The sequence below is a fragment of the Schistocerca piceifrons genome, chromosome 1 (assembly GCF_021461385.2).
Source record: "Schistocerca piceifrons isolate TAMUIC-IGC-003096 chromosome 1, iqSchPice1.1, whole genome shotgun sequence".
Lineage (NCBI taxonomy): Eukaryota > Metazoa > Arthropoda > Insecta > Orthoptera > Acrididae > Schistocerca > Schistocerca piceifrons.
Genome location: NC_060138.1, coordinates 360,035,120 through 360,179,298, shown reverse-complemented (window position 1 = coordinate 360,179,298; position 144,179 = coordinate 360,035,120). Strand labels below are relative to the sequence as shown.

The window sequence follows — 144,179 nt, the reverse complement described above, 5'->3', positions numbered from 1 at the left end:
AGCAAATACCACTGCAACACCTGTCCACTGCGATGTAATGAGAAGCACTAAACATGACACACTTAAACCACAATCCGGTCCATAGCAATAAGCTGTCATGGCTAGATGTCAGAGACAGCTGAAAACACTCACACATCCCACGCACGAATCTCCAAGACGTCCACAAATAGTGCCCTGTCCCCAGGTACACCACAAATGTAAAGAGGTCAGTGTAAATTTCTGCAGCAACCGCAGTCGCAATCATAGACATGGGTGTATGCCAGAGTGGACCACCACCAGTCATTGGAGGGCACCTGGGTATGATTGGAGTGGTAGAAATTCGGATGCTATCAATATGTCCAGTGTAAAGCAGTGGTTAGCACACTGGACCCGCATTCGGGAGGACGACGGTTCAATCCCGTCTCGGGCCATCCTGATTTAGGTTTTTCGTGATTTCCCTAAATCGCTTCAGGCAAATACCGGCATGGTTCGTTTGAAAGGGCACGGCCGAATTCCTTCCCCATCCTTCCCTCACACGAGCTTGCGCTCCGTCTCTAATGACCTCGTTGTCGACGGGACGTTAAACACTAATTTCCTCTTCCTCCTCCTCCAGTGTAAACATCCATCATTTTGATTCTTCTCCCGTGTAACCCACACACGTCTGCTAGCACACTGGCCACTTCGCCAGCCCTCACTGCTGTGGGCAAGATCAGACAGGTAGGCACATTCTTTGAACCCATCATAGTCTGAGCTAATCCATTACTTTCAGTTGCCGACTCCTTGTGACCACAGATGGAGACAGCCACAGTGCATTGTGACACAATCAACTGCAGCTAGGAAGTACATGGTAGTTCTAAACAATTCCACCCCAACATAGACCACCCAGGCTGAAAAAACTCTAGACAAATGAAGATTTATGTGGTGTGCTCCATTCCCCTGCCACATCTTGGGCATAAAATTGAGTTTTCAGTTTCATAACTACGGTGATTCTAAGTTAGCAATCTGCTAGGTACTGCAATCCCTGTGTATACAGCTGCTTGACAGATATCCTGTTTATGGAGTTAGTAGCGGCGCAATGTGTAATTTCACATGGCAAACACTGCTGCTATGCATTTGTCTCTTTCTTTGTAAGAGGCATTCTCCACCACTAACGATCATTTTATATAGGACTGATGCAAGCAAAATACAATTTCTGGAACGTGACTGGATGCAGACAGTGGGCGCTATACACCTCTGGAAAGCTATATTGTGCATGTATCACAAATAATCAATGATTTAAGGAGGTAGTTCTTTTTTTATTTTACAGTTTTTTGCCATAATTTATTGTCGAGAAACTTGCAAGGAGAATGTATGTCATGTGCAGGCAATATATTTCTTACATTGGGATAGTAACAGCATTGCATTTCACATGATTAATGGATTAGAAACCGCAATGATCAAACATTATAGCATGTTTTAAATTAAGAACATTGTAGCCTTAGGAGTGCATGTGTTTGTGCTCTCTCTTACCAATACCTTCTTGGTACTGACTCCAGACACTAGAACATTTTGATAGTGCAGTTGATTTACGTAAAATGCATCAAACTCTGTCCGTCTGGAGCTCCATCATGCAGAAAATCTCTGTCTGCATGTTTTGTGACGCTGGGTCACACAGGCAAACAGGTACTGTCGTCTGGAGAAAGACACAGACATACAGCGAGTCTGGAATTTCCCGATCAACGGAATGCCGCCACCTAATGCTTTGTTTGGGGCCATGAGGAGGAATTTAAAGGTTACTTATGAGACCGAAAAGTGGTAATTCACATGGACCATAAGGCGCTCACTTATCTCAAAGATTGTCGTTTATTGCATGAAAGATTGACAGGATAGTCTATTTACAGCAGTTTAATTACTACGATACATGTTACGTAAAAGGTACAGAAAACTATATAGCACCTGCGCTGTTGCGTTTACCTGAAACCGATCAGCGACTAGTGGAAGACGAATCTGAAGACATACTGAAATCGTATTAGTCGCAAGACGTAGAAGGACGAAAGAAGATAGAGAGTATTTGTAAAAATATGCCCCGTCATCAAAGTAAGGACGAATGATCGAAAATTGTGAAGACAAAGTATGACGAAAAGAATAAACATAGAGAAAAGTTGAGAAAGTATAACAGGATGTACAACAATATCCCATATGTACCCAAAGATGAGGATAGCGACACTTGGAAGGTGTATTGGCCCACCAAATATCTCGCCGAAATAGTAAAATATTATCACAGATCATATAAGAATTATTCTGTGATCTGGGCTATTCTCACTTAGACTATTGTCATTGTGGTCTAAAGAAATGTATAGAGAAAATGCCGGAAGTTGTGGATTTTAACACTATGTTAAGGGGAGTATGTATGTCCTATACTTACAGTGTTAAATTTGCAATACTGATGACCCATTATCTCAGAACCGTTGAGAGATAGAGATCTGAAATTTTTACGAAGTATAGTTTCACTCCTTGTCTGATTACTGAACCGGGATCAGAATATACAGACAAATTATTAGTTAGTTATGATTTTTCAAAAATTATGTTCAATTTTTAATTTTTTTTTAAGTCCCCTGTTCCTTCTCTAAGTGAAAACCACTACACGTAGAGGCATTTTGGTGGTTCAGTAGGTGCAGTATACTAAAACGTAACATAGTGTAAAATAAGACATATCTATTTGTAATATTTCCTGAGATAATAGGTCAAATATTTTAAAAAATATCATTTCTGGGAAATCAAGCTTAAACATTTTATTTGATATTAACTCACATATGGAGCCAGACCAGCTCCTAGAAACAGCCAGTCCCATAATCAGCATTATTTGGATCGTGTACTTGATCATCCCGCAAATCTAGTTGCTTCCTTCTTTTCCTGCCTCTTGCTTCTTTAGTCATTTCCTCTGCTGCTCACTGGGCTTTCGTGATGCTGAGTCGATCCATTCGCTGGAAGGCTTGCAGAGTGTTGGCTCCTGGAGTGATACCAAGTTGCTCTAGTACCGTAATTCTTCCCTTATTGCCATCATTAAACGTTGTCTCAGCATCAAAAACACCCAAGCATAACGTTTTCATGCCTACAAAGACATTTTTTGGTATGCGGGTCCAAATGACATTATTGAAAGACTCATTTGGGTTTTGCGATCGACCATGGAGACATTTGGAAAGATCAGGATGAGCTAACTCTCCATATATTGGCTTAATTACCTCCATCACTGCAGATGATATGCTGTTTTTCTGCCTAAATTGTTCCTTTGTACCCGTCGCCTGAGCTTTGCAGTACTTGCAACATGAATCAGCACTAGGTGGCCAAAGACCATGTATAGGTGTACCACAGTGGATGATTTGTGGAAGAATGTAGCCCACACTGCTTTTTTCATTCGTTGTAGGTCATGTATGTTGTTCCTTATTGCCATTCCATAATATTGCCTGTAAGTCTTCGTTTACCATTTAGAGTCTTTCCATCTGATGATTTCTCTTTTCCTTTTGTCTGCTTCAATTTTCAAGCCGGCCGCGGTGGCTGTGCGGTTCCAGGCGCTGCAGTCGGGAACCGCGGGATGTGTGTGATGTCCTTAGGTTAGTTAGGTTTAAGTAGTTCTAAGTTCTAGGGGACTGATGACCTAAGGTGTTAAGTCCCATAGTGCTCAGAGCCATTCAATTTTCGAAGACGTGCTCCGATCCGTTTTTGAACATGGCCCACACATGCAATCTTCAAAATATTTTTTTCACCTTAAGGTTGTATTTCCACGACTGATTTGAAGGCCTTCGTATCACCATCCCCCAAGTACTCAGCGTAGCACACACCTCTTTCCTGCTGTGAGTGTCTGAACGTAGAAATAACTGTAGCAGCCTCCATATCCCCACTAGTTCCCTTATAATTCTTGGCAGAATTTGTTTTATGATTTTCACTTGTTTCATTGTCAACTGATTTACACTGATGGAAGTATTTAGTTAGCATTTCGATGTCTAAAACTTTACATGTGTCTACACTAGTGACAGTCGCAACTGCATTTTTAGATGTGTGGCCTCTCTTCTGCTATGTACCATCAACTGCCACAGATAAGTCTGCCGTGTTATTTAATTCTACTGCTTCTTTAACAGAGGCTTTCATAAAAGCAACCTCAACATTCATCATTTACCTCTGTGTACTTACTTGGTCTGATTGGTGGGTTTGACAAGTTCAGCATCGCACATAATACTTGAGCTGCAGTCAATCCTTTACCTATGCACCTCATTCCATACAAGAATCTACCATTGCTCTCGAAGAAGTCGTTCTTCCACTTCTGAGAAATCCAAAATGACCTAGAGAGCCTGCAAACTTTGCTCTGAACAACAAGTTCGTTAGCTAGTCCACAAACCTCACATGATACAGCATCTTGTAAAATTTATCCTAACACACTCAGATCTCATAAAAGATGCCATGAACTATTTACATGATCTCCTTTGTCAATAAATAAATCCTCATGGTTTCCAAGTTTCCTTCTCGAAGCACTAGTAGGTGTGTCCTTTTCTTATGCCTGTGAAACATCTATTTCAGGATCAGCACTGGATTCAGATCCAGTCGTATGCTGATTTCCATGGAAACCTCACTTCTTAAAAGAACTCTTTCTTTTCGTCATTTTGAAAAGAGGTATAAGAACGTGTAATAGTACACCAAACCACTATGTTTACAGTTCAATACCTATAAAATACTACACCCACATAGTAAATCCACAAGATGCATGTGCAATGCTCCCATTTCTGTTTACACAGTGCATCCGACCTCTTAACATGAATTGAAGGTATAAATAGTTGAAAACCACAGCATTGTAGATTGAATAGTTCCAGAGATAGCAAGTCAATGCAGAAACATTGGTTTTTTTTTACACTTGCACTTTTAACTTTGAAATGATAAAAAGCATACTTTCAATTGGAATTAATTGACAGATGACACATCAAATTCTTCAGGAGGGATCTAATATTATTAAGATATAATAATCAGAAAATGTCGCTCTTTGACCAATTTCACCATACGTACTGCCCTTAAAGAGAATAACATTTAAGATAAAGACTTGCAATAATATTGTCAGAGGGTAAAGTGACCAACTGCATAAACCGCGGACACATGCCGAGCATAATACCTGACAGTGTACAAGAGTTATAGTGCACAGACTGCTATAGCTCCCTGCCAAAGACCTCTGGTGATTTCGCATGCATATTAGTAGTGCCGGAAGCCTTTTCGAAGTCCATCAAGTTATATCTGATACCATAAGCGACAGCTAAAGCGGTTTGTAACAAACTTGCAAACAATTACTTTGTGCATATCACCAAAACAAAAGCGATTTTGTCCGATAATGGGGAACAGTTTACTTCCAAATTATAGAATGAAGGTATGGAAAGTGGTGGGGTTGAAGTGAGATACATCTCGGCCTCTTTTGCAAACGATTTCTGTGTGCACATCAACAAACCAAAAGGGATTTTGTGCGATAATGAGACACACTTTACTTCCAAATTATGGAATGAAGATATGGAAAGCAGTGGAGGTAAAGTGATACACATCTCAGCCTATATTGCTATTGATTACTTTGTGCACATCAACGAACCAAAAGGGATTCTTTCCCATAATGAGACACATTTTACTTTCAAATTATGGAATGAAGATGTGGAACGCAAATGGGTTAAGTGATACACATCTTGGGCTACTGCCTGTTCGTAATTCCAATGAAATGGTACATGCTTGAGCTTGGGCGACTTTGCCGAGCGCATTGTCACCACATTCAGAGGGCATGGGGCAAATATACAGGGCTATTACAAATGATTGAAGCGATTTCATAAATTCACTGTAGCTCCATTCATTGACATATGGTCACGACACACTACAGATACATAGAAAAACTCATAAAGTTTTGTTCGGCTGAAGCCGCACTTCAGGTTTCTGCCGCCAGAGCGCTCGAGAGCGCAGTGAGACAAAATGGCGACAGAAACCGAGAAAGCGTATGTCGTGCTTGAAATGCACTCACATCAGTCAGTCATAACAGTGCAATGACACTTCAGGACGAAGTTCAACAAAGATCCACCAACTGCTAACTCCATTCGGCGATAGTATGCGCAGTTTAAAGCTTCTGGATGCCTCTGTAAGGGGAAATCAACAGATCGGCCTGCAGTGAGCGAAGAAATGGTTGAACGCGTGCGGGCAAGTTTCACGCGTAGCCCACGGAAGTCGACGAATAAAGCAAGCAGGGAGATAAATGTACCACAGCCGGCGGTTTGGAAAATCTTACGGAAAAGGCTAAAGCAGGAGCCTTACCGTTTACAATTGCTACAAGCCCTGACACCCGATGACAAAGTCAAATGCTTTGAATTTTCGGCGCGGTTGCAACAGCTCATGGAAGAGGATGCGTTCAGTGCGAAACTTGTTTTCAGTGATGAAGCAACATTTTTTCTTAATGGTGAAGTGAACAGACACAATGTGCGAATCTGGGCGGTAGAGAATCCTCATGCATTCGTGCAGCAAATTCGCAATTCACCAAAAGTTAGCGTGTTTTGTGCAATCTCATGGTTTAAAGTTTACCGCCCCTTTTTCTTCTGCGAAAAAAACGTTACAGGACACGTGTATCTGGACATGCTGGAAAATTGGCTCATGCCACAACTGGAGACCGACAGCGCCGACTTCATCTTTCAACACGATGGTGCTCCACCGCACTTCCATCATGACGTTCGGCGTTTCTTAAACAGGAGATTGGAAAACCGATGGATCGGTCGTGGTGGAGATCATGATCAGCAATTCATGTCATGGCCTCCACGCTCTCCCGACTTAACCCCATGCGATTTCGTTCTGTGGGGTTATGTGAAAGATTCAGTGTTTAAACCTCCTCTACCAAGAAACGTGCCAGAACTGCGAGCTCGCATCAACGATGCTTTCGAACTCATTGATGGGGACATGCTGCGCCGAGTGTGGGAGTAACTTGATTATCGGCTTGATGTCTGCCGAATCACTAAAGGGGCACATATCGAACATTTGTGAAGGCCTAAAAAAACTTTTTGAGTTTTTGTATGTGTGTGCAAAGCATTGTGAAAATATCTCCAATAATAAAGTTATTGTAGAGCTGTGAAATCGCTTCAATCATTTGTAATAACCCTGTATAAACAATTTTGAAAAGATTATGAATGCTTTGACGCACGAATCTACAGGATTCACTTCAGAGGAAATCCTATTACACCATAAATCTAAGTGTTTGGTGGAAGAGATAACCGATTTACCTCCGCGAGTTAGTACTTCCATTGAGGTGAAGAAGGAACGTTTACGAGAGGTAATGAAAAAGTAAGCCGAGGCGCGAATACGGCGTCATGACGCGAAAGGGCCGTTTACTAAATTTGTAACTGGTGCCCTGATTCTCGTTAAAGCGAGCGAGAAATCAAGCGAGATTAACAATGAGATTTCAAAATTTAAATTCATTCATAATGGAGCACTTAAAATTGTCAGTATACTTCACTCTAACGCTTACTGTTCAGCTTTTCCTAATTCTGTCAAGCTGTTATTTGTAGGTAATACTGTTGACTTGAAATTGTATTTACCTTACAGAGTAAATGTTGCGAAAGCAACTGAAATGAAAGAAAAACCCAAGCCGTGACCAATGTGTATAAACATCACTTTGATATATGTATCATTTGTAATTTTGCAGGTAATATGTTGTAAACTTCGGTAGTGAAGGTTCCAAGCCTGGGGCCTCATCTTTCAAGTGGTGAGGAAGGAGGAGGATGGTAGTACCCTGTAAGGGCCCCTTGCCAGGGTAACAGAAGAGGTTTTACAAGTCCCAACGGTGGAAAAGTGGAAGAACTGTCTTCGTATATTACTTCCCGTAGCATCTGTACTCCAGAGGGGCGACTACAAACGGCATCTGTTCTCCATGTTAACAGCGGCTTAAACATATGATGGCAACAGCTCTAAAATGCCTTTGGGAGTGGCGACACCATCGTAATAATAGCCTATATAGAAATGGTACTTCAGAAACAGCCTCAGAAAAGATAAGGGCGTTCCCTGCAGGCGACGCAAAGTTCTTGGGGTGCTGGGGGAACTGAGAGGAGTAGGCAGCTAGGCACCAACATAATCAAGGTGGGTATCGTTAATGTGATGACCCTTACTAGGAAGGCGAAAGAGTTGATAGACTTCATGACAAAGGAGAACATAGAACTGATGGGACTTAAAGAAATTCGATGGAGGTGAAGAGGAAGGAGGAAAATGAGGAAAGGCTACACACTCTACTGGAGTGGTGGAAAAGAAGCCAAAAATGGAGTAGGTATCACAGTAAAACTAAACCTAAAGTAATATGTCCCCCCCCCCCCCCCATGAACCATGCATCTTGGCGTTGGTGGGGGGGCTTGCGTGCCTCAACGATACAGATAGCCGTACCGTAGGTGCAACTACAACAGAGGGGTATCTGTTGAGAGGCCAGACAAACGTGTGGTTCCTGAAGAGGGGCAGCAGCCTTTTCAGTAGTTGCAGGGGCAACAGTCTGGATGATTGACTGATCTGGCCTTGTAACACTAACCAAAATAGCCTTGTTGTTCTGGGACTGCGAACGGCTGAAAGCAAGGGGAAACTACAGCCGTAATTTTTCCCGAGGGCATGCAGCTTTACTGTATGATTGAATGATGATGGCGTCCTCTTGGATAAAATATTCCGGAGGTAAAATAGTCCACCATTCGGATCTCTGGGCGGGGACTACTCAGGAGGACATTGTTATCAGGAGAAAGAAAACTGACGTCCTATGGATCGGAGCATGGAATGTCAGATCCCTTAATCGGGCAGGTAGGTTAGAAAATTTAAAAAGGGAAATGGATAGGTTAAAGTTAGATATAGTGGGAATTAGTGAAGTTCGTTGGCAGGAGGAACAAGACTTTTGGTCAGGTGAATACAGGGTTATAAATACAAAATCAAATAGGGGTAATGCAGGAGTAGGTTTAATAATGAATAAAAAAATAGGAGTATGGATAAGCTACTACAAACAGCATAGTGAACGCATTATTGTGGCCAAGATAGACACGAAGCCCACGCCTACTACAGTAGAACAAGTTTATATGTCAACTAGCTCTGCAAATGCCGAAGAAATTGATGAAATGTATGAGGAGATAAAAGAAATTATTCAAATAGTGAAGGGAGACGAAAATTTAATAGTCATGGGTGACTGGAATTCAAGTGTAGGAAAAGGGAGAGAAGGAAATATAGTAGATGAATATCAATTGGGGCTAAGAAATGAAAGAGGAAGCCGTCAGGTAGAATTTTGCGCAGAGCATAACTTAATCTTAGCTAACACTTTGTTTAAGAACCATGAAAGAAGGTTGTACACATGGAAGAACCCTGGAGATACTAAAAGGTATCAGATAAATTATATAATGGTAAGACAGAGATTTAGGAACCAGGTTTTAAATTGTAAGACATTTCCAGGGGCAGATGTGGACTCTGACCACAATCTATTGGTTATGAACTGTAGATTAAAACTGAAGAAACTGCAAAAAGGTGGGAATTTAAGGAGATGGGACCTGCATAAACTGAAAGAACCATAGGTTGTACAGAGTTTCAGGGAGAGCATAACGGAACAACTGACAGGAATGGGGGAAAGAAATACAGTAGAAGAAGAATGAGTAACTTTGAGGGATGAAATAGTGAAGGCACCAGAGGATCAAATAGGTAAAAAGACGAGGGCTAGTAGAAACCCCAGTGTGACAGAAGAAATATTGAATTTAATTGATGAAAAGAGAAAATATAAAATTGCAGTAAATGAAGCAGGCAAAAAGGAATACAAACGTCTCAAAAATGAGATCGACAGGAAGTGCAAAATGGCTAAGCAGGAATGGCTAGAGGACAAATGTAAGGATGTAGAGGCTTATCTCACCAGGGGTAAGATAGATACTGCCTACAGGAAAATTAAAGAGACCTTTGGAGAAAAGAGAACCACTTGAATGAATATCAAAAGCTTAGACAGAAACCCAGTTCTAACCAAAGAAGAGAAAGCAGAAAGATGGAAGAAGTGTATAGAGGGTCTATACAAGGGCGATGTACTTGAGGACAATATTATAGAAATGGAAGAGAATGTAGATGAAAATGAAATGGGAGATGCGATACTGCGTGAAGAGTTTGACAGAGCATTGAAAGACCAGAGCCGAAACAAGGCCCCCGGAGTAGACAACATTCCATTAGAACTACCGACAGCCTTGGGAGAGCCAGTCCTGACAAAACTCTACCATCTGGTGAGCAAGTGTATGAGACAGGCGAAATACCCTCAGACTTCAAGAAGAATATAATAATTCCAATTCCAAAGAAAGCAGGTGTTGACAGATGTGAAAATTACCGAACTATCAGTTTAATAAGTCACAGCTGCAAAATACTAACGCGAATTCTGTACAGATGAATGGAAAAACTGATAGAAGCTGACCTCGGTGAAGATCAGTTTGGATTCCGTAGAAATGTTGGAACACGTGAGGCAATACTGACCCTACGACTTATCTTAGAAGAAAGATTAAGGAAAGGCAAACCTATGTTTCTAGCATTTGTAGACTTAGAGAAAGCTATTGACAATGTTGATTGGAATACTCCCTTTCAAATTCCGAAGGTGGCAGGGGTAAAATACAGGGAGCAAAAGGCTATTTACAATTTGGACAGAAACCAGATGGCAGTTATAAGAGTCAAGGGACACAAAAGGGAAGCACTGGTTGGGAAGGGAGTGAGACAGGATTGTAGCTTATCCCCGATGTTATTCAATCTGTATATTGAGCAAGCAATAAAGGAAACAAAAGAAAAGTTCGGAGTAGGAATTAAAATGCATGGAGAAGAAATAAAAACTTTGAGGTTCGCCGATGACATTGTAATTCTGTCAGAGACAGCAAAGGACTTGGAAGAGCAGTTGAACGGAATGGACAGTGTCTTGAAAGGAGGGTATAAGATGAACATCAACAAAAGCAAAACTAGGATAATGGAATGTAATCGAATTAAGTCGGGTGATGCTGAGGGAATTAGATTAGGAAATGAGACACTTAAAGTAGTAAAGGAGTTTTGCTATTTGGGGAGCAAAATAACTGACAATGGTCGAAGTAGAGAGGATATAAAATGTAGACTGGCAATGGCAAGGAAAGCGTTTCTGAAGAAGAAAAATTTGTTAACATCGAGTGTAGATTTAAGTGTCAGGAAGTCGTTTCTGAAAGTATTTGTTTGGAGTGTAGCCATGTATGGAAGTGAAACATGGACGGTAAATAGTTTGGACAAGAAGAGAATAGAAGCTTTTGAAATGTGGTGCTACAGAAGAATGTTGAAGATTAGATGGGTAGATCACATAACTAATAGAGGAAGTATTGAATAGAATTGGGGAGAAGAGGAGCTTGTGGCACAACTTGACTAGAAGAAGGGATCGGTTGGTAGGACATGTTCTGAGACATCGAGGGATCACCAATTTGATATTGGAGGGCAGCATGAAGGGTAAAAATCGTAGAGGAAGACCAAGAGATGAATACACTAAGCAGATTCAGAAGGATGTAGGCTGCAGTAGGTACTGGGAGATGAAGAAGCTTGCACAGGATAGAGTAGCATGGAGAGCTGCATCAAACCAGTCTCAGGACTGAAGACCACAACAACAACAACAAAGTAATATGTGGAAGCAGTAGAATACACAAGTGATAGGGTGACGAGTATTCACCTGAGGACAAGGAATGTAGTGAAGGACTTCATCCAAGTATATGCACCACAAACAGGAAATAAAGAAGAGAACATGGAGGATGTTCTAGAGGTATTAGAGAGTATAATTACAGATGTGGAAGGAATAGAAATGGGTGACATAAATGTGCAGGTAGGCAAAAAAAGGGTAGGGAAGAAGGAGATAATTAGCCCATACGGATATGGGAGGAAAAATGAGGAAGGAGAGAAACTGGTTGATTTCTGTGAAAGAAGCAGGCTGATTGTGGGCAACACATGGTTTCTTAAAAAGAATAGCCAAAAGATAACGAGATATGGATGGGGTGATAGACGGACGAAGACGGTCATCGATTACTTTCTGGTGGAAAAGAAAAATCGGAGAAAGTTGATGGATGTAACTGCACTCCCAGGCTTTTGATGGAGACCATCGACTGATGGTGGCAAAGATGAGATTCGATTAATTGAAAGACATAAAGGAAGAAAGGGAAAGGAAAATAAAAGTGTGGAAACTAAAGGATGGCATGGTACAAGAAAAGTTTAAGTAGTTACTTAAGTAGTTACATACACCAAGTATGGGAATATGGAAGAGGAATGGAGTAAGTTTGTTTGCTCTGCTAAGAAGACCTGTGGCAGAATGTCCAGAAGGGTAAAGGAAATGGAGACACCATGGTGGAATGAGAGGGTGAAGGAGGCAGTAAAGGAAAAGAAGAAAGCCTGGCATGAATGGAACAGAGATTGAAGAGCTGAAAGTAAAAGAAAATACCAATATAGTAAAAATAAGTGTAAGAAAATGGTAGGAGAAGAAAAGAGAAAAAGCTGGTAGAAATTCACCTGGAAGTTGGAAAAGATGTTTCTAGTGGTAAGAGGATATATATGGAATTACAAAGAGTATGAGGAAGGAAAAAACATACACAAAGCCAGTGAAAGAGGAAAGCGGAGAGCTATTAATGCAACCAGAGGAGATAAAGAAAAGATGGAAAGAGTACTTTGATAAATTACTAAATGTGAAGAACGGCAATGGAAAGGAATAAAAGTACGGCAGGGGGGCAGGAGTCTGGAAGACGAGGGGGATATAACGATGTTAGATGTGGAACTAGCTCTGAGAAAAATGAAAACAGGAAAGGCACATAAGATAGACGAAATTACTGTGGAGATGATAAAAGCAGCTGGACCAGGTTGGCTACAATGGCTATATGGACAAATAAGATGCATTTGGAACCAAAACTGTGTACCTGAAGAATGAGGAAAGGGAATAATAATCCCAGTTTTCAATGACAGGAAAGTATGTGACAACTATCGAGGGGTCACACTCATAACCCAAGTAGCAAAAATAATGGAGAGGATACTGGAAAGAAGAGTGAGAGAAAAAGTGTAAGGGCAGTTAGAAGAGGAGCAGTATGGCTTTCGTCATGGAAGATCAACAGTGGACCCAATCTTTAGTATGAGACAGTTGATGGAAAGGCATTGGGAGCATGGGAAAGATCTGATGACGACATTTCTCGATGTTCCAAAAGCATATGACAGTGTCCCCAGGGAAAGGGTATGGGCAATCTTGAAGAGGAAGGGAGTTGGAAAGCAAACACTTGAAGTCATTCAGGCAATGTATGAAAAAAGCTCTAGTTATGTGCAGACACCAGTTGGAAGAACTGAATGGTTTACGAATGTTATGGGACTAAGACAAGGAAGCGTGATATCACCACTACTATTTATAATGGTGATGGATGTAATAGTCAAAGAGACGAAAGAAGCCCATAGAGAAAGGGGGATGAAGTTGTTACTGTTTGCTGATGATATTGTCGTGTGGGGAACAAGCAGTAAGGAGGTACAAAAACCAAACAGACTAAATAATAAGGTCGAGAAATATGGAATGAAATTTAGTGTGGAGAAAAGCAAGACCATGGTGGTAACCAAAGGGGATAGAGAGGGCAGGGGACAAATTCATATTAAGGGAAGGTATAGGGGATCAGTGGACAACTTTAAATATTTGGGGAGTGTATACATGGGAAATGCTCATTTGGAGAAATTAGCAAAAGAACACTACAGAGTAGTACATTTTACCAGTGTGTGAGGGGCTTGGTGTAGGGAAGGGAAGTGCCAATGAGGTGCAAGCTGGTGCTTATTTTACTTCACACCCATACTAATTTATGGCTCAGAGACTTGGACAGTGACTAGGAGAGTAGGATACAATGCAGTGAAATGAAGTTTCTGAGAAGTATGCTAGGGAAGACAAGAAGAGACAGAGTGAAAAACGAAGATGTTAGGAACGAAATTGGAGTGGAGAAATTGACTGAGAAAATTGAAAAGAATAGATTAAAATGGTTTGGGCATGTGAAGAGGGTGGGAGAGGGAAGAATATCAAAAAGTATGATGGAGTTCAAGATTGAGGGCATGAGGCCAAGAACAAGACTGAGAACAAGATGGACTGATATAATAAAGATGAGTTTAAGGAGGAGAAATTTGCTATGGAACCAAATTGTGGAAGAAGAATGGTGGAAAGACAGAGTAAAGTGGCCAAGTACCATTGATACCCAACCCTAACCAGATGGCCGGCCGCTGTGGCCAAGCGGTTCTAGGCGCTTCAGTCCAGAACTGCACAGCTGCTATGGTCGCAGGTTTGAATCCTGCCTCGGGCATGGATGTGTGTGATGTTCTTAGGTTAGTTAGGTTTAGGTAGTTCTAAGTCTAGGGGACTGATGACCTCAGATGTCAAGTCTCATAGTGCTCAGAGCCATTTGAACCATTTGAAGCAGATGTTGTATAGAGGCGAAACGAAGGTGGTGGTGATGATGATGTAAAAATTCTTTTATACCATGTATTATGTATGTGAATATCTATGCACGCCAGCCGGGGTGGTCGAGCGGTTCTAGGCATTACAGTCTGGAGCCGCGCGACCGCTATGGTCGCAGGTTCGAATCCTGCCTCGGGCATGGATGTGTGTGATGTCCTTAGATTAGTTAGGTTTAAGTAGTTCTAAGTTCTAGGGGACTGATGACCTCAGAAGTTAAGTCCCACAGTGCTCAGAGCCATTTGAACTATTTATCAACGCACTCAGACAGTGTATGTTTCAGGTCTATGCATGCATGTGAATATGGACAGTGTTAGGTTATCCACTCTCACAGAAATAAAAGGACACCTTGAGATTACCCGAGAATGAGTTTAAAAAATGCAAGGTGGGTGGACTTTGTGGAATGGCACTGCACAAACAAATAGAGAGATCAAGAGTGCAGCTGTGGCGCGTGCAACAACACTATGTCTGGACTGAGCCGCTGAGGATCTTAGAACGCTGCAATGTCATTTGTAAATAAATAAGTGTGTGGATTACAACCTTTTTTTCCTTTCAGCACAACCAGTGTAAAGCTTTGATGTAAGCATTTAGGTTTTACCTCGTTGCTTGCTTGAAACACATGAACTCTCATAATGAAAAATGCAATCTATTAATGACTATGATATTTATGAAAAAGGACGTACAGTAAACCTTGTAAATAGCGATTTCTTATCTTGTTTCTTATCCTTTTACTTACTGTTTTGTGTACCTTTATCTTACTTACTTATTTTTCTTGTATAGTACTAATATAGTAAATTTTAATAATACACGAACCACTTCATATGTGATGGTTTTTTGAAAGGTATAATTTTGTTGTTTAAAATGTGTTATGGTACCATATGATATTTTGAGTTTTAATGACATACTAATTACGTGACCACACATAATTATGATAATTAATGAGAAGTTTAATGAGTGATTAACAACATTATTTAGACAAAACTGAATGGCTTTACACATCTGCATTTCCGTTTGTATTTCTTCAGACATTCTGTTAACCTTCAGGAAAAAACTCATGGAAAATGGGGCTCATGTAACTCTGTAAGTGCAGATAAAATACCTTCTGCAACATCCAAGTTTTTCACTGTTTAATATCTGTTGATAATTTGTAATATACTTTTATTTTGGAACCTGTAAACTTTATTACAGACACTATATTTAATACAAAATGGGAATAATAGTGTATTTGTTTGTGAATATATACAACTGATTGTAATTATTATGTAACTGCTGGGTAATTGGCAAGGAAAATTTGTTTCAATGCATCAATAGCAATGATAAATAGTAGTTACCCCTTTCTTTTGCTAATCAGTATTTTTTGTATTAAATGTTGCGTGGTGCCCTTTACCCCCTGTGCGACTTGTGAGCGATTACACTTAATTCCCCCCATTTCAAAATTATTATCAGTATTTAGATTAGATTTAGAATAGATTCCGTCATCAGATGGGTCTGTTGTACACTTTCCTCCTACTAGCCAATATTGATTTTTTTCAGTAACGATGACCTTACTAATTGCAAAATTTCGTTAGGCATATGCGATAACTGTTTTTTATATTGCAAACCAATATGCTGATTAGGAAGGAGGACGTTACAAGTTGTGGCAAATTTATTGCTTTCGACACTTATAATATTAACTATTTGAAGAAAAGAGAAGTCATGTTGGCAATGGATGGTCGAATTTACAGTCAACACCGATACCGCTTCTTAACTCACCACTAGGTTCATTGTGGTAGGGTAGTCTGAGCTGAATCGCCAGGGATGCCTGATAGTTCTTGCGAACTCTTGTCTCTGTCCTCTGGGTAACATTTTTTGGTTGTACATTATTATGTGAATAAACAATTGCTCTCTTGCTATAAAGTGACCTGGATGTCTTTAAAGTGAATTTCCTCCATTAGTATGCATTTTGGATAGCTTCATGCATACAGAAAAAAATCGCATCAATCCTACCTCTTGCTCTTGTGACATTCATGTTGCAGCAGAATAAAAAGAATGTCCACTCTAAGACAATAAAAGTGACGTACAAAAAAGGAATTATTCGAACTGGAGGGAAATCGGTAGATGTGATGATCACATGCAGACAAATAAATCATTACAATTTCATAAAAATTTGATGTTTCATTCAAGGGAAAGAACTTCACAAATTTAACAAGTCAATAACACATTGCTCTATGTTTGGCCCTCATGCAAGCAGTTATTTTGCTTGACATTTCTACAGCTATATCTGTATTATGGAAACCACCATGGGGTGTATGGCAGAGGGTACATCCCATTGTAACAGTTATTTGGATTTCTTCCCATTCCATTCACATATGAAGTGTAGGAAGAATTATTGTTTGAATGCCTCTGTGCATGCAGTAATTATTCTAATTACTCCCTTACAGTCCCTGTGTGAGCTATACAAGCCGTCATTTAAAGCTAGTTCTTGGAACTTTGTTAATAGACTTTCTCAGGAAGGTGTACATCCATCTTCAAGTCTTCCAGTTCAGTTCCTTCATTATCTCTGTGACACTCTCCCATGGATCAAACAAACATGTGACTATTCATACTGCCCTTCTCTGTATATGTTCAATATCCTCTGTTAGTCCTATTTGGCACTGGTCCCACACACTTAAGCAATATTCTAGAACTGGATGCACAAGTGATTTGTAGGCAATTTCCTTTGTAGACTGATTGCATTTCCCTAGTATTCGACCAGCAAACCAAAGTCAACCACTGGCTTCACCCACAAATGAGCCTATGTAATCATTCCATTTCATATCCTTAAAAAGTTTTAAGCCCCCCCCCCCCCCAACCAACATTTGATGCATTGATTATCAGAGTTGTTGGATTCCTTCCTGAGGAATATTGTGCCAAATTCTGTCCAAATGGTGCGTTAGATTGTCAAAATCCTGAGTTGGTTGGAGGGCCCTGCCCATCATGTTCAAAAAGTTCTCAATTGAGGAGAGCTCTAGCGACTTTGTCGGTCAATGTAGGATTTGGCAAGAACGAAGACAAGCACTAGAATCTGTCACCATGTATGGTCAGGCATTATGTTACTGATCTGTAGGGCTGGAATGGCTTGCCATGAAGGGCAACGGAATGGGGTGAAGAATTCTGTCGATGTATTGCTGCACTATAAGGTTGCTGCAGATGCAGTGGGTCCTGTTATGAAAAGAAATGGCACCTCAGACCATATCTTCTGGTTGTTGTGCCATATGGTGGGCGACAGTCGTGTTGGTATCCCATCACTATATGGGGCTCAATTCGATGTGGGACTCATCACTAAAGACAATTCTACTCCAGTCCATGAGATTCCAGGCCGAGAACGTGTCTGGAGACACCCCGAACAGCGTTGGAATAGTAATGTAGTGGTGGTTAGGCCAGGGTTTATCTAGTGTGGTGAGATTTCTGTTATACATACAATATCTTCGTTTAGAAACTGATGATACATATAGAATTTGCTATAATGCCATTAATATGATGTAACATCATCATTTCTACCAATATGTTCATTTCTAATGCACACACAATAACGTCACACACGCTAGTAACGTTCTGGTGGCTTAGTAATGGTACAATAATTGGGACTATGATGCATTGTGATTGCCTGAGAGAAACATGACGTCGACAGGATGCAACGCTGCAACACGACGTCAAAAACTGTGGGTCAGAACTTACATAGTTGGGTAACATGTGTAACATTGTGGAAAATGCAAAAACAGCTCAAATTTTTGGGAAGAATGAGAGTACTTTCATATCGGCTTATGTGTGACTTCATTTGGTGCCTCAAATGACATAATATTAAATTATTATTAGCAAACAGACTTCGGGGATTGTGTTATTAACTAATAGAGACACCCTATAAAATCTTCTTGAGTGCCCACTCTGGTGTCGGAGTTACGAAAGATGAAGATAGCGTCGATAAATAATTCGGACATCCTGCACTGTGATTGAGAGAGAGCATCATGATGTTGACACAGTGTCAGGAAGAGTGGCGTGGTTCGTGCGTAGTTGGATATAATACGAAAAATGTAAATACGCGGAAAAAATATGGGTGAAAAATACGTAAAACTAAGGATTAATGAGAGTATTTGCATACTGCATCGGTGTGGTCTCTGCTCCTTTCTTGACTGATATAATATTAAAGTGTTATTAACAAATAGACCTAACTGACACCACTTAATATAGTTTTTGATGTTAGCAAATAGAGACAGCCCAGAACCTCTACCTATGTTGCTCACTCAAGTGTTCCCAATCATAAAGGACGAAGATAGGTAAGGGGTGCTTCAATAGCAAGTAAGTGACACAAATCCTGCTGCATCATGATTGGTTGAGAGCGTCATGATGTCGACATGACACTGGGATAGTTGGGTAGATCTTGCATGATTGAATAAAATACGAGAAAAATAGAAAAAAAATAAAATGTGGAAAATCCATAAAAAACGAAAAGGGTGGAAAATATATAAAATTGGGGAACATACAAAAAAATGGATAAATAAATAAAATTTTGAAAGAATGGAAGAGAATACTTAATTATCTGTCAGGGTGTGCTCTCTACTGGTGTCTCAAATGACATCATGTTAAACTGGTAGTAACAAATAGAACTCATGTCATGTGACTTAACATAATTTGTTATTAATAAATGGACACACCCTGATCCTTACCCTACGCTAGCCAAGACTGAATCCCTCCCACTAAAGTGTTCCAGTTATGAAAGATGAGGATAGAAGTGGAGGAGGGAAGAGCTGATTCCTGTAGGTCCATTGAGTATCCCGCCATTTTATTGTACTCCCCTTGGCTGCCAAGGATTTTTCGCCTATTTCAGGTGACATGACAATATCAACAATTGCCTAAGATGTGAGAAGGAGCAATACCCTGGGTGAGTTTGTTCAGTTACCAGTGATTCTGCAAGAGAGAGGGAGTAGGTGGCACCTATGAGTCCAAATGTGTAACCTGGACACTGGACATGTAACATGACACCTGATAACATAAGATCATTGTCTGAGCTTGAACTGGCAGTGCTTTCCTACAATGAGAAATTTGCCAAAAGCAAAAGGCAATGCACTGAATTAACCTGTAAGGCTATCTTTTGATCGCAGGTCATCTAGAATTTAAGCATGAGAAATTTCTGACCTTTTGTATTCAACACTCTTTAGTTCAAATTCTGAAGAATGACTATTTATTTCTCAAAATAAAGACTCTATTAAGAAACATGAAGTACTCTTTTCGATTTTTCCAACATCCCGAAATGTTCCAAATTTGGTTATTGGTAATGAAAAACACCATTAACAATTTAAGTGGTAATGTACAACAGCTTCAGATCATTGGAAAATTTTTTCACTGTCCCCCTCTACTTCTCGTGGGATTCCATCCTGTATCTGTCGTGTTATCCATCTTTGAACATATAAATGCAGTCAGGGTCATCGTTTACCGCACGTGCACATGCATGCTGTGCATGGAAACGAGCGCTTGATGCGGAGAAGCAGCAGAGAAGTTCCTTACAAGGTTTATGTTCCAACGGAAGCGGTGGTGCCACCGGCGTACACATTGACAGTGTGCGATTTACAGGGGGGGATTTCCCCCCCTCTGCATCAGACCATTCCCTCCTCTGGTTTTAGTTTATGCATCCCAACCTGGGATGTTTATTTCCCACGCACTGGAGTAAAACTTTACATATAATTTAAATTTGTGGAGCCGAACACTGAAAGATTTTAATAAGACTTATTATTAATACTATCTTTTTCTATCATCAGAATAAGTACAACTTTTCACAAATGTGCCTCTACTTTTTGAATTCCCCTGGTATATCTGTACCCATATGTAGATGATTTTGTAAATAAGCTTTACCTATAATGTACTTTTAAACATATAACAAGGGATGGCTTTTCTGATAGTGCATACGCATCAGTAGTGAGTTTCGGCATTAACATCTATTTATAAATAGCTGTTTAACCATGCATAACGCCACGGTCCAAGCTAGTTATATATATAATTCTACTAACCCCCTAAGACATCCCCCCCACTGGTGAAAGCACAAATAGCACCCTGCACATTGACACCATCTGCGACAGCAGTACGTAATTGTCGACCAATCAGAAGCCGCCCACGGGCTATAAAAAAGGCTACCACAGCATCAGTAAAGACAGTCAGTTACTCCTGACGATGAAAATGGAGGATATCGTCGAAAGCTTCAGATTTTGTCCTGAATTGACGTGGCAAGAAAACAGAAAGTTTTACATATAAGTGCCGTCGTGAAAGACTTCGTTCCCATATTACTTTCCTCTACGGGGAGGACATCGCACCCCAGGTTCGTCAACTGGAGAGGATGCGCGTCAACTATGCACAGTTGCGAAGTAATTTGTCATTTCTGCAACGCTGTCACTATAAGAAGATTGTGCCTAACTTTGCTGAGGTTAAACACCATATAAAATCGGTTGGAAAGGAGAATTTATTACAGAAGACAAGCCGAGCGATCGTCAAACAAAGGTGACAACACACAAGGTACGAACTGGATTTTAATGCACGAAGTTTATATAGTTGCCATCTTTTGTTATCTACAGTTCTCTCGCCGTTTGACTGGGAGTGGGTCGATATGACGACGGCTGCTAATCAAAGAGCTCGTCTTAGCAACACGTCGGCTAAACAAGTAAAGAAATTTGAGCGTCTTGCAGCTACGCAAAGATCAGAGTCATTATACGAAACAGCACGCACTGTCGTCAACCTGTCGGGCAAGAAGCTGGACAAAGGAGCCATCTCGGCCCTTAATAAAGGTTTGAATTTCGCTCCTACACCACGTACTATACCCATCGTGGATTTTATCAGTGGAGTAGAACAGGCGGTGCAGCATCTTGCACAGGACGACGCCGACGAAGTGAGACTTGCTACCAGTCGCTTTTTGGCCTCAACTAAGCCTCCCAATCTAATATCAGTGGAGTGAGAGGGAGGGGCTCCTTTTACTTCAGAAGGATGAAGATCGTGTCATAATACCAGCTGACAAAGGAAATGCCACCATGGTCCTTAACACTACCGAATATCATACTAAAATGACATCACTGTTGAAGGACAGTACGTATAAATGTCTTAAACGGGACCCAACTTTGACATACAGCAGAAAAACCGTGAAGTTACTGAAGAATTCCGGGCTGTCAGACGATGTTACAAAAAATCTCAGAGTCAGAGCTCCTAGACCGCCCAGGTTGTACGGATTGCCGAAGATCCACAAGGATGATGTTCCCATGAGACTTACTGTCAGTGCAACTGGTTCTCCCTCTTACAAGCTGGCCAAATACCTAACAAAATTGATGACTCCTATTGTCGGCTTGTGTGAACATCACATCAATAACTCCCAGATGTTCATTGAGAAAATCAAACAGATTAGAATTGTCCGAATGACATTTTAGTCAGCCTGGATGTGGATTGCCATTCACATCAGTTCTGGTGAGGGACACTTTGAAAATGCTGGCGGATCTTTTTCCTTCTGAGACTATAAAGTTGTTCTGGAATGTGATGACGACCACCCACTTCTTGTATGGCAACAAATTTTATGAAATGACGGACCGTATGGCAATGGGCTCTCCGTTATCTCCATCACTGGCTAACATTTTTATGGAGAATTTTGAGGAATGTGCATTAAATTCGGCTCCCCTCCGCCCATCCTTATCTTATCGTTATGGAGATGATACATTTATAATCTGGTCACACGGCGCAGAACCATCTCGAACAATTCATGGAACACATGAACAGCATACATACGAACATCCAGTTCACTGTCGAGATGGAGAAGGAAGGGAGATTGCCTTTCTTAGACGTTTTAGTACAACGACAGGCGGACGGGCGTCTTGGCCACTCTGTATATCATAAGCCGACGCATACCGATTTGTACCCGAATGCACAGAGTTTCCATCATCCTTCTCAGAAGAGAGGCGTTTTTGAACACGTTTGTATATAGAGCAAAAACTGTTTCTGACGATGACCGCTTAAGGTCCAAGATTAACCATCTGAAGTAAGTGCTCTGAAAGAATGGCTGTGGTGCAGCGATATAAAGGCAGCGTTCTCCAAAAAAAGAAAACGTGAAAATGCTGCACACTCACAGGATGAAACACCGATTGCGGGTCTTCCTTTTTGTGGCGCTATTTCCAGCAAAATAGGAAGAGTCCTGCGTAGACGATTTTTCGTCCTCTCTGTTAAGGACAATCTCGGCCTCAGGGTCCCTGGAGTTTATGATATCCCCTGTGAGTGTGGAAGCAGGTCAGACCACTCGTACCGTTTCCGACCGCTGTGCAGAACTCCAACGCCATTTTAAAAATAGAGAAGTTGAGAAATCGGCAATTGCGAAGGACAGTCTCATGAACAAACATAAAATATTGTTTGATGAAACAAAAATTCGGTCCCATGCCTCCACGTACTGGGATTCTGTTATTAAGGCTGCTGTTGAAATAAGAATGAGCCAAAAGAACTTAAGCTGCGATAGTGGATACCATCTGAGCTGTGCATGGAATCGAGGGCTTGATGCAGAGAAGCAGCAGAGACGTTCCTTCCAAGATTTACGTTGCAACGGAAGTGGTGGCGCCACCGGCGCACACATTGACACCATCTGCAGTGTCAATTTTTAGTTCACTGCTTCTACAGATGTAGAAGACAAAATAACATTTTTGGTAAGCAGTGTTAGTTTTCTGAATATTTCACACTAACGTGTTTCAAACATTTTATTATATTTTCACAAAAGAAAAGAAATCCGTTTTTATCCACAACATCTGGTTTTTAAACAAAGTAACCATTTATATTTAAGGACTTATGCTCAATCCCAACAGATGGAATAAAGTTTCACATTTAAAGGTTGAAACATGTACTTGACAACTTCCTTTACAGTGATATCGATTACAGTACAAATAAAATACATCTTACACATCATTTTCTGAAACAGGCTATGCTTCTTGCACATTTCTGTGGGTTGACTTTTCCTTTTTTTTCTAAGTGCGGAGGAAAAACAAAAATTGATGGCACAACATCTGGCTTCAGTTTCTTTCCAGTAGCAAAGACCTCGGCACCAAAACATTGAGGCAAAAAATGTTTGCATCATGCCATTGTGTTGTCGTTTGGTTTAAAATTCTCGCTTTTCAAACCAAGGATCCAAACATTCCTCCATATTTAATCTTTGGGAAAACTGTAATTAGTTTTGAGAGTACCATGACAACAAGTTACAAAACTGAACAGAAAAAGCAAATATTTGCTCTTAATAATTTATATAAACTTCCATACATAATTTTAAGGGATAAATATACTGTGTAATGACCGTTAACATTCATTTAGTGATATTTAGACTCAAATAATTACTCTCAGATAGAGGACCATTTTCACCTGTGTGGTAATGATATCACTCCTTTGCTTCAGTCTGTTAGTAAACTGACATAATTTCAAAAAATCTGTAAACAAATATTTTTGTGTTATTACAAGAACGAAACATTACTTCATTTTGCGTACCTTTTAATGCAACCAAATGCTGCACAAGATCTGCCCATTATAACAATGAAACTGTAACTGAAAGTACACAGTGTACACAATCACAGAAATTCAGTTTCCTGAAGCTTTTTGCCCTTAGTCATGTGACTTAGATCTTGGTCTCAGAACAATGTCATCATGCACAATCCATGTAATGGTCTATGGCGCGGCGTATTTGAAATGAACTGTTTTTATAGGGGATACCTTACAGTAAGCTCTGGCTGATGTATTCACGTGGTGAATGTTTGTGTTTATGATTTGCTTTATAGTAATACCATAGTTTAGCTGAATGGAGCAGAGTGTTTCAAAGTTTTATTTATTTGTTTTTGGATTTTGGGCTATCTGTTTTTGTTTGCAGTTTGTTGGTATTTAAGGTTGAATGTTGTGGTTGTGTCGCTCGTTTGTATGTAGTTTCGTGCTGGAGATGCGTTTGAATATTCCGTTGTCTCTAGTATGGTTGGATTTGGAGTTTATTGTTGGCTTATGGTGAGTATTTCTAATTCATTATGAAATTCAACGGCTGTGGCTGCCTGTATTGCAAAATTTTTAATTTTAGTTGTTATCAGTTATTTAGTTGTTTTGATTTTTGAGATGTCAGTCTTCGCTTGCAGTTTGTTCGTTTTTTAGATTGAATGTTGTGTGTGTGTCGTCAAGGTATGGACCCGACCGTGAAACTATATTTAAAGGCACTTCATCCTGCTGTGTGGGCAAAGATATGCTTAGCATGATTAGATTTTTGCGATTTGGCCTTATTGTCAAATGTGTGAGGTGCCTGCAATGCAAGGAAATAATGTAGGTGTCGAGATTCCGGCATATCGGACAAGGAAATCTTTGTATTTGCAGATGTAGGAGACATAAAGTGCGGAGATCGATGAGGAGATGTTTCTGGTTCAAAAACTCTAGGAAGATGTGTGTGTGACTTATTGTCGGTGTTACTGGTATCCATTGTGATTCTGTGTGCATGAGACTGTTCTGAGTAGGAGGTGTGTGTTCAGTTGGCATTCGTTCTGTTAGAAGATATGTAGTGAATTTATTAAGTAATACCTTCTAGCCATGGCTGCGCCCACTAGTCAGGTGTTTTGTTTATGATGAGTAAGTAAGCTACTGTGCAGGTAATAATATCAACTGCCCTCATGTGTCTACTTATTTGGTAAGCATAGCTTCTGATGTGTACCTCACTCTTCCCCCTCCCATGCTGTTCCAAAACTCGATGTGTTAGCATGTACAGCATCACAGCCAAGGAGTGCATACAGTGTGGCATGGGTTGGAGTATGCATCTCTGCATTATGTTATCGAAGTAACTGTACAGTATACACTGCGTACATAATGCAACAAATAATGTGGACTAAATGTATTGAAAATTGTATTCATTACTTTGAATCTATCACATGGCACATATCAACTAATAAAAGCATTTTCAGGAGTACAAATAACGATAAAAAATCAAAGAGTAGAAAGCTTTTTCTAAAGCTAAATGTTTTTGATATATGTGTGTGGACTGCTGCAAGAAATGAAAATTTGCACCAAGGCATGGATTTGAACCAGAGTCTCCTGCTCACTTCACAGATGAACTAACCACTACACCACCCTGGCACACTGCCTTTGCACAACTGCACAGGCTACCCTAGCATGCCTCCCTCCTGAATCCAAATTTACATTCAAGCCTCAGCCCACTTGGTATTCCCCCTAAACTCGAACTGCATTGCAGATTAAGCATATTCAAACAGATAAAGAGACAGATACAACAATTTTAGATAAAACTTTAATTCATGAAATCTTTGTTTCTGTAATCCAGTTTTGATGAAACAAAGCATATATGGTGTTCGAGGGTACGCTCAAGGTACCTGTGGAAACTCATATGAAAAACCATTGAGTTGTTTTGGAGATTAGCATGTTCAAACAGGTAGATAGATACGACGGTTTTAGATAAAACTTTAAATCGTGATATCTCTTTCTTCCCTGACACTATTTTGAAGAAATAAAGCCTATATCGTGTCCAAAGCTATACTCAAATTACTGGTGAAAGCACAATGACAATTCGTCTAGTAGTTTTGGAGATTATCGTCTTCAAACAGACAGATATAACAGTTTTACAGATTTATTATTAGTATAGTTAATAAATCTTTGGGAGGAGCGGGGGTGGGGGGGGAGGAGGAGCGCATGTGTTGAGGATGACGAGTCACAGTTTCGTAAAAGGAAATATGTCAGAGGGAACCAGCTCGTTGGAAAAACAGTGGGGAGGGTTGGTGTTTCGGAAGGTGGGTGTTCTGACTCGATTTTTGGGGTTGTTGGTCGGTGACTAAACGGGTTTTGGAGGGATGAATTGAGCAATATATTGAGGAAAGTCTATATTTATTTCAGATTGTTTTTCATTTTATAGTGATTTGGGACGTAGAGATTACATTGTTTTACAGTTAATCATAGTTTGGAATTTAAAGACTACAAAACTGGGGCATGTATTATCATGGTAGAGGGTATTTGGAGGGTGGCGAGTTACATCTGTTGTAAAGATGGCGTAGAGGTACATTTTCACTCTGCAGCCTCATTTTGATGTGTATTATTAGTGAAGAAGTGTGCCTTATAATTTTTGTCCATTTAAGGCTTTCATGAAATCTGTTGGAAAATGAGTAGGCTGAAGGGGGTTGGTTAATTTTTTTGGGGTAGGGGAGGTTGGGTTCCTTATGGTTGTGAGTGGGATTTTTAGTATCTTTGTCATTGTTTGAGCTCTATGGGTTAAATGTGTTTTGCGATACCGATTTTTAGGGTTGTGAGGGGAGGTGTCTGGTATTAATGTCTTCGTTTGCGATATGTAGGTCAAGTGAAATATTCGATTCCAATTCCATTTTCTTATTCAGTTTTATTTTAGTTCTATTTATTCTGTATGAACTCGTGTGTATTATTGTTAAATTATGTGGTTGTTTTGGAATGATGTTAGTGTTGTTGTATTTTTATTTTGTATCCAAAAAAAACATAATTTCCGCGTTTGTCCCGCCAGTTTCGTTTTATTGGATGACTGAAATATTTCGCGTGTTTCTTACGCTTCTTTGCGGCCATAATGGTATATCTTGTTGACGCCATCTTGAAGGACGTAAGCGGCCTGTTATTACATGTTATCTGTGGTTTTTAACTAGGTTTTTTATTCCAAATTTGACATCATGGATGCAGAGGAGGTTCTCATCTTCTATGATGATTCAGAAGTTGAGGAAAACACTGTAGTCCTCAGTGAGCACAATTCAGCTTTCGAGCAAGAGATGTCAGAGGATGAAGAAGAGGATGTTGTAATTGAAGATGCAAATGAAAGGTATTTCTTGGGTAAAGATAAGATTACTAAGTGGATAAAACAGAAGCCCTCTACCGACATACATTTATGCGGACACACAATGTAATCACACATCGGCTTGGAACTTAAAACGGAGCCTGACAGATGAATCCGGAAACTGACCAGTTTCGTACTCTCTTAGGATAAGAAACTGCAAATATTTACAGAGATACTGTCAGGTAGCATTTTGGCAAGAAGTGAAATGTCCATAACACCGCTGAAACACGAAAGAGAGGGTTTACTGCATCTTACAGGTACAATGATGTCATTTAGGAAAAATCTAATCAAATGTGCGGCAGTTCGACAATCAATGGTGTAGAACACAGGTCGGCTAACTGCGGTCCGCGGGCCGCATGCAGTCCGAATCAAGTATTTGTGCGGCCCGACGTTCTCGGCTGTTTTTTGTAATAATATGCACCTAGTAACAAACAGTCGAACCCAAGAACGTCCACTAATGTTAACAGCTTCTTAAGGGTGTAATTTTCCTGTTCAGTAACAGACAAAAATACTTACAGAGACAGTAATAATTTTAGATGTGCTTCTTAATTTTAATTGAATTTGGTTAATCGGCCGTGAGCTAAGTAAGTTGGCCACATACCTCAGAGACTGAGGTGTAAGTAGCGTGGCCAATGCGGGGTAAGAATGTGATAAGGGAAATGTTTTACTGTTCGTCTTGCAGTGCTGATAGTTCACTGACGTGCACAACTCGTAGCGATAAGCAGCACTGACGTGCACAATTCGTAGCGATCAACAGCTGTGGTATAACTTTAGACACGGAAATAACAACGGATTTGTGAATGAGACTGTCATCTTAATATGCGATACTTACTTGCAGCAAGGAATATGAAATTAAATTAAGGCTGCTGTAATACAAATGCAATGAGCAAAAGAAAATTGGCATTCAAAACAGATAGTAACCTTTTGTGATCTGTCTCACATTGCATAATGCATTTATATGTATGTGCAATTACTGTCATTAATCAATTAATCATCCGCTCACACAGACAACAGAATACCACTCCGTGGCTGCAACAACTCTAGGGTCATTGAGGGGTGACGGCAATAAGAAACAGAAAACAGTCGACATGAAGTGTTCCGCGTGTTGCCGGTGGTCAACTTCTAGCGCTTTTTCTATAGCTATTCTGTTGTAGGCTAATAATATACTAATTCGTGTGAAGAAAACGTTAACTCTGTCCAAAGGCCCTGACGGGTATATCGGTAGCGACCGACCGTTGTGCAATCCTCCGCCAATAGCGTCATGGGATGGGTAAATGGAGAGGCATGCGGTCAACACACTGCTCTCCCGGCCGTTGTCAGTTTTCGTTACCTAGAGCCACTAATATTCGGCCAAGTAGCTTCTTAACTGGCATCACGTGTTTGACTGCAACCCCTAAGTCATGTACAATAAATAATAAGTTCGGTACATATGTGGAGCCCGAGGCGCCGCCACACAATGTTAGTATTGCCTCTTGAGCAAAAACGTTTCATGACCACTGGTCTAGAATCATGTTACTAATCAGTGACTGAAGAAAGTTCCCGCTTTCTCTTACGATACTTGCGTTTGGATGATGTAAGAGACAGACTTGAGAAAGCAAGTATCTTACTGTAGATAAACAGATGTTAACATTTAGGGGTAACTGTCCTTTTCAGCAGTTCATACCTAGCAAACCAGCTAATTAGCCTATGGACTGAAAACATTTGCTTCAGTTGATGCTAAGACAAAAAGTACAGTAAATTTAGAAAACTATGTTGGTTCGCAGCCAGATGGACGTTATACATAAAACAATAGCCTACTCGATGTTCTAATAAGAATGGTGGAGCAGATTGCGGGGACTAAGGAAATGTAACCATTGGTAACTGAATTTCGACTTTCTGTGCTGCTACGCCTGTCGTCGCCTCCATGAGGTAATACGCATGTTTCGGTTTTTCCTTCATTCTCTACTCATATTTTTAATGTTTCCGTATAGCTTGCTTTTTACTGTCTTATTCGGTATCATATCTTCCTTAACAGACGGTTTTTGGCATTTTTAACGCTAGTTACATAGTTTCACTGCGTAATTTTATGCGGTCAGTGTTCGAAGCTTATTTTGCTTTTATAGTAGTCTGAGAAAGAACCACGCCGGATTTATTCTACTGTTGCCAACCCCCCCTCCCCTCGCGCCTCCACCTTACATTTTAAGATAACCTGATAATGCCCTATGGCTTATACGGCCGAAGCACGTCTTTCTTCTGATACAACCTTGCTGCCCGCTGCCATTTGCCTTTCCATAAGTAAACACCATGTCGGCAAGCTCTCGATTCGAATACGGAACCGTTGTGGACAACGCTGTATCACATCCACTACGACGTAGTCCCTTACTGAAAATCTCGTCAAGGTTCTTACGCGGGAACAATTCGCCGAAATAAACGGGAAGTGGCTTTGACGTTTCTTTCAAATTAACGAAGAACAGAAAGACCTTCAATTTTCGTCTTTAAAAACGACAAAGCCCTTGTTTCACACTGTCCCAAGACGAGTAAAGCTATGCTTGTAATTTTATTTATTTATTTATTTATTTACGTCCTGAATCTTTGTGGTACATATACCATACCTTAGATGTTGGACAAAATGATATTACATTAATATACTGTTACATTGGTGTATACATTACATTTATAAATTGTTACATTTTTATATTGCTATATTGTTACATTACATTTTTATATTGTTACAACCAACTTATTTTTCAAGATACTGTGTTACTGAGTAAAAACAGTTTTCCAAGAGATATGATGTTACAGATTTTTTAAAGCTATGGATTTTGTTTATGGCCTTTAGGTTACTTGGCAGCTTATTAAACAAATGTGAACCTGAGTGATATACACCTTTCTTGCACAGTGTGGTATAACAATGTTGTCTGTGTATATCACTATTTGCCCTTGTATGGTGTTCATGTACAGATTTATTTTGAATAAATACATTTCCATTTTTTAGCATGCTTTTTTTTTAGGAACATTACAACTTCTAGTATATAGATACATGGTAGGGGTAGAATCCCCAGTTCTTTAAAGAATGGTTTGCATGATTTTCGGCTGTTGGCATTTTTCATTACCCTCACAATCTTTTTTTGTTTCCGGAATGTGGTTATGCAATGAGGAGAATTTCCCCAGAATATGATCCCATATCTTAATAGGGAGTGTATGCAAGCGTAATACAATGCACCACAAGGATGTTATTGGCAGCGATACAGGGGACTCAAAACAGCCTGCGATCATATCATTTTACATTACCAAAGCTGGCCAGCTGTCTTTTGTAGCCGAAGTGGCTAATCAATTTGACTGCCCCATCACATGTAATATCGTGACATGTGAAATGCAACAGGTTTTACTCAGGTCTAGAGATAGACACTGCCAACCGAAATTACAGGGTTGGTGCACAAATTCGTACCTTTTTCCATAAATTTAATAAAAACAACACAGATACACGCAACAGAGACTATAGTCATCAATAATGTAATCCCCTTTACTATTTACAACAGTCGGACAACGGTGGTGTGACTTTTCGATTCGTACACTGACGTGGGTCGTTGTGGATTAAAGTGTTTAAACGACCTTTGTCAAATCTCGAAGCTCTTCCCGAGCGTGGGGAGTGCCTAATGCCAAAACGATCCTCCTTAAAAGTAGAAAATCATTTTCTTGCCGTACTTTGTTCAGTGGCATTATCCCGATACACGGCGCAAAAGTTTCCGGCAGCCTCCGCTGCGATCACCCTTCTATTGAACTCAAACAAAAAAATATGCTGGAAAGGTTCCGGTTTCTCGACTTGGCACCCAAATTTCTAGCGTCTACGGTTTCACTCTGTCTTCACACGACAAACTTAAACTCAAAACAACAACAGTGAACTACAAATGAAAAATGACAATTGATAAATGAACCCTTAGCAACCGGAATACCAACATGCAAAACAAAAGTGCTTCCAACGTATGCACCAATCCACAACTTGATCAGAAATAAACATTGTGATCCAAGCCTGGAATTATAATAAAGTAAACATAGATGCAAAAAAACATTTTGCAGTAATAAATTCAATAAAATGAAGGTATAGCACTGAAGAGACTTTCCGAACCAATCTTGTACATGAAGTTATCAAGGCCCTAACAGAAAGATGTGAAGCACAGCAGGTTTCCGAGATTGAGAGGCGTGGACTTTTATTGCTTGAAATGAAAGACACTTCAACCAGGTCGCAAGAGATAAGTTAGCGTGAAGAGGAAAATGTTAAGAATGTAGTAGATCACAGGACAAATCAACCACGAAGTGCCGTGCTGCGTTTGATAAGTGGACCTCCCTGATCATTTGAAGGAAGTTTATGTCAACTGGTTGGACAGTGCAGACTGTAATAATACTTGGGTCAAAAAAAGTTACTTTGAAAATACTGGTCTAATTGCAGTTTGGTTTGGTTTGGTTGTTTGGGGAAGGAGACCAGACAGCGTGGTCATCGGTCTCATCGAATTAGGAAAGGATGGGGAAGGAAGTCGGCCGTGCCCTTTCAGACGAACCATCCCGGGATTTGCCTGGAGTGATTTAGGGAAATCACGGAAAACCTAAATCAGAATGGCCGGACGCGGGATTGAACCGTCATCCTCCCGAATGCGAGTCCAGTGTCTAACCACTGCGCCACCTCGCTCGGTCTAATTGCTGTATTAGTAAGGTTCATACACAGCTATTATAATGTTTGGTTCACCAACATCACTTATTATTAATTTGTAATGCAATATATGTGCACTTTTGTTTGTGTACATTAAAAGACCGGTAGGTTTTGTATGGGTGCTACAGTAAATATAGGGCATTCAGATCTAGAGTTGAGTAACTAATTGAAATCTATACTATTATGCAAGTATATACCGTATCCAATTTTATTTCATCGTTGTTAAAGTAACATTGAAAACATAGATGGGTGAGAGCCATCACCCACGCGTCCAATGTAATAGAACTTCACGCGACCATAGCAGGATTAAAATGTTCAATGGACAAACAAAATATATGCATTACACACACACACCCGTAGAACGTAAATGGAACTACATACTACTTAGGATTATCTTTACGACTCCTTTTGGAAACTGTTGGGCAACCGATAAACGCTCGCCGTTTACAGTCGAGGCAACTAGAAATAAGTATACAGTGTTATCTAGATAGTGTAGTGACGGGAGCAAAGTACAAAACGCGTCGAATGCCTACAGTACTGAGGGCAGAAGTTACCTAGTCGCTGGGCCGAGATGTTTACTTTCGCCGATTTCTTGGCTGGTTGGAACGCTGGTATGAAACAAGATTTAACACCAATAATTCCTACACAACTGTTTCCTATACTTTGGTTTTTTAAATCCAAGAGATGGTAGGAATGATAGGAAACTCTGACAGAACTAATCTAAGCTTGTGCACCTCATTCACGACATGTTTATTTAAATAATATGAAACTACAACTACTGTATATCCCAATGTGAATATTACTACTGGCAGCGCTGTGAAGTATAAAGTATTCAGAATTTACAGTATGCTACACTGTGTGCTATCTCCAGCACGCAGAAAAACATACAGTGAGTCGCAGAGAATTTTTATTTACGGTACGTGTTATTATATTCTTGTTAGCTGCCTTGTTCGTAGAGTATTCATTACTACACATTGCCTTCCTCGGTATTTGAGAAGGTCGCGTAAAAGGCAGAAACGATTGTATGTCTCCTGTTGTAAAAAAAACGTTTGGGGGCGATGTCTCGGAAAGACCATTTTGCGAACTGGGAAATATGGACAGAACGGATAAGACAGCGATATTGGCAAGACAAATGACTTCCCAGAAACATCGAATTAATCTCGCAAGTAGAAAGATTACATTAATGTGATAAGTAAGAAACTGACGCACGGATTTGTCACATGCAGTTCTAAGGACAGATAATTCTGTAAGCACTGCTCTTGGTGGTCTGCCCTACATCGTACGTGTCGTGTACGGTAGCGTATGACGATTTACGAGACCAATAGTAAAATAATACACATACCGTACATTGTACTCATTTCCTGAAGGGCAGGGTTAAAATTCCTCTTAGGCCATCCCATTTTAGCCTTTTCGCAGTTTCTCTAAATAACTCGGGTGAATATCGGGAAAGTTACGAAAAAAAGGAGCGGTTTTTTCCCGAGCCACTCTTGTACAAACTGAGCTTTAGCTACAGCTGTGGTAATTTTATCGTCGACAGGAGACCAAACCATACATTCTTTCCTTTTGTTTTCTTCGTACCGGTACAAGTTAATTGCACATTTTCGGCAATTCGCATTATCCGTTCCAGAAAGTATGAAAAAAGGGCACAAATTTTCTCGAAACTGTAAGAGTGTCCTCCATCAAAAGTATGACGCTAGCAGCATCAAAATGTAAATGAGCAAAGAAAGATTTAGGTGAAGTAAAGAGAAGCAGGACATTTCTCTGGCCAACAATAAAAAAGAACTGGACTCTCGTATCATTTTATCTACGGCATTTATTTATTGGTATCACTATTATTTGTATACTAGCGGAAATGGGACCGATGACCATGTAGTTTGGTCCCTTTAAACATCAAACCAACCAACTAACTAGCGAAATAATTGAAGCAACAACATCTGTTCTCTGTTCGTATTTTACAAGAATCGGAAGAGGAAATAGCCTGTGGCCCGCCGTAAATAAAGCGTTTATCGGGAATAATTTCCCCTTAAAACAGTAATTCTGCTGCCACAGAACGCCTAACTTCAATGTAACTTTCGATCAAAAAATAATTTTTATTCGTGAAATTGTAGTGTTCTTTCGAAACTTTGGATGAAGGCACGAAATCATATGTGTAAATACACTGCCCTACACTGGACAAGAAATGCATATAGATTAGCTAACTGAGACACTTTATGTTAAGTATGTGGATGATCACCCAATTTGTTAAATCTTAGTCATCCAATAATCTCACAAATTGTCCATTCTCTGACTCCACCTGTCACAACAGAAGCATGCCCCTACTTGGAATCCCATTTCCAAATTGCGACCAAATAAGGTGGTACGGCATAAAGTGACACTCAGTTAACGTATGGGAGAATGGTGTTTCAAATCCCATCTTGGCCATCCAGAATCTGGTTTTCTGTGGTTTCCTTAGATCACTTAAGGCAAATGTAAGAAGAGTTCCTTTGAAAATGATAGGTTGATTTCTTTTCCAATCATTCCCTACTGTGAGATTATGTTCAATCTCTAACAACCTCCTCATCAAGTAAGGCATGAGATCTTAATCATAACCCCAAATTTCCTTCTTTACTCCAATATGGATAATGCTTATTGCCACTAATCTTCTTAATCTTAGCTCTCATGGGACAGTGCTGCCATACAACATGTGGCTCACTTCTGCAGAAGAAAATAGCTGATTCCTACTGTCCTCTATTAAATGACCAGATTTACATGTTGTTGGCAGTCTTATTTAAGACAGTTGTTTTCTGCAAACTGAACTACACAAAATTACAATTAACTGTAATAAAGTCAGTGAAAGAAAGTCCCTTACAGTTGCAGTGGGCTTGGTGCGGCTACTTCTCAAGTCTATCTCAACCAATGACATAACACATTTCATAGATATCTCTGTGGCAATGAGTCAGTCCTGTCACTGCTCTTTTGAGTTCTATTGCTTTTGCCTCCAGCGATTTGCACCATGCAGTTGAAAGCTAGCAACAGTACTGCCAACTTATTGATTAGATTTTCCTGAAACCAGGTTATGCTGTGATTAGGACTTAATATTTATTCAGGTAATTTGATGAACTCTTTCAGATGACATTTTCTATGTGTTAGTGAAGTATATCTTTAATTTGCTAATCTTCTTTCTTTCAATTCCTAAATAACGGGGTGAGCTGTGCAGTCTACACATGAGATACTGAAGAAACTGAACTGGCAGACTCTTGGAGATAGACAAACTATCTCAATAAAGTCTACTAACAAGGTTCCATGAACCGGCTTTAAATGATGGCTGTAGGAATATTGTACAATCTCCTACATATCACTCATACAGCAATCTTGAGGATAAGATTAGAGTAATCCTATCCTCTGCCTTGCTCTTCATGGTGGTTTGCAAAGTGTAGATGTTGACGTAAATTACAGAAAGTGCTTCATGACAAAAATCTGTTGCAAAAGTGGGACTGCATTTGAGTAATGGCCATCACAGTTTTTAATATTGTAATGGTTTCTATACACATAGAATGTTTTAACTCTATCTAATTTCTAACAGCTATTAACATTTTTTCTCGTTAGCTGGCAGAAAAGGGAGATGCAGGATTGCTGTTTCTCCTCACTTGATTACTGTAGGAATCTTGGAATTTCATCCATGTTTTGTTGCATAGTGTGAAAATTCAGCATTGTGTGTGTCCTTCATACATCAAAGTCTGGTGGCAAATGATTGTTGCAGGAATAATTGTTATACTGGTCACCTCCACACCAAACACTTTGATATAAAAATATACTGTGGAACATTGAACTTAAGACACTGGCAGTAATCTGTGTGTAAGTGGCACATGGATTGCCTGTGCATGCTCTAGAAGCAGCCTCTGTGGTTACTCATATTTCATATGTGCATTAATGATAAGTGATTGCTGAAAATATCTTTTAATTTGAAGTAATTTTGCAAATTTTGTTTACAGTTTTCAGTGAGAGAATACATTAAATGAAGAATATGTGCACAGCTTAAATTAATGTAACAGGATAGATAAATAATCTACTTACCAAGCAGCAGCAGAACAACACACATATAAAGGTACTAAAATCTGCAACCTTTTGGAGCCAACGGCTCCTTTTGGCAGAAGGGTTGAAGGGGAAGGAAGAGGGATGAATGAAAAGGTCTGGTGAGGTTTAGGAAATGGGAAGAGTTAAGAAAAACTTCCCAGAAACTCGGGTTTATGTAATGGAAGGTATATGACATGTGCCACTGAACAGAGGTGGCTCTCCCTTTGATAGAATATGTTTTGCCAGTTATGTGATTTGTACATGTGTTGGTAGGAGGATGTATAGAGCAAGTTTTACAGCATGAAATGTGACAAGGGTACGAACCATAGGAAATGGGTCCAGAAGGAGCATAGGGCCTGAAAAGGATATTGTGAAAATTGGAAAGGTGACAATAAACTATTCTAGGTGTGATGGGCAATATGTTGGACAGAATGGACCTCAATTCAGGGCTTGATTTTAGGAAGTCTTAACCTTATCAAAGTAGCTGATTAATACATTCAAGACCAGATTAATACTCTGTGACAATAAGTGTACTCCTAAGTTGTTATTTGGAGGGATCGGCAGTAGCAGTACCGGTACCAGTACCAGTACCAGGATTGTATGTAATGTCCCAGGAAAACTGCTTTTGAACTAGGCTGGTGGGGTTATTACACCCAGTGAAGGCTGAGGTGAGAATGGTGGTGTATTGCTGGAAAGAGTCTGCATCAAAACAAATACATTTTCCTTGAATGCCAAGTCTATATGTGAGGTAACGTAGGACATGGAAAGGATGGAAACACTCAAAATGTAAGTACTATTTATTGTTAGTATGTTTAACGTGAACAGAAGTGTGTAGCTGACCCTCAGTGAGGAAGAGGTCAACATCATGGGATTCAGAATAGGACTACATGAAATTTAATTGGGAGAATGTATTTAGAGACTCCCAAGAATTTTAGCAGGTTAGCCTCACCATGAGTCCATATGGCAGAGGTATCATCAATGTATCTAAACAAAACCAGCGTCTCAAGGCTTATGGATCCCTTGAAAGCCACCTCCAAACAGCCCATGAAAAGGCTGGCATAGGAAGGAGCCATCCTGGTTCCCACTGCTGTGCCCCTAATCAGTTTGTGTGTCTGCCCCCCAAAGTAGCTGATTAATACATTCAGGTTTGGCTACTGACTGATGAAATGTTCAGCAGCAGACAGAGCATATAAATATACATAAAAATACATTGGTATAGAGGGAGGTTGCATCAATAGCAACAAGTAAAGCGTGTGGTGTGAGTGGGACAGACACAGATTTCAGACGATCTAGAAATGGTGTCTTTAATATAGGAGGGTAGTCTTTGTATTGCAGGTTGCAGATGTTTATCAGCTAAGGTTGATATATGTTTTGCGGTGCTTTGAAGCCAGTAACTATGGGACTGCCAGGGTGATTGGGTTTGTGGCTCTTAGGAAGAAGGTCAAAGTGGAGATATGTGGTTTGGGTGGGGTAGAAGTTCTATTGATTAAGATGTTAGTCTTCGTGTTGGGCCTGAGGTTTTGAGGAGGGACCATAGGTCAGTTTGTATCACAAGGCTGGGGTCTTGATGGCATAGTGCTGTATGTAGAGATGTCGGACACGTGGTGTAGACCCTTGCTTAAGGATTCCCATTGGTCAAGTACTACAGTGGAAATTTCCTTGTCCACCAGAAGGATTATGATGGAGTCATCAATTTTTAGGGAATGAAGAGCCTGGAGTTCTACAGAAAAGTGTCATATTGTAGGGACTTGAGGAATGATTCTGAAACAATGCTGGATGTTAGGCAATTCTTGGAAGGCTTGTAAGGGCTGAACTGAGGTAATGGTGGTGGATATAATTGGGATTGTTGTCAGAACTGTTCAAGACAGGGTCCAATGTCAGGTTTGCTGATGGAAAGGGTTGGGTTACAAAATGATACTTGCAGTTGACATTACATGTAAAGAAAAGTAAGCAACATGTTTAAATGCAGGTTTAGTGCTGAAATACAAAATATAGCAATACATCATTCTCACCTCAGCCTTCACTGGCTGTAGTTACCGCACCAGCCTAGTTCAAAAGCAGTTTCCTGGGCCATCACATACAATCCTAGTATTGGTACTGCTGATCGCCCCAAAAACAACTTAGGAGTATACTTGTTGTCACTGAGTATTATCCTTGTCTTGAATGTATTAATCACCTACTTTAACAAGGCAGTGACATGCAAAACAGGGCACGTCTCCTTCAATTTTATCGAGCTTTTGTGCGTTCACGGCTGGCCTATGGGTGCACTGTGTATGGGTCAGCGAGGCCATCTTATTTGCAGATCCTTGACACTGTCCACCATGCTGGGATTTGACTGGCCACGGGTGCTTATCGGACCAGTCCCATACCCAGCCTCTGTGCTGAGGCTGGGGAACCGCCACTTCCCACCGGTGGCAGCTCCTGCTGGTGTGCCAAGCTTGTAAGTTTCTTGCAGCTCTGACCTCGCCTGCTCACCATATTGTTGCTCATCCCCCTCTGGACCACCTTTTTTCCCACCGTCCCCGGGCTACGTTGCCATTTGGGATCCATGTGCAACGTGTGCTAGAGTCCAGTCCCTTGGTGTGGAGTCTGTACAACCCCAATCCCGGGTTTTAACTGCCTGCCACCCTGGTTACTGAAGAGGCCCGAACTGATTTTAGATTTGTTGCAGTACAAGAGAGATTGCACTCCTGCCACCGTTTTTAATGCAGCAATTTCTGCCATTTTATCTGAGTACCATGACTATGTAGCTGTTTTTATGGATGGGTCAAAACAAGGTAATTCCGTTGGTTGCTCTGTTGTTTTTCCGGATCGTGTCCTCAATGTCCGACTGCCTCAGACTTTTACTGTCTTTGATGCAGAATTGTCTGCGATCTTGCGGGCACTGGAGCAGATGAGACATTCCTCCTGTCCTAAATTTCTTGTCTGTTCCGATTCACTAAGTGCCCTTCACTCATTACAACGATTGTATCCAGCAGATAAAATAGTCCAGACCATCCAGGATGCCCTCCTCCAACTACAGCGACTGGGGAAGGTTGTGACTTTCTGCTGGGTTCCGGGGCATGTTGGCATTGCTGGGAATGAAAGGGCAGATCTCGCAGCCAAGGAGGTGTGTCTCAATCCACAAGTATCTCAGTGTGCTATCCCGCTGCACGCACTCACCTCGCTGTTGAGCTCACGAGTCATGCATCGATGGGAGGATGAGTGGCTGGAAGTGACTGACAATAAGCTCCGTACAGTCAAGCCCACAACGCATGGGCGTTGATGGGATGAGGTTCCCCTCACTCGGCTTCGGATAGGCCACAGCCCTATGATGCATGGCTTCCTGCTCCGGCGAGAGGACCCTGCAGTGTGTGGTGCTTGTGGTGTCCAGGTCACTGTGCGCCATGCTTTGTTGGATTGCATTTTATTTTCTGACCAGCGGGCCATGGCTGACTTGCCAGCAGACCTGCAATCTCTTTTAGGCAACACTCGAATGGCTGTGGTTAAAGTTTTAAAGTTCTGTGCCATGTCAAATGTTTTTACAAAGATTTTAGGGAGAGGATCTTAATTTGCTCACTGTGTAACAAGCTTGCCCATATTTTATGTAAGTGGCCAGCCAATGACAATATCCTGTGGCATTCTTGTTGCTATGTTTTCCCTTTCCTTATGTTTTACTTTCTTATGTAGCATTTTCCTTCTTTTCCTGCGTTCTTTGTGTGTGTGCTTCAGTTTTATTAGGTCTGTCCACATTTTTTCCTTTTAATGTGTGTCAGGGCACTGATGACCTCGACGTTGAGTGCCCATAAGCCCCAATACACACACGACATGCTAAACTCATACCCTGAATTGAGGCCTGTTCTTCCCGACATTTTGCTCACCACCCGTAGAACAGCTTATTGTCACCCTCTCAATCTGCAGTATATCCTTGTCAGACTCTATACTCCATCTGCACCCATTTCCCTACCCTATGGCTCCAACCCTGTGACTGCCCCCCCTGTAAGGTTTGTCCTATGTGTTCTCCTACCACCACCTTTACCAGATCTGTAATTGACAAAACTTATACTTTCAAACGGAAAGCCATCTGTATTTAACAACACATCATGTGTACCCAGTTTGTATAGAAACACTGTTTGGCTTTTTACACTGGCATGATTACCATCAAACTATCAGTTAGGAAGAACAGACGTGGGCAGAGGATGTATACTGACAACACATAATACCCTATTGTAGAGTATGCTCTACAACATGACGGTCATGACCTCGGTACTTGCTTCACCATGTTTGCCATCTGGATTCTTTGCTCACACCCAAGTTTCTCAGAACTCTGCAGGTGGGAACTGACGTTGCAACATGTCTCTGGTTCTCACCACCCATTTGGCCTCAATTTACATTAATTTCTTCAGTCTCAGTATTCCTTTCTGCACACCCTTGTAGTTTTCTATATCTTTTATTTTCCGACCTGTCTATTTACCCCCCCCCCCCTGCCCCCACCCCCCACCTGTGCCCTGCAACTCTACCACATACAATGATGCACTTAGCTTTCCTATCTTATTAACTCATGCATATGCATGATATGTTGTCAGTAATGTCTGTCTGCCTTGCGTATTCCAGCTTTAAGCTCTCAGGTTATCAAATCCCATCCAGTGCAGTCCACAGCAATCAGCCTTTGCTTCTCATCCCATCTGGTAAGTCTCCCCCTACCCAGGGCTCTAAGTGGCTTTTCTGAACTCTCCCAATTTCCTAACAATTCACCATCCTCCTCCCCCCCCCCCCCCCTTCTCCTGCAGGGGTCTCACCACTTTACCACTCTTTGGTGAGTTCATGCTTGGATACCATGAGGCTCCAGCCTTGGCAGCACCATTTTCTGTGCTACTTGTCTATCCTCCTGTTATTCTTCATCCTTCCCTTGGGGAACACGTCTGGGATATTTGTGAGAATGTGTTCGGAACTTTTAATAGCCTGACATCAGAACAGTCCTGCATGTCTTTACTCTTTCTTTCTTCATTCTCCATCTCCTATCCTTCCTCCGCTTCGGCGCATGAGGTTCCTCTTTGTTTCTTCTTCCTCCATGTGTGCTCCTAAAGGCCAGCTGAAGCGTTTGATGTGCAATAGATGACAGGGTAATGCATAATTTCCAGTACCAGGTTGACAGGTAGGGTTTGCTCACACCCCTTGGTACAGGGAACGTTGATTACCTGAGCTGTTACCTTCTCAAAATGCCAATTGTTTCCACTGTCAAGAGATTGGAAGGTGTGACCTGAGGTGTGAACAGCCACTTAAGATTGGTGAGCCACCTCTGAAAGGGGCCCCCTCAGTTGGAAGGAGAGTGTCATCAGAGCCAAGCATCATCTCATCTGCTTCAATAAATATAAACAGAATGAGGCTAAAGACTCAAATAACCTCTCAGTTGCACCTCAGTTCCTTGTGGTATCACGCACTGCAGGAGTTCAGTCCTTTGCTACAGTTAATTTGTTTATTATTCAGAAAGGTGTTGATGCAATTGCAGGCCCTGCCAAACCCTGCTCTCATTTATGTAATGGGACTTTGCTTCTGGAGACCAATTGTTATTTTCAAGCCCAACAGCAGCTTATAAATTCGCTCCTCCATGGCTATCCTGTCAAGGTCCATTGAATGCGGAGTTCTTCACATTGTTATTTACGCTCAGCTGCTTGATGGTTGACTGAGGGAGAAACTGAAACTAACCTCTCTGATCAGGGCATCACTGTAGTCCATAAGGTAATGAAAAAGGTTGATGTAACATTATTGCCTACACACATCCTTTGTCTCACATTTGATCGAGTACTGCTACCACTGAAGATTAAAGCAGGCTATGAAGTCACCATGGTCTGACTGTACATTCCAAACCTGGTGTGTTGCTACCAGTGTTAACATTGCAACCCACTCGCCTGTCAAAACATGGTGGCCAAATACGTTACTTGTGGTAGGTATGCTCATGAGGGTGATTGCCTGCCTCCTCCTCTCCACTGTATTTTAATGGGGACCATGCCATCTCATCTCGACAATGTCTAGTGGCTCTCAATGAACAGACTGTCCAGGAGACCGGGGTGAAGGAAAAAGTACTTTACCCTATCGCTTGCAAGTTGTTGGCTAGTTGAAAGGTCTGCATTTTACCATCTGGCACTTGTAGCACCATTCTTGCTACATCTCACTCCACAAAGGATGTGGTCACACAGGCTTGCAACCTCCAATTCAGCACTGGAGTTGCAAAATCACCCAGTTTCAAGTTAGCATCCCCCTTCTCTTTCAGGTGTGCAACAAGCCACCATAACTTTGCTCCTGGCGGCAAAATCACCTGCTACACAACTGGCAGGACAGTAAGGACAAAAGGAATCCTCCCTTGAATACTTTTTATATTCCTCCAGCCAACAAATGCCTGAGTCTTCATCTGCCAACCACAAAGGCTCTAAGAAGTCAAACAAAGACCAACAATCTCCTCCTTCCCCAACTCTGAAATCCTCTTCAACAGTGTCACAGCATGATACCATCACCTGGCTGACCTCCATTTCACCAGTCCGACTGAAATCCACAGGCCAATTCAGGAAGGATGCCAATGCCTCTGTATATCTCATGGAACAGGATCTACCAGCATCTGCACTTCTTAGCAGTGAATCTTTGAAGGCTGGCACTTGGCAACTGCCGAGGGTACTACCCTTCATTTGCTCCCTCCTCCCCATTCCTCATTATGACTCTCCTCCAATAGAATGTTGGCAGCATTAGATCTTATAAGAAGGAATTACAGCTGCTCTTGGAATTGCAGTTCCCAATGGTTTTCTGCCTCCAAGAAACAAAATTGTGTCCTTGCAACTGCTTTGACGTTTGACATTTCCTTTCAGTTTGCAATTCCGTCTCATAGGAGAGTCATGCTGCTCATCTGGGATGATGTTCATAGCCAAACCATTTCGCTGAATACTCGACTGCAATCTGTTGCAGTCTGCATTATCCTTCATCACTTCATCATTTCTCTTTGCAACATCTACATCCCTCCTTCATTCGGCATCAACAGGACAGACTTCCTCCAGCTTATTGGTCAACTGTCTCACCATTTTTTGCTGTTTGGTGACCTTAATGCACACCATCCCCTTTGGGGCTCTTGCAGACCCTGTCCAAGAGGTGCCCTATTGGCTGACCTTCTCAATCAACTCAACCTCATCTGTCTTAACACTGGGTTACTCCACACACACCTATTCCCATTTGGACCTTTTGTTCTGCGCAGCTCAGCTTGCCCATCATCTTGAATGCTCCGTTCTCTCCAACACATACTTTCGCAACCAATTCCCGCGTGGTACCCATTTGCTGATTCCTACCCCACCTTCTAATAAACACAATTGGCAGCTTTCTAAGGCCAACTGGAGGTTTTATTGCTTCCTGGCAGCCTCCGATGAACAACATTTCCCCAGTTGTGATGGCTAGGTAGAGTATTTTATGGATGTTATCCTTACTGCTGCAGAACATGCCATACCTCACACTTCATCTTCATCATTCTGTGTCCGTTCTCTGGTGGACTGAGGTGTGCCATGATGTGATTCATGTGTGGAGATGTACTCTCCACCTTTTTAACCATCATCCTACATTGGTCAACTGTATTTGTTATGAAAAGTTGTGTGTGCAGTGTTGTCACATTCTTCGTGATGGCAGAAAAGCTAGCTGGATTTCATTTTCTCATTCTTTCAACAGTTTCACTACCTTTTCTGTTGTGTGGGGCAACCTCCATTGGCTCCCTGGGACCAAAGTACATTCCCCAATTTCTGGCCTGACTGTAGCAGATAATGTCACTGTGGATCCTATTGCCATCTCCAACACCTTAGGCCACTATTTTGTGGAGATTTTTCACTCCACACACTATCACCCCACCTTCCTCCTTTGAAAATGAGTGGAGCAGCTCAGATGGTACCCTTCACCTCTCAGAATTGTGAATGCTACACTGCTGCCTTTACTATGAGAGAGATGGATCATGCTCTCACTTCATCCGATCTTCAACTGCAGGGCTGGACGATGATCACATTCAGATACTGCAGCATCTTTTTCTTGCAGGCAAACACTTTCTCCTTCATACATACAATCACATTTGGGCAGATGGCACGTTTCCCAGATGCTGGAATGAAGCCACTGTCATACCCATACCTAAGCCCCGTAAGGACAAACATCTTCCTTCTCACTACTGCCCCATTTCTCTCACCAGCTGTGTTTGCAGGGTGATGGAATGTATGGTTCATGGCCTGCTGGTATGGTGGCTCAAGTCTGACAATCTACTAACCACTGCACAAAGTGGATTTCAAGTGTGCCATTCTGCAGTTGATCATTTTGTCACTTTGTCAACCCACGTCTGAATGGTTTTCTGCAGAAATACCAGACTGTGGCCATGTTTTTTGATTTGGAGAAAGCCTTTGACACCTGCTGGAGGACTGTTCTCCACTGTACTCTATACACATGGAGCTTCCAAGGTCACCTGCCCTATTTCCTTCAGGAACTTGTAAAAGACAGAGTTTTTAAGATACCTGTGGGTTTGGCCTTGTCGGACACCTTTATCCAGGAGAACACGGTGCCTCAACACTCCATCCTGAGCATCATCCTCTTTGCTACAGCAATTAATCATATTACGGCCTATCTCCCAGCAGGCCTCTCTGGCTCTCTTATCATCAATCTATTTCAGTTCTCCACAGACTTGTTTCCCTAAATGGCATGTTCAGTGGTGTGTCTATTGTCTTTATTCATGGAGCATCAACAATTGCTTTTGCTTTTCCACTCACAAAACTATTTGTATGAATTTCTGGTCACGCCAGTGGGTTTTTCCACCTTCTTTATGTCTTGGGCCTGTTGCTCTTCCATTCTCTGAAACCATGAAATTGCTGGGACTCGTGCTTGATAGAAAACTTTCTTAGTCCTCCCATGTGTCTTACCTGGCTGCATGGTGTACCCGATCCCTCAGTGTCCTAAACGATGCTTCCTGGGGAGTGCACCCTGCTCTGTTTATACTGATTCCTTGTCCATTCCAAACTAGACTATGGGTCTTTTGTTTATTGATCTACACCTCCATCCATCTTATGCTGTCTTAATATAATCCACCATTGTGGAATCCATTTGGGCACTGTTGCCTTTTAGACTAGCCTCATTGAGAATCTCTATACAGAAGCTGCCGAACTACCGCCGTTCTCCTCAGACGATACACGTGCCATTTGTCTGCCGTGCTTGGCCATTCGTCCTATGTCTCCTATTTAGTGACTCCCTTGACCACTAGTATGGTGGGTTACCTCCTGTAGTTTGCTTTTGGCTCCTGCTTCGGCAGCTTAACTTCATGCTACCTGCCACATTCCTGATGGGTGTGAACACTTCACCACCATGGCTTTGTGCAGTGACCCCTGTTCATCTTGGACTTCATTTGCTTCCTAAGGAAACTACTGTGGATGTGATCTGTCACTGTAAGTATCTCGACTCATGTGCACTGATGGCTCTAAGACTAATTGTGGTATTGGTTGTGCCTTCCTCATTGGCACCAACCATTTTCGGTATTGGCTTCCAGAACACTGCTTAATATTTACAGCATAGCTCTTTGCTCTCTATCAGGCCACCCAGTGTACCCGGCAACACAGGCTTCTTAATTGTGCCGTATGCTCCGATACTCTCAGTGCCATTCAGAGCCTCTGTGTGTGTACACAGTCCATCCTTTAGTGCAATGGGTCCATTTGCTTGCTTTTGATGGAGCCACTGTGATGTTCATATGGGTTCCTGGTCACACCAGTCTGATGGGAAGTGAGGCTGCCGATGTTGCTGCCGAGGCTGCAGTCCTCCTACCTCAGCCTGCAAGCTCTTCCATTCCTTTGGATGATCTCCGTGTTGTCACCTATCGGCAGGTGCTGTCACTTTGGCATCACCACTGGTCTTCTCTTCAGTGGAACAAGCTGTGAGGAATTAAACCTCTCCAATGGCTCGGCTGACCACCTCTCAGCCCTCTAGTTGCGAGGAGGTAGTTTTAGCTAAGTTGAATATTGGGTACTGTTCTTTTAACCGTCACTGTTTGTTAAGTGGTGATTCCATACCATTTTGTGGTCATTGTCATCAACCTTTGACAGTTTGCCATTTCCTGACTAAATGTCCTTTTTCTAACCATCTGTGTTCTAATGTATGTTTGCCGTCTGAGTTATCAGATGTTTTAGGGAATGATGGACAGTCTCTAGACCACATTTTTGTATCCATCATAGCAATAAGGTGAAGGACAGTTAATCTTTGTCTCTACATCATACACTCCTGGAAATTGAAATAAGAACACCGTGAATTCATTGTCCCAGGAAGGGGAAACTTTATTGACACATTCCTGGGGTCAGATACATCACATGATCACACTGACAGTACCACAGGCACATAGACACAGGCAACAGAGCATGCACAATGTCGGCACTAGTACGGTGTATATCCACCTTTCGCAGTAATGCAGGCTGCTATTCTCCCATGGAGACGATCATAGAGATGCTGGATGTAGTCCTGTGGAACGGCTTGCCATGCCATTTCCACCTGGCGCCTCAGTTGGACCAGCGTTCGTGCTGGACGTGCAGACCGCGTGAGACGACGCTTCATCCAGTCCCAAACATGCTCAATGGGGGACAGATCCGGAGATCTTGCTGGCCAGGGTAGTTGACTTACACCTTCTAGAGCACGTTGGGTGGCACGGGATACATGCGGACGTGCATTGTCCTGTTGGAACAGCAAGTTCCCTTGCCGGTCTAGGAATGGTAGAACGATGGGTTCGATGACGGTTTGGATGTACCGTGCACTATTCAGTGTCCCCTCGACGATCACCAGTGGTGTACGGCCAGTGTAGGAGATCGCTCCCCACACCATGATGCCGCGTGTTGGCCCTGTGTGCCTCGGTCGTATGCAGTCCTGATTGTGGCGCTCACCTGCACGGCGCCAAACACGCGTACGACCATCATTGGCACCAAGGCAGAAGCGACTCTCATCGCTGAAGACGACACGTCTCCATTCGTCCCTCCATTCACGCCTGTCGCGACACCACTGGAGGCGGGCTGCACGATGTTGGGGCGTGAGCGGAAGACGGCCTAACGGTGTGCGGGACCGTAGCCCAGCTTAATGGAGACGGTTGCGAATGGTCCTCGCCGATACCCCAAGAGCTACAGTGTCCCTAATTTGCTGGGAAGTGGCGGTGCGGTCCCCTACGGCACTGCGTAGGATCCTACGGTCTTGGCGTGCATCCGTGCGTCGCTGCGGTCCGGTCCGAGGTCGACGGGCACGTGCACCTTCCGCCGACCACTGGCGACAACATCGATGTACTGTGGAGACCTCACGCCCCACGTGTTGAGCAATTCGGCGGTACGTCCACCTGGCCTCCCGCATGCTCACTATACGCCCTCGCTCAAAGTCCGTCAACTGCACATACGGTTCACGTCCACGCTGTCGCGGCATCCTACCAGTGTTAAAGACTGCGATGGAGCTCCGTATGCCACGGCAAACTGGCTGACACTGACGGCGGCGGTGCACAAATGCTGCGCAGCTAGCGCCATTCGACGGCCAACACCGCGGTTCCTGGTGTGTCCGCTGTGCCGTGCGTGTGATCGTTGCTTGTACAGCCCTCTCGCAGTGTCCGGAGCAAGTATGGTGGGTCTGACACACCGGTGTCAATGTGTTCTTTTTTCCATTTCCAGGAGTGTATTTTGTGGACCTTTCTCCAAGTGGGAGTTTTTTTTCTTTTTTTTTTTTTTTTAACTCTCTTTCCTGCCATTGATTGGACGTAATATGTAGTCACTTTTAACTTCTTTTTCATATTAGTTTTCTAAGGTTATGAGATGGGCACTTATGACCTCAGTTGTCTTTGCACACTCAAAAATAAATAAATAAATACATACATAAATAGATAAATAAATCATCTGTCAAACTTTATACTTTTTTGTCAGAAAAATGGGCCATTGGCTCTGAAAGCTTGCAGATGTTTATATTTTCAAAAAATGTGTGAAGTAGAGAGTTTGCCAAGAAGCAGTTTAGCAACTTTATCATAGATAATTCAGTTGACTATGAAGCTTTACTCTTCTATTACAAAAAATGGTCACTGACAGCAAGATAAAATTCCCGTGGGTAGAAGGGAGACTTTTGGGAAACTACAACATCAGTGCTTCTTTAGATAGTTTATATAGCTATATACATGTTCAACACTGTTTGTAGATGAAATCCATGACATTTAGTTGTCTACTGGTTTTCTTTTTTATCTTCATACACATCTTCATTACATTTGTTCTTCTAAAAGACAAGCATGGGTGAATTAAAAATACACTATGTTGCAGACACACTTGTTGGCTTTGCTACTACGTAACATTGTGTGCGTGTCACACAATAGTTCACCAAAGCAGTAGTTTGAGATTTGCAGATGGTGTCAGTTATCAGTGTTGCAAGATGTGACTGGTGTTATAAACAAGGTAATGTCCACATGTGTCAGGGCCACAAGCATAAATAACATGTGCACATAAAGGTTCTTACAGTAGGATAAAAGTAGTGCTTATAACACCCTGTACTAAGAGCTGAAGACTGGCCTCAGACATGGGTGCCTTGGGCAATGACTGTAATGCTGGATGTCACTGTGGTTAAAAGCTGAAGTTAAACTCTGCAACATGCTGTGTTGTGTGTGTTATAGGAGGTTCTTCTTTCTCCTGTTTTAATTTAATGGCAGGCAGTGCTGGATTCCGGAAAGTGCTTTGTTGAAATCCTGTATCCCTGTTGAGTTGTTGAGTAAACTGTCTGCCATATGGAGTGTGTGGCTTCCTTTATAACACCATCCCAGAACTATGATGCCGAGAGTAACGCTTCAGTCTTCTCAGAAAACGTGCAATGTTCTGTGTCTAGTGTCAGTGCTTCCCTACTGATGATTCATCTGGTTGGCCCAGGCATGTATGTCGATCATGTTCAACACAGCATTCTTGCACTGTGTAACATACCTATCCAATATAAGACTTCCTAGACTGACATGTAATTTTACATATTTTGTTTCCTGAGGCCAAGTTCATGATTGTTCAGATGTAATAGATTACACAATTTTGCCAGATGGTAAAGAACACAATTAATATCATACCTCTTGAGGATCCTTTTGATTCTTGAAGGCATGCTGCCAAAAAAATGGCAAGAAGGCCACTGCAGTGGGTGCCTCATCAGCTTCATTTACATCCATAGATTAAATTCTCTTTTATTGGAATGCATTACATATCTATTTATCAGAAAACTCATGGTGTTGCAGGCTCACCTGGCAGCCTGTCATGATCTGAGACCACATGTGCTATACTGCATTGTGCAGGGTGATTGCAGCTTTTGGCCTGCAAATATAATTGTTTGTGATTTGGTTTGTGGTAGTCACATTATCCCAGTATCTAAAAATGGTAAGTGTCCATCTTTTGACACTTCCATGTCAACTGAATAGTCAGATGGAGGAAGTTAAATCAGCAGAGCATTTTTTGAACATTAACATCACATGTTTTATGAGAAGATGACTAAGCACTGTCTGGAATCCAGCACTAAACTCCATCTGAACAGGACTTGTAAGGCACAGTGGTACTGATCAACTGTCGTGTCATCCTCAGCCAATAGGCGGCAGAGGATGCAAATGTGTAGTGGCATGTCAACAGCAATCAGCAGGGCTGGTTGGGCACCCATCAAAGTGCTAGCCAAGCCTGAAAATGCTTAACTTTTGTGATCTGATGGAATTTGGTGTTACCACTTTGGGAAGGCCATTGGCAAAATACAGCACTAGCTGCCATTATATTAAAATTTGAGACTTGATACAGCACGCTCTAGAATTTTAATTCAGCTTTTAACCTCAGCAACATCTGACAGCACAGTTGGTGCCTACAATGCACATGTAGAAGGCCTCTTTTTGGCATCCATTGGGGGAGGGGGGATTATTATCTCTATTTTCACCCAACTGTCAGCACTTTTCTGTGCATGTGTGATTCCTGCTCTTGGCCTTGACTCGCGTCTTGCTGCAGCAGCTTCTACAACTACCTACAGACATTAAACAACTCCTACAATGAAATGTTATATGACTTACTCAGTGTTATCCAGTGTCAAACCTTAGATGTGTGATTAAACAGTGGGAAGTCCAGGAATGAATTTGAACAATATTATGAAAAGTATAGATCGGTACTCGCCATATACAGCAGACACTGAGCCATAGACAGGCTGAACGAAGAGACCACCATATATTTAAGCTTTGTGCCATAAAGGTCTTCCAAAGTTGAAAACACATACACACGACCAGTCTCTGGCCACGTGTGTGTGTGTGTGTGTGTGTGTTTTTTTTTCCATTGTGTTTGTCAGTGACTTAATGTCTCCTCTGTATGGTGAGTAGTAATTTTCATTGCATCTGTCTGTAATGTCTCCTCTATATGGTGGGTAGTGATTTGTCCTTTTCATAATATTGTTGAGATGGGTTTGCAACACATCCTCAGGGACAGCCTGAAAAGTTATATAAACATTAATAGCTGCACTCTGTATGTTCCTGTATGGTGTGTAATATATAATACTTAGTATACTAGTGCTACTGATCACACTTCATATTGCATTCAAAAAGTGAACAAACAACAATAACTTGTACACCCATGGATGACTCCAATATTCTCTAATTATTTGACAGAATCATTACATAAAACAGATAAAATATAGTAATACACTCATTAGCCAATGACAGAAGGTAGCTGGAAAGAACTATAAAAGTTCTTACAAAATAATTTAAAAAAAAATAACTATACCAGTATTAACATTTTGGATTGGAATTACTAGTACTTTGAGTATATCTATGACATTAACTCTACTACTCCACAATCTATCTTCATCATAATCACTGTCCCTATTGGAAAGAAGCTTGACAAAAACTGAAGCAAGCAAAGTGCTCTTTGTCACAAAAAAGTCAGTTGATATTTAGAAAGCTGCACTCCAGAAATGTTGCACTGATGCCAGGTTTCTTCTTTTGTAGAGACTGGAACATGTCTCCATTCTTAGTGATGTTATAGCTACTCCCTTTCACCTGAGTAATAAATTTAGGAATTGAGACAACTGGTCTGAGGGCTTTACCAACACGATCTTACTAGTCCTCATTTACTTCCACCCATTTTTCCACAACACTAGACCTTTTCATGGAACAATGAAGTAGCAGAACACATACTGGGCTGCAGTTCTTTATCTACCAGTATCTGTAGCAACTCTGCAGGTATGTCATTTTGCTTTATCCCAAAAACCCTGACAGTCATGTCGATGACATTTGAAACTTTCTAATACAGTACATTAGAACTTTGTGTGCTGGACTGGGATTTAAAACCAGAACCCATGCTCCTTGGGGACAAATGCTTTACCAAATGAGCTGTCCCAGCATGACTCAAGATGTGTCCTTACAGCTTCATTTCTGCTGGTGTATCTTCCCAATCTTCGGAACTTTACAGAAGTTCTACTGTTAACATTACAGAACTAGCACTCTTGTAAGAAAGGACACTGCATAGAAATGAGTTAATCGTAGCCCCTTGGCTACAAACTGTTCACACTCTCATTTCAACTATTGCCTCTTGTTCACTCTCTTTGACTCTTAAAACTGCAGTCTAGTTTTTGTACAAGCTGTAGATAACATTTTGGTAACTGTATTTAATGCCTGATGACTTCAGAATTTCTAAGAGTCTAGTCTAGTCAACATTGTCAAAAGATTTCTCTAAGATTAGAAATAATATAAACCAGTTGCAGATACAGAAGAAAAACTTCTAGGAGGGGGTGGTAAAGATATCTTGAGCTACCTTTACTTTTCCCATAATAAAAAATAATCAAGTCACATGCAAAGCTTAAGCAAGTTTTATTTAAACTGATTGTACGCTTATACAAGGCAATGCCATCTTATAATATAAAAAAGTTACAATTGTGGTTAGGACAGTCTATGTCAGGGTGAGTGTTCAACAGAGCTAAGCCATTAAGTCTATCCTCCTTCATTTTCGACCTCAGCCATGTCTTTGTATGCCACAATGTTGAAAAACTTCTATCTACTGTAGCAATAGATGCATTTAGACAAGCAAATATTTTGTACAGCCTGTGCAAAGTAGGATAGTCATTTCTAGGACAAACAGACTGCTTTTTACTTATTCATTCTTCAGTCTTAATATTTCTGCTTCTGAATGTAAACTAGCTTCCTATTCGATGAATAGTCCACATTTATAATGCTACATATTGTAGGTTCTCTGTCCAAGAAAACAGTAGAATATTCGGGACTTTTCTTTAACAAATGTCTGACAGAATAGCGTATCAAGATCACTAGAATGACCACAACTTTTCTTGTAGGTATTTGTTAGCTATCTATGTGCCAGACAGAAACATATAAAATACAACATGGGCACTCATGCTACATAGGAATGTACAAATACTCAATAACTCAATTCATTCGAGTCAACTGATGAAATAACCAAATGAATAGTGTGCGGACTGATGGGCGGAGGTGGCAATGGTGGCAAAGTGGGCAGGCCCCGCAAGGGGGAGGGGTGTGCCCTGTGTGCCTCCCCCCCCCGCCCCCCCCATATTTATATGCCACTGCTATAAACATAGTGTCGTATCGGCCGCCGCACAGCAGCCGTCAACTTGGCGCGGTGTGCTACAACACGCGGGGCACACAGCGAGTACCACTGGCGCCGCACACGATGTCAACAACTGGCGCAAGTGAACGCATCGTCGTGGGGTTAGCGGCAGCATACACACCACTATCGATACGGATTACCCTGGCAGCGCTGCCCTTGCCACCAGAGTGAGCAACCATATAAGGGCGCCATCTACCAACACTCTGATTGGCCAGACCTGCGGATTTAAGCGAACTCCCTGAGCCCGTTTAACCAGTTCAATCTTCGCCTATGACTGTGTTACTACCCGGCTTCTGGAATCACGATGACCGAAACGTACTGTGGCCTCCGTGTCTGGAAACTTGCGATATGTCGGTATTGACTGGTTGGCAGTGGTTTGGACTTGTATTCTCTACTAGTGACTCTGATTTCTCCTTGGCACTACAGCCAGCAAAGTGTAGTTAGTCGAACTTAAGTTTTGTTTTAAGTGACAGAAGGTCAAATAAATTTGGTTATCACGGAATATTTGTTGTGTTATAGTGCGGACATAACACATAGGTTCACCTTTCTTTAACCTATATTCTAAGGGAAGTCATTGGGTCACTATTGCCTCATGTGTTACATTTCTCCAGAACCCAAACTGACCTAATCTGTGGTCAGATTCTAACAGTTTTTTCCATTCTTCTGCAAATAAGTCATGTCGGCATGTTGCAACCATGACTTAGCAAACTGATTGTTCAGTAAGATTCAGCAACTCCCTTCTTTGGAATTGTTATTATATTATCCTTGCAGTCTGAGGGTATTTAACTTGTCTCACACACCTTGCATGCCTAGTGGAGTAGGTGTCTCCTGGTTCTCCAGATACTTCCGAGGGAATGATGTGTACTGCCCGCGCCTTGTTTTGACTTAGGACTTTTAGTGCTTTTCCAAATTCTTCTTGCACTGTCCCCAATCATCCTTTCCATGATATTCCATTCAAGTTTTGTTCCTTTCGGGTGACATTTAACATATTCCTTGCACCATTCAATCTTGCTTCATGTTGGTTTCCCATCTGATCTCTTGATATTCATACATGCCCTTTCTTTTATCCAAATATGTCTTAAATTGTGCTATGGTCGCCACATAACTTTCCTAAAGTCATGTAAAATTCTGCAGCTTTGCATTTCTCCTCTAGTGATTCCTGATTTATATTTTTGCACTTTCTGCCAGTCTCATTTTTAGAGCTTGGTATTCTCCTTTTACCTATTTCATTTGTAACATTTTTATGTTTTCCCCTTTCTTCCTATATGTTCCATTGCTGCCTTAACTATTTCAGCTTTCAAAGCTGCCCCTTTATTTTTGGTTTATTCATTTCCTCTGTTTCTATCAGCCATTGGCTCATTGCCTAACACTCCCTTTGGAACTCGCAGCAACCTCTGGTTATTGCAACTTATCCAAGTCCCATCTTCTTCATTTCATAACTTTACTCAATTTTTTAAATTTTAATCTCCACACTGTAGATGTTCCAGCTCCTTCGCAAGGCAGTCTATGTTTGACACAAGTACATGTTGTGTCTGACAGACAGACTGCAGTGGAGCTGGAATACCTGTGCCTACAATATGTGTTCAAAGAAAATGGATGCTCTTCCTATCAGATTAGTACAACTTTAACAAGGACTAAAAATGACCAGTTACAAGATGAGGAGGATGATGGGCTGTTAAGTCCAGAGTGTTCCTCCTATATGTCAGCACCCTAAAGGAACATTATGTTAAATGAATATTTCCATCTACAGTGTTTGTGCCTTGGGTTTTTCAGAAAGGTGGAATCTACAGAATACCAAGTCATTGTGACAAAGCGTATATTGCTCAGACCACAAGCACAGTTCATGAAGGGTACTCAGAACGGTATCACTACACTCGCCTTTTGAGCCCAATAAGTCAGCCATGGCTGAGCATTGTTCTTCCATGGGTCAGTGTATGGATTATCCTGTCACAAAAACCTTGGCTCTGACCAAATCTGTCTTGAATTCAGTTATTAAGGAATAAATGGAAATAAAATTGGCAGAAATTCGCGTTAGACGTGATGGTGGATATCAAAATGAGGCATGTAACATGATAATTTCTTTAATAACCTCACAAACAGATAAAAATTATTCCCAAACCACGTCTTGTGATAAATTAATGTTATTATTTTGATCAGTGGATTTTAATTCCATGGGTTTGTGGTTACGCATAGTTTGTGCTTGCAATATCACTGTTATCCACACATCCACATGACTCAGATGGAGCAACATTTTCAAGAAAATTATACATTCTCTGAAAAATAGCAGCTCATCTGGATTTGATGGAGTTTCCAACAGAGTAGTAAGGACTTGTTGCCATATAATAAGCACTGTCTGTTCTGAAATATGAGGTGGATTACTAACTCTCAGCATTTTTCCGGAGACTGAAATATGCCAGTGATAATCCCCTCTGTAAGAAAAGTAAGGGAGTTGTCAATAACCAACAGCTCACATAATTTTCAAAAATTTTTGAGTTTGTCATTGGTTCTAGAATAGTATCCCATCTGACCAACAGTAATATCCTCAGTAAATCACATTTCAGAGGAGTTGCTCAACTGAGAATGCCATTTACAAGTTCACACGTCAAATTTTGCAAGCATTAAATGACAAAATAGCACCAGGTGGTATTTTCTGTGACCTGTCTAAGGCATTTGACTGTGTATGTCACAATATTATCCTAGGTAAGTTAAAGTCTAAGGGAATAGATGGTGTAGCTGACCAATAGATAGTGTCTACATCTACATCTTCACTCTGCAAACCACTGTTAAGTGCACGACAGGGGATATGACCCAATGTACTAGTTGTTAGGGTTTCTTCCCATTCCAAGCATGTGTGGAGTGTGGAAAGAATGATTGTTTGAATGCCTCTGTGCCTGCTGTAATTATTCTAATCTCGTCCTCATGATCCCTATATGAGTGATACATATGGGGCTGTAGTACATTCCTAGAGTTGTTATTTAAAGCTGGTTCCTGAAACTTTGATAGTAGGCCTTCTCAGGATAGATTAGGTCTACCTTAAAGAGTTTGCCAGTTCAGTTTCTTCAGCATATCTTTGACACTCTCCAATGGGTCTGAAGAACCTGTGACCATTTGTGCTGATGTTCTCTGTATGAGTTCAATATCCCCTGTTAGTCCTTTTTGGTATGGGTCCTACAGACTAGAGCAATATTTTAGAATGGGTCACACAAGTGATTTGTAAGCAGTCTCCTTTGTAGACTGAATGCACTTTCTCAGTATTCTACCTGTAAAATGAAGTGTACCACCTGCTTTCCCATGACTGAGCGTATGTGATCAACCCGTTTCATATCTCAACAAAGTGTTACACCAAGTTACTTGTATGAGTTGGCTGATTCAAACTGTTACTCATTGGTATTATAGTCATAGGATACTACATTTTTTTCAATTTGTGAAATTTACAGTTTTACATTTTTAAACATTTAAAGCAAGTTGCCAATCTTTAGACCACTTTGAAATCTTATCAAGGTTAGCTTCTTTCAGACAGTACTTCATAATAGATAAATGCATAATCTGCAAAAAGTCTGAGGTTACTATTAATATTGTCTGCAAGGTTGTTAATAAACAACACAAACAGCAAGATTCCAACACACTTTCCTGGGGCACACCCAAAGTTATTTCTACATCTGATGATGACTATCCATCCAAAATAACATCCTGCATTCTTCCTACCTGCAAGTCCTCAGTCCAGTCACAAATTTCACTTGATACCCTATATGATCATATTTTTGACTATAAGAGTAGGTGTGGTATTGAGTCAAATGGTTTTCGAAAATCAAGATTTGACTGCCTTGATCCAAAATTTTCAGTATGTCATGTGAGAAAAACACAAATTCCATTTCACGTAATCAATGTTTCTAAAGAATCCATGGTGGTTGACATGGAGGAGGTCATTCTGTTCACGATGTCTCATTATGTTTGAGATCAGAATATCTTCTAAGAGTCTACAACAAATTGGTGTCAAGGATACTGGATGGTAGTTTTGTGGGTCACTTTACTACCTTTCTTGTAGACATGTGTGACTTGTGCTTTTTTTCCAAGAGCTGGGCACAGTTTTTTGTTAGTGGTACGTACAATAGATTATAATTAGAAGAGGGGCTAACTCAGCTGCAAATTCAGTATGGCATATATAGGGATTCCGTCGGACCCTGGAGCTTTGTTCAATTTTAATGATTTCAGCTGTTTCTCAACACCAATGATGCCAATACTTATTTCACTCGTCTTTTCAGTAGTATGAGGATTAAATTGAGGCAGTTCTCCTGGGTTTTCCCTTGTAAAGGAATATTTGGAAGCAGAGTTAAGCATTTCATCTTTTGCTTTTCTACCCTCAGTTTCAGTTCCTGTCTTATTCACTAGGGACTGGACACTAACTTTGGTGCCACTAGCAGCCTTTGCATACAAACAGAATTTCTTGGGGTTAAGTGAAAGATCATTTGACAATAGTCTATTACTGAAGCCTTCACACATTGCTGTCTTGGCCGCATGAACATTTTTAATGCATCATCTCTGTATCTACAGCCCTACACTTGGTTTTACATCTATTATGCAGTAATCTATCTGTTTCTTTACAGCACTGTATACCATGAAGGGTTCCTCCCATTATGTATTGTTCTACTGGGTGCATATCCATCCAGTGCATGGTCAACTATTCTTTTAAACTTGAGCCATAGTTCCTCTACATATTTCTGTCCTGTGCTGAAAATTTCAAGTTCCTCACAGAGATATGACCCTACTTATTTTTTATCTATTTTAATGAACACATATATCTTTATGCTCATCTTAGTTGTCCTTTGTACTTTGGTAATCATTGTTGCTGTAACTATGTCATGGTCACTGATATCAGTTTCGATGTGGGCATCTTCAAAGAGGTCAAATCTATTTTTTGCCATTGGAAGAGATGTATTTGCATCATGAGTGGTTTTCTGAACTATCTGTTCTAGGTCATTTTCAGAAAAGGCATTTAGTAATTTTTCACAGGATATCTTTATCAAAATTGTAATTTTCCCAATTGATTGTTCAGTGATAAAATTGTCCACTGATGATTACAGTATGACTGAGAAACTTACGTACAAGTGAAATGAGGATTTCTCTAAAGTATTCGGTTACATTAGGAGTCAAGTCTGGTGGGTAATAGAAACGTCCAGTTACCACTTGATACCCACCCCTGATGCTAAGTCTTGTCCAAACAATCTCACACACAGCTTCAATTTCTATCTATTTAGATCTGAGTTTCTTGTCTGCTATGGTAAATATGCCACTTCCAATTCCCATTAGCCTGTCCTTTCGATGTACATTTAAATTTTCCCCAAAAATTTCACTGCTATCAATTTCAGGTTTCAACCAGTTTTCTGTGTCTAGTATTACATTAAGGTGACAAAAACTCATGGGATAGCAATATGCACATATACAGGTGGCAGCAGTATTGCATACACAATTTATAAAAGGACAGTGCATTGGTGGAGCTGTCATTTGTACTCAGGTGATTCATGTGAAATTTTTTTCTATGTGATTATGACCACATGATGGGAATTATAAGCCTTTGAACTTGGAGTTGTAGCTGGAGCTAGGTGCATGAGATACTACATTTTGAGAAATCATTAGGGAACTCAATATCTGAGATGCACAGTGTGAAGAGTGTGCCGAGAATATCACGTTTCAGGCATTAACTCTCATCACTGACACTGCAGTGGCTGAAGGCCTTCTCTTGACGATCAAGAGCAGCAGCATTTGTGTAGAGTTTTCAGTGTTAACAGGCATGCAACACTGTGTGATATAATAACAGAAATTATTGTGGGATGGCAATGAGCATATCCATTAGGACAATGCAGCGAAACTTTGCATTATTGGGCTATGGTAGCAGAGAACCGATGCAAGTGCCTTTTGTTAACAGCACAACATCACCTGCAGCACCTTTCCTGGGTTGATGACTATGTCAGTTTGACCCTAGATGACAGGAAAACAATGGCCACACAAGATGAGTCCTGATGGTGTGGTGTGAATGTGGCACAGAGCCCATGAAGCATGGACTCAAATTATCAACAAGGCACTTTGTAGTCTGGTAATGGCTTCATAATGATGTGGGCTGTGTGTGCATGGAATGGACTGGGTCGTGTTTGTTCTGCTACCTCGAGGTCATTTGCAACCATTCATGGAATTCCATTTCCCAAACAGCAATGGAATTTTTATGGATGACAGTGCGTCATGTCACTGGACCACAATTGTTTGCAGCTGGTTTGAAGAACATTTGAATGAAATATTTAGCCACCCAGATTTCCTGACATGAATCCCATCAAACATTCATGGGACATAATCAAGAGGTCAGTTTGTGCACAAAATCCTGCAGTGGCAACACTTTCACAATTAAAGATGCCTATAGAAGCAACATGGCTGAATAATTCTGCAGGGGACTGAGAATGGGTTGTTGAGTCGATGCCACCTTGAGTTGCTGCTCTATGCCAGCCAAATGGAGGTCCAACACAATATTAGGAGGTATCCCATGACCTTTGTTACCCTAGTGTATGTGAGCTTCATTGCTTATCGGTAGTACTTCAACCTCTGGCACTTTGTTGTGAATGCTTTGGCAGTTAACCACAAGGATTTTAATACTCTCACCTGCGGGAGGCATTTCTTTTGATCCTAAACTGATACATTTGTGTTTCATACAGCTATCATTTTCTGGATTGGGCGGAGAGTTGCCTAATCTAAAAAACCCTTGTGTGCACATTACACACAGTCACCTACCTGGGTAGCAGCCCCAGAAGTGTAGTGCACACCTGACCCATGTATGGGGACCATACAGATCTCAATGCAATGGCGCAAGTCCAGGAAGACACGGCCTAGCTTGTCACAGAACTTTCGAAGTCTCTAGTCCATTTCTTATATTTGACTGAGAATCCAGTGGCCACAATAAGTTCTGGAGACAATACTGCAAATTGGGAGCTTTGTTTAAACTCCATGTGCAAGTCTGGTCATCTCCACTTTTTCTGCTAGTCACTGTACTGTTCCAAATATGACCTTGTAGCCCAGATGACGGGCACCATTTTTCCATGATGCCCCACAAGCTGCATTGGTTGCACACTATTTCCCCTATTGCTGTCAGAATAGCCTCTTCACTGTGTTGAATGAGACCCTGGGCATACACATTGAGTGCACCTGGTGTCCTTTTGGCCCCTTGCTGCCATTTCCCAAAGGCACACTGTACATTTGAACTGCCAATGATTTATAGATCTCTACCCTTTTGCGTTTGCCTCCTCTTGACACCTGAAAAAACAGGTTTCCCCAGAACAGATGATTTGAGTCTCACTGGCTCATTTTCAGTGAAAGACAGCACCTTAAAATTTTTGGTAAGGGGATTGGCATATCACCCTGAGTCCTTCCTGGTTCATATCCACCCTGTACAGGACACCTAGATCTACCGCTGAAACCCCACTTGCCATCAAGTGGATGAGTAATGACAGATCCCATACTTTCTGCAAGAGAGGATAGTATTTGAAGTACCTTGGTATGGATACCACAGGTACATGAATCTCAGGAGCACTCCCAACTCTCAAATTCAAAGCTGCCAATTAATCATCATTAGTCACGGTGATTTCCAGCTGCTTGCAAACATCAACCAACTGCCCCCCTGCGGGTCTGAGGGATAGAATAGGCCCGAGGTATTCCTGCCTGTCGTAAGAGGTGACTAAAAGGAGTCCCTCCCCCTCAAGGGGCTAGTTTGCGCCTGCATCCGGAGATGGACGGTTCCATGACTTATATTTGTGATCATTTTGGTTTTTCACTTATTCTGGTTTCTTCCTTCCTTTGTTTGGTTCCTTTCTTTGTCATTCTCCCTCTCACTGTCTTCCTTACTTCTTCTCCTTGCCTTCTTCTCCTTGCCTTCTTGTCCACCCTCTGGTCTCCACCTCGGCGTTTGAAACAGTCTGTCCTTTCTCTCCCTCTCTCCCTTTTTTTTCCTCTTCTTCTTTCCTCCCTGTGCGTGCCTGAAGGCCGACCCACGCATTCGCATGCATAGCCGGTGATGGGGTAACGCGTAATTCCCCACCCTGGGTAGACAAGTAAGGCATGCACGTACCCCCTGCTAAAGGCCAGGCCCGGGGAGGGGTGATTGCCTGAGCTGACACCTTCCGACCATGCCGATTGGTCCCTCCGTCCGTTTCTCGGGAGGTGTGACTGAGGGGTCCCCACAAGGAAGGAGCGCGCCATCGGAGATGCTGGCAATCATGGGGGATTCCTCCGCAATGGATTTCTCTTCTTCTTCTCTCTCGACTTCTGCCCAAAAACGGAAACTTGACCAGCCACCAGTGACAAAAGTACTACCGCCTGCCCCAAAGTTCCTCGTAGTTTCTTGATCTGAGGACGGAAAGGATTTTTCATCTGTCAACCCTTTCGTTATCCAGAAGGGCGTAGATGCCATAGCCGGATCTGCCAAGTGTTGTACCAGGATGCATAATGGTACCTTGTTGTTAGAAACTGAGAGTGTCTTTCAGGCACAAAAACTGCTTCGGGCCACACTCCTGTACACGTTCCCTGTCCAGGTGGAGGCTCACCGCACTTTGAATTCGTCGCGTGGTGTGGTATATACTAGATCACTCAACAGATTGACTGACAAGGAGATTCAGTCTTTCCTCACTGAGCGGGGAGTGGCGGCTGTCCATAGGGTCATGAAAAAGGTCAACAATGACCTTGTACCGACCCAGACACTTTTCTTGACCTTTGATACTGTTCAGCTGCCGTCGCGCATCAAAGTGGGCTACGAGGTTATTTCTGTTCTCCCCTATGTCCCAACACCTACGCACTGCTACCAGTGTCAGCGTTTTAATCACACTCACCAGTCTTGTTCTAATGCGGCTAAATGTGTCACTTGTGGCAAGGACGCCCATGAGGGTGACTGTCCACCTCCGTCTCCTTGTTGCGTGAACTGTCAGGGTGACCATGCAGCGCCCTCCCGCGACTGTCCCATCTACAAGGATGAACGCTGTATACAGGAAATTCAGGTCAAAGAGAAAGGGTCCACCTCCACTGCTCGCAAGCTATTTGCTAGTAGGAAGCCCACGCTGCTCCCAGCAGGGAAATACAGTACTGTCCTCGCCTCTCCTCAGACTACCAGGGAGGTGGCGACACAGACATGCGATCTGACCTTCAGCACTACAGTTGTCCGTTCGGCCAGTGCTAAGATCGCCCGGTCAACGTCTCCTATTCCTCCCGTCACCCCTAAGACACAAGCACCTTCATCAGCTTCTGCCAAGACTAAGACCCAGAAGTCAGATGGCTGACGAACCTATTGAACCAATGGACGATGACTCTCCACCTATTGATAGCGGCGGCAGTACTCGCTCGAAGCCAGGCCCTCAGCGGCCTTCGAGGTGACCCATTCTTGCTTCTCGTTTTTCTTCTCATGATGGCACTTCTTCATTGGAATATTCATGGCATTCATTCCAACTGAGAGGGCTTAAAGTTGCTGCTACACTTGCACTGTCCACTTGTTGTAGCTCTCCAGGAAACAAAGCTACCCCCATGCAATATAATTGACTTGGCACACTATGCCTCTGTGCATTTTGACCTACCCCCTGTGGCAGGTATTCCGGCTCATGGAGGGGTTATGTTGCTGGTCCGGGATGATATTTACTATGATCCCATCACATTGCACACCGGCCTGCAGGCAGTTGCCGTCCAAATTACTCTCCCCACTTTTACATTTTCCATTTGTACTGTTTACACTCCATTGTTGTCTGGCGTTACCAGGGCAGACATGATGCAAATTATTGCTCAGCTACCTGCACCATTTTTGTTAACTGGAGACTTCAATGCCCACCATCCCCTTTGGGGATCTCCAACATCCTGCCCAAGAGGCTCCCTGTTAGCAGACCTTCCCAACCACCTCGATCTTGTCTGCCTCAATACTGGCGCCCCTACCTTTCTTTCGGACACAACTCACACCTATTCCCATTTAGATCTCTCTATATGCACTACCCAACTTGCACGCTGGTTTGAGTGGTACGCACTTTCTGATACGTATTCGAGCGACCGCTTCCCTTGTGTTATCCATCTCCTGCATCATACCCCCTCTCCGTGCTCAACTAGTTGAAACATCTCCAAAGCAGACTGGGGGCTCTTCTCTTTCAGGGCGACCCTTCAGGATCAAACTTTCTCAAGCTGCGATAGTAAGGTCGCACACCTCACGGAAGTCATTCTCACTGCTGCTGAATATTCCATCCCTCACACTAATTCTTCTCCACATTGAGTACTGGTCCCCTGGTGGACCGCAGCATGTAGAGACGCTTTACGTGCTCGTCGACGTGCTTTATGGCACTGTTAAACGCCACCCTACGATGGTGAATTGTATCAATTATAAACAATTACGTGCGCAGCATCGTCGTGTTATTAAAGAAAGCAAGAAAGCCAGCTGGGCTACTTTCACAAGCACCTTCAACAGTCTTACTCCTTCTGTTGTGTGGGGTAGCCTGCGCCGGCTATCTGGCACTAAGGTCCACTCACCAGTTTCTGGCTTTACGGTCACGAATGTCATCCTTGTGGCCCCTGAGGATGTCTCCAATGCCTTCAGCCGCTTTTTCGCAGAGGTTTCGAGCTCCGCTGATACCACCCTGCCTTCCTCCCCCGAAAACAGGTAGAGGAGGCAAGGCCACCTAACTTCCGCTCCTCGAATCATGAAAGTTATAATGCCCCATTCACCATGTGGGAACTCAAAAATGCACTTGCCCAGTCACGGTCCTCCACTCCAGGGCCTGATTCTATTCATATTCAGATGCTGAAGAACCTTTCTCCTGCGAGTAAAGGTTTTCTTCTTCGTACTTATAATCGTGTCTGGATTGAGGGTCATGTTCCCACATGCTGGCACGAGTCTATTGTTGTCCTGATTCCTAAGCCGGGGAAGGACAAGCACTTGTCTTCCAGTTATCGACCCATCTCGCTTACCAGCTGTGTCTGTAAAGTGATGAAGCGAATGGTTAACTCTCATTTGGTCTGGCTGCTCGAATCTCGACGCCTACTTATCAATGTACAATGTGGATTTCGTAGGTGCCGCTCTGCTGTTGACCATCTGGTTACCTTGTCGACCTTCATTATGAATAACTTTTTGTGGAAGCGCCCGACTGCGGCTTTGTTCTTTGATTTGGAGAAGGCTTACGACACCTGTTGGAGGGCGGGCATTCTCCGCACCATACATGGGGCCTTCGCGGTCACCTCCCTCTTTTTATTCGTGCATTTTTAATGGATCGACAGTTCAGGGTATGTGTGGGTTCTGTCCTGTCGGACACCTTTCGCCAGGAGAATGGGGTGCCACAGGAATCAGTTTTGAGCGTCGCTCTCTTCGCCATAGCGATCAATCCAATAATGGATTGCCTCCCAGCTGATGTATCAGGCTCCCTTTTCGTGGACGATTTTACCATCTATTGCAGCGCGCAGCGTACATGTTTCCTGGAGCGCTGTCTTCAGCGTTCTCTTGACCATCTTTACTCCTGGAGTGTCGCCAATGGCTTCCGTTTTTCTGCCAAGAAGACGGTCTGTATTAACTTCTGGTGCTACAAAGAGTTTCTCCCACCGTCCTTACGACTCGGTCCCGTTGCTCTCCCATTTGTGGAGACAACAAAATTTTTAGGTCTTACATTTGACAGGAAACTTAGCTGGTCTCCACATGTGTCATAGTTGGCTGTCTGTTGTACCCATTCTCTAAATGTCCTCCGTGTTCTCAGCGGTATGTCGTGGGGAGCGGATTGAACCATCCTACTTCGCCTGTATTGGTCGATCGTCCGCTCAAAGCTGGATTATGGGAGCTTCGTATAATCCTCTGCACGGCTGGCCATCTTACGCCGCCTCAACTCTATACAACATCGGGGTTTACGTCTTGCGATCGGAGCAATCTATACTAGTCCCATCGAGAGTCTTCATGCTGAAGCCGGTGAATTGCCACTAACCTACCGGCGTGATATACTGCTTTGTCGGTATGCCTGTCGGCTATTGTCAATGCCCGACCACCCATCTTATCGTTCCTTTTTTGACGACTCTCTCGACCGTCAATACGGGTTGTATGTCTCTGCCCTGCTACCCCCTGGAGTTCGCTTTCGTCGCGTCCTTCAGCACCTTGATTTTTCACTCCCTGCAACCTTTTGAGTGGGCGAGAGCCAAACGCCACCTTGGCACCAGGCTCAGGTTCACTTTCACCTTCACCTTGACCTCAGCTCACTCCCAAAGGAGGTTACCCCAGCTTCGGTATACTGCTCTCATTTTGTCGAACTTCGTTCGAAGTTCATTAATATGATCTTCATTTACACAGATGGCTCTAAGACCAATGACGGTGTCGGGTGTTCTTTTATTGTAGGGGCACACAGTTTCAAATACTGGCTCCATGGCTGTTGTTCGGTCTTCACAGCTGAGCTATTTGCCCTCTACCAGGCTGTCCTTTACATCTGCCGCCACTGACATTCTGCTTATGTCATCTGCTCCGATTCCCTGAGTGCCATCTAGAGCCTCAGCGATCCGTATCCGGTTCACCCTTTCATGCACCGGATCCAATGCTCTCTTCAGCAGCTGGCAGACGACGGTTCTCCGGTTACCTTTATGTGGGTTCCTGGCCATGTCGGTAACCCTGAGAACGAAGGTGCAGATGCCGCGGTCAAGGCTGCGGTCCTCCAGCCTCGGACAGCTTCTTGTTGTGTCCCTTCATCAGATTGTAGCAGGGTCATTTGTCAGCGCATTTTATCGCTGTGGCAAGCTGATTGGGCTACATTTACGGACAACAAGCTTCGGGCCTTGAAACCTCTTCCCATGGCTTGGACGACCTCTTCACGCCCTTCTCGGCGGGAGGAGGTCATTTTGGCCCGGTTATGAATTGGACACTGCCGGTTCAGCCATCGCCATCTGCTGATGGCTGCGCCGGCGCCATTCTGCCCATGTGGGCAATTGCTGACGGTATGCCACATTTTAACGTCCTCTCCGAATTTTAATACACTGCGCGTTGATCTTGGCCTGCCATGTACTCTGGATGCCATTTTAGCTGATGACCCAGGAGCAGCTGCTCACGTTCTTCATTTTATCCACTTGACAAACCTGTCTAAGGACATTTGATTATGCTGTTTTTTAATCCTATGCCTGTTAATATGTCTTTTATAGTGTTGTCCCTTTTAGTTGCTGTTTTAACCTTGTGCATTGCAGTGCATTCCTAACTTAGTCTGGGCGCTAATGACCATTGTAGTTGTGCGCCCTAAAAAAAAAAAAAAAAACAAAAAAAAAAAAAAACACTCATCCCATGTTTGAGAACAGCATTTGCAGTGACACTGCATTTTGGCTAGCACAAATGTGTTAGAGGATAGTGAACAAATAACTTTAAATTAAACCTGTTGATTATCTTTTATATCTGTCAAGCTAAAAAGATTACTAATTCCATATAACAACTGAATCAAATACACAAACAAGTTCTCTACTAAGCCAACAGAAAAACCTGTGGTAAAAACTGCTAGTTTCTTAAAACTTTTTGAGATTAATTATAGTTATTAGCAAATTTAGAAATAGAGTTAATTCATGATGATTGTAGTTAATACAATGAAGCACCAAAGAAACTGATACAGGAATGCGTATTCAAATACTGAGGTACGTAAACAGGCAGAATACGGCACTGCAGTCGGCAACACCTATATAAAGAAAGTGTCTGGCGCAGTTGTTAGATCAGTTACTACCACTACAATTGGTGAGCGATGGGACACAGCATCTCCGAGATAGCGATGAAGTGGGGATTTTCCGGTACGACCATTTCACGAGTGGGCCTTGAATATCAGGAATCCAGTAAAACATCAAATCTCCAACATTTTTGTAGCTGGAAAAAGATCCTGCAAAAATGGGACCAACAATGACTGAAGAGAATGGTTCAATGTGACAGAAGTGCAACCCTTCTGCAAATTGTTGCAGATTTCAATGCTGAGCCATCAACAAGTATCAGTGTGCGAACCTTTCAATGTAACATCATTGATATGGGCTTTCAGAGCTGAAGGCCCACTTGTGTACCATTGATAACTGCATGACACAAAGCTTTATGCCTCGCCTTGGTCTGTCAGCACTGACATTGCACTGTTGACGATTGGAAACATTTTGCCTGGTCGGATGAGACTAGTTTCAGTTTCTATCAAGCATCCTGTCTGATCATCTGCATCCATTCATGTCCCTTGTGCATTCCAATAGACAAGGGAAATTCCAGCAGGACAATATGACACCCCACACGTCCAGAATTGCTACAGAGTGGCTCCAGGAATACTCCTGAGTTTAAACACTTCCACTGGCCCCAAAAGTCCTGAGGCATGTACATCATTGAGCATATCTGGGATGCCTTGCAGTGTGCTGTTCAGAAGAGATTTTCACCATTTGTACTCTTATGGATTTATGGGCAGCCCTGCAGGATTTATGGTGTCAATTTCCTCCAGAACTGCTTCAGACATTTGTCAAGTCCATGCAACATCATGTTGGGGCACTTCTACATGCTCGCAGGGCCCTACATGATATTAGACAGGTGTACCAGTTTCTTTGTTTCTTCAGTGTATATACTCCTCTATAAGAGAAAACTAGACATCACACAATATGTTAGTTATGATATCTGCCACAGTAACTAAATAAAAAATATTGTTTTTTTTGCAAAGTAGATTATGCACTGGACAATGGTATCTTCTGAAAATTCCCCAAAATGTACATTTATTTGTGTCGATATACAGTGAAATTCAGAGTGATCTAATTCTGTGGCAGTAACTGTGAATCACAAATGCTGACATGATGTTAATGTTTTAAATTTCATAGTATTTGACAATACAAATGGATATTGTACAATTAATGGAAGCTTATGGAGAAATGACACAAACAGTAAAACATGGAAATCTAGACTTTCAAATTGGCACATGAATTATGTACGCGTAATCTCACACAAAGGAAAATTCTGGATTCAGCTTATACATATAAATAAACAGGTGAATTGCATGGATTTTTCACTTGGCAGTGTCTGTGCCAGTTTCTACATTTGTGTGCCAAAGGAGGACACTGCAGCATGTGCTTATCTCAGTCAAAATTGCGAAAATGTGCACCATCAACAAAGCATGCTTCTGCCTGTTGCAGCTAACAATACAAACCAAATGATTGCAGTAAGTCATACTTAATAATTCAACCAATGTAAGCAGCAGAGATTCTTCTGACTGGGGAGATTCTGTAAGGCTTTACCTTAGGTCCAATGTTGCTTCTCATATTCTTAAATGACCTTCTCTCTAATATAAGGGTACTATTTTTTTTTCAACCTCCATTTGGTCATGAAATGGAAACCACAGTGAAAATAAAAAAAATGTTTTGTTTTCAACCTTTAGCTACACCTTCCTGCTACTTCCCTATATAGTCGCCACTCCAACTTAGACTGTTGTCATGGCATTGGGCCAATTTTCCAATACCCTTGTCAAAGAAGCCAGGTGACAGTGCTTTCCACCACTTCCTTACTCTGGTTTGCAGTTTTTTATCTGTGCCAAAGTGCTGTTCCTCATAGCCAGCTGTTCATGTGGGCGAAGGATAAATATCCAGGCTGTGTGGTGGGCGATCAAACACTTACCACAAAAAACACTGCAGGAGTATCCTTATTGCAGCTGTTGTGAGATTCTGCAAAATTACAACTCTTTGCTGTCACATATGACAGTTATGTATGTGGATTGCATGATATCAGTCAGAAACCCTCAGCGAATGACAGCATGCAATTCACACCTGTCACGAATCACTATTGTTCTAGGCATCTTTATTTCCTCACTGTGCATTTGGAAATGAGAAGTGTGATGCAACATAATTGACGGGCATACTAGAGTCACTGTCAACACATCAAGGCAAAGCTTCATCAGATTTCTTACGTGCTTTTTTAATTTAGTGACCAGAGTTTGAAAAAAATAAAAAACCCTTGTACAACAAGCATAATTAGTTCTTTTTGTAGGTGATATTAGTTTTGTAACAAGTCCAAACATACAACAAGAGAAGATGTGATAAATAATATTCTTAAAAGTACAGGGTTTGTCAAAAAGAATTATCCGATTTAAAAAAATCATAACTATTATGTTGTTTGAGATATGTGCATGAGCAACATACTGTTGGAAAGAGCAAACTGTTGAGATTTACATGGTTCCTGCTAGGTAACAGCAGTGTGCACCCACTTCAGTTATAGTAAAATAGGTGTCTGGACAACAGGAAGCATGTTGTGTTCTATGTTTTGCACAGTGTGGGTCAGTGATAACTGTTCAGCATGCCTTTCATACTAGGTATGGTGTGGACTCTTACAGCACAGAGCATTAGATGATGGCATGAACAATTCTGAGACACAGGTTGTTTGTGTAAAGGCAAATTGCTGGGCCATCTGCCAGTGTGTGACACAGAAGAGGCATCTGCCATAGTTTCACAAGGAGTCCACAGAAATCTGTTCACTGTGAGTCTTACATTGATGTTTACACATGAAACCATACAAAATTCAGCTACTGCAAGCTCTTCATGAAGGTGACAGACAATGTGTGGAGTTCTGTAATTTCATTCTTGGCAAGATGTAGGATGACAGTTTTCTTCTACACTTAGTATTTAGTGATGAGGCAACATCCCATTTAAATGGAAAGCTGAACCATCATAATGTGAGAATGTGGGATATGGAACAACCACATGAAGCTGTAGAATATGAGAGGGACTCTCCAAAATTTAATGCATTTTGTGCAGTGTCATGGGAAAAGGTGTATGTCCATTTTTCTTTGCCAAGAACACTGTTACATGAAGCACATATCTCAATATACTTTAGAACTCTCTTTTCCCATAGTTGGATACTGATTTGAACAGCTTCATGGGGCATTGCCTCACTGGCGTCTGGAAGTGTAGGAATTTTTAAATCAAAGGATTACTGAATGATGGGTCGGTCACTCTGGACCAAATGATTCAACCTTACATTACTAGTCTCCAAGGTCACTGGACCTGACTGTATGTGATTATTTCTTTTGCGGGTTTACAGAAGACTTTGTTTATGTGCCTCCATTACCAACAACAGTGAATGAACTGAGACATAGCATAACAGCAGCAGTGGAAACTGTAACTCATGACATGCTTGCTGCAGTCTGGGAACAATTTGAATACCACATTGGTGTATGCCATGCATCTCAAGCAGGGATATTGAACACCATGAAAAGGTATGAAAAAACTTTTTGAGTTTCCCACTGATCAAAAAATAAAATTCATTGTATGTGTTTATTAGTTTCAGAAATGTAGATGTGCCAAATCAGATGATGCTTTTTGATACACCCTGTACTACTGAGTGCTTTTCTGCAAATGGTTTCAAAAGACACAACATATTCCATTCTGCACACCTAGAGGTATGACTCCAGCAATACTCCTGGGAGGAAATAATAACCAGGATAGGAACTCCAAAATTTTTAGGTGTTCATATTGATGGAAATTTAAACTGGAACTCCTAAAATGACTTAGTTCAAACACATTTTTATTCTGAATCATTGCAGATCTTGGGGTGTGAGAAATCACTAAGTTATATGCTGTGTATTTTCATTCAATTACATCATATGTAATAATTGTTTGGGGTAACTCATCTTTAAGAAAGAAAGTGTTTGTTGTTCAAAAATTTACTGTAAGAAAAATATGTAGTGCTCACTCTGGTCATCTTGTAGACATTTGTTTAAAGAGTCAAGCATTCTGACTACTGCCTCACAGTCTCTATTTTGTTCCCTGATGAAGTGCATTGTAAATAATTCACTGCTGTTCACAAGGGACAATGATGTACATAATTACAATAAGAGAAGAAAAAATGACATTTGTTAGTGCACATTAAGGTTATCTTGCACAGTGGTGCAACCAAAAGTTTGGGTCACTTAACCTACCTGACAAAGAGCAATGTTAAATTTGAAAATAAACTGAGAAAATTTCACCTTTATTACTCCTTTTATTCCATAGAATTATTATTATTTTTGTAGTATATAATAAATGGTGGCTAGCAATTACTAACTGACAACTGTATGAAAGAAACAAACAAAGAACACATTTGTAATTTGTCACCATGTAAACATATTTACATACGAATGTGTAATGTGAATATAAAATGTTTGTGTTCCACATCATTCCAATTATTCATACAAATGATTCATAGAAGATGAAACTAAGTAAGTAATTGGGTATGCATTGTACAGGCAGATATGAGTTGCCAAATACCCAAACTTTGATTCACACCAGCTGAAACTGTGAAGCAGAGACAATATTACTTGTGAAACAGCACAGCAACACATGTCTTTCGGGTTGTAATTGTGCTGCACCTCCACAGCTCATGACAGTGTTTAGTTACCCATTATTTAATTCTCCCCACAACTCAAACAATAGGACAAAATAGTTGTTATATGTTGCTGATCTGTGATAAAGATCAGTACTTGACACCACAGACTTCTTTCTTCTATCTGAGTAGCATGAGACCAGTATTCTATCAATACAAACAGTGAAATGATGGAAAATTTATTTCTCACTGTAGTGTAATTATTTTTAAATTAGTCCCCTCTCTTCCCTCATCTCTCTTATATTCCTTAAAATTGCACTTTGTACATTTAAGGTATATTGTGGCAAAGACAAAAAAAGTCTCTACTGTCATCTGGCTTCTTTTCACACTAATAATATTGTTTTCATTTGGCTTAAAACAGAGTGATAGCTTCATCTTTTATTTCTGCTTTCAACTCTTTCTTTTTGTTGTGGTACGCTGCAAGTGACCAACAAAATAAATTAAGTACTAACCATTCTTAGAAAAGCTTGTTTACTAATGCTGTTAAGCATAGTCTTCTCCTCAACTTCCCACCCAGAAAAGAGAGACTAATTTGTGTCTATGCTTTGGACTGTGAAGTGCATGGCAGAAGCTACTATTCATTGTACTGTGTATGAGGACTTCATCCCATTTAATTTGTAAATGAAGCAAGGAAAAAATCACTGCAGAAATACCCCTATGCACACTGTAATTAGTCCAACATTGTCTTGACAGCTCATACGGAAGTGATATATAGAGGATTGTAGTACATTCCTCAATTCTGTACTTCAAAAATTGGTATGTAGTCTTTCAGCTGGCATCTGTGAAAGGGAGTAAATTTCCATGACACTGTCCTGTGGATGAAACAAACCTGCGACTAATTGTGCTGCCATACTTTGCATACATTCAGTACCTTCTGTTAATCCTGTTTGTTATGACTCCCACACACTTGAACAAATGTTCTAGGCTGCTCTGTATGAGTGTTCTGCAATCTAACTCTATTGTAAACTGATTACATTTTCCCAGTAACCCAACAACAAACCAAAGTTTGCTTCCATAGTTTATCTACTGCATTACTGAATCTTTCCCGCTGAAATTCCATGCAAGTTAAAACATAAAATAAGGGAAAGGCAACCAATCATTTATAGCTGATCAACGCATGTAGCACATAAACATGCAACAGGAAACCGAAATCACACTAGTTTGGAATAACAGCTGTTTTTCTAGCACAAGTACACACATTCATACATACACAACCACACAGATACATCCAACCATGGATGCGCGTGCGCGTGCTTACACATGCACACGCACACACGTTATGCATTCAAAAATATTTTTTAAGATTTTATCACCAATTTTGAAAATTGATTATCATAGTTTGATAACATTAGAATATTTGTCTGGCTTTATCTGTTGCATGTATTTATTCATCATGGTCCCAGGAACAGCATAGAAATATATGAAATTGATAAATCTAGGCTCTCATTTCTTGTGTTGTAAATGAAAATACAGTTTTGAAAAATATCTTCTATTTATTACCTTTGGCAAAGTTGCAGAAAAAGTTCAGCCAGATAACAAAATATTGTTCTTGACAAATTTTATATTTTCAGTTCAGACTTTTTTTTTTACTACTGTTGTTATGTTACATATCTTTAGCTTTAACTGTACACTATGAGCTCCCTCTCACAGATACTTCATGTAGACAAGCACCCCATTTGTGTTGGAGTCAAAACAAAGAAAATGTGTAGAATGTGAAGTTTAGCAGTAAAATTGGCTGGCAAAATGTAGCTCTTTTTTAATACAATTCTATTATCTTACAACAAATAATTTTCAGTTGATAATTTTCATTTCTTTTACCACATGTTTATTGACTTTGATTTTATGGATATTGTTTTGACAAACACCATAGATGTAATAACCAGCAACTTTCTTCTAAATTTTGAATTTTGTTATACTTCCAGGAAGTTCTGGTCTTACGTTAAATCAGTAAGTGGCTCGAAACAGCATATCCAGACACTACGGGATGATGATGGCATTGAAACAGAGGATGACACGCGTAAAGCTGAAATACTAAACACCTTTTTCCAAAGCTGTTTCATAGAGGAAGACCGCACTGCAGTTCCTTCTCTAAATCCTCGCACAAACGAAAAAATGGCTGACATCGAAATATGTGTCCAAGGAATAGAAAAGCAACTGGAATCACTCAATAGAGGAAAGTCCACTGGACCTGATGGGATACCAATTCGATTCTACACAGAGTACGCGAAAGAACTTGCCCCCCTTCTAACAGCCGTGTACCGCAAGTCTCTAGAGGAACGGAGGGTTCCAAATGATTGGAAAAGAGCACAGGTAGTCCCAGTCTTCAAGAAGGGTCGTCGAGCAGATGCGCAAAACTATAGACCTATATCTCTGACGTCGATCTCTTGTAGAATTTTAGAACATGTTTTTTGCTCGAGTATCATGTCGTTTTTGGAAACCCAGAATCTACTATGTAGGAATCAACATGGATTCCGGAAACAGCGATCGTGTGAGACCCAACTCGCTTTATTTGTTCATGAGACCCAGAAAATATTAGATACAGGCTCCCAGGTAGATGCTATTTTTCTTGACTTCCGGAAGGTGTTCGATACAGTTCCGCACTGTCGCCTGATAAACAAAGTAAGAGCCTACGGAATATCAGACCAGCTGTGTGGTTGGATTGAAGAGTTTTTAGCAAACAGAACACAGCATGTTGTTATCAATGGAGAGACGTCTACAGACGTTAAAGTAACCTCTGGCGTGCCACAGGGGAGTGTTATGGGACCATTGCTTTTCACAATATATATAAATGACCTAGTAGATAGTGTCGGAAGTTCCATGCGGCTTTTCGCAGATGATGCTGTAGTATACAGAGAAGTTGCAGCATTAAAAAATTGTAGCGAAATGCAGGAAGATCTGCAGCGGATAGGCACTTGGTGCAGGGAGTGTCAACTGACCCTTAACATAGACAAATGTAATGTATTGCGAATACATAGAAAGAAGGATCCTTTATTGTATGATTATATGATAGCGGAACAAACACTGGTAGCAGTTACTTCTGTAAAATATCTGGGAGTATGCGTGCGGAGCGATTTGAAGTGGAATGATCATATAAAATTAATTGTTGGTAAGGCGGGTACCAGGTTGAGATTCATTGGGAGAGTCCTTAGAAAATGTAGTCCATCAACAAAGGAGGTGGCTTACAAAACACTCGTTCGACCTATACTTGAGTATTGCTCATCAGTGTGGGATCCGTACCAGATCGGTCTGACGGAGGAGATAGAGAAGATCCAAAGAAGAGCGGCGCGTTTCATCACAGGGTTATTTGGTAACCGTGATAGCGTTACAGAGATGTTTAATAAACTCAAGTGGCAGACTCTGCAAGAGAGGTGCTCTGCATCGCGGTGTAGCTTGCTCGCCAGGTTTCGAGAGGGTGCGTTTCTGGATGAGGTATCGAATATATTGCTTCCCCCTACTTATACCTCCCGAGGAGATCACGAATGTAAAATTAGAGAGATTAGAGCGCGCGCGGAGGCTTTCAGACAGTCGTTCTTCCCGCGAACCATACGCGACTGGAACAGGAAAGGGAGGTAATGACAGTGGCACGTAAAGTGCCCTCCGCCACACACCGTTGGGTGGCTTGCGGAGTATCGATGTAGATGTAGATGTAAATTATTTGACGTTAAATAAAGATTTTACCATTTCTATCCATTAACAGATAAGGGAAGTAATAATATTTCTCACTTACTCCGTGCTACAGATGTTTATTTATCCTCTTAAAATGTTTATTTTTTATGCTTTAAATGGGGTAACTTCATTTAAATTAAAGTTAAATTGTAATACATGTCTCAGTTGTTGAGTATAGATCACATGTCAACTGTTCATGAAACTTTTGTGTTAACTTTCACAATGTCAGTACTTTTTGGTGTTCTACCTGACCCAATTTATTATCCATTTCTTTAGTGAATAATGCAATTCATTATATTTTAATACACTGTGACTGCACCTATGTGATAATTCCATTTCATATCCCTACCAACTGTTAAAGCCAGCTATTTTGCTCAATTGACTGATTCCACTTGTGAATCATTGATGATGTTGTTGCACAGTACTACATTTTTCACTTTTGTGAAGTGCACAAAAATCGTTATTCAACATTTAAAGGAAAATACCTATCATTGCACCACCTTGGTATCTTATCAAGATCAGAGTGAATTCTTGTACAGCTTTTTACACACTACATCTTTACAGACAACTTCATCATATGCAAGAAATCCCTCGTGAAACATGGATCTTGCCAAGCTGGAGTAGTTTGTGTGCCTCAGTGATACAGATAGCCATAATGAAAGTGCAGTCACAATAGAAGGGGTATATTTGGAGAGGCCAGACAAACCTGTGGTTCTGGAAGTGGGGCAGCAGTCTTATTGATAGTTACAGTGGCAACTGTTTGAATGAAACTTCAAGGCAGATTAAGACTGTGTTACAGAATGGGACTTGAACCCAAGACCTTTGCCCAAGTTTGAGTTTTGGTCCAGCACATAGTTAAACGTGCCAGGAAGTTTCACATCAGTGTGCACTCCACTGCAGAGTGAAAATTCATTCTGGAAACTATCTGGATGACAGATTGATCTGGCCTTGAAGTATTAGCCAACATGGCCTTACTATGTTGATATCTTGAACAATTTCATATGTAATTGCCTTTTCTATGGAAAAAATATGAAGTATACTGGCGTTCCAGGAGGTGTGTTGCAGTCAGGGCATTATTAGTTTCTTTCTTTCCTGCTTGTTTTGCCAGTAAATTGTCTTGTATACTCCACGCATCTCTTGGAAACCTGTGTTGGAAATGTGTCATGAGATTTGACCACAATAAAGATGAGATTAAGAAAAATAAAACAGAACTAAATTGTAATCACAGCAGCAGTGGCTGTAGCAAGGATATTAGTGATGAGAAATTGTAGCAGACAGAAACTTACCTGACTACAAATGTCTTCAGAAAGTTACCACTCAGGTATTTCTCACTCCAATCCAAAATCATTGAATTTTTCTTCTTAAACTTCTCAAATTTTATGCTCACTAAACAAATATTACATATTTGTAGCAGAATTACAGCAAACAGGAAAAATCTAACTGGAACATGCATGAAGCTCTTGACAACTGAGCTCACATTGGGTCAGTCAGTCATGACAACAACTCTTATGTTTGCTACAGTTTCTTTCAAAGCAATTCTAGAAACAGACAGCAGATGGAAGCTTCTATCAAGGGAAAGATAATTAGATGTCCATACATTGTTCTTATATGAAATATGTCATGTTTTTGAGTGACTGGTGGCTTGTGCATCTAGCAAACCACAAAGTGAGCTTTACTCGGGCATAGTCTTCGGAACACAGCATTGTGGCCCAAGTTATGCTGGGGCTTGGTCACCAAAGTGAAAGAAGATCGAATATGTGGAAGAGGCCTGGAGTCTTTAGAAGTTTTCATGTTGTTGTTGTTGTTGTTGTTGTCTTCAGTCCTGAGACTGGTTTGATGCAGCTCTCCATGCTACTCTATCCTGTGCAAGCTTTTTCATCTCCCAGTACCTACTGCAACCTACATCCTTCTGAATCTGCTTAGTGTATTCATCTCTTGGTCTCCCTCTACGATTTTTACCCTCCACGCTGCCCTCCAATACTAAATTGGTGATCCCTTGATGCCTCAGAACATGTCCTACCAACCGATCCCTTCTTCTGGTCAAGTTGTGCCACAAACTTCTCTCCTCCCCAATCCTATTCAATACCTCCTCATTAGTTATGTGATCTACCCATCTAATCTTCAGCATTCTTCTGTAGCACCACATTTCGAAAGCTTCTATTCTCTTCTTGTCCAAACTATTTATCGTCCATGTTTCACTTCCATACATGGCTACACTCCATACGAATACTTTCAGAAATGACTTCCTGACACTTAAATCAATTCTGGATGTTAACAAATTTCTCTTCTTCAGAAACGATTTCCTTGCCATTGCCAGTCTACATTTTATATCCTCTCTACTTCGACCATCATCAGTTATTTTGCTCCCCAAATAGCAAAACTCCTTTACTACTTTAAGTGCCTCATTTCCTAATCTAATTCCCTCAGCATCACCCGACTTAATTCGACTACATTCCATTATCCTTGTTTTGCTTTTGTTGATGTTCATCTTATATCCTCCTTTCAAGACACTGTCCATTCCATTCAACTGCTCTTCCAAGTCCTTTGCTGTCTCTGACAGAATTACAATGTCATCGGCGAACATCAAAGTTTTTATTTCTTCTCCATGAATTTTAATACCTACCCCGAATTTTTCTTTTGTTTCCTTTACTGCTTGCTCAATATACAGATTGAACAACATCGGGGAGAGGCTACAACCCTGTCTTACTCCCTTCCCAATCACTGCTTCCCTTTCATGTCCCTCGACTTGTATAACTGCCATCTGGTTTCTGTACAAATTGTAAATAGCCTTTCGCTCCCTGTATTTTACCCCTGCCACCTTTAGAATTTGAAAGAGAGTATTCCAGTCAACATTGTCAAAAGCTTTCTCTAAGTCTACAAATGCTAGAAACGTAGGTTTGCCTTTCCTTAATCTTTCTTCTAAGATAAGTCGTAAGGTCAGTATTGCCTCACGTGTTCCAGTGTTTCTACGGAATCCAAACTGATCTTCCCCGAGGTTGGCTTCTACTAGTTTTTCCATTCGTCTGTAAAGAATTCGTGTTAGTATTTTGCAGCTGTGACTTATTAAGCTGATAGTTCGGTAATTTTCACATCTGTCAACATCTGCTTTCTTTGGGATTGGAATTATTATATTCTTCTTGAAGTCTGAGGGTATTTCGCCTGTTTCATACATCTTGCTCACCAGATGGTAAAGTTTTGTCAGGACTGCCTCTCCCACGGCCGTCAGTAGTTCCAATGGAATATTGTCTACTCCGGGGGCCTTGTTTCGACTCAGGTCTTTCAGTGCTCTGTCAAACTCTTCACGCAGTATCGTATCTCCCATTTCATCTTCATCTACATCCTCTTCCATTTCCATAATATTGTCCTCAAGTACATCGCCCTTGTATAGACCCTCTATATACTCCTTCCACCTTTCTGCTTTCCCTTCTTTGCTTAGAACTGGGTTTCCATCTGAGCTCTTGATATTCATACAAGTCGTTCTCTTATCTCCAAAGGTCTCTTTAATTTTCCTGTAGGCGGTATCTATCTTACCCCTAGTGAGATAGGCCTCTACATCCTTACATTTGTCCTCTAGCCATCCCTGCTTAGCCATTTTGCACTTCCTGTCGATCTCATTTTTGAGACGTTTGTATTCCTTTTTGCCTGTTTCACTTACTGCATTTTTATATTTTCTCCTTTCATCAATTAAATTCAATATTTCTTCTGTTACCCAAGGATTTCTACTAGCCCTCGTCTTTTTACCTACTTGATCCTCTGCTGCCTTCACTACTTCATCCCTCAAAGCTACCCATTCTTCTTCTACTGTATTTATTTCCCCCATTCCTGTCAATTGCTCCCTTATGCTCTCCCTGAATCTCTGTACAACCTCTGGTTCTTTTAGTTTATCCAGGTCCCATCTCCTTAAATTCCCACCTTTTTGCAGTTTCTTCAGTTTTAATCTACAGGTCATAACCAATAGATTGTGGTCAGAGTCCACATCTGCCCCTGGAAATGTCTTACAATTTAAAACCTGGTTCCTAAATCTCTGTCTTACCATTATATAATCTATCTGATACCTTTTAGTATCTCCAGGGTTCTTCCATGTATACAACCTTCTTTCATGATTCTTAAACCAAGTGTTAGTTATGATTATGTTGTGCTCTGTGCAAAATTCTACCAGGCGGCTTCCTCTTTCATTTCTGTCCCCCAATCCATATTCACCTACTATGTTTCCTTCTCTCCCTTTTCCTACACTCGAATTCCAGTCACCCATGACTATTAAATTTTCGTCTCCTTTCACAATCTGAATAATTTCTTTTATTTCATCATACATTTCTTCAATTTCTTCGTCATCTGCAGAGCTAGTTGGCATATAAACTTGTACTACTGTAGTAGGTGTGGGCTTCATGTCTATCTTGGCCACAATAATGCGTTCACTATGCTGTTTGTAGTAGCTTACCCGCATTCCTATTTCCTATTCATTATTAAACCTACTCCTGCATTACCCCTATTTGATTTTGTGTTTATAACCCTGTAGTCACCTGACCAGAAGTCTTGTTCCTCCTGCCACCGAACTTCACTAATTCCCACTATATTTAACTTCAACCTATCCATTTCCCTTTTTAAATTTTCTAACCTACCTGCCCGATTAAGGGATCTGACATTCCACGCTCCGATCCGTAGAACGCCAGTTTTCTTTCTCCTGATAACGACATCCTCTTGAGTAGTCCCCGCCCGGAGATCCGAATGGGGGACTATTTTACCTCCGGAATATTTTACCCAAGAGGACGCCATCATCATGTAATCATACAGTAAAGCTGCATGCCCTCGGGAAAAATTACGGCTGTAGTTTCCCCTTGCTTTCAGCCGTTCGCAGTACCAGCACAGCAAGGCCGTTTTGGTTATTGTTACAAGGCCAGATCAGTCAATCATCCAGACTGTTGCCCTTGCAACTACTGAAAAGGCTGCTGCCCCTCTTCAGGAACCACACGTTTGTCTGGCCTCTCAACAGATACCCCTCCGTTGTGGTTGCACCTACGGTACGGCTATCTGTATCGCTGAGGCACGCAAGCCTCCCCACCAACGGCAAGGTCCATGGTTCATGGGGGGGAAGTTTTCATATAGGTTATATATTAGTAAGATTGAGATTTCAAAATAAGATTTTATACTCCAAAACATTTCCAAGGTCATATTTGGATTCAGACCATAATTTATTGGTTATGTACTAAAAACTAAAACTGAAGAATTTCCAGCAAGATAGGAAATTATGGAGATGTGACTTAGATATATTGAAAGAAACAGAGATTGTTGACAGTTTCAAAGGGATCATTAGGCATTGATTGACTGAAACAGATTAGTTGAGTAAAATAGAAAAAATGAATAGGTAGCTTTGAGAGATGAAATAGTGAAGGCAGCAGAGGACAAACAGGGAGAAGACAAGGCCCAGTAGAAAGCCTTGGATAAAACACAAATTACGTAATTTAATTGGTGGGAGGGCGAAAATAAAAATACAGCAACTGAAGCAGGCAAAATATGAATGTGTACAAAATGAGATTGGCATAAACTGCAAAATACCTCAGCAAGAGTGACTAGAGAACAAATGCAAGGCTGTAGGAGCATGCTGACTAGTTAAAAGATAGGTAGATGTCATCACTAGGAAAATTAGAGACTGTTGAAGGATAGGAAGCAGCTGTTTGAATATCAAGAGCTAAGCTGAAAGCCAAAAGATGAAAGGTGGAAGGAATATATATAAGGGGAATACAAGGGAAATAAATGTGATAACATTGTATAAGGGAAAGAGGAAGTAAATAAAGATGAGATGAGAGCTATGAATCTGTGAGAAGAATTTCACAGTGCATTGGAAGACTTTAAGTTGAAACTAGGCTCATGAAGTAGACAACTTTCCCACTGAATTATTGAGATCCTTGAGAGAGCCAGCCCTGACAAAAAATATACCATCTGGTGTGCAATATTTGTGAGACAGGTAAAACATCCTCATACTTTTCAGAAGAATATAATTATTCCAATTCTAAAACTGGAAGGTGTCGATATATGCGATACTGCCAAACTATCAGTTTCACAAGTGATGGGTACAAAGTATTGACAAATTATTTAGAGAAGACTGTAAAAATTGGTAGAAGTCTACCTTGTGGAACATCAGTTTTGTTTCTATAGGAATACACAGGCAGTACTGACACCACAGCTTACCCTAGAAGACAGGCTGAAGAAAGTCAAACCTGTGTTTATATCATCTGTAAATTTAGAGAAAGCTTTTGCCAATGTTGAACTTCGAGGTTTGACAATGAGTTTGTAATTCTATGAGAGACTGCAAATGACTTAGAAGATCAGTTGATGAGGATAGAATTTGTCTTGAAAAGAGGTTATAAGATGCACATCAACAAAACTGAAACAGGGTCAATAGAATGTAGTTGAATTAAAGCAGACAGTTTTGAGGGAGTTAGATTAAGAAATGAGACTCCAAAAGTAGTGGCTGAATTTCGCTATTCAAACAAAAAAGTTACTAGATATAGCTGAATTACAGGGAATATAAAATTCAGGATGGCAGTAGCAAGAAAAGCATTTTTGAAAAAGAAAAAATTATTAGCATTTATGAAAACTGCCCATCTTGTTTTTCTCCATGTATGTGAAGGTTAATCTCAGGAACTACTGTACTGATTTGATATGGTTTTCATTAATAGACTAACTGATTTAGGAAGAAGGAATAATTTATTAGCACTATGTCATACTAGTTGTCTGGCAGTAGATACATACACATGTGAAAGTGGGGCAAGTTGCTAGCTGAATATAAATTTTAGTGTGTCTGTAGTGTAGCTTTATGTAGAAGTGAAATATGGCCAATAGAATTTTCAGAGTATAAGCATTTGAAATGTGGTGCTATAGAAGGAAACTGAAGGTTACATGGATAGACTGAATAACTAATGAGGTGGTATTGAATTAAATTGGGGAGAAAAGAGATTTACGGCAGAACTTAACTATAGAAGGGATAAGTTCATAGGACAATCCTCAGCTATCAGGAAATCATCTGTTTGGTAATGGATGTAAGTGTGGGAGGGTAAAATCTGTAGGAGGAGACCAAGGTTTGTCTGCAATAACCAGGTTCAAATAGATGAACATTGCATTAATTAAGCAAATCTTCAAATTATAATTTTTTTCTTGTATAGTATCAACAAAATGATCTGGATAGTAAGCAGAGTGCAGCAAGAAATACTGTTCACTATACATGGGCATATCTTGCTACCACAGTGCAGCATTAATACACAAAAAGCCCCCCATTTTTACTTCTGGAGGAACTATTCTTTCACATATTCAGTTCTTGTAGTTGTATCATTGTTCTTCATTTATGTGCTGGTTTTGAGTGACTTTCTTCTTTTATGTACATTTTCTATTATTCCATCCCTCTGCACTTGTAGCATTTGGATACACCTTCACTTTTCTTCTTAATATTCCATGTTTCTCACTGTAGATTGAAGTATGGATGGTAGGGCATCACTTGTGAGGATCCAGGCCCATTGTATCAACCTCTGAAGACTATCTTCACTTTTAGTGATCAAATTCACACCACCATGCATCTGTTTTATTTATGAATCCAATTTCTTGTGCTGATTCAAATCTAGTATCTTACACCTTCATGTCACCAACTTTAAACTTAATGCAAACTTTTAATATTCAACAAAATTATCTAATTGACAATAACTTGCACCAACATTAACATGAATAATGTACATGAACATGAATAATGTATTTGTTACATATATCAGCAATTACAAGGATAACACAAATTGAATTTCCCTCAAACTCTTGCCAGCTCAAGAACTCTTACATAACTAAATGAATATCAATAAGTCCAGTAAGCCAATTATACTGTGACATCACTCCAGGGAATCATACACAGCTCACACTTCTACATTGATAATTTTTCCTGTTTTAGCAGGTTCAGTCTCCTAGACCAATACAACAACAGCAACAATAACAACAACAACAACACACACACACACACACACATCAAAAAAAGTTTTGCACCACCCGGGTTCCCAATCCATTTGACTGTTCAGAGATATCACTAACATGTAACCAATCATGCATGAGCAGTGTCTATTAGACAGAGGGGGTCGAACAGCCGATCAATTCCAGTCATTCCACCAGGAAGGAGATACACGGCTCATATTGTCTGTAGTTCAACCATGCCTAAATGGTCAATACCATGGTTCGATTGCATCTGCATTGTTACTTTGTGTGAGAAAGGGCTCTCAGCAAGGGGAGTGTCCAGGCATCTCGGAGTGCACCAAAGCAGTGTTGTTGGGACATGGAGGAGATTACAGAGAGACAGAAACTGTCAATGACATGCCTTGCCCAGGCTGCCCAAGGTCTACTACTGCAGTGGATGACCACTACCTATGGATTATGTCTTGGAGAAACCCTGACAGCGATGCCACCATGTTTCAATAATGGTTTTCGTGCAACCACAGGACGTCACGTTATGACTCAAACTGTGCGCCGTAGGCTGCATGATGTGCAACTTCACTTCTGACGTCCATGGGGACATCCATCTTTGCAGCAACGACACCATGCAGCATGATACAGATGGGCCCAACAACATGCAGAATGGACCACTCAGGATTGGCATCACGTTCTCTTCACCAATGAGTGTTGCAAATGCCTTCAACCAGACAATCGTCAGAGATGTGTTTGGAGGCAACCCAGTCAGGCTGAACACCTTACAGACACTGTCCAGCGAGTGCAGCAAGGTGGCGGTTCCCTACTGTTTTGTGGTAGCATTATGTGGGGCTGACATATGCTGCTGGTCGTCATCGAAGGCGCCGTAATGGCTGTACGATATGTGAATGTCATCTTCCGACCGATAGTGCAACCATATCAGCAGCATATTGGTGAGGCATTTTTCTTCGTGGACGACAATCTGTGCCTCCATTGTGCATCTCGTGAATGACTTCCTTCAGGATAACAACACTCAACTAGAGAAGCCAGCATGTTCTCCAGACGTGAACCCTATTGAACAAGTCTGGGATAGATTGAAATTGGCTGTTATGAATGACATGACCCACCAACCGCTCTGATGGATCTAGGAGTGGGGCAGTCTGGACCAAGAGTGCCTTGATGAACTTATGGATAGTATACCACGACGTGTACAGGCATGCATCAATGCAAGAGGATGTGCTACTGGGTATTAGAGGTACCGATGTGTACAGCAATCTGGACCTCCACCTCTTAAGGTCTCGCTTTATGGTGGTACAACATGAATTGTGTGGTTTTCATGAGCAATAAAAAGGGTGGAAATGATGTTTATGTTGATCTCTATTCAAATTTTCTGTACAGGCTCCGGAACTCTTGGAACAGAGGTGATGTGAACTTTTTTCGTGTATTTATATTGGAGAAGACTCTGCAATTCGTAAAACAACATGAATCATTAGTAATATACAATTGCCATGAGATGGGAACTGGATGCACGTCTACTGGGTTATATAAGCAAAATGCTACTAAATTATTTAATTTGTTTCTTCCACTGCATCAAGAACACAGTACTTCAGAGTGTTCTGTAAAATAAAGAGTAGCATTATGTTTCTGAGGGAAACAGAATACAACAAAAGTTCAGATTAGAAAATGTTTCTCAGATTTGAGTTGCTGCAGGTAGCCACAGGCTTTTTTGATGCTTTACAATGCATATTTTACAATATGATAGAGCTGATTATGGATTTATTTTCTAAGTAAAATGTCAGCAATTTGACTGTGGTGTTAGACCATCTGATATTTAAATGTGGTCACATTATTGGTGTCGTAGGTGATGATCCCATGGTTGCTGTCAAGCTGCATGCAGATTCTTTCAACTGGGACTGATTTTCTCTGGAAGTGGACAATAGAGAGACAGCTCATGGAGTAAGCTTTTTTTAAATGTAAAAACTTCACATTATATTACCTTCAATTTCATGATGAATTTTCTACAAATTTGTCATTCATATCTCAGACATTACAAATTGGGCAGTTATGTAATTCTTGGTAATATCTCTGTGCAGCTAACATTACTCAATAATTTTTAAGGAATGATGCAGTCCTACTAACTTTACAGTTATAAGATGGAGGGCTAAGTAGATTTTGAGGAAACATGTTCAAAAGATGGAAGTTGAATTTAGAAAGAAGGTGATGGAGGATACTTTTAACAGGTAATGAAAAAAAAAAGAAGGTGAGAGAGGATGCTTTTAATTGGAAATAAATAAACAAATGCAAACAAAACTGGTCACAATGCTTCAAAAAATCAAAAAAGTAAGTGAGACTACAATATGAATAATAGACAAATATCAAAAGAAAGATGACATGCTCAGGAAAATCTTTTTATTGAACTATAACTTATTCTTTTGATGTATTGACAGTCATTAAAAATTTTATAAATGGATCTGAAAATTATTTGTGTCAGTTGTGATACAGTTAAGGACAGAACATATTCATTGTCGGTAAAATAATGATGGTGGTGCTGTTCGTGATGGTAACTAATTAGTTAGTAGTCCACTTAATAACTGGAAGTGCAGTGCAGTGATAAACAGCTGTCTGTATATGTGAAATAGTTATGGTAATTTTGAAAAAGGTGTTTCAGGCCATGTACAGCATTTTCTTCTGATGAACTCAATATACACACATCAAAAAAAAGTTTTGCATCATCCCAGTTCCCAGAACTCCTGAAGACAGACATTGACTGTGGATATTGTATCACAGATACAGTCCCTCCGACTGTTCAGAGATGTCACTAAATCCTGAAGACAGACATTGACTGTGGATATTGTATCACAGATACAGTCCCTTCGACTGTTCAGAGATGTCACTAAACCCCCCTCCCCCCCCCCCCCCCCAAAGATGTAAACAACCATGCATGAGCAGCACCTATTAGATGGAGGGGGTTTGACAGCCAATCAGTTCCAGTCATTCCACCAGGAAGGAGGTACACAGCTCATGTCGTCTGTAGTTCAACCATGCCTAGATGGTCAATACCACGGTATGATCATGTCCACATTGTTACATTGAGCCAGGAAGGGGTCTCAACAACAGTAGTGTCCAGTTGTCTTGGAGTGAACCAAAGCAATGTTGACATTTTGTTGACGTGGGTGTACTGCCGGTGGTCTGTGTTTTTCTAACACAATATTTCGATGCCGTACCTCGACATCTTCATCAGGTGCTTCCTGTGACTGAATGACAGGCTGACTGTGTCCCTTACTTATATCTGGACAGTGTCTGGCGTTCCCTACGCCATACGCTCCCGCTGCGACCATGTCAATTGGTCGCCAGATGTTCTGGCTTCTGTCCACGCCCGCTTCCGCTATTTTCCCCAGTGGTTGCCATTTCATGGCGTACCCTACTATGTCTGCACCTGATAGGCACATTCCTAGCACTGTTGACAGGCTGTGTTTGCTGTTGGTGACTGTTCCGACTTTCTCCAGCGTGACCATGTCGGTTGGTCACCAGGTGTTCTGTCTTCTGTCCGTGCCCACTTCTGCTGTTTTCCCCAGTGGCAGCTGTTTCATGACATTCCCTACAAGGTCTGCGCCCACCAGGCATGTTACTTGCACTGTTGACAGGCTGCAGTTGCTGTTGGTGACTGTTCCAACTTTCTCCAGTCCCCCTGTCATTCTCCTGGTCTTGTGTTTTCTCCCATTGTTTTTGTAATAGGTCCAAAACCAGACTCCATGCTGTGCTGAGTTGGTATCCAGCTTCCCGGTTTATCAGGTTCTCTGCCATCTTGACTTCGATCAATCCAGTGATGACGCTGTCCCAAAATTTGATGGTCTGAGATAAGATCCTGGTTTTATCATAATTCATGGTGTGCTCAAATTCCAAGCGATGTTCTGCTATTGCCGATTTAGTGGCTTGTCGTAGCCTGGTATGCCTTTGGTGCTATTTACATCTTATATCAATGGTCCTGGTGGTCTGGCCAATGTAAGACATAACACATTTACATGGTATATGGTAAATACCAGGTTTTCTCAATCCCAGATCATCCTTAACCATTCCAAGAAGTGCTCTGATCTTGTTTTGTGGGCAGAACATGCTCTTGATATTGTGCTTTTTCAGTATTCTGCTGATCTTAGCAGATACAGGTCCTGCATATGGTAGAAAGGCTACCCTCCTGGCCTCTTCTTCTTGTTCTTCTCCCTCAGTATCAGGTCATCTGGAGGGATGTAGCGAATTGCAGATGTCCCTTGTTGAGTATCCGTTGTCAGCAAACACTTGCTGTAGGTGTTCTAACTCTGCTGCCAAGCTGTCCAAGTCAGACAGTGTTTTGGCTCAGTGAACAAGTGTTCTCAGCACCCCATTCTTCTGTGCCGGATGATGGCAGCTGTCAGCCTGTAGGTATAGGTCGGTGTGTGTAGGTTTTCTATACACACTATGACCTAATGTGCCGTCTGTCTTTCTTTTCACCAGGACATCCAGGAAAGGAATTTGACAGTTATTTTCTAGTTCCATTGTGAACTTAATGCTGGAGCGTCTCGAGATCAGACCAAGAAACTCGTGCAGTTTATCCCGACCATGTGTCCAGATGACAAATGTGTCATCAACGTACCTAAAGAAACAGGTTGGCTTGTAGGCAGCGTCATAAGTGCCTTGTCCTCGAATCACTCCATAAACAGATTTGCCACTACCAGAGATAAGGGACTACCCATCGCCACTCCTTCAGTCTGTTCATGAAATTGGCCTCCACATAGGAAATATGTTGATGTTAAGATATGCTTGAAAAGGTCCAACACAGCTCCACCAAATTTTTCACTGATTAAATTGTGTGTGTTTGGAAGTGGTACCCTAGTGAACAGAGACACAACATTGAAGCTGACTGTGGTGTCTTTGTTAAAGATTCTTAGGTTTTTGAGATGTTCTATGAAGTCTGATGAGTTAAAAATGTGGTGGACGCACTTTCCCACATACGGTGCTAACATCTTCTTAAGGTGGGTGGCTGTAGGGTAGGTGGCTGCACCAATATTGCTTAACCTATGACACAATGGAATACCCTCTTTATGGACCTTGGGCAATCCATATAATCTAGGTGGTACTAGTGCCTTAGCTTTCAGTTGCTTGACAACCTTCTCAGGCCATCCTGTTTTCTTGAGCAGAGCTCTGGTTTTCCTGTCCACTCTATTGGTGGGATCATTCTCTAGTTGTAAGCAGGGTCCTGTAAAAGCTGACTGATCATCTGGTCATAGTCGATCTTCAACAGTATGACAATAGAATTCACCTTGTCTGCCGGTAACACCTTTACACTTTCATCTTCCCGCAAACTCTTGAGGGCCATCTTCTCGTCCCTTGAAATGTTTGTTTTGGATGGTCTGGCTTTTGTGAGTGCCCTGCATGTATCCTCACAAATCTTTTCTGCAGCACTTGATGGTAGTGTATTGACCACTTGCTCCACAGAGCTGATGAAGCTGGAGACTGGCAGGTCTCGAGGAGTGACTGCACAGTTGTGGCCCCTTCTGAGTACTTTTAAAGTGGCATAGCACCAGTATGGCCCTGGTAAGGGAAAGGATCCATGATATGCGGCATAGACTGGACATCACCTCCAGGAGTCTGCTTCTACTACATCTGGACTTGGCAAACAGCTTAGCACCATAGGACTGGAACAGGATGGACGGTACATCATGGTTGCTGGCGGCATGCATTAAACACAATAAACACAATGCTAGAGCTCAACAACTGGCAAAATTTGAACGCATGGATAAAAAAGTGCAACAGGCACATGATACTCACAAGGTGGTAAATTTGAGTGGTTGCCCAGTAGAAGATGCCACCTTAAAAGTACTCGGAATGGGCCTCAACTTTGCAGCCACCCACATTAAGAAGATGTTAGCACTGTATGTGGGAAAGTGCGTCCACCACATCTGTAACTCATCAGACTTCATGGAACATCTCAAAAACCTACGAATCTCTAACAAAGACACCATGGTTAGCTTTGATGTTGAGTCTCTGTTCACTAGGGTACCACTTCAGGACACACTCAATTTAATCAGTGAAAAATTCGGTGGAGCTGTGTTGGACTTTTTCAAGCATATCACATTGACCTATTTCCTATGTGGAGGCCAATTTTATGAACAGACTGAAGGAGTTGTGATGGGTAGTCCCTTATCTCTGGTAGTGGCAAATCTGTTTATGGAGAGATTTGAGGATGTGGCACTTACAACCGCTGCCTACAAGCCAACCGGTTTCTTTAGGTACGTTGATGACACATTTGTCATCTGGTCACATGGCTGGGAAGAACTGCATGAGTTTCTTGACCATCTGAACTCAAGACTCTCCAGCCTTAAGATCAAATTGAACTAGAAAATATTTGTGCAGATAGGAGGATGAAACTGTGATACTTTATTACAAATAGTGCATGCATGCAGTCATATAAACAGGTTAGCATAAGCTGGATTCAAAGAGTAGACTGTATCACTATTTAACAGCGGATATGAAATAGCACACCAAAGAGACCTACTAAGGTCACTGTGTGCACAATTGATTTTGATGATCAGTACGAAATCCCCATAGAGGGATCTCCCACCCCTGCCCACTCACCTGTGGGAGTCATTTCTTTTGATCTTACACTGATACTTCTGGGTCTCCTACAGCTATCGTTCTGTTGCAGGCTGCCAAGTGGAGCATTTTGTGACCATTTCTGCATGGTTCTGAGGTGGTACCCCTACTCCCACAGGTGTTGACTCAGTTACCATGGGGCCCTAAAGACACAGCCGTAACAAGAGTGAGGGGTGTGGTTGGTGTCATCCTGTTGTGAGAGTGGTGTTTCAATGTTGACAATTTCCATGAGAGGAAAATGGTGATGAAACTCTCAGAGGGTGTGTCAGCTTGTAAGAGTTATATTTCAGGCAGATGTCCAATATCCTCTTCTGGGTTCTAAACTAGTTTCAGAAAGTGAGAGGAAACCATGGAAGATTTCCCATTTATAAGTATTCACCTACTGAACCTTTGAAGTCTCTGGCTCAGTCCTTCCATTGACTCAGAGCAAGAGGACCACAATCAGTTCTGGGGACAATGTGCAAGGCTGGTCTTCTCAAACTTCTCTGCCAGTCACTGGAATGACAAATGTATGACTCAGAGTGCAGTCGTCAGGCATAATTTGTTCCAATGTGCACCACACTCTGCAGTTGGTTGCACTGTATCCATAAATGGCTGCTAGAACAGTCTCTTCAACATATTGAATGGCTGCATTTTTAACTTTTGCCATGTATTACACGAGAGTGAACAAATAATTTCAAATTAAGCCTGCTGATCATCTTTTAATCTGTTCAGCTAAAAAGTTGCTAATTCCCTTTAATAATTGAAGCAAATGCACAAAATGAGATTTCTGAAAAGGTGACAGAAAAATCTGCGGTAAAAATTACTAGTTTCCTAAAACATTTTGAGGTTAATTACAGTTGTTAGCAAACTCAAAAACAGAATTGATTTACTATTAATTTACTATGAATGTTGATAGTATGTATGGCTACTCTTCTTTAAGGGAAAACTAGATCTCATGCAATATGTTGGTTAGCATATCTGTTACAGTAACCAAATCACAATTGCCTATTTATTACAAATTAGATTATGCAAAAGACAATGGTAGCTTCTGGAAGTTCTCAAATATGCATATTTATCTTCATTGAAATACTTTGAAATTCAAGGGTGATGTATTCTTTGGCAGTAACTGTGTACCACAAATGCTGATTTGCTATGAAATAACTTACATATCCAAAACCCTTGTACCGGTAAACTTACAAAAATATAGTTTTTTAAGCATCTGAAAATTCTCAGAAGCAACCATTTCTCATATAATTATACAATGAAATTAGGGAATGATTGTTTTGAATGAGGATAGGCCTCTGTTAGATAGTTTCCGCTTCATCTGTCCTATCATCTCCTCAAAACTCATGTCTCCTCACCTTTATTGTGCACTGCTCTCTGCCAATACACTCGTCTTCTCTGCTCCTCTCTCCTTTTCACTATTTTTTATACTCCCCCCCCCCCCCCCCCCCCACACACACACACATACTCCCACCTCTAGTCCCTCCACACTCTGCCAGGCAGCGCTGTTTCCTCTTCCCCCCTCCCCCATACTCTGCTATCCCTCCCCCTCCTCAATCCACTATGTTCTGTTGCTACCGTTCGATGCTTTTCAGTTTCTGTCTGGCCTGAGCTGACAGAGATAGCAGTCGTGTGTGTGAGTTGTGCTTGCTTGTGTGAATGTGTGTGTGTGTTTCTTTTCTGATAAGGCTTTGGCCAAAAGCTCAATTTCTAACAGTCTTTTCATTGTTCCTGTATGCACCTCAGCGTGTCATTTCTACAGTAAGTAGCTACATATCCTTTCTATAATAGTTGACAAGATTGTTTTTCCTACACACCTGCATTAACTTACATTTTTTCTACATTCAGAGCAAGCTGCCATTCCTCACACCATCTACAAATTCTGTCTGTCATCTTGTATCCTCCTACAGTCACTAAACCACAAAGCTTCCTGCACTTCTCAGCATCAACAGCAAACAGCCACAGATTGCTGCTCACCCCTTCTGTCACGGTAATCCAGGATAGACGATGGGCTACCTTCCACAGGTCAAATAGAATCATCTGCAGGTAATGGCTGTGAATAGGTCTGTTGTGATGGTTGACATTATGTTGCATAATAGTCATTGAACACTTGTCTTTTTCCTCTGCAGCAACAGTGTGCAATGTGTCTAGGGTGTACACAATGGGAACATATTAGGATGTTGTCCTCTGTCCTCAAGATGTCTGTTTTTCTGTGGGGTGTTGTATTTGGTAAAGGAGTTGGTTGTACTTGTGTTGGTTAGATATTGAGTTAGTGTTTGATGGCTGTGGCATAATTCCAACATGGCAGAGTCCATTCTTCATTGGCACTTTTGTTTGGTGGTCGAGATTGATGCTGAAGACTGACACACCTCGTCTTAAAGGTTCATAACAACTATTTCTCGCATTCTTGGTCTGATATTTTTCACTGCCATAAACTGCTGTATTTCTTCCCTTACTACCTGACATGTAAGAGTGGTGAGGTCATAGCAGTATTCCACAACTGCTATAGGGACCCGTTTGGGAAGCTTTTTTTCCCCAAATGTCTTGGCCCCACTTGATTAATTCCTCTGTTGTCATGACATCCTTTACCAGAAAACCTTGGTACATCCCTTACTTGGATTCACAATGTGGCATAGGGCCAAACCATTGAGTCTGCAAATTACCGTTGGGCTGTGCCATTTTATGGACCTTAAGAATGATGCACTGCTTGTACTGCAGTTTCAGTTCATGTAGGCAGTGTGTTTTAAGTTGCCTAATTGAAGCCAATATAATGTACATGTTTTGAAGTACCTGGTGTCTCCATCAAACAATCCCACATTATAAACAAAATCAAGTCCAAATTTGAAACAGGGTCATCAGTGACGTACAGCACTTAGCACTGAAAGCACATTTATTATGGACACCAACATACAGACAGAATGGAACTGCCTCCTTGACAGAGTGTGCTGCTATTGATACAAACATCAAATATTCTAAAATATGGAAACAGTTAATATTGTCTTTAATCTTAACAAAGATTTAGATAATATTTCTTTATTAGGTAAATTTTAATATTGATCTTTTTGTTGTCTCAGTTTGGTTATTTATTTAATTATTTTTACCTGACAAGATTGCACCTTACAACACACTCTTACACTGAACCAGGGTTTTACATGTGTAGTACTTTTTACATCCCTGCTTCTTAAAGAATGATAATTACTTTTATACAATAAATAGTAATAAAATGGTGCTAATATAATTAAACAAGTTTTGAATGTATCTGAAGTCAATGATTCACCCCAATTATTGAATATGAAAGATATTATAGCAATGTTTGTTGATTTCAAAAAGGACTTTGATTCTGTTGACAGTAAAACTAGATAAAATATTCTGAGAAGTTGGTATAAAGCCTAAATTAGCAAATGTAGTTCATGAAAAACATTTATAGACAGTATAGAAAGTGAAATTTTGTGGGAAAATTCTCAGCTCTTTGAAATAACCACAGGTGTATGGCAATCTGATGGAGAGTCCCAAATTCTTTTTAATTGCATTCTAGAAAAAGAGTGAGAATTTGGAATGAAAATCTAAATGAACATGTGAGCTCACCAACAAGGTTGAGAAGGGAAAACAAAAATGTTGGAATAAACTGTCTCGATTTGCAGATGACTTTGCTGTACTTTCTGAAAATGTGACATCTGCTGTCTTTCATAATAAATATCCTGTAGGACTGACTTAAGAATTTCTGCATAAAAGATAAATAAATGAAGTTCAACAAGCATTAAAAATACACTGAAATTCATAAAAATTGATATTGGCAAAGATAGAGAAGGTAAAAAAAGTAAAATATTTTGGGGGAGATAATCCAAGAAAATGGTATGGAAAAAGATGCTATTGAGAAAAGAATACATAAAATGGGAAGAGCATACGGTATAATTATTAAAGAACGTCACAATAAAAAAATGCTTGTCTAAAAATGCAAAAACAAGGCAGTACAATACAGTAGTAAAGCCAGAATGTCTCTATGGAAGGAAGTATATAGCATTAAACTACATTTAAATAAATTAGAAAGACTAGAATAGTGAATCATTTGGAAAAATATTTGGCCCACAAAAAACTGTGGAAGGTTGGAAATTATGAAGTAACAATGAAATTTATTAAAACATTCAGAACATACCTGAAATAATGAGACAAAGAAGATTGGTATTTTTTGGACATTTATATTGAATGGAAGACAGTAGATTAACCAAAAAGATATTCAATATTTGTGAGATAAAAGGTCAACAATAAGTTGGATCCATATAAAAGCTGAAGATACAACTGACAGAAAAGTGTTTACGAGAAAAATATTGATATAGAAGGTTTCTAAGGTGGAGAGAGGAAAAGAACTGGTCTGAGGTGAATAGAGAACAGGACGAAAGATCATAGTGAACAGATGAAAGATTACTGGAAGAAAAGAAAAGAACAATAAAAAAGGAATTGGATTCTGAGAAGATAAGTGAAAAAGTGCGCGAGTATGGCTGCAAAATCTGTTTGGTGTTGAACACACAGCTGATCAACGAAAAGAATTGTGTGTACAATACTATAGACCTGTACCTCTTGTTCACTGCTTGACATGTAAGTCTAGAGCTAGTTCAGGTGCTGGGTCTTTAAAAGACATACATATAAGACTGAGAATTTTACTAGCTTTTAGATGATACCTTTCCCAGAGATACAGAGAAAGACAGTGCACTTCTGTTCATTCTCTCTCTCTCTCTCTCTCTCTCTCTCTCTCTCTCTCTCTCTCTCTCTCTCTCTCTGTATATGATGACATGAAGTGTGGATTGGGATGGGGAGATGGAACAGAGGCAGAGGAGACTATGAGGAAGACAGTATGGATGCATGATGAATGAAGTTGGGAACCTGGAGCAGGGAGGAAGTGGGTGTGGGCAGGGCGTTGAGGCCAGGAGGATTACAGTTTGCAGTATGTGTTGCAAGGAAAATTTCCATCTACTTAATTCAGAAAGACTGGTGGTGCAGAATCCAGATCATGTGGGTTGTGAAGTGCCCATTGAAATTGATCATGTTGTGTTTTGCAATATATGTGGTACTGCATGATCAACTCTGCTCCTGGCCACAGTTTGGTGGTCGCCATTCATTAATACGGACAGCTGATCGGTTGTCATGTCCACATAAAATGTTGTGCAGATATTACAGCAGAACTGGTATATGACAAGAAGCTAGCCAAGTTCTCAGTATAGTTCATGTTCTTTTTGAAGACTGAGCATATCTACAGTTCAGAGCACAGTTGAGAGAACTTGACAACCTCTGTCCAATGTTTCCCTGATGGTGGCTGCATCTTTGTAGGTGTTGTGGGCCTGGTTGATGTATACTGAAGAGCCAAAGAAACTGGTACACATGTCTAGTATTGTGTAGGGCCTCCATGAGCACACAGAAGTGCCACAACATGACATGGCATGGACCCGACTAATGTCTGAAGCAGTGCTGGAGGGAATTGACACCATGAATCATGCAGGGCTTTTCAGAAATCCGTAGAAGTACAAGAAGGAGGAGATCTCTTCTGAACAGCGCGTTGCAAGGCATCCCAGATGTGCTCAATAATGTTCACATCTGGGGAGTTTGGAGGCCAGTGGAAGCACTTAAACTCAGAAGAGTGCTCCTGGAGACACTCTGTAGCGATTCGGCATTTGTGAGATGTCGCATTGTCCTGATGGAATTGCCCAGGTCAGTAGGAATGCACAAGGGACATGAATGGATGCAGGTGATCAGACATAATGCTGACGCACATGTCACCTGTCAGAGTCATATCAAGACATATCAGGGATCCCATATGACTCCAACTGCACAAGCCCCAAATCATTACAGAGCCTCCACCAGTTTGAACAGTCATCTACTGACATGCAGGGTTCATGGATTCATGGGGTTGTCTCCATACCCATTCACGTCCATCCACTTGATACAATTTGAAATGAGACTAATCCAACCAGACAACATATTTCCAATCATCAACAGTCCAGTGTCTGTATTGACAGGCCCGGGTGATGTGTACAGCTATGTGTCATATAGTCATCAAGGGTACACAAGTGGGCCTTTGGCTCTGAAAGCCCATGTTGATGATGTTTTATTAAATGGTTAACACGCTGACGCTTGTTGATGGCTCAGCATTGAAATCTGCAGCAATTTGCGGAAGAGTTGCACTTCTGTTCAATTGAATGATTCTCTTCAGTCATTGTTGGTCCCATTCTTGCAGGATCTTTTCCATCCTGCAGCAATGCTGGAGATTTGACGTTTTACCAGATTCCTGATATTCATGGTACAATTATGAAATGGTTGTATGGGAAAATCCGCGCTTCATCACTACCTCAGATATGCTGGGTCCCATTGCTCATGCGCCGACTATAACACCATGTTCAAACTCACTTAAATCTTGACGGCCTACCATTGAAGTGGCAGTAACCAATCTAACAACTGCACCAGATACATGTTGTCCAACATAGGCATTGCCGACTGCAGCGCCATATTCTGCCTGTTTACATATCTCTGTATTTGAATACGCATGCCTATATCAGTCTCTTGGTGGTTCTGTGTATATTTACAATATATTACTTGAAATTTTATACTTCCATGTTTCCTCTTTCTCTTCCAATGATTTTCTTCCCCCATCCTCTTTCTACACTGACTGACACAATAAAAAACAGAATACTGAAATTTCTTGAAACAATTTTATTGTAAATTTTTATTTGAAATTCATGTCACTTTTATGACTCTAAAGTAGTACTTTGTGTTAGAATATTATGACGTGGATTTATCTACAAATCTATCAGAAAAGGGATTATAAACAAATTAAGCCAGAGACATGGAAGTGACATGAATGGAATCACACTTCAGGCAAATTATGAGGAAGCTCTTAAAGGTAATGCATTTTCAAATGCATTACTGTCTGCTCTTGCACCAATCATGGCATCCAGTCTTTCAAGATTGCCCCTGGTTAATGCTGCAATGTCCTTTTGAGGAATCACCTCCCATTCTTTCAAGGGGGTTCCCATAGGTCTTGTAGGGTCTCTGAGTAGTGCTGATGGGCCCTTCTCTCCAGCTGGTCCTGTATGTGCTCAGTAAGATTAAATCAGAGCTTCAAATAGACCAAGTCCTAATGTGAATCTCTGGTTCATCCACGAACTCTTGCACATTTGCACTGTCATGCATTAGTGTAAAACCATCATCAGTAAATAGTGCTGGGTGCAACATGCTCCAAAAGGATTTTCTTGGCATACTGATGTGCTGTAAGGCTCCCATGCTCTGTGAGGACCAAATCTGTTTCTGCAGTCATACTGATTCCTCACACTCCATTAGGGAACCATCCAGAAGGCATCATGAATGAGAATGGGTTTTCTTCTTACCCACTCTCTACCATCAGGTTGCCACAGGCCATATCGGGACTCAATGGCGAACAACATTTGTGCACTCATTGTTGTACTCTTCAGCATCAATATTCCCTTGCAAAAGGTAGGCAAGCAGTGCGATGCTCTCTGGTGAGTTCTGGGCTCATAGCAAATCTTCAGGATTGAAAATTGGTTTCTTCCAGTCTTTTTCAGATAGTTCTCTCATTAACATTGGCCCCTCAAACTTGGATTTGATTTCATGCTTCAGTGACGAGACGGTGGCAGAGAACTTGAAGTTGTAAGAAGTGGTCATCTTCTTGCAGACGCTGCTCTTCTTGGGCCTGCTACAAGTTTCCTTGCTTAGCCTCCAGTTTCCCTGTACCTTCTTATGATTCTGGCATATGTCAAAAGTGTAGTTCCAATACCACTGCAAAGTAGTGCACGCTATCACCATCTTCCACCAATGCAATAGCTTTTGCAACATCTTCAGGGCTTAGCAACATGTTTACTCCATGCATTGTTGTTTCCTCACAATACCATATCAGTAACATTCCTCATCTAAAAGTATAGGATAAAGTGCTACACTTTGATATAACAGATAATTACGCATAATTTTTTACATGTTTTGTTCTTCATGCTGATCAGTGTAGTGTATATTTCCATTATCTTCTCCTTGAATTTTCTCACTGTGTTTTTCTGATATGGTTTTATTTAGTTGTTTTAGATTTCCCTATACTTGCTGTAATGAGGATGAATATATTTGCATCTCCTGCCATCTTTCCTTACTTTTCTTTTCAACTGAGTGAAGTGGCACAATGGTAAGATCCTGAACTTGCATTCAGGAAGACAATTCCTCAAATCCCCATCCAGATTTATATTTTCTCAGGTTTTCTCTAAACTGCATATGGCAACTGCCAGAAAGGTTCTTTTTGAAAGGGCATGGCCAAGTTCCTTCTCCAATTTAAATTTTTGTTGTGTCTCTAAAGACCTCATTGTCAACAAGATGTTAGTTAAATCTTAATATTCTTTCCTTCCTCCTTCTTTGCCCATTTGTCCTTATTCCTTCTGTTGAGCTGTGTGGTCTTTTTGGCACAATTGGATTTTAAGCTCTAAAGTCCTTTAAACATGTCTTTTGTTCTACTTTCACAATTCCATTTACACACTGTAATTTTCTGCTCTTGTACGTAGAATAAAATTTCATCTTTTCTTAACTGATAATTTTTCCTGCCACCACTTCCACTGACACTATCACTACTTCTTCCATGTTCATTACTCACCATTACCCTAGAGGAGTAAATTCTCTGTCTCATAAAATTTGATACACAAAAAATTGTAAAATTTTACCATATAGACTTAAATCTAAATGGAATGTCATAAAATGAGGGACAGGAAAACAGCCCTTAATGGAATACATCACTGTTGATTTAAATAAAACAGCTGCAGATGGTGTCATACGTAGCAGGTCTGTTTAATAATCATTTCTTAAATGTAGTAGAAAATATAAGAACAAACTGTTCAAGAGGAAAAACCAAAACAGTGTGTCAAAACAGCAACATACATGAAATTCGATGTTATGGATGCCTCCTCCACTTTTCCTTCTGAAAAATCACTTCTCAATCTTATGGTGTTTCCAATAGAGTGCTAAGTATTTGTTCCCATATAATGAGCCATGGTGTTTCTGAAATATATAATGCATCACTAACTCAGGGCATTTGTCCAGAGTTTGGCATCTGTTATTGTTAAACCCCTTTGTAAGAAAGGTAACAGAAGAGATATCAGCAACTACAACCTCATCTCACTACTGACATCATTTTCCAAAATTTCTGAGCAGGTGATGCATTCTAGAATAGTACCCCACTGAGTATCAAAAGGGAATCACGGTTTGCATTTCAGAAGAGTTGCTTAACTGAAAATGCCATTTAAATGTTCACTACCCAGAATATACAAGTACTAAATAACAAAACAGCAGCAGTTGGTATTTTCTGTGACTTACCTAAGGCATAAGAAACAGAGCAGGCTAGGAAAAAGTGGCTAAAAGAGCAATGTGATGAAATTGAAGAACTGGACAGGAAGGGAAGATACAACTTACTTTACAACAGAGTAAAGACTATGACATGGGAACAAAACAGAGCAGGAAGTGCTACTATGGAAATTTTGAGTAAAGACGAAGAGGTAGTGTACAAAGATCGTGACGGTGTCCTCCAGAGATGGGAAGAATATATAAAAGAGCTATATGACACAAATAGCAAACCAGAAACTCTGGAACTTGAATCACACAACAGTGTAAGTGATGAAGAGAAAGGACCGACCATCATAATGGAAGAAGTAAAGTCTGCCATTGCTGCAATGAAAAATGGCAAAGCAGTAGGTACAGATACAATACCGGGAGAAATACTAAAATGCTTGAACCACAATGGAATAAGAGAAATATTGAGGTTATGTAATAAAATATATGACAGTGGTGAATGGCCTGAGGACTTTTTGACAACAGCAATGATTCCATTACCGAAAAAACAAGGAACCAAGAAATGCAGCGAGCACAGGACAATCAGCCTCATTTCACATGCAGCCAAAGTGATGTTAAAAATAATTAATAAAAGACTTGAAAAAGTAATAGAAGAGAATCTTGGCAAGGAGCAGTTTGGCTTTAGACAGAATACGGGCACCAGGGATGCAATAGGGCTCCTACGAATCTTGGGAGAAAGGTTTATTGAAAAAGGAAGAGACCTATATATGTGCTTCATCGATTTATCGATTTAGAAAAGGCATTTGACAATGTGGTTTGGGACAAGCTGGCGACTATTATGAGGGAAAAGAGAGTGGACTGGAAAACCAGAAGACTTATAAACTCATTATACCTTAATCAAAAAGTTTCAGTTAAAGTGAGAGGAGAAAGTACAAACTGGATCAGACTAGGGAAAGGAGTAAGACAAGGATGCTGTTTATCACCTACTCGTTTCAACCTGTACTTGGAAAATATGATTGACCAATGCTCATTAGATGACAAAGGAGTAGAAATTGGAGGAAGAAGAGTAGGGTGCTTGAGATTTGCTGATGACATGGTCCTTCTAGCCACAGGGGAAAAAGAATTACAGGATTTGGTGGACACCATTGCAACTAACTGAAAAAAATATGGAATGAAAATTAACACAAATAAAACAAAAGTATTGGCAATAGGAGGAAATAAGGAAATAAAAATTGTGCTGAATGGAGAAACACTAGAACAGGTGCAAAATTTTAAGTATCTTGGAAGCAGGATAGACACCGACTGGAAGTGCACCACAGAAATTAAAACAAGGATAGCAATGGCAAAAGAGGCATTTTATAAGAAAAGGAGAATCTCCTGCAGCGGTCTGGACAGAGAACTCAGAACGAGACTCATAAAATGTCTTGTATGGAGTGTTTTTCTATATTGCGCTGAAACATGGACTATGAGGAAAAAAGACAGAGAAAGGCTGGAGGCTTTTGAGATCTGGACATGACGGAAGATGGAAAGAATAAGTTGGATGGACAGAGTAAAAAATGAAGAGGTACTGAGAAGAGTGGGAGAGAAAAGACAGTTACTAGATGTAATAAAGAGAAGAAAAAGAAATTGGATTGGGCATATATTAAGAAAGAATGACAGACTGATAAAAACAGTTTTAGAAGGTTATGTAGAAGGGAAAAGGAAGCATGGAAGGAAGAGTTTCCAGATACTGGATGACATGATGGATGGTACAACATACAGCAGCCTTAAGAAGGAAGCAATGGATCGCAGAAAATGGAGAGGCAAAGGACCTGCTAATATAGCAGATAACTGATGATGATGACCTAAGGCATTTGACTGTTTGAATCATAATAGCCTCCTGAGCTAATTGAGGTTTTATGGAGTTGGTGGTATAGGAAAACAGTGGATAATGTCATCAAACCTAACAAAAAGAATGTGGAAAGTTATACATAATAATTCGACCTATGTGGGTGGGCTTCTGACTGAAGAAAAATCACTTATGGGGTTCCCCAAGGATTGAAACTAGGTTCACTATAGTATCACATAAAAAAAAAAAACTGCACTGCATAGGTATTACCCAAATGAGTTAGAAATTGATAGATGTGATGTACATGTACATGTACAAGCAAACAAGTGATTACAATTTCAGAAGAACTGGATGATTTATTCAAGAGAAGGAGCTTCACAGATTGAGGAAGTCAATAACACATTGTTCCATCTCTAGCTCTTATGCAAGCAGTTGGCTTGCCGTTAATTGATACAGATATTGAATGTCCTCCTAAGGGATATTATGCCAAATTGGCACATTAGAACATCAAAATCCTGAGTTCATTAGAGGGCACTGCCCATAATGCTCCAAACATTCTCAACTGGAGAAAAATCCGGTGACCTTGCTGCCCAAGGTAGGGTTTGCCAAGCAGGTACACAAGCACTGTGTGCAGCTGGGCATTATTTTGCTGAAATGTAAGCCCAGGATGGCTTGCCATGCGACATAGAATATCATCAAGGTATCGCTGCACTGAAAGGATGCCTCAGATGACACTAAAAGGGGCCCTGCTAAGGAAAGAAATGCCACCCCAGACCATCACTCCTGTTTGTTGGGTCATATGGCAAGCAACAGTCATTTTGGTATCCCACCACTGTCTGGGGCATCAACAGACATGTCTTTGGCGTGGAATCTCATTGACTGGAGTAGAATTAACTTTGGTGATGGATCCCGCTTCAAATTGAGCCCCAATGACCAGCAAAGAAGTGTCTAGGGATGCAATGGACAGTGATGTGAACCAGCTTGATTGTATCTGTTAACTGATAATGCATTTTGTAATGCAATGGCAGGGAAATTATTTTTCCAATTAACTGATTGTGAAGGTGTAACTTTCCCATCTACATGGAAAATATTTGTCTTTTTTTTTTTTTTTTTTGTACATGGTTGGAGGGAGCTTACAGCTTCATGTCAGGCTAGCCGTTTTTAATGTGATATTTTTTATTAGAGACTATTTATCATGTCTAACATGAAAGTTATTTTTAGAAAAATGTAATATTATTATACTGATGCTGTTTCTGCTGTTATGATTAGCAAGAAACATGGCATCTACACTTCAGTTTTAACTTGAAAGTAATGTGTTTTTGATCTGAAAGTTGGAGAATTAAGCTAGAATTTGTATGAAACAAAGATAACATATGAAATGTTTGCAAAACTTGACATTCACATCATATAAGTTTCTCACAACTGCAGTTGTTAACATTACAAATTAATGCAACATATAGGACCCAGTTATTGGTACTAACATGTTGCATTAATTTGTAATGTTGACAACAAAAGTTGTTAGAAATATACACATGTCTCTCTACAAATTTCATCAAATTATTTTTTTTTTATTATAAAGAAGCCTGTATTATAATCTGTTACAGGGATATGTGGCATTGTAATTGGGCACCCAGCAGACACAATAAAAGTGCGTCAACAGTTAATGGGTGATACAGGCCTAGTGGATGTTATCAGGCGGACATACAAACATGAAGGGGTAAGCTTGAAGGCCATAAAAATTGTTTGTGTTGGAAGCAACACATTTGTTTGAAAGTACTACTGTGTAATTTCTTATTTTGCTGTATTATAAGCAAATATAGCAAGGAAAGGTCTATGAAGTACATGTTGTAACTTGAATAATGCACTGAAAATGACTGCACACACTTTGATAAGCTCAAAACATTGCTAAATATTATTCAGTAAAGCTACCTCCATTTTTGTTGCCATATTTCTTTGTTAAACTTGCAGAACCTTTGTAATGAAATGTGGTTTGGGTGGAATAAACGTTCCATTTACTTGTTCTCTAGAAACTGCAATTCAGTCAATAGCAAGTCAAAGATGCTTTATTCTAATGAAAATTGATCCAAAATTTAATTATCTCAGACGGTGATCGTGCTCTCAAAATATTTGTATGGTTGAAAAAGTTCTTCTAATACCTGAATGTATAAACAGTGTTAAACTGTCATTTAATATTTCTTTGTAAATAAAATTACTTCATCATTTCATAATCAAGTAAGATGGAAAATTAACTTTCAGCTCTGTACAAGTTTACTGCCTTCTAATTAGACAGACAGTGTCAAAATGTATGTTGTTAGCAGCAGACAACTGCAGATTTACTTCTCTATCATTACATTTTCATTACAATTACAGTTAGATTATTTACATTACAATAGCATCAACTGATGCCCAATGGAACCAGAGTTTTGCAACAGTTGCTGCCAGGATCTTATCACTATTGCTGGTTGTCACTTCAGTTGTAGCAGTGGACAGTTCAGCATCTCTGGCCAGAGCAGCAAAAACTCTGCCATTGGCATATCTGGTTGTCCTTCATTTCAACATGAAACAAAGAAACCAAACATCCATGCAATAAGCAGCTGTAATAGTATAAATTTAAATCAAATACCTTTACATGCATTAAATGTAATTAAGTCATCTTAACACCTGTATTAGCTAAGGAGGTAAGAACAGCAGCATGACAGTTTCCACTATTCTGTTACTCTACATATGGCACTTTATTCAGTAACATTGACCTCATAGAGGCATATTTTTGAGTCTCCTTGGTTCCAGCGCCAGAAGCTTCTCTAGTGTTAAATATGTCATATGGCCTTTACTATCATAATTGGTTACCTTTTGGAATATTTTCAGCCAATGCTATACTCCAGCATTTCATGGATCAATTGCTACAAGGGATTTCAAATTAAACCACATACTTTGGTGTGATCTTGATTACAGGTATGACTCTAGAGGACATCTGGCACAACCTCAAGCTCTAGTTACAAATACATGTACAGGGCTAAAATGGAACTTGTGCCATTGTTCTTTCATGCAACCATCCTTGACCTGTTTGTGGTTCAACCTCTCCTCCAAGGAAATTATGTTCAACACTGCACCTAATGGCCTCTGCAATTTTCTAATAACTTACAGGGCCTCCCCAGGTGAAGGCCACAGCCTGATGTAGCATCTTCATGGTCACCTTCATTGCACTCACTTGGACATGTTGCATTCACCCTAGCAGATGTTGACAATGAGGCCTCTTCCTTCCAGATGGATGCCTCATGTGGGGGCTGATGGGTTCAGGTGCCATCTACCCTGGATCCACAGGATATTCTCAGTATTTCATGTTTCTGTGGTGTATACTGTGTTGTTCACAGATGAACTTCCACAGCACCAACAAAATTGACTTCGTCTCCTCCACCCAGCTCAGCAGCTGCCTCATTTTCTGCCCCCAGCAGACCCTCCAGTTGTGGGGCAACCTGTGTTGTTTCCATCAGCCTCATCCTGCCTGGGCCTTCTGCAGCAGTGCCCAAGGACATTGATCTACTGCTCCGTCCAGTGGGATGTCCCGCCCAGACCATAGACCACCTACATTTTGCTCCATCAGTTGTGTCACTCCTGGGGTGAATGGGATATGGTAATGCTACCTGACATCACTATGGAAACAGTAGTTAGTGCAACATTACTGGTGACCACCATAGTGCCACTATATAGAGAGCACTTGTCTCCAGAAGCTCCCTCTAAAAATCCTGCCCAGGACAGGTCAGAGTCAGTTGTAATGCAATCAGTGAAGTGCACACTAATTGGCATTTTGGTATGGTATACAGTGTTTATATTATGGACTTTGTTATAGGTGAAACTCTGATATTGTGTGAACAGGACATTTATGGGGATGGTTAATTATAATAGCTTACCCTCCTCTGGGAGTATTCTGTAATAGATCTTTCTGTGTCAAATACATCATGGCAAGTTTCTACTAGTTCTGTCGCACACAGAAAAAAATAAAAAAATCAGTGCAAAGTAGTTGAATAAGAAATGCGTACATGCTCACAAAAATGCGCACCCACACAACCATGCGCACACCAGGATGTAGGAAACTCCCCCCCCCCCCCGCCCCCCCCCCGCCCCCCCCCCCCCGCCCCCCCCCCCGCCCTTCACCCCCCCGCCCCCCCCCCCCGCCCCCCCCCCCCCAAAACACGCATACATCAGAGAATACTTGTAATTACATTGTTACATTTTACACTAACTAGCTTAGTGCGGCACAGTGCTTAAAATGTTTGTTCAGTGAAAGGTAGTCCAGTAGTCACCATATAGCACTAACTTAAGAAACTCACCAACAAGAACAATACAGAACTGTAAGAAACATGCCACTATAAATAAATTAGATGAAATTACCTTCACCAGAAGGAAGAACAAAGAAAAATATATTTTAAAAAGTCAACTATAAACCAAAACTAGTGAAAAAGTAACTGTCAAGGAAGTTGCAATGTGTAGGAAAGACATTACTATATTTAAGTTCTGAGCAGAATAACTCTGAGCACTATCAAGATTTTATTTCTCATGTAATTACTGTGTGATTGCTTATTTATTATAATGTAATTGGCTAGATAAAAAATATGCTCATAATGCTGTGGCAGGAGAAAACATACCTAAATGTTAAATAAACATAGAAGCTTTCAGAGTCAGTGGCTCCTTCTTATGATAGAAGATATGAAGAGGATGGAACAGGGATTAAGGAAAAAGGACTGGTAAGGTTTAGGAAATGGGGAGAGTTCAGAGACATTGCCAAGAACCCAGGGTCAGAGGAGACTTACTGAATGGGATGAGAAGGAATGACTGATTGTTCAGCACTACACCAGACAATATTTGAAGACCTGAGAACTTAAAGGTGGAAGGTACAGTAATAAGCAAGACAAAGATTACTGGCAAAATAACATGCATGAGTTAATAAGGGTGGAAAGCTAAATGTATTATATGTGGTAGAGGTGGAGGGAGGAGAAAAATAGACAGGTCAGAAAATAAGAGATACTCACTGAAGCACCAAAGAAACTGGTATCGGCATGTGTATTCAAATACAGAGATATGTAAACAGGCAGAATACGGTGCTGAGGTCGGCAACACATATATAAGACAACAAGTGTCTGGCACAGTTGTTAGATCACTTACTGTTGTCACAATGGCTGCTTATCAAGATTTAAGTGAGTTTGAATGTGGTGTTATAGTCAGCAAACAAGTGATGGGACACAGCAACTCTGAGGTAATGATGATGAAATGGGGATTTTCCCATAAAACCATTTAAGTGTACTGTGAAATCAGGAATCCAGTAAAACATCAAATCTCCAATGTCACTGTAGCCTACAAGAATGGGACCAATGATGACTGAAGAGAATCATTCAATGTGACAGAAGTGGAGTCCTTCCACAGACTGCTTCAGATTTCAATCCTGGGCCATCAACAAGTGTCAGCGTGCAAACCATTCAACAAAACACCATCAATATGGGCTTTCAGAGCCAAAGGCCCACTTGTATACCCTTGATGACTGCATGACACAAAGCTTCAGCTCATCAACACCAACATTGGGCTGTTGATAACTGGAAACATGTTGCCTGGTTGGACGAGTCTCATTTCAAATTGTATCAAGCGAATGGACATGTATGGGTGCAGACAATCTTGTGAGTCCATGAGCCCTGCATGTTAGCAGGGGACTGTTCAAGCTGATGGAGGCTCTGTAATGATGTGGCGAGTGTGCAGTTGGAGTGATATGGGACCTCTGATACGTCTAGATGCGATCCTGACAAATGATATATATGTAAGCATCCTGTCTGATCAACTGCATCCATTTATGTCTATTGTGCATTCTGATGGACTTGGGCAATTCCAGCAGGACAATATGACACCTCACATGTGCTGAATTGCTATGGAGTGGCTCCAGGAATACTCTTCCAAGTTTAAATACTTCCGCTGGCCACCAAACTCCTCAGAAATGAACATTATTGAGCATATCTGCGATGCCTTGCAATGTGCTGTTCAAAACAGATCTCCACCCTCTCATACTCTTACAGATCTATGGACAGCCCTGCAGGGTTCATGGTATCAATTCCCTCCAGCACTACTTCACATATTAGTTGACTCCATGCCACATCGTGTTGCGGCACTTCTGCATGATCGCAGGTGCCTTACGTTATCATAGGCAGGTGTACCAGTTCCTTTGCCTCTTCAGTGTACAAAACTAAAAGGGAGTGAAGAAAGGAATAGTTACTGAGAATTAATGCCGAGACCAAAGAAATTAACATAAATTAAGCCCAGGTGAATGATGACAAACAAGGACACATTGTAACACCAGTTCCCTCCTGCATAGTTCTGAGAAACTGCTGTTGGAGAGAAGACTCCAGATAGCATGTGTGGTGAATCAACCACTGAGGTCACAACTATAATGTTGCAGACCATTCTCTGCTACAGGATAATGTGTGCCAACAGTATGCACCCTCTGTCTACACTCATTAATCCTACCCACTAACTTGGTGATAGTCATACCAATGTAAAGGGCTGAATAGCGTTCAGGTAACAGCTGGTACACAACTTGCACTGTTTCACAAGTGGTTCTCCCTTTGATACTATATATTTTGCCAGTTACAGGGCTGGTATAGGTGGTGACTGTAGGGTGCATAGGACAAGTCTTACAATGGGGATGGTCACAGAGGTATGAGCCATAGGATAGGGGAATGGGTGCAGGAGCAGCATACGGACTGACCAGAGAATTGTAACAATTGAGTGGGGGGTGGGGGAGGGGGAGGGGGGAGGGGTTGGGGTTGGGGGGGGATGGGGGGTGGTAGTGCCAGAAAGCTATTCGAGATATGGTGGGCAAAGTTTTCGAGAGAATGGACTTCATTCCAGGACAGAAATTTAGGAAGTCATGACCTTGTTGAAGTAGCTGCTTAATACATTCAAGGCCACAATAAAAATGAGAGGTGTACTCCTCAGCTGTTTTTTGAGAGATCAGCAATATCAGGACTGGATTTGATGACCCAGTAAATCTTCCTTTGAACTAGGCAGGTAGGGTAATTATGCCCAGTGAAAGCCGAAGTGAGATGGGTGGTGTATTGCTGTAAAGAGTCTGCATGAAAAGAAATAAATTTTCCTCAAATCCAAAGTGTGCATGAGAGAGAATGTTGGACATGCAAAGGATGGAAACACTCAAAATTTAAGTACTCCATATCGTTAGTAGGTTTAATGTGAACAGAAGTGTGTAGCTGACCCTTATTGAAAATGAGTCAACATCATGGGATTCAGAATAGGTCTATGTGAAATTTAATTGGGGAAATGTATTTAGAGATTCCAAGAATTTAAACAGGTCAGCCTCACAGTGAGTCCATATGACAAAGATATCATCAATGTATTTAAACCAAACAAGGGGATGAATGACATGAATTTCAGAAAAGTCCTAGTGAACTTGACACATACGGAGGAGCCATCCTGGTTCCCATGGCTGTACCCCTGATCTGTTTTTATGTCTGCTTCTCAAACATAAAATAGTTGATGGTAAGTATGAAGTTGATTAAAGTGAGTGGGAAGGACATCATAGTTTTGGAATCAGTTGGGCATGGGTCAAGGTAATGTTCAGCAGCAGACCGACCATGTACATGGGATACGTTGGTATAGACGGAGGTAACATCAATGGTGATAGTCAAGGTACGTAGTGGGAGTGGGATGGATGTAGATTACAGATCATCTAGGAAATGGCTGGTGTCTTTAATACAGAAGGAAAGTCTTCGTACTATAGGTTACAGGTGTTGATCTACTAAGGTATATATACATTCAGTGGGTGCTTTGAAACCAGCAATCATGGTTAGTTCTTGGAGGGGCCTGATGTTTTAGTGAGGAAATGTAGGGCAGTATGTTTCACAGGGATGAGATCCTGGTGGCAGATGCAGTACATCAACATGTCTGACAGCTGGTATAGACTCTTAAAGGCAGCATTACTCCCATATTGTAAAACAGTGACTGCTATAGAAAGGATTCAAAAACAGAAACAATATATGCCTTTTTCTTTTCTATAATTCCACGATAAACTAAAGTTGTCTATTTTCAGATAAGAGGATTTTACAAAGGAATGGCCTTTCCAATCATATCAGCTGGTCTGTTGAATGCATTGTTTTTTGGATCTTATGGAAACACACTTAAAGTACTCGAACCTCAAGATATTCAAGCTGAGGAGAAAAATAAAAAACAGAATGTTTGGAATTGGAATGTCTTTACTGCAGGCTGTATTGCAGGCCTGTTGCTGAGTGTTGTTAACTGCCCTATTGAAGTACTGAAAATAAAGCTTCAGTCCAAGACAGGTAATTTGTTTGTGAAAAGTCATTGGTTTTAGAATGCATATGATTTTCTCTAGTGTTTAATTTAAATGATTTTAGTTTTTTAAAAGTTTTCTTACTAACCTCCCATGTTCCGTCTTAACCATACAAGAGACTATTTTCTTGATCAACATAAAGCTTTAGACAAACAATGGTATGAGAAAAGAAAACACTCACAGTTTTACTCCACCCAAGATTTTCAGTTAGTATAATGATAAAGATTAGGCAAAAATCCAAATATTAATAACAAATTTATGATGTGTACAAATTTACATTGTGTACATAATTCTATCAGAGTTTAGTACTGTTCATGTGTCTTGAAAATCTCTTCAGCCTCTGTTATGTAGAATAAATAGGATTTTCAGATCCCTACAGCCACATGCAAGCCTGTGAGGTGTCAGTATTCTTGTCCACATGAAGAAATATTTGGTGCTGTGGATTTGAGATCTCAGGCAACGCACCTGGCCATGGGGCATGCCTGGCTAATTTCGTGAATGCAGCACATGGCATGAAATTTTGCCTTTTATATATTTTATTTTGTGCACTGAAAAACTTTAATAGATGTTTGTGTAGCTATAGCTCAGAAATTTGTATAAAATATATAAATTTTTGTATTTCTCCTAAAACATTCTTATTGTCAAACATGACATTTCTGTTATACAATGACTTGAAAATTGATGAATAAATCTCATTTCACATTTATTTATGGGCAATAAAAGTCAAAAATGTTGTTTCAAAAGTTAGTGAAGTTGAAAGTTGTGTTGAATAAAATCAAATAGGATATAGTATGGTTATCAGATGTGCATGTAACTTGAATAGTACATGAGTTACTGGAGGTCAAAGTGATTGATTACTATCGATTACGCCAGGCCATAAGTACTCCACAGTTACACGAAAAAATGGTAGCAGCATGCTTGTAAATATATTTATTTGTCTATGTATTTGTTTATATTCCAATATATACTATTCATGAAGAAATTGGTTAAATATTTACTGTATGTTAGAAAGCACAGAGACATTAGGCTCCTGGCCTAACTTTTGCTTCTTTTCTTTTGAAATATTTTTATTTAATTGTTTATGTATTTAATAATGTGTGTTAGAGCATGTTTATGGTCCAGCTGTAGGAATATTTATTTTATTTCAAGGATTTAAATGCAAATCCAGTATTTTGAATATGTTTCAATATGTTTGTGAGTGTATGTTGGCTTGGAGATATGGAGGGAGCACTCTTGCCAATCACAGCGCTTGTTACTAAGAGAGATGTATGGAGGTTGGGGAGGAGCATCGTTTCTGGAGAGGACACGAGCCAGTTCTGGGCAGGATGACACAGGACATGGACAATATGGCACATGACACAGGAAGTGCTGGACACGACGGCAAGATGGACGCGGAGTTGGTGGAAAGACTTGGACAGTGGAGCAGTTTGCGTGTGGTCACGAAGGATAGAAATATTTCAGAGTGCCGAGCTGTGCTCTTGTGTGATTTCCGTGGCTTCTGCAGTGAAGAAGTAGTGTGCGTTTAGAAGTGAATATCTTGCAAGCTATATTGTTGTTCATAACTAATTACGTGCAGTAGGAATCTATTGTTTCTCTATTATTCAACTCATATTTTATTTAATTTCTGGACCATCAACACCAATAATTGTTTTGCAGAAATATATCACATTCTCAAAAGGACTTCTACTATCATAGTCATCATTTAAAGTCATTAAGATAGTACCTGCAGATTTTATTTAATTGCAATCCTTCATTTATAAATTTATATGTTACATTCGTAATTCGCAATTAAAATAAAGACCAAATAGAATAAAACCCAGAATATACATTTTATTACAGAGAAATGGGGAATCGATGACATTCAGGTGCAGACTTTGTTGCAAACAAGATAATTAATCAGAATTGCGAGTATTCATGGAATTTCAAGCAGAAGAGCAAGACTATTTTTACAAAAAAATTAACAGAAGGTATCCAATATAAGTTATTAAAGTGTATGTGCTCACTTACAATAAGAGGTAGAAGACCTCTACCAGAAGTTATAGAAGATGAAAAATGACAGCAAGTCCCACAATGAGCTGATAACAAGTGTTTTAATGGGAAATAGAACAAAAACTAAAGAAACATCTTCAATGGGATATTTTGGATATGATACTAGAAATGATAAATGTCATATATCAGTCGAATACAGTAACAAGAACAACATTTCCACCTGTAACTCTTTCTTCTAGAAGAAAGTAAATAGAAAGAAGACCTGAAAAGAGCTAAATTGAATAAAACAGCTATATTTTATGAAAATTGTACATGATGTAATGGTCATAAACAACTTCAGACATTAAACTAATGGCAGCCAACTAAATGCAGAATAAATGTGATACAGAGCTGCAAAGACACACTAACCAGGTAGGAAATCATAAATGTAGATTATTAGTGTTCACTTAAGAATAGGGAGAAATATGAGGTAAAATTAATCATGAAGTGGCATACTGGGACCTTAGGAAATGAACATTATACAGACAAAGTCAAAAGAGACAATTATGTTAGGCAAACTGTACAAAGTGTTTCATGTATGATGTAGATAAAAGAATAGAAAATCTTGAAAGGGGAAAGGCAACTCTTAAGCAAAAAAATAAAAGTTTCAAGCAAACAATAATATGAGGGTAAATAAAAGAGTATGGGCAATTTTTTAAATTCAGCTTTTCATTGGGAAAGGAACACTGCCAGTAATATCAGATTTATACATACTCCCCCTCAACTTGTATGTATTTGGTCCATCTCTTCCTAATTCTGCCATGGAAGAAGCTTTATGGTGTCATGCATATCCACTCTTGCACCACCTCCACAACCTCATCATCTGATGAAAACTTGAATTCGTCTTGGTGCTACTTCCCCAGACCAAAAAGATGAAAATCACTTGCAGCTAGATCAGTACTGGACAGTGTGCCAACAGCTCTAAACCAAACTTTGAATGACCCTGGGTTGTTTTACTATTTGTATGAGGGTGTCCATTATCCTGAAGCAAAATCACACTTTGTGTAAGCCTCCGTCTCCTCTTTGTTGTGATTTTGTGTTTAAGATATCACAGTAGCTGTCATTATTTACTATTTAACCTTTAGGAGTGTAATGAATTAGCAGTGGACCTTTCATATTCCAAAACATTGTCATCAACTTTCCTGCAGAAGCTTGGCTGCTGAACTTCCTTTCTGTAGGCGAATATAGATGTTTCCACATCTACTCTGTGATTCAGCTGTTACTGTGTGACCTGTGTTAGTAATACATACCAGCAGCTTGAGGATATTAATATACTTTCCATTTTGATCTCCAAGACTTTGTCAACAGAGCTGTATTTATTTTCTTATACTGAGAGAAATATTATTTCCTCTGCACTATACAGTATTTCAAAAATAAACATTCTTCATGAATGTAAGATATTAGTTTCTCAAAATATAATACCTTTCTTGTACACCAGCATCTCTTTGGCTCTCATTTCAATACACCTTTGTTGTTACAATGTAATTTCTTGGGTATTCTGTGCTGCTTCAGGGTGGAATAGCGATACACAGAATACTTATTACTATGTCCAATTTGGTGTTTCATATCACTAAATTGCCCTTCCTCTTTCTTATCACAAAATACTCCATTCCCCTCACATGAGACAAATGCTCTTGTTGTCGTATGGTACATCTACATGGCACACTTAATATGATATGTTTGTAATGTTCAGACTTCATCTGCGAGTAATAACACTTTCTGCTACATCTGCTTACACACATTTACACAAAGCATAGACAGTTTAAAAAATGATTCTTTTGATGTTCATTCCTGATTTTACTTCTGGCAAACAGATTAGACTCTGCACACAATATACTTTTCCTGTACTATAGCTTCCTAGTTTTCATCAGAAATATTAGAAAGTTAATGAAAAATTTATAGAGGTGAAAGTAGTGTACTAAAATCATTGACAATTTGCTGCTTGACCATAACGGACATTTATGGTAGTCTGTTATTTTTATTATTAGTGTTTATGACTAGTAGATGTTGAAAACTGGCTCTTTGACAACTTAATAGTTACAGCAGCAAGATTTTTTTCAACTTAAAGGAGCACACTTTCTCATATGAGCTTCAATAATAAAAATAAACCATGCTTAGGCCTACAGGCTATAATTACAAGAAATAATCTTCAAAACCACTGAACTTTCATAAGTGGCATAACAGGTTCTGGCCACTGTATAGGGCCAACCAAAAAACGTTTACAAACTGACAAGGCACTTCGGATATACAACATGGATCAGAAATTGCATAGCAATTGAGGGTCGCAAATGCCATCCAGGGCTACTAAATGCCATTGTTGTTATTTAGTTACATGCTACAAATGGATGTCCACTACAGGAGATGCTCAGAGTTTTGTCCAGATGCATCGACACACGCCTGACATTGGTACTGCATTGAACAGCACACCCTCTCATAAATATCTGGTGTATCTCAAAGATATCCTGATGCCACAACAGTCCTACCAACTAGGTCCTCTGGTGATGTAAGAAGTGTTTCATACACAAGGCCCTTCAGGTATCTTCACAGGAAAAAGTGGACTGGGTACAGATCTGGTGATTGCCATGGCCATGCAAGTGGCCCACAAAGGACGAATCCTTTGGCCAGGAAAGGTTGCCTGGAGATGTGACCTCACTTGTCTGCTGGAATGCATGGGAACTCAGTCATGCTGAAACTGAATGTGTGACAAATAGGCATGGCTTTCAGCATGTTTGTCAAAACCTCTTGCAGAAATATGAGATACATGCAACCATCAAGTTGATCTGGGAGACTGGATGGCGCAGTTAAATGGTCTCCAGTGGTGCCAGCCCACACATTAGCAGTAAATTTAGATTGTGAGGCATTCATACATAAAGCATGTGGGTTTACATCCACCAATGTATGCAGGTTGCGAACGTTCATCACACCTTTGAGTGCAAATGCAACCTCATTGGTGAAGAGGACACTTGCGGTGAAGTTTCAGTCTACAGCAGATGCCTGCAGAAACCACCAAGAAAACCCCATGTGCTTGTTTGTAGTCCCCCAGTAGCAATGCCTGGATGCTTTGGAAATGAAATGGACGCAGCCCCTTCTCATGTATAATATGCCATACAGATGGTTGGATGATATCGGTGGCACAGGATACAAATTAGGTACTTGTTGACAGCATATCCTGCACCATTTTGTGAATGTTTTCTTCCCCCACAAATGTCTGTGTTGTTCATTGGTGACCAGCATCCAGCTGGTGGACATGGAATGAGCCACTTTTGCCCAACTGGTGTTGAAGGGTGGTTGGCCGCACCATGAATCAAATGCCTCTCAGCTATTTAGTGGTACATGTAGATAGTCATGTAACTTCCAACACTTCTGTGGTGTGAATGGCGATGGTCTCCATGCACTTCACCCATGTTTGTATAATAATGCCTTCTCGTGACCGAAGAGCCCTCTCATGGTGTTTGTGAAGCCTTATTCCTACGTGATTACTGATCCTTGTTGTATGCCCGATGTATGACTTAGGTTTGTAAATGGTTTTTTGAACCACCCTGTGTAGTTTTATTTTGACTTAAAGTCAGTTTATTGAAATTACATTCTGAAGACTTGTAAATCTTTAAAGTTTTCACATAACTCCTGTATTAATTTATTATTTTAAATTTGCCTTTTTTATCGGCACTACCTCAGTTACACAATTTCAGACTTTTTGATATCTTTATTACCTTCTTCTTTACTTTAATCCCCTATTATTTTACAAATCAGGCTACCTTTATTTTGCACAATATCAGAGTAGGTCTCAAAAATTAAATGTTTCATTACTTTTTGAAGTAACATATTATTTTCTCCTCATTGCTCAGGCATACTCTTTTCGGATCCAGTTTCCTTCTTTTCCCTTCAGAGATGATGTACCTAAATCATCCTCAAATTTATGTCCCCTAATACCTCATCACAGGTTTATGTCCTCTCTTCTTGGTACATCTACCCTGTCTGCTCTATTTCGTATTCTACATTCACCTCTATACTCTTCAAGCAACCATGAGGTACATGTTAGAGGGTACATCTCACTGTACCAGTTATTAGGGTTTCTTCCTGGTCCAGTCACATATGGAGTGCGAGAAAAATGATTGTTTGAATGTGTCTGTGTGCGCAGTAATTATTCTAATCTTATCCTCTCAATCCATATGTGAACAACACTTAAGGGATTGAAGTATATTCCTACAATCGTCATTTAAAACTCGTTCTTGAAACTTCATTAATAGATTTTCTTGGGAAAATTTACATCTGTCTTTAAGAGTCTTCCAGTTCAGTTTCTTCAGTATATCTGTGACACTCTCCTACAGATCATATAAACCTGTGATCATTTATGCTGCTCTTCTCTGTACGTATTCAATACCCACTATTAGTCCTATTTCGTATGGGTCCCGCACTCTTGAGTAATAATCTAGAATTGGTTGTGCAAGTGATTTGTAAGTAATCTCCTTTGTACACTGATTTCCCTTCCCCAGTATTCTACCAATAAACCAAAGTCTACCACCTGCCTTACCCAGAACAGAATCTATGTGATCATTCGATTTCATATCACTACAAAGCGGTACCCTGAGGTATTTGTATGAGTTGGCCGATTCCAACAGTGACTCATCAATATCATAGTCATAGGATACTATAGTTTTTTTTGTGAAGCGTAAAAATTTCACATTTCTGAGCATTTAGAGCAAGCTACAAATCTCTGCACCAGGCTGAAATCTTATCAAATCTGACTGAATATATATGCAGCTTCTGTCACTTAGTACTTCATTGTACATAGCTTCATCATCTGCGAAATGTTACTATTAATATTGTCTGCAAGATCATTAATGTACAACATGAACAGTAAAAGTCCCAGCACACTTCCCTGGGACACACCTAAAGTTATGTCAACATCTCATTATGACTCTTGCTGGCTTTCTAACAATAAAACGATGAAAGGATGTGGGCCCTCAGCTACATACCCTCCGACTCAGAGTTGCAATACAAAAAGTTTTGGCTGGTTTCGTTGTCTAGGGGCTGGGATACATAGTTGCTGCATTACAGGCCAAATACTGCTGAGTCTACAGTATATGATAAGAATACACACATGAATCGAATGGTCGAAGGTTTCTATCACTTGGCAATTGTGAATTATGAATGTAACATATAAATTTATAAATGAAGGATTGCAATTAAATAAAATCTGCAGGTACTATCTTAATGACTTTAAATGATGACTATGATAGTAGAAGTCCTTTTGAGAATGTGATATATTTCTGCAAAACAATTATTGGCGTTGATGGTCCAACAATTAAATAAAATATGAGTTGAATAACAGGGAAACAATAGATTCCTACTGCACGTAATTAGTTATGAACAACAATATAGCTTGCAAGATATTCACTTCTAAACGCACACTACTTCTTCACTGCAGAAGCCACGGAAATCACACAAGAGCACAGCTCGGCACTCTGAAATATTTCTATCCTTCGTGACCACACGCAAACTGCTCCACTGTCCAAGTCTTTCCACCAACTCCGCGTCTGTCTTGCCGTCGTGTCCAGCACTTCCTGTGTCGTGTGCCATATTGTCCATGTCCTGTGTCATCCTGCCCAGAACTGTCTCGTGTCCTCTCCAGAAACGATGCTCCTCCCCAACCTCCATACATCTCTCTTAGTAACAAGCGCTGTGATTGGCAAGAGTGCTCCCTCCATATCTCCAAGCCAACATGCACTCACAAACATATTGAAACATATTCAAAATACTGGATTTACATTTAAATCCTTGAAATAAAATAAATATTCCTACAGCTGGACCATAAACATGCTCTAACACACATTATTAAATACATAAACAATTAAATAAAAATATTTCAAAAGAAAAGAAGCAAAAGTTAGGCCAGGAGCCTAATGTCTCTGTGCTTTCTAACATACAGTAAATATTTAACCAATTTCTTCATGAATAGTATATATTGGAATATAAACAAATACATAGACAAATAAATATATTTACAAGCATGCTGCTACCGTTTTTTCGTGTAACTGTGGAGTACTTATGGCCTGACGCAATCAATAGTAATCAGCCACTTTGACCTCCAGTAACTCATGTACTGTTCAAGTTACATGCCTGTAATTCATGCCAATTTAGGTTTACACTAGTAGCTTTCTAAAGACACATCGATCGACGAAATCGGATGAAGCGTTTAAATTTTGGAAATTCATTGCTGGATGTTACTTGCATAATTTACCATCAGATGCTAAACTTTAAACTAATAAAGGTATTGAAAATGTGATTACACTATCAGAATCATCATGCAAATAATAATAATGTACATGTTTTTTTTTTTTTGAGGTCTCATGATTCATCTGGCTACTATTAATTTCTATACAAACTGTGAAATGTGTCCCATGATGGTTTCACAAAGTCCGCCATCCTTGGCACTTTCAGCATACAAGTCTCTTTCATTGACAATGGAATTCCCAGCCACGTGGCTGGACCATGCGCTGGGGCTACCCCTCTTGCCCAGCTAACATCCGCCACCATATGTTTGCTGCTGGGCCCTGGCTGGCCGAGCGGCCACACCAACTTAGAATATTTTCAGGGCGCCACAATTTGCCTGTTACCTCACACTCTCCAGCCAAGATACTGCATCCTCCTTACCAAAAAGTCCTCAGTCCAATCACAAATTTCACTTGATACCCCATATGATCACACTTTTGACAATAAATGTAGGTATACTACTAAGTCAGATACTTTTTGTAAATTGAGAAATACTTCATCTACCTGGCTGCCTTGATTCAAAGCTTTCAGTATGTCCTGTGAGAAAAGTGAGAGGTGAGATTCACATGATTGGTGTTTTCAGAACCGATGTTGGCTGGCATTCTGTTCAAAATGTCTCATTATGTTTGAACTCAGAATGTGTTCTAAGATTCTACAACAGACTGATATTGAGGATGTTGAAGGGTGTCTTTATGGATCACTTTCACTACCCTTTTTGTAGATTGGTGTGACCTGTGCTTTTTTTCGAAGAACTAGGCATGGTGTTCTGTATAATGGGTCTATGATAGATTATAGTCACAAGAGGGGCTAACTCGGCCACAAATTCAGTATAGAATCTGGCAAGGATTTCAACAGGCCCTGGAGCTTTTTTTTCAGTTTTAATGATTTCAGCTGTTTCTCAACACCACTGGCACTAATACTTGTTTCATTCATTTTTTTAGTGGTACGAGGATTAAATTGGGGCAGTTTCCTAGTTTTCCTTTGTAGAGAAGCATTCAGAAGTAAAGTTAAGCATTTCAGTTTTTGCTCTGCTACCCTCAATTTCAGTTCCTGTCTCTTTCACTAGGGACTAGGCATTAACTTTGGTGCTACTAAAATCCTTTACATAAGACCAGAATCTCTTTGGGTTTCATGAAATATCATTTGAAAATATTCTGCTACAGTAATCATTGAAGGCATCATGAATCACTCTCTTGACAGCCAATCACATTTCATTCAGCATGTGTGTATATACATTCCACGTGGGAAAAATATATCTAAAAACACAGATGATGTGACTTACCGAACGAAAGTGCTGGCAGGTCGATAGACACACACACAAACACAAACATACACATGAAATTCAAGCTTTCGCAACAAACTGTTGCCTCATCAGGAAAGAGGGAAGGAGAGGGAAAGACAAAAGGATGTGGGTTTTAAGGGAGAGGGTAAGGAGTCATTCCAATCCCGGGAGCGGAAAGACTTACCTTAGGGGGAAAGAAGGGGTATACACTCGCGCACACACACACACACACACACACACACACACATATCCACCCGCACATACACAGACACAAGCAGACATGTATGATACTACTGATATTTTATCTAATTTACTGAACATACATATCTTTCTGTGCGTTTTACTTGTCCTTGCACTCTGGTAATAATTGTTGCCACAACCACGTCATGGTCACCAATACCAGTTTCAGTGTGGAAATCCTCAAAGAGGTAAGGTCTGGTTGTTGCCAATAGATCCAATATATTTCCATATTGAGTAGTGTTCCTAACTACCTGTTCTAGGTAGTTTTCAGAGAAGGCATTTAGTGAAGTTTCACAGGATGTCTATCACATCCACCACTAACAAAACTGTAATTTTCCCAGTTAACTGCTGAATGATTAAAGTCTCGATTGACTATTACAGTGTGATTGGGGAACATACGTACAAGTGAAGTGAGGTTTGTTCTATACCTTTTGGTTACATCAGGAGATAAGGCTGGTGGGTGATAGAAAGGTACAATTATCATTTTATGCCCACCCCTGATATTAAGTATTGCCCAAACAATCTCACATGCAGTATCTATTTCTACCTTGGTAGATTTGAGTTTCTTGTCTACTGCCACAAATACATTGTCTCCATTTCCCATTCACCTGTCCTTTCGATATACACTCAAATTTTCCCCAAAAATCTCACTGCTACCAATTTCAGGTTTTAACCAGATTTCTGTTCCTAGTATTATATGAAGTCCACTGATTTTCATGAGTGCTTCAATCTATGGCACTTTGTTGTGAATGCTTTGGCACTTTACCATTAGGACATAATGTTCTCACCTGTGGGAGGCATTTTTTCCAATCATACACTGATACTTCTGGGTTTTCTATAACTATCATTATCTGGATTGGATGGAGGGTCTCCTAACCTATAAAACCTTTATGTACACCCCACATACAGTCACCTACCTGAGTAGCAGCCCCTGTTGTCTATTGCACACCTGATCCATTTAGGGGGGCCCTAAAATTCTCAACCCTATGGCCCATGTCCAGGAAGTTGCAGCCTAGCTCATCACAGAACCTTTGAAGTCTCTGGTTCAGTCCTTCCACTCAACTCAGAACCAGAAGATCATGATCAGTTCTGAGATAGTGCTGCAAATCATGATCTTCATTGAAACTCCATGTGAAAGGCTTGTCTTCTCAGTCTTCTCTGCCATTCAATGCAATGATCCACGTGTGACCCAGAGCACAGTCGCTCCAAAGTGCCCTACAATTTGCAGTTGGTTACACTGTATCACTCTCTGGCTGCCAGAATAGCCTCTTCAATATGTTGAATGAGGTCCCCAGGCTTACACACTGAGTGCACCTTCTGTCCCTTCCTGTTCCTTGCTGCCATTTCCCTGAGGGGTACCATCATTCGCCATACGTCTGAACTGTACTTGCCTCCTCTTGACACCAGACATAAATAGTTTCCACAAAACAGGTGAAGTGAGGCTAACTCAATGAAAAACAACACCTCAAACTTTACGGTTAGGGCAACTGATCTAACATATAACACCCTGAGTCCTCCATGGTCCGCAACCATTCTGTACAGTCAAGTGGATGAGTAATGGCAGATGCTGTACTCTCTGCAGAAGAGACAGGATACTATTTGAAGTAGCTCTGGTACCAGTATCACAGATATACTGCTCTCGGGAGGTCTTCCAACACACCGATTTGCAGTGACTGCCAATCATCTGATAGTAGTCAAGGCAATTTCCAGCTGCTTATGATTGTCAACTAACTTATTCTGTGTTCGACAACAGTTTTCACACTGGGGTTGCATTTTGGCTGTTGCGATGCATTACAAGGCAGCGAACAAAGTAATCCCACTGATTATCTCTTAATTTGTTGAACTATAAAATTGCTAATGCCCTATGAGAATTAAAACAAATACACAAGATGAGAATACTATTAAGGTTACAGAAAAATTACTAGTTTCCTAAAACATTTTGAGGTTAATTACAGTTGTTAGCAAATTCGAAAACGCAGTTAATTTATGATGAATGCAGATGATGTATTCGGCTGTTTTGAGGTTAATTACAGTTGTTAGCAAACTCAAAAACAGAGTTAATTTGTGATGAATACAGGTGATGTATTGGGCTACTCCTCTTCAAGGGAAAACTAGATGCAACGCAATATATTTGTTAGAGTATCTGTTACAGTATCTGAATTACAAATGCCAATTTACTACAAATTACATTATGCACAAGACAATGGTAGCTTCCAATAGTTCTAAAAAATTCGCATTTATCTTCATTGATTTTTAACACAACTGATATGCTGTTTCTTCACTTTCGCATTCTTCAAAAACAATTGTTGAAAATGATGAGGAAAAATCTAAATGACAAGCTTTGTCTTTGCAGTGGGTGGAAATGTGTGAGGGGAAATGCTGATGTAATTGGCACTTGATGCAACCAGAAAAAACTGCAACATTTAGTTTCACGATACAGTATTGACATTACAACTGCTAGGTCATTGGCATTGGCAGAAATGAAAAGAACAAATCCGATATTTGACAAACCTATCAGACACCTTTTATTGTGGCATTTAACATGCAGTTATGATTGTAAGCAAAGTGACTATTGCCAAATGTGAATGTGCATTGTTTTCCTTTCAGTTCTTGCTCTAAGGGGGATAGGCAGGTGCTAGCATGTTAATGTACAAAGTATCTAATAATAAATCAATATGATTACCTCTTGGCGTACCCTGAAATGATAAATGTCCTGCCCACTATCCTTCCCGCCCCTCCCACCGTGGTATTCCGCCGTCCACCAAACCTACACAATATACTCGTCCATTCTTACGCAACCCCTGCTCCCAGTCCCTTACCTCATGGCTCATACCTCTGTAATAGACCTAGATGCAAGACCTGTCCCATACATCCTCCTACCACCTACTCCAGTCTGCTCACTAACATCTCTTATCCCATCAAAGGCAGGGCTACCTGTGAAACCAGTCATGTGATTTACAAGCTAAGCTGCAACCACTGTGGTGCATTCTATGTAGGCATGACAACCAACAAGCTGTCTGTCCACATGAACTGCCACCGACAAACTGTGATCAAAAAACAAGTGGACCACCCTGTTGCTGAACATGCTGCCAAATATGATATCCCTCATCTCAATGACTGCTTCACAGCCTGTGCCATTTGGATCCTTCCCACCAACACCAGCTTTTCTGAATTGTGCAGGTGGGAGCTTTCCCTGCAATATATCCTACGTTCCCATAACCCTCCTGGCCTCAACCTTCATTAGTCACTGCCCTCACCCATCCTGCCTCCTCGCTGTTCCCATTCCAGCACTACACAGCCGTCATTTCACCACCACACCCAGTCTTTTAATTTCTTTTTATTTTTCTCCGTTCCACTACTTACCTCCTCCCCCCTCCATACCTTCACTCCTGCCCTCCGTCTAAACTGCAACAGTTCACTGTCTGCCACTCCCACCATACTATCCCTCCCCCTCCCTGCCCCAGCCTCCTCCTTACCCCCATCCAGTCGCCACTCCCATCATGCACTGGTGCTGCTGCTCTCAGTGTGGTTTCAGCTCTCTGAGACTGCATTGTGTGTGTGTGTGTACTGCTGACAAAGGCCTTAATGGCTAAAAGCTATATTTGTGTGAATCTTTTTATTGTGCCTATCGCGACTCAGCATCTCTGCTATATGGTGAGTAGCAACTTTCCTTCTCTGGTATTGTTAAATCAATACTTAAATATACAGCTCTAAAATGGGCAGTATATTTATAAATTGCAGCTGATATTTTTATAGGTTGGTATGTCAATATTTTTCCATCGCTATATCAATACTTTTTTTGAGAGCCGATAATGATATTTTTTAAGTATTGGCATATCAGATTCCCAATATTTTTTAAAATATCAACAGTCCTACTTCTCATTAAACACAAACATGAAATAATATTCTGCAGTTAGCATTTCTCTTAAACATGATACGATGACTTAGCATTAATTGTATGCAGATTATCTTTAAATTTCTTAAAATTAAACATTCTGACCAGTATTATATCTTTCCTTAGGACTTCCATCAATTTGGAAAATGCAATATGAATCTAAGTACAGTGGTGTTATCGGATCTGTACGAGGACTTTATAAAGATTATGGATTCAAAATATTTTATAAAGGATACCGCTGTACAATCTACCGGTAGGTGGGTAAAAGTCAATGTTAATATTCTGCAACTAAAATCTTATGATTAAAATAGATGGAAGCTTAGAGTAGATTTACAGAGTAGCTTGCTGTGAACCAATAATAATATCTATTAAATCTTAATGCTTCTTTGTATGTGGATGGAAACTAACAAAAAGTTACATTGTGCACATTTGTTAGCTATGCAGAAATGTATTATCAATCTTCCATGACATAATTTTCTGATAGACTCTTCTGTGAAGGTGGTTTCATCACTTCCAATTTGTATTTTCTTTTAAAATACTTTTAATTATCTTAGTTTACATCAGTCCAGTGAAATAAAATTTCATACGTAAATTATTCTTCTCAATAGCCGCATAAATTTCGTATACACAAATTAAGCTCAAAGTAAAATTGCAATTTGATTTTAGAATCATATGTGTCTGTCTATTGTTGATAAAGGCCTTAATGGCTAAAAGCTATAATTGTGAGAGTCTTTTTGTTGCACCTATCTGCGACTCAGCATCTCTGCTATATGGTGAGTAACAACTTTCCATCTCATAGTATTGTTACATTCCATCCTGTATTTTCCATTGTTTGATTTTGATTAAAGTTATTTATAAGGTAAGGCTTCAGCTTCAGTCATTTCCTTAAGATCTTCCGAATGGTCAATTGTGGTATGTTCAGCTCCCTGGTTGTTCTGTTCATCGTCATGTGAGAGCAAGGGCGGCTCGTGAGTAAACATTCTGGGTGTTCACAAATGTTTAGATTCACATAAATGTGAGAGTGTGAAATTAATAGCATCTGTTGTACAACATTTATGCTTATCAACAAGTTTATACAACTACAGCCACTGACCATAACAACAACAGTAATAACTGTTGTTACAGTAATTATTATTATTATTATTATTATTATTATCATATAAAGAATAAGATGCATAACTTATCTGACAAAAGAAAGAATTGTTTTTGTTGAACTTTGTTGTTTTGTACATAATTATGTACAATTTAGGGCAGCAACAAATTAATGTGTAAACTTTTGCAACTCTCCATTTCGCACTTTGTGTGAGTTGGAGTTTCCACACTTTTCCATTTTTTCAGACAAGTGTACAAGATCCCCTAACAGATGTATTAGTTCACAAATTTACTTCTGGGCTGAAAATCGGATATTCTTACTCTGCACCCACATAACAACTTGTGCTAACTGTACACTTCCTTGTTAAATGTTTGCTTGTAGTCATGCTTATTTGATTTTGCCACTCTCTGAATCTGTTCTCGGAGGCCCCAGTTCCTTTGTGGCAAACTTTTCATGGTAATTTACTTTTCTATTCCCAGAATGAGATTTTCACTCTGCAGCAGTGTGTGCGCCGATATGAAACTTCCTGACAGATTAAAACTATGTGCCAGACTGAAACTCAGACTCTGGACCTTTGCCTTTCACATGCAAGTGCTCTACCAACTTAGCTACCTGAGCACAGCTCACAACCTGTTCTCACAGCTTTATTTTTCTGTTAGAATTTAAAATTGATTCAACATACTTCATGTTTACATTGCACACGAAAGCTGATTCCTGTACAATAAACAATCAGCTCCAAACACAAACTGCCATTTGTGGAAATGATTAACCTCAAGTAGTAATGTCTACTAACATGGTAACCTGACTAGAATACAAATGAGGTGCTGAGATCCATAAGAGCCTAAACCACACTGCCATCAATCCCACATTTAAATGAAAACCAGAGAAACTAGTGATACAGCTTTTCATTAAGTTTCAAGCATAGAATGTGGGCCTACAGCACAGATAAACCTGACTCATCGTAAGATCAATAGATTTCAGAAACATGAATAAATGCTACAATCTCACAGTAGACAGTGATGTGCGTGAGGCCCTTATGATTCTCAGTGCCTCAAATGGATTACTGTATGATCGAATTCATAAGTTAATATACAATAGCTCCTTCAGAAACCTACCAAATTGATTTACTGTGAGTACAACTTTAACATATACTGACATCTGATCTAATTTTACTATATAGTTAGTAAATTAGCAAATCTTAGGAGTGTACTATCATCTAGCAGGATTTATGCCAAGCGAACAGGGATAAAAGTCTGCCGCAGTGTGCTATAATCTGATGGAACTGACGTAAACTTCTAGTTGAGTGGCAAGGGCTACCTGTGCACATTATGAACCATGTACATTGTTTATCAAATCCATATGTATTTGGCCTATAGGGTAATTACATTATGCAAGTTGCACATCTTAAAACGTGCATAACTGAAGGTGTTCTCATGACCATGTCGCCAAGTTTCACGGAGTCTATAGGAGCAGTAGCGCACTAGATTACATGCTGTATCTGTCAGATTGCAGCATCTGTGTTACATTTAAGAGCATTCAAAGAAAAATAACCAATAAATCTGCACAATGTTGAAAGTTAGGATGTTCACATGCTCTTGTGCTCTTACGGAGCAGCTGCCACTTCTGTGAGCTACATACGAAACTTGCCTGCATGTGGTCATCCATTTCTTCGCTCACTACAGGCTGACCCATTGAGTCTCCCTTGGAGAGGTATCTTCAAGTTCTAAACTGCACCTATCATCACCAGATGAAGATGGTAGTTGTTGTATCTTTGTTGAACTTCGTTCTAAAATGTCATTGCACTGTTATGGCAGATTGAAGTGAAAACATTTCAAGCACAACAAACACTTTCTCAGCACCTGCCACCATTTTGGCAAACTGCTACCTGCTGTGCTCTCATGGCAGAAATCTGCAGTATGGGTGCAACAATACATAACTTATTTACTTTTTCTGTATGAGTGTTGAGTTTTGCGACAATAGGTCAATTAATGTAGCTATGGTGAATTTATGAAATCACTGCAATCATTTATAACTGTCTTGCATTTTCATGTGGTGGTGATATTAACTTATGTTTGTACAATGTGACCAGGGACTAACTTTACTATAATTCACCACACTAGCAATGTTAGTGACATTGCATGAAATAACTTCTGAAACAAACATGTACACAATTAATGCTTCAGTGCCTTACTGTGAAACAAAGATAGTGTCAGTCTGCATTATCTGTAGTGTGTTAAAAGTAGAAATATGGAAATGAATAACTTGTCAATAATTCCCTTTGAGTTTTTGCAGAAGACATATTAGCCACTATTTAAAATGAGATGTACTCATTGAACTGAAATTCAAAGAAAACACGAAGGTGACACGGATTTTGTATCTTTTTCCACAGAGATGTTTTTTCATCTGGTATATACACAGCTGTATATGAAGCATTGAGTGCCACGAATAATATTCAACAGAAATCTGTATCAAGCATAATATTTGCAGGTGGAATGGCAGGTAACACTTTTATAATTTTGTATTGTTATTTAATGAGATAGTTTGAAATGTTACTTTAATTGGAATATTACAACCAGGGATAAGTTACACTGAGTTGTGAAGCCACATTGAAATTGGAAGTGGAACCTGAACTTTAAATGAATGCCACTGACAGGCTTGGCCATAAGCAAGGTTTTATACACAGGGTCCTCTTTTCCATCCATTGCTCAATAAGGCCGCCTCTAGATTTTTCTATGCATTGAGTTCTTGTCCATGCTGCTTCTGAAAGTTTTATAACATTTTATATCCACTTTCTGTCAGTCACAATCTTGTCCTTTTTTTATGGGTGGAACTTCTACCATTAATCTACCACCTATTTCCTAATTTATATTCTCCACCAACTCTAAATAATTTTTGGGGTAGTAATTTTCATTGTGTTAATGGCTTTCTATTTGAGCTTGCTTGCCTCCTGGGTCATGCCAGGGAGCTCATTCTTAATGGCTGAGTTTGGTTTTGGCAACCCAAGGTTCTCAACCTGTCAGCTTAGGAGCACTGCTAGCAGCCAGGGCTGTACTGCATGGATGGTAAGATAGGGTCCTACCAAGGGCATAGGTACCGACAAGGAAGAAAAAGCAAAAGGGAATGACAGTTTACAAATTAGCCAATAGAGATACTCGTGTTCTCTTATCACTTGTGTTGTAATCTTCTACCAACAAGAAGCAGCCTTTCCCTCAGTCCATAACTATAAGTGTATGCTGTTGTCACAATGTGGTTTCAATAGTGTCATTTTATCTGAGCAGTATCACAAAGAGACCTACAGGAAGATCATGAGACACATGAATTGTTGGAGTGAAGGAATTTTTTAAGAAAAGAGGAAAAGCTTGGGACAGAATGGAGAGAGAAATGTTGTGGGGCCACAGGAAAAGATGGAGAGGCTCATGTGAACGACAGACCCAATCAGGGGCTGGAAAAATAAGAATGATGACAATGATGTTGATGATATGATATGATACAATATGGTGATGACAGTGACATCTATTGCTAGTATGGTTTATGGTGCAACAATAAGTTTTTTGCTCATACCTGCACCTACACAGCTAGCTCATGTTCAGCAATGAAGTTCTTACTGCTATTTCACTGTAGTGTTGTAGGATCTCAAAGGTCAGTAAGCATGTTCTGAAGCATATAATTTGCTGTTTGCAGATGAACCAGAACAGTTCAGGGTATCTGATAGAATAGCAAGTGAAGTAGATAACATGTCTCACATATGACACCATTTCATGTCTCACATATATGACACCATTTCATCTGGCTGTCCAGAAATGGCTTAAATGAAAGCTATATACCATATCTTGAAAAATGTGCAGCTAACTTTGATGACAAATATAGCAGAGCTAGTTAACGTAACAGCTACTTTCAAGTTACAGGTGAAAGAGCATTGACAGATTTTCATTTAGATGTTCTGAAGGTTTTTTTAAAATACTGATTAAGAGATGCTTATTCAAATGTTGAAGTCACTTTGAGAATATTTGACAAAACCAGTAACTGCAGCAACTTGTGAATGCATTTAGATTTTTTTTTTAAATACTGATTAAGAGATGCTTATTCAAATGTAGAAGTAGCTTTGAGAATATTTGACAAAACTTTTGAATGTAGTTTCAGCAAACTGTTATTGTTGCAGTCTTCAGTCCGAAGATTGGTTTGGTGCAGCTCTGCATGGTACTCTATCCTGTGCTAGCCTCTTCATCTCTGAATAACTACTGCAACCTACATCCTTCTGAATCTGGTTACTGTATACATCTCTTGGCTTTCCTCTATGATTTTTACCCCACACCCCCTGCCCCCACTCTCTACTTCCTTCCAGTATTAAACTGGGAATCCCTTGATGTCTCAGAATGTGTCTTGTCAACTGACCCCTTCTTTTAGTCAAGTTGTGCAACAAACTTCTTTTCTCCCCCAATTCTGTTCAATACCTCCTCATTACTTATGTGATACGTCCATCTAATCTTCAGCATTCTTCTCTAGCACCACATTTCAAATGCTTCTATTCTCTTCTTGTCTAAACTGTTTATCATCCACGTTTCACTTCTGTACATGGCTACATTCCAGGCTATTTACAACTTGTACCTTCAGAAAATACTTCCTAAAACTTAAGTCTATATTTGATGTTAACAAATTTCTCTCCTCCGGAAACATTTTTCTTGCCATTGCCAGTCTACATTTTATACCCACTCTACTTTGGTCATCATCATTATTTTGCTGCCCAAATAGCAAAACTCATTGACTACTTTAAATGTCTTGTTTTCTAACCTGATACCCTCAGCACCACCTGATTTAAACTGACCACATTCATTATCCTTGTTTTGCTTACATTGATGTTAATCTTATATCCTCCTTTCAAGAACCTGACCTTTCCATTCAACTGCTCTTCCAAGTCACTTGCTGTCTCAGAAAGAATTACAATGTCATCGGCAAACCTCAAGGTTTTTGTTTCTTCTCCCTGAATTATTTCAAATTTTCCTGTGGCTTCCGTCATTGCTTGCTCAATGTAGAGATTGAATAGCATCGGAGATAGGCTACAACCCAGTCTCACTCCCTTTCATGCCCCCCAAATCTTACAACTGCCATCTGGTTTCTGCACAAGTTGTAAATAGCCTTTTGCTCCTTGTATTTTACTCCCGTTACCTTCAGAATTTCAAAGAGAGTATTCCAGTCAACATTATCAAAAGCTTTCTCTAAGTCTACAATTGCTATGAATGTTGGTTTGTCTTTCTTTAACCTATCTTCTAAGATAAGTGTTAAAGCAAGTATTGCCTCATGGGTATTCCTACATTTCTCAGAAATCCGGACTGATCTTCCTGTGGTCAATTTCTACTAGTTTTTCCATAAAGAATCTGCGTTAGTATTTCACAACTGTGACTTGTTAAACTGCTAGTTCAGTAATTCTCACACCTGTCAGCATCATCTTTCTTCGGAATTGGAACTATTACATTCTTACATCTCATACATCTTGTATGGCAGGTGGAAGAGTTTTGTAATGGCTGGCTCCTCAAGGCTATCAGTAGTTCTGACATAATGTCATCTACACTTGTAGCATTGTTTTGGCTTAGGTCTTTCAGTGCTCTGTCAAATCCTTCTCATAGTATCATACATCCCATTCATCTTCATCTACATCCTCTTTCATAATAATGCCTTCAAGTTCATCTCTCTTGTATAGACCTGCTATATACTTCTTCCATATTTAGCTCTCTCTTCTTTGCTTAGGAGTGGTTTTCCATCTAAACTCTTGGTATTCATACAGCTGCTTCTCTTTTCTCCAAAGATCTCTATAATTTTCCTGTAGGCAGCATGTATCTTTCCTCTAGTGAAATATGCTTTTAAATTCTCACATTTGTCTTTAGCAATTCTTGCTTAGCCATTTTGAACTTCATGTAAATCTCTTTTTTTAGGCATTTGTATTCCCTTTCAATGGATTCATTTGCTGCGTTTTTATATTTTCTACTTTCATCAGTTATATTCAGTATCTCCTTTAATCAGTTAAATTCAATATTTCCAAAATTATTCAAGGATTTCTACTAGGCCTTCACTATTTTATCTCTTAAAGCTACCCATTTGCCTTCTACTGTATTCCTTTCCCCCGTTCTAGTCAACCATTGCCTAATGCTCCCTCTGAAACTATCAGAAACCTCTGGTTCTTTCAACTTATTCAGGTCCCATCTCCGTAATTTCCTATCTTTTTGCATTTTTTTTGGTCTACAGTTCATAATATATTGTGGTCCGAGTCCACATCTGCCCCTGAGGACAATTTACAGTTAAAAGTCTGGTTCTGAAATTTCTGTCTTACTATTATGTAATAAATCTGAAGCCTTCTGGTGTCTCCATATCTCTTCCATGTGTACAGCCTTCTTTTATGATGCCTAAACCAAGTGTTCATGGTGATGAAACTCTGCTCTGTACAAAATTGTACCAGACAGCTTCCTCTTTCTTTCCTTTCTCCCAGTCCATATTCATCTACAATTTTTCTTCTCTTCTTTATCCTATTATTGGATCCCAGTCCCCCTTTGCAATTAAATTTTCATCTCCGATAACTATCTGAATAATTTATCTCATCATACATTTCTTCATTCTCTTCATAATCTGTGGACTTACCTCACACATAAAAATGCACTACTGTGCTAGGTGTGGGCTTCTTGTCTATAATATTCTGTTCTTTATACTTCTTCACAGTAGCATACATACATTATTATTTTCTTATTCATTATTAAACCTACTCTTGCAGTCCTTCTAATTGAATTTATGTTTATAAATCTTTATTCACCTGACCAGAAGTCCTGTTCATCCTTGCCACCAAACTTCATTAATTCCCACCAAATCCAACTTCAAGCTATCCATTTCCTTTTTTAAATTTTCTAATATCTAATGTTCCATACTCTGATCCATAGAACATCTGTTTTGTTTCTCCTGATGACTTCTTCCTGAGTAACCCATATCCAGAGATCTGAATGGGAGACTATTTTACCTCTGGAATATTTTACCCAAGAGAATGCCAAATTGTTAATCCATACAGTAGAGCTGCATGCCCTCAGGAAAAGTTACGGCTGTGGTTTACCCTTGCTTTCAGCTGTTTGTGGTACCAGCACAGCAAGATTGTTTTGGTTTATCTTACAGGGCCATGTTGTTGTTGTTGTGGTCTTCAGTCCTGAGACTGGTTTGATGCAGCTCTCCATGCTACTCTATCCTGTGCAAGCTTTTTCATCTCCCAGTACCTACTGCAACCTACATCCTTCTGAATCTGCTTAGTGTATTCATCTCTTGGTCTCCCTCTACGATTTTTACCCTCCACGCTGCCCTCCAATACTAAATTGGTGATCCCTTGATGCCTCAGAACATGTCCTACCAACCGATCCCTTCTTCTGGTCAAGTTGTGCCACAAACTTCTCTTCTCCCCAATCCTATTCAATACTTCCTCATTAGTTATGTGATCTACCCATCTAATCTTCAGCATTCTTCTGTAGCACCACATTTCGAAAGCTTCTATTCTCTTCTTGTCCAAACTATTTATCGTCCATGTTTCACTTCCATACATGGCTACACTCCATACGAATACTTTCAGAAATGACTTCCTGACACTTAAATCAATACAGGATGTTAACAAATTTTTCTTCTTCAGAAACGCTTTCCTTGCCATTGCCAGCCTACATTTTATATCCTCTCTACTTCGACCATCATCAGTTATTTTGCTCCCCAAATAGCAAAACTCCTTTACTACTTTAAGTGCCTCATTTCCTAATCTAATTCCCTCAGCATCACCCGACTTAATTAGACTACATTCCATTATCCTTGTTTTGCTTTTGTTGATGTTCATCTTATATCCTCCTTTCAAGACACTGTCCATTCCATTCAACTGCTCTTCCAAGTCCTTTGCTGTCTCTGACAGAATTACAATGTCATCAGCGAACCTCAAAGTTTTTATTTCTTCTCCATGGATTTTAATACCTACTCCGAATTTTTCTTTTGTTTCCTTTACTGCTTGCTCAACCCTGTCTTACTCCCTTCCCAACCACTGCTTCCCTTTCATGTCCTTCGACTCTTATAACTGCCATCTGGTTTCTGTACAAATTGTAAATAGCCTTTCGCTCCCTGTATTTTACCCCTGCCACCTTTAGAATTTGAAAGAGAGTATTCCAGTCAACATTGTCAAAAGCTTTCTCTAAGTCTACAAATGCTAGAAACGTAGGTTTGCCTTTCCTTAATCTTTCTTCTAAGATAAGTCGTAAGGTCAGTATTGCCTCACGTGTTCCAGTGTTTCTACGGAATCCAAACTGATCTTCCCCGAGGTTGGCTTCTACTAGTTTTTCCATTCGTCTGTAAAGAATTCGTGTTAGTATTTTGCAGCTGTGACTTATTAAACTGATAGTTCGGTAATTTTCACATCTGTCAACACCTGCTTTCTTTGGGATTGGAATTATTATATTCTTCTTTAAGTCTGAGGGTATTTCGCCTGTTTCATGCATCTTGCTCACCAGATGGTAGAGTTTTGTCAGGACTGGCTCTCCCACGGCCGTCAGTAGTTCCAATGGAATATTGTCTACTCCGGGGGCCTTGTTTCGACTCAGGTCTTTCAGTGCTCTGTCAAACTCTTCACGCAGTATCATATCTCCCATTTCATCTTCATCTACATCCTCTTCCATTTCCATAATATTGTCCTCAAGTACATCGCCCTTGTATAGACCCTCTATATACTCCTTCCACCTTTCTGCTTTCCCTTCTTTGCTTAGAACTGGGTTTCCATCTGAGCTCTTGATATTCATACAAGTCGTTCTCTTATCTCCAAAGGTCTCTAATTTTCCTGTAGGCGGTATCTATCTTACCCCTAGTGAGATAGGCCTCTACATCCTTACATTTGTCCTCTAGCCATCCCTGCTTAGCCATTTTGCACTTCCTGTCGATCTCATTTTTGAGATGTTTGTATTCCTTTTTGCCTGTTTCACTTACTGCATTTTTATATTTTCTCCTTTCATCAATTAAATTCAATATTTCTTCTGTTACCCAAGGATTTCTACTAGCCCTCGTCTTTTTACCTACTTGATCCTCTGCTGCCTTCACTACTTCATCCCTCAAAGCTACCCATTCTTCTTCTACTGTATTTATTTCCCCCATTCCTGTCAATTGCTCCCTTATGCTCTCCCTGAATCTCTGTACAACCTCTGGTTCTTTTAGTTTATCCAGGTCCCATCTCCTTAAATTCCCACCTTTTTGCAGTTTCTTCAGTTTTAATCTACAGGTCATAACCAATAGATTGTGGTCAGAGTCCACATCTGCCCCTGGAAATGTCTTACAATTTAAAACCTGGTTCCTAAATCTCTGTCTTACCATTATATAATCTATCTGATACCTTTTAGTATCTCCAGGGTTCTTCCATGTATACAACCTTCTTTCATGATTCTTAAACCAAGTGTTAGTTATGATTATGTTGTGCTCTGTGCAAAATTCGACCAGGCGGCTTCCTCTTTCATTTCTGTCCCCCAATCCATATTCACCTACTACGTTTCCTTCTCTCACTTTTCCTACACTCGAATTCCAGTCACCCATGACTATTAAATTTTCGTCTCCCTTCACAATCTGAATAATTTCTTTTATTTCATCATACATTTCTTCAATTTCTTCGTCATCTGCAGAGCTAGTTGGCATATAAACTTGTACTACTGTAGTAGGTGTGGGCTTCGTATCTATCTTGGCCACAATAATGCGCTCACTATGCTGTTTGTAGTAGCTTACCCGCATTCCTATTTTCCTATTCATTATTAAACCTACTCCTGCATTACCCCTATTTGATTTTGTGTTTATAACCCTGTAGTCACCTGACCAGAAGTCTTGTTCCTCCTGCCACCGAACTTCACTAATTCCCACTATATCTAATTTCAACCTATCCATTTCCCTTTTTAAATTTTCTAACCTACCTGCCCGATTAAGGGATCTGACATTCCACGCTCCGATCCGTAGAACGCCAGTTTTCTTTCTCCTGATAACGACATCCTCTTGAGTAGTCCCCGCCCGGAGATCCGAATGGGGGACTATTTTACCTCCGGAATATTTTACCCAAGAGGACGCCATCATCATGTAATCATACAGTAAAGCTGCATGCCCTCGGGAAAAATTACGGCTGTAGTTTCCCCTTGCTTTCAGCCGTTCGCAGTACCAGCACAGCAAGGCCGTTTTGGTTATTGTTACAAGGCCAGATCAGTCAATCATCCAGACTGTTGCCCTTGCAACTACTGAAAAGGCTGCTGCCCTCTTCAGGAACCACACGCTTGTCTGGCCTCTCAACAGATACCCCTCCGTTGTGGTTGCACCTACGGTACGACTACCTGTATCGCTGAGGCACGCAAGCCTCCCCACCAACGGCAAGGTCCATGGTTCATGGGGGGGGTACAGGGCCATATTGGTCCATTATCCAGACCGTTGCCCCTACAGCTATTGAAAAGGCTGCTGCCCCTCTTCATGAACCACTGTCTGGCCTCTCAACAGATACCTCTCAGTTGTGGTTGCACCTATGGTATGGCTATTGTATCGCTGATGCATGTAAGCCATCCCATAGACAGCAAAGTCCACGGTTAATGAGACACAAATTAAAGGCCATGAAAAAAAAAACTATATGGGGTTAATTATCAGATTTAACTATCTTGTCAACAGAATACAGTGCAGTGGCCAATATTGACTTCAGTGACATGAACTGTAATTTGCTTTGCTGAAAGCAACAACATGAAACTTAAAATTAGATTAAAAAGATAATTCCTTTTCTCAACTATTAATTATAGCCTTTTTCTTTTATTTATAATTAATATTTTTGCACTAGTAATAATATGAGTCCGTTCTTTATTAGACATCGTGCTAAATCATTGGGCAAAATTGGCCATAAACAAAATAGGTATTGATTTTGTTTGCCTTCCAGTTTTCTTCAGAAAGTCTATCTTTTGTTATTTATTTATTATAATGATACATTTAATTTGTTGTGTGCAATATTTCCATGGATATGGTTCATTTACGCATTATTTTTCAGTAATCTGTCATTTATATTAATCTACTTACAAAATTATAAAATGTGGTAAATCTGCATAGAAAAATTGCGGAGAGGTAATTTTATGGGGAGAGCAGGAAGGTGAAGCTTTGACAGTTAGACAAAATAAATCATTTGATACCACTTTTACTTGTACAGTGCTTGATGACATTTCAGTCTTAAAATATGCAATACATGGTTTTTATTAAAGTTTGCAATATTTTGGAGCATTTTCAACATCCATGTTTCTTGTATTTGTTTATAAATGATGACAATGTTTTTACAAGTTACAACTCTTAAACCATAAATCACAGAGAGATAGTCATCTTATCACCTTCACTTTAAAACAGGAAAAATTTAATAGGTACATAATTTTGAAAATAAATTATGTCTGAAAGTATCACAATTTGCCATCATTTAAGTCATTCAAATAATAACACATACCAAATGTTCTTGCAAAATCTCAAAATTTTATTTAATTTTTTACAGGTGGTAATTTGTTCTTTGCTAGGCAAATATTCAGCTTATGTTTTGAGAATGTAATGAACTCCATGAAAAACAATTTCATTTCATGCAAAATCACAGATTTACAAAAATGTAAATTATCTTTTACACATCATACTGTGGAAACATCAGTTTTTAGTTAATTTTTATTTTACAGCAGCTTTTGTAACTATTTTTGCTCTTAGATTTTTCTACTCATAAAAATATACGATAATTCTAGTCACTTGTATGAACATAGTGGCATGCAGTTTAATACATAAGAACAGGCCCACCAGGAGAAGTGTACCATCTGCTAAGAGTACCACCCATTGAACAAAAAGGGTTTCATACAGTCCACTTTAGGACTTCAATTCAGAAAACAATGTCAGAGCATAACAACACATAGCATATTTAATGGAATATCCACTGAGTTAACCTATTGTGCAAAATGAGTAGCCTCTGTTATACCTTAAGAGTGCTTAGTCAAAGTGTAACTTGACCTCCTTTCAAACTCGGTCATCTCATAACACATTCCTTTCTGAGGGTCAACCTTCTTCTTTCCCTTGTGCCTTGGTCCCACATCAGCACAGGGTTGGCATCATCATGAATGGCTCTGGCATTGTTAATTTAAGGGGTGACCAGATGGGATTCCTTTTGCCACCCTGTTGTCCCCTCCCCTCCCCACTCCTCCCCTCCCCTTCCATCCCATCCCTTCCCCTGTCCCCCCACCAGATTGGAATATGTGTACACCAACTGCCTGTGTATAGTGCTGATGAAAGTGAGCAAAAGTTTTCTTAACATTTGAAAATTGTGTAAGGCCTGTGAACCAGCCCAGTTTCACCCAGTCGGGTGGGGAAAACTGTATAAATGTTATATCCAGACTGGTCAGCACACTGACCCTCATCATAATGGAAACAGTTGCATCACATCAAGCTGAATAGGTACAGAAAGCAAATTTGCCTGAGCATATAACAGCTGCCTGTAAAAGAGAATATATGTCCATGAGCCATATCTGTTATTTCAGGTGTCATCACTATGGACACACAACCACAGTATGCAATACATGTGCAACAAGTCAAAAATGTTGCCAAACACAGCTGAAGATGGGCACCCTTGTGCAGCTCTGTTACTATGAGTGAAATGCATAGGTAGTTTAGCTGTTTGGTGACATGAGTTCAGATTTTTCTGGATGAAAAGAAAATTCCAAAGATAAAATTAAAAAAGAGAATACATACATGAAAGTTAAAAACATAGTACATTGCCCAGAAACCACCAAATTTTGGCCAAAACAGTAAGAAAAAGGTTGTCATCAACAGAGGCTTTACTAACACAAGCTGCCTTAAGTCACATATAGGCAGCTGAGATTTGATGGCGCATGTTCCGTAAAGGCTGTAGCTTAAAGCATATTTTGATGCCTAACATTTTATCTCATACTGTGGGGACAATTTCAGAGGTAATGGAGATGTAGGTAGTGCATTCTCCAACATAAACTAGTTCAGCTACCCAAAATTGCAAAATTGTTTACTTGTAACCATGAAGTAAGTTTTTTTATCATTCTGAATTTCTACATCAGAGTGAGTAATAATTAGACCTTTACAAAATTTTAGTACCTGATCAGAGAAAGGAATTTGGTGATTTCCCCAGAGCATGATCTGCTACTGCTGATTTATGTGTGTTTCCAAGATGACTTATTTGTCCAATGCAACTTTATGTATTTATTTCTCCTTCAAACTTAATGACTCACACTTAGAGCAAGTATCTAAATAATCTTCCCATTTTTCTATGTCCACAATCATGTTAACTTCACTTAAAATGTCAGTGATAAAGCCTGTCTCTGGAATGGGCAGCGCAGTTGACTAATCTCTGGTTGAGATGTCCTATTCATGTAAATCATCAGTCTCAAATTATTTTCAGTTCTCCACAGTTCTTTCAAGCAACACAGTTGAGATAACTGTCTGTTTGATATTTGTGTATAATGTACCACTGTATGCTGCTTTAATGTTAAGTCAGACGACTAATTTTAACTTCTTGTGGACTTTATTACAAAGTAGTAACTACACCCAAATTCACAACTGCTACTGACAGTTAAATAATCTCACCACATGTCAATCAGTTAACAGTAAGCTATTAATTTATTTTTCAGTTACAATATTTTTTGTGAGGAATTCATATGAGGGCAGAGATCAGCAGTAGCAGCTGGCAGAATCTTCTTCATACTGGCTGCTGGTTAGTGTGTAGCAGTGGTTGGCTTATTTTCTCTGGTGGCAGCGATGAAGGTACTGCCATCAGTGCATTGTGGAACTCTTCCTCATGACATGAAACAAACTCAAACAAAAATTTATGAATAAAAATTATCAGAACATCATATTTAAATAATTTAATAGCTGTTGTACCATTATATTTTCACTTACACACTCTGCTGTGGTAAGAATCATGGTGCAACGGCCACTAATTTATGTTACATCACACATCTCACAACAGCTGCAATAAAAAATTGCCAAATAAATCACTCCCATCATGTTTAATGCTCACACTAGTTATGACATTCACAGCAGAACACTGAGAACACTACTGAATGCTCATTGGCTGTCGGAGACTGCATGGCATAGGTGCACAGAACAAGCCTAAGCTCAATCACAATCATTTGTGCCTCCTGCTGTTGTACATGTTTGATTTTTGAGTACAGTATATTTATTATTTATGCCTCAGAGCTCCCATACCTTGTGAGAATAACTTATTTTCTTTCACTGTATAATATGAAGCCTTCTAATTTAGTCTTCTGCATTTATATATTGGTAATTGTTTCACGTTTCCTAAAACATAATAACAATATTTAAATTATTTTTGATTGCATGGTATCTTTTTTAATCTCTCAGGAATCTGAAAATGAAATTTTTGTGATTACTTTTAGGTATGCTGTCTTGGATTAGTATTATACCACTTGATGTGATGAAGTCAAGGATCCAGGCAGACAACCCTGATAATCCAAAATACAAAAGTTTAATGGATTGTTTCATCAAAAGTTACCAAAGTGATGGATTGAAAGTATTTTTTAGAGGTTCCTGTATGACAATTATAAGGGCATTTCCTGTCAATGGTGCAACATTTCTTGGGTTAGAAAAAAGTTTACAATTTTTCGAAAGTATTTATCTTGGACAACAAATATGCAATAAATAATCATTGTATCAGTTAATAATAATGTTTACCTTTCATTAAAAATACCAAGGTCTCAGTATTTATGGGAAATAATTTCAGTGTAAGAAATTTAATGTTGTAACACTGTAAAGCAGTTTTACTCAAGACTATGTAATGGTACTTTGACTACCGCGCCTCCGCCAATACAAAGATATAATTTACGATTGCGCACGCAGAAGAGCGCTGCGCCAGCGACCGATTTTTATAAATAATTTCGTTCTTTTTTTTTTACTTTTGCGTAGGTTTTTTGTTTTTAACAACTAATTGATTACACTCTCTCTCTCTTGTCTTCATATGAAAGACGTGTATTTTTTGGCGGTGTGTTGAATGTGCTTTTGGGTGGAAATTAAAATTACATTACACAGCGAGGTTGTTTCAATAGTGATTCGAGGTGGTTATCATCAAATTTGTAAATTGATCATGATAGTGACAACTTGAAGAAGTTTTCAACAGATAAAAGTGAAAGACGGGTCGTCCTACAAGAGAAATTAGGACGACAGCCATCAAGACTACATTGTAATTAATACTGCGTATCTAACAAGATTATAAGGTAAATTTCAATTAGTTTCTGATGCTATTTCCGTACAGTCGCTTTTTGTAGTGTTGCCGACCCGGTCTGCCATGCACGGTCAAATTACAGCACGATCTCAATCAATAATTCGAAGTCCGCCTTATCCGTAACTGAAACCACCAAAATTCCAAACCCAATCAGATTTTCTATTTTATATTTTTCACGGCAGAACCCCAAGGAGAAGGGTACACTACAATTGGCGACCGTGACAAAAAATCATAGAGATCAAAGACGAGAGGATAACAGGTACTATCCAGGATATTTTCAGAGAAACAACATCCAACAACATCCAAACATGTATTGCAGGAATAACAGTAATGACAATACCAGTTACAGTCATGGGCGAAATAATGTATGGGGAAATCACAATGGACCACCGCCACGACACATGCAATACAGCAACCCTCAATTCCTACCTAACGGAACTCCCAATGCGACGCGAGGTAATGTCAACAACCAAACAGCTGATACTTGGGTGACGCGCGACAGAAATGTAAATATTATTGAGTTGGGCAATGAACCCAACCCGCAGCAACAACCGAATTTGCCGGAAAACTAACGACGACCGAGCTAAGCGCTCGAGTTACGGTCGATAGGGAGTAGAGCGCAACGGAACCGACGATTTGTTTTCTCCGATATGATGACACTAAGAAAATAGAAAAAGAATTATATCAGGATGTAGATTTTAATAGTACCAGTAAAACAAAGAAGATTATTCAGGCTATAACACGAGTTATGATTGGTAGTTACGAAGTGGAAGTAATGTTAGATACAGGAGCAGCAGCAAGTGTCATTTCAATGTCCTTATATAATGAACTCAAACAAATAATGAACATACAAACATTGCCAGTACAGAATTGTCACATTACAAGTGCCACCGGTTACAAATCAAAGAATGTGAAATTTCAAGTGCTAATTAACTTCACATTTTCAAATATACCACTCAATTACAGTTTTCTGGTAGCAGACAAATTAGTTATGCATTGTATATTAGGAATTGACTTTTTGAATGAATATCAAGCAATCATAGATTTAGGAAAAGGGAAATGTCATTTAACCGTAAACCAACAACGGAAATACAGAAGCGTCCGATCTTACCCGTCGGCTTTGACCCATGACGTCACAAATACCGTGGAAACGACCATAAACAACAATTCCAATATGGCGGATATAAAAACATCGAATACGTATTGTAAATCAATATTTTCGAATCATAGGCGGCCGCTGCCGCGGCCGCATTCCAAAAAAAAAACTCCCAACCTAACCTCAAGTGGGCTACGCTACAGATCAATATGTTCATCAAATTGCTTCATATTACGTATATGTTCATTAGTGTCAAATCAATATTTTCGAATCATAGGCGGCCGCTGCCGCGGCCGCATTCCAAAAAAAAAAACTCCCAACCTAACCTCAAGTGGGCTACGCTACAGATCAATATGTTCATCAAATTGCTTCATATTACGTATACATGTTCTTTAAACAAGAGTACATCAAACCATGTATTAGGTTTTCCGCGCCGTAATGACGTCACACACCACAACACGCTTACGTCACGGGTCAAAGCCGACGAGTAAGATCGGACCTTTCTGTTGACCCCCAACAACAACTGACAATAGAGTTAACACAGGGTAAAAACTTAAACAGTAAACAAGGTAAATTTGAACAGTTACATTTTGTGTATCAACCAGCAACAAACATATGTGATTTAACTTTTAATGAAGCTGTATCTCAGGGAATTAAACCTAATGAGTTATATGAGAAATGCACAGAATCTGAATATCTGACGAAGGAACAACAACTTGAATTACTTGAAGTTTTGCAGCAATTTGCTGAGGTATTTGTGGAGAAACCTGGAATTATTAGAGGCTATACTTATGAGATAGATGCTAAACCACACAAAACATACTGTAGAACATATTATAATATTCCTTGGTCAAAGAAACCCGCAGTTTTGAAAGAGATTGAAAAAATGCAAGCTTAGGGTATCATTGAAAGGTCACATTCACCATATTGCAGTCCGATACTAGCAGTTTATAAAGAGGATGGTAGTGTAAGGTTTGTGCTGGACGCACGAGAAATTAACAAAGTTATAATCCCAATCATCACACAACCTATAAATTTGGAAGAACAACTTTTAAAATTTCATAATGTACAGTATTTAACCAATATCGACCTCAGCTCATCATTTTGGCAGGTGAACCTCCATAAAAACAGTCGTAAATACACTGCATTTCTATGTGAGGGACGTAGTTATCAATTTTGTGTTCTACCCTTTGGTCTACGAGTGAGTGCTGGAGTATTTATTGAAGCCTTAGATGCTGTTCTTGGACCACAATTGTTATCGCAAATCACAGTTTATGTTGGCGACATTGTCACTGCCACCACTACTTGGGAAGAACATGTAAATCTTTTGAAGCAACTTCTGACTAAGTTTTCTGACGCAGGTGTCACTATCAATTTATCAAAGACGAAATTAGGGAGGAGAGAAATCAAATTCCTTGGTCACATCATATCAACTGAAGGCATTTATCCAGACTCAAGAAAAATTGATGCAATAAAGAATTTTCCATCCCCACAGAGTCGTAAACAACTCAAAGCCTTTCTTGGACTATCTTCATTCTTCAGGAAATTTGTACCCTACCACCTTCTTAACAGTCCACATCTTCTATCTTTACTCAAATAATATTTGGAAATGGACAGAGTTCTGTCAGACAGATATTGAAGCGATTAAGAATGCTTCAGTTAATGCACCGTTTTTATGTCATCCTGACATGACGTCAGACTTTTGCCTAGTAACAGATGCAAGTTCCTATGGGCTTGGAGCATTTTCATTCCAAATTCATGTAGAAGATGAACAAACAGTCATCAAACCTATAAGTTTTGCAAGCCGCACGCTCAATGAATGCGAAAAGTCATATTCAGTGACCGAGCGCGAAACACTTGCCATAGTATGGGCATTTCGCAAGTTTCGCTACTTTCTATGGGGAAAACGTACTAAGCCTTATACTGATCATCAAGCTCTTTCTTTCCTGCTATCATGCAAGTTATTACATTCATGTCTTGCACGCTGGTGTGCATCACTACAAGAATATGATTTTGATATTATATATATAAATGGAGAATCCAACATTATAGCCGATACTCTATCTCGTTTGCCACAAGGCCTACAAGAATTTTCAGATGTGACAGAACAAACATCAGATTTCAAAATTTTACTCATGTATGACGGTACATTTGCACCTTACTACAAAAACATGTGCAGGAAGTTATCAATACTAAGAAAACATTTTTGTCATAAATTTATTAGGCCTACAAAATTAGGTAAATGTAAGTAATGATATCTTGGCCTAGTTGTACTATAAAATTGTAACAAAATTTTTTGTGTGATAAATAGCTTTATCCATCAAATATGTTTTCTTAAGTACATACTTTTATTCCAAATAAACTACAGTACTTTTATTTTGATGCAATTGTAAGAGGTAGATTTATTCCTTCAAGAATCAAATCTGATGCATCTATGTAACACCTGTAAAATTTAATGTAACACCCGTAACAGAAAAAAATATATATATACTGAGTTAAGATGCTCAAAAAAATAAAAATTTATATTTCAAAATAAAATTTGGGGCAATACCTCTTAACAGTTGCTTTACAAGAATAAAAGCTTCAAGTTTGCAGAAATTAGAGAATTCCCTAACTCATAACAGGGGCCAGGTCCACTTTTAGTAACACCCGTAACACTACTTTTTTGATTAATAACCAGGAGAATAATAAAACAATTCCAGTATCAACATTTGTCACATGAAATATAATGTAAGCCTTAAAAGTTTTCAATATTAAATTCAATAAATATTATTCCTTACATTATTTTTCCTGATTTTAAGGTGTGTACATGTAACACCCGTAACTATGGAATTGCTCATATTTCAATCTCAATGTAATGTAATTCACATGTCAGCACAATGATATTGAATGTAACGTAAAAATTTACTATATTTTTCATTTAATTCTGTATATGTACTATATGACAACAATGTAACTATCTCATGTAATGATTAATTGTAAATATTTGTATATTTATGTACTTACTATATCAAGAAATGTATTTTAAGGAGATGTTAATGAGCTGCAAAGGACTTGTGCATGTAGCACATGATTCATATAAATGGAACTGAAAATGCAAAGAAGAAACCAACGTGATGGAACACTCGTCAAGAAATATTTACGTAGTGTCAATATGCCTTGAAGTGTATAGTGTAGTGGAAGCCGGCAGGTCTTCAGGCTGGTGTAAAAGACAAGCTCATCACCTGTCGTAGGCAGTGAGGTGTTTCCTGTGCCCTCATTGACCATTTATACCCCGGTAGACACCACCAAAATTCGACTGCTGGAGATCACAATTTCGTGTTGACACATTGAACAAACTTTGGATTTTCTTCAAGTCACACTCAGAATCCGATACTACGTTTAAAGACATTGGAGCAATATAATAGAAACATTTATTGTTCGAATTAATTCCATTGTAAACACGAATCATGTGAACTGAATTCAAACACTGTGCTAAGTAGTGGTGGGCAGGAAATCGCGTATCTGTTAGAAATCACAGTGACTGAGAAGTCGCAGATATCACAATAATAACTTTACAGAATCTAACTGCGATTTCAGTCACAGTTAGCAGTCGCAAGTAGTATTTCACATTCAAAGACGTGAGCCATCTATTGGTCGAATTTAGCACTGCTTTCTGCGATTTCAGTGACAAGTCGCAACTAAGAGTCGCAAGTAGCAACTAAAAAGCGCGGTTAACAGTGGCATCTGTTGGCCAAAGTTTGTACTACGCTCGTCTGTGCGATTCGCAGTCGAGTCCAACTGCGATTTCCGTGAAAAGTCGCAACTAAGAGTCGCAAGTAGCAACCAAAAAGCGCAGTTAACAGTGCCATCTGTTGGCGAAAGTTCGTACTACGTCCATCTCTGCGATACGATATCGAGTCTAACTGCGATTTCCGTGACAAGTTGCAACTAAGAGTCGCAAGTAGCAACTGAAAAGCGCAGTTGGCAGTGCCATCTGTTGAGCAAAGTTCATACTACGCTATTCGCTACCGAGAAACTGCGATTTCTGTGACAAATCGCAACTAAGAGTCGCAAGTAGCAACTAAAAAGCGCAGTTAACATTCTTTTCCTACTGCTCCCGACGTACGTACTTCGTTATGAGAGCCTTGTGCCTCACGAGATCGGTGTGCTGTGTGTGCATATGAAGGATTTATTTCATTAGTGGTACAAGTCCATTTTTGTTCATTTTGAGGTAGAGTCGTAAAGTTAAATGAGCGCTGAAAAATCTGCAGTTGAGATACCAGAAATATAAAGGCATATGACTTCTTGCTAGAGATGAACCTTTATTTATGTTTGTTTGGATCATTAATTTCAGAAG

The 144,179-nt window shown here is 40.2% G+C and overlaps 1 protein-coding gene across 1 annotated transcript; it reads left to right on the top strand.

Annotated features, from left to right (window-relative positions):
* Positions 1 to 32,410: 32,410 nt before the first annotated feature.
* LOC124721853 (solute carrier family 25 member 45-like) lies at positions 32,411 to 138,168 on the top strand. Its single transcript, XM_047247026.1, has 6 exons — positions 32,411 to 32,567; positions 101,923 to 102,035; positions 108,402 to 108,651; positions 122,507 to 122,633; positions 125,863 to 125,972; positions 137,903 to 138,168. Exons 1-6 carry the CDS (start codon positions 32,528 to 32,530, stop codon positions 138,166 to 138,168), a joined length of 906 nt encoding a protein of 301 aa, XP_047102982.1. The 5' UTR covers positions 32,411 to 32,527.
* Positions 138,169 to 144,179: the final 6,011 nt, after the last annotated feature.

Bases quoted from the DNA above. Each gene is read 5' to 3' on its own strand.
- LOC124721853 (XM_047247026.1), top strand. From the start codon at position 32,528: ATGTTTACTTTCGCCGATTTCTTGGCTGGTTGGAACGCTG. The intron at 102,036-108,401 runs GTAAGCTTGAAG...GTCTATTTTCAG, and splicing joins GGACATACAAACATGAAGGG to ATAAGAGGATTTTACAAAGG. The intron at 108,652-122,506 runs GTAATTTGTTTG...ATCTTTCCTTAG, and splicing joins AAAGCTTCAGTCCAAGACAG to GACTTCCATCAATTTGGAAA.